The sequence below is a fragment of the Rhinichthys klamathensis genome, unplaced genomic scaffold (assembly GCF_029890125.1).
Source record: "Rhinichthys klamathensis goyatoka isolate OS25496 unplaced genomic scaffold, OSU_Roscu_1.1 h1tg000127l_1, whole genome shotgun sequence".
Lineage (NCBI taxonomy): Eukaryota > Metazoa > Chordata > Actinopteri > Cypriniformes > Leuciscidae > Rhinichthys > Rhinichthys klamathensis.
In genome coordinates this window covers 5,440,078-5,584,256 of record NW_026606664.1, presented here as the reverse complement: position 1 = coordinate 5,584,256, position 144,179 = coordinate 5,440,078, and the positions used below count along the sequence as shown (strand labels likewise).

General features: G+C 38.7%; 7 protein-coding genes across 8 annotated transcripts; 3 read left to right on the top strand and 4 right to left on the bottom strand.

Annotated features, from left to right (window-relative positions):
* Positions 1 to 39,949: 39,949 nt before the first annotated feature.
* Positions 39,950 to 43,112, bottom strand: elovl8a (ELOVL fatty acid elongase 8a). The gene is made up of 8 exons (XM_056256658.1): positions 43,023 to 43,112; positions 42,781 to 42,847; positions 42,301 to 42,488; positions 42,068 to 42,148; positions 41,888 to 41,944; positions 41,673 to 41,787; positions 40,258 to 40,385; positions 39,950 to 40,167 (listed from the first exon to the last, which is right to left on the bottom strand). Exons 1-8 carry the CDS (start codon positions 43,023 to 43,025, stop codon positions 40,000 to 40,002), a joined length of 807 nt encoding a protein of 268 aa, XP_056112633.1. The 5' UTR covers positions 43,026 to 43,112; the 3' UTR covers positions 39,950 to 39,999.
* A 1,276-nt stretch (positions 43,113 to 44,388) lies between these two features.
* selenop2 (selenoprotein P2) lies at positions 44,389 to 46,531 on the bottom strand. The gene is made up of 4 exons (XM_056256657.1): positions 46,302 to 46,531; positions 45,461 to 45,673; positions 45,174 to 45,282; positions 44,389 to 45,082 (listed from the first exon to the last, which is right to left on the bottom strand). The coding sequence occupies exons 1-4, from the start codon at positions 46,517 to 46,519 to the stop codon at positions 44,816 to 44,818; spliced, it is 807 nt and encodes a 268-aa protein (XP_056112632.1). The 5' UTR covers positions 46,520 to 46,531; the 3' UTR covers positions 44,389 to 44,815.
* A 2,088-nt stretch (positions 46,532 to 48,619) lies between these two features.
* si:ch73-382f3.1 (uncharacterized protein LOC100151273 homolog) lies at positions 48,620 to 51,795 on the bottom strand. The gene is made up of 4 exons (XM_056256656.1): positions 51,372 to 51,795; positions 51,096 to 51,249; positions 49,511 to 49,683; positions 48,620 to 49,424 (listed from the first exon to the last, which is right to left on the bottom strand). The coding sequence occupies exons 1-4, from the start codon at positions 51,519 to 51,521 to the stop codon at positions 49,050 to 49,052; spliced, it is 852 nt and encodes a 283-aa protein (XP_056112631.1). The 5' UTR covers positions 51,522 to 51,795; the 3' UTR covers positions 48,620 to 49,049.
* An 879-nt stretch (positions 51,796 to 52,674) lies between these two features.
* Positions 52,675 to 56,634, top strand: toe1 (target of EGR1, exonuclease). The gene is made up of 8 exons (XM_056256652.1): positions 52,675 to 52,884; positions 52,922 to 53,116; positions 53,222 to 53,262; positions 53,347 to 53,443; positions 53,526 to 53,684; positions 53,777 to 54,036; positions 54,125 to 54,287; positions 55,949 to 56,634. Exons 2-8 carry the CDS (start codon positions 53,003 to 53,005, stop codon positions 56,591 to 56,593), a joined length of 1,479 nt encoding a protein of 492 aa, XP_056112627.1. The 5' UTR covers positions 52,675 to 52,884; positions 52,922 to 53,002; the 3' UTR covers positions 56,594 to 56,634.
* Positions 56,635 to 57,819: 1,185 nt separating this feature from the next.
* On the bottom strand, positions 57,820 to 107,870 carry tesk2 (testis associated actin remodelling kinase 2). Of its 2 annotated transcripts, none has more exons than XM_056256649.1 (11): positions 107,810 to 107,870; positions 100,161 to 100,454; positions 93,062 to 93,183; positions 86,959 to 87,007; positions 70,921 to 71,067; positions 70,057 to 70,139; positions 67,481 to 67,565; positions 67,271 to 67,354; positions 67,034 to 67,120; positions 66,198 to 66,339; positions 57,820 to 58,781 (listed from the first exon to the last, which is right to left on the bottom strand). In XM_056256649.1, the coding sequence occupies exons 2-11, from the start codon at positions 100,380 to 100,382 to the stop codon at positions 57,883 to 57,885; spliced, it is 1,920 nt and encodes a 639-aa protein (XP_056112624.1). In that variant the 5' UTR covers positions 100,383 to 100,454; positions 107,810 to 107,870; the 3' UTR covers positions 57,820 to 57,882. The 2 variants fall into 2 exon arrangements, with proteins under 2 accessions (XP_056112624.1, XP_056112623.1); XM_056256648.1 differs by lacking the exon at positions 107,810 to 107,870 and adding an exon at positions 107,270 to 107,797.
* Positions 107,871 to 109,344: 1,474 nt separating this feature from the next.
* tmx3a (thioredoxin related transmembrane protein 3a) lies at positions 109,345 to 115,192 on the top strand. Its single transcript, XM_056256653.1, has 16 exons — positions 109,345 to 109,441; positions 109,583 to 109,637; positions 110,064 to 110,103; positions 110,223 to 110,346; positions 111,129 to 111,174; positions 111,272 to 111,352; positions 111,485 to 111,584; positions 111,857 to 111,934; positions 112,017 to 112,083; positions 113,430 to 113,528; positions 113,799 to 113,856; positions 113,939 to 113,992; positions 114,097 to 114,153; positions 114,318 to 114,447; positions 114,555 to 114,623; positions 114,820 to 115,192. The coding sequence occupies exons 1-16, from the start codon at positions 109,420 to 109,422 to the stop codon at positions 115,042 to 115,044; spliced, it is 1,305 nt and encodes a 434-aa protein (XP_056112628.1). The 5' UTR covers positions 109,345 to 109,419; the 3' UTR covers positions 115,045 to 115,192.
* A 1,094-nt stretch (positions 115,193 to 116,286) lies between these two features.
* dsela (dermatan sulfate epimerase like a) lies at positions 116,287 to 120,050 on the top strand. Its single transcript, XM_056256642.1, has one exon. The coding sequence runs from the start codon at positions 116,388 to 116,390 to the stop codon at positions 119,964 to 119,966; it is 3,579 nt and encodes a 1,192-aa protein (XP_056112617.1). The 5' UTR covers positions 116,287 to 116,387; the 3' UTR covers positions 119,967 to 120,050.
* Positions 120,051 to 144,179: the final 24,129 nt, after the last annotated feature.

Below are 144,179 nucleotides of genomic sequence, written 5' to 3'. Positions count from 1 at the left end.
TTCACACTTGAAATCGTTAACCCTGGGTCATACTAAACCCCGGGTAAATGGAATCCTTGCTTATCTTGATTCACCTTTCACATTGCTCTTAATTTACCTGGGTTAACAATTAATCCTGGGTATTTATAAACTGGCGTTTCACACTGTACATTTCTAAACCATGGGTTAACGTTCTTATTTACATATTTGCGGTGTCTGTGTCACTGATTGGACGAATGGCACACTAGATATGTTTTCAAAAGGCTCTAGCATAGCGCATCTTCATATTATATATAGCTAACTATATATTTCAGACTATAAAGGTAAGAATGAAATGGTCTCTTCTACACTCCAATTGTTGGGTTTTATGTCACCATTTGACATTTTCCACCTCAAACGCTAAACCATATGATTATGTTTCCTTGACTGTCCAAGGCACGTGAATATGAGGCATGCAATTGGTTGTTGGTTGCTAAGCATCTAGCCGTAACTTTCTAACACATGTTTGGCACCATAATGCGGGGTTAACTGTGCAAAAGTTAATTGATCTGTTAACAGAGGTGACTGTGTCTAAATAATGTATTTCAGAAATGTACATACAAATCACACAGTGAGCTAACATCATTAATTTTAGGCAGAAACATTTTGCTCATTGAAGTAATTATTACAAGTTGTGATCATCTCTTCACAGGTGTTGGGTTATCTGAAGTCTTCAGAATAGTCTGGATCCAAACTGGAGCTGACGTACTTGCTAGCTACCTCGGAATGGGCATCCTGAGATAAAACAGAAAAGCAAATGGAAAGTAATTAGCGTAGCTGCTGATTACATTTCAAGCAAAGATAATCATGTGCTTTGGATATAACTGGAGTACGAGGTTATATTATGTGAATCGCAGGAATAAATTCTATTTTTAAATATATTATGATAAAAAACAGTTATTTTAAATTGTAATAATATTTCACAATATTACTGCTTTTTACTGTATTCAGATCAAATAAATGCAGCATGTGAGCCTAAGAGACTTCTTTCAAAAACAAACTTATGAAAACACCACAACATAGAGTCTCTGACCCAAAGCAATGCATTTTATGTTCGTTATAACCATCGTTGAAGACTCAGACATTGTCAGTATTGGTTGTAGTTTAACATCTGGTGAGTAAAGCAGAGGGTTATCAAATTTTCTGAAGACTGGCTTGCATGGGACTTCCTGAAATATAAAGACCGATACGTAATTGAATGTATTATAAAGTCATCAAAAAATGTAATAATGAGATTTTTATTTTATTTTATATTGTTTACATTTATGCTGTATTAAAGCCAAAAGAAATAATAAAAAAATATTATTTGGAAAATATTGCCTGCAAAGCTGGAAAAAGTCAAATTTTCAATCAAATTTACATTCAAAACGCCACGGACAGAAAGCACTGTTGTCTGTCTCACGCCCATGTAGTGTGATTGCTTGGATGTTTCTAATGGTGTTAGGGGTGATTTTACGCACAGCAGGCCTCTAGGCCTTGCACGCCTCCACGCAGTCCAAGAGGCTTATGTGACTACTGCGATAGGCTATGGGGAGGTGGGTGCTCATCCCGATAACCGTGATGTGTGTGTTTGAGCACAGCAGATGCCCCAGGTCTACATTAAACCTCATTTGCATGTTCAAATAAGTCAAAATCCACAATAGAATAAATACCACCAAAAGGGCAAAGCTTTAGATGAATGACAATGAGATCAGGTTGCTGAAGATTAGATATTACTTTGGAATGCCACCCTGATCCGTGAAACTTGTCTCTATGGATACCAGTTGTCTATACAATGCAGATATTTAATCATGAAAGTGAACTTACAACAGTACATAGTTCCCACAGGCCAATTAATGTCACGTGACCTCCCCGGAGACGCCATCTTTGAGGGCATAAGCTGCTGTGTTTACAAAGTTTTACAAGCAAATTTCTAATATTTCTTTCGGTTTATAATGTTACGAAAATCATGAAGAGGCAAAGTGATAGAGATTATAAAGAGACTCTATTAACACAAGACAGAGAGAGGTACAATGCGAAAATTTCAGTCATAAATGGTGTGGAGGAAGCACCGGGCACTGATTATGCAGCTTTGCCTCATACAGTATTATCATGTGTAACGTTACCATTATCTGGTATTTTATACACATGTGAGCAATTCCGAGCCTGGAAATCACTGGAGGCGTACAATCAGTTTGTCGAGGGGTTGGGTTGGTGACGTTTGCTCAAGTGCAATCAATGGAAAAGTAGTCATCATAGCGAATGTATGTAGCATGATGCTAGACTATCTGTCTATTAAAAAGCCATAGCCTGCACAACTTAATTCCTGTTCCCCTTAAAACAGTCATCGGTGCTTTCTGTAATATGCATGTACTTATTTGTACAGTGTAGAATAGGGTTGGAACGGTAGCACTATATGTATTCGTATTGAACCGAAACTGTCCGGGCGTCACGGTTCAGTGCATGAATATACACGGTATAAAAATAAATAAAACTCGCGTGCAAATTAATTAATGTAATGCGGAACTATTCTGCCCTACAAAGCAAAAAGGCAGTAACTACGCAGAGTGCAGAACAGAGAAAAATGACTTTAAAGTTATCCTGTCATCCAGCCTAAGTAGTTGTAGGTAGATTATTGGACATGTGGCTGTTTTGTTACTTTATATTAGCTTATTCTTTGTACATATCAATCCTCATATTTAATTTGATATTTTACCCCTATTTTGCAGTTACTGTATTCTTGCTTTGTATTACTTACCAAAAACGTGGCACCATACCAAGGGAAAAGGCAGTAACTACAGATTCTCCAAAAACTTTTTTGCCACAACTTGGGCTCTGAGTCTGATACACTGTGTTTGAAATAATTTGAACCATTTGGACAACATTTTCAAAAATTTTGTGTTGCGAAACTAGTGTTACGGAGCGGGCGTGTTACGGATATGGGGTGTACATTTTTAGTAATCAAAAATCATGTCTAATTAATTGAAATCATGAAACTTTCATTATAAACTATTATTAAACTTAAACAATATTTTAAAAACAAACATTTTTGGTCAAACAACATGCTGCACAATGAGCTTTACTGTTAAAATTACATTGAAGAAAAATTGTGATTATTCCTTTAAAATTTAAGTTTTAATCTTAATTTATTTGTAGTGTTAGTATTATTATTACATTGAGACGTTTCTAAATTCTACTGTACAGCAGTAATATTATTTCTTGTCAAGTTAAACCGAACTTTTATTTTGACGGGTTGCCGTGAAGACCGTGTCCTCATATAGGCAAAAAAACAGCTCGAGCGTCACACACGTGCTTCAGCGCGCGCGTATGTGTGTGTGTGTGTGTGTTAGTTTGGTAGGGGAACAATTAGGGGAAACACTGCATCTCAAACAAAATTTGTGGAAGTTAGAAGCGTGAAATCGCGAATGTTAAAACCGTCCCGTGAGGATGCCGCGAAATCAGCTGTGTGTTCACCATGGCAACAGTAACTACACTGCGCAGCAACACAGTTATTTTTTGTTAGGTAAAACATAACAAGAATACAGTGGATGTTACTGTACTCTTGCTTTGTTTCACTAGGGCTTTTTGCAGTTACTGTACAAACGACTACCATTTTTCTCCAAAACGACACACATTTGAGATAAGATGTTTTGTCACATAACAAAGGATGCCTTGAATGTCATGAAAATGATAATAACTCATTTTTGACCAAAAATGCAGTTACAGCCTTTTTGCTTTGTAGGGCAGTATTCACGCGGGTTCTTTAGGGACATAATCTGAGATTGCAATGCTGGAATGTGTGTGTGAGTGAGTGAGTGAGTGAGAGAGAGGCGCGGGCGCGATCGAACAGTGGAAACAATGTTGTTTTTAATACCTCGTCATTATTTTCATACAGGACATCATTCAGACTTTAAAGTGTTAACTTGTTTATCCTCGCCAGCCATAACCTCCGTCGTTGTTCTGACAAAAGCTTAGTCTTCTCACATTCATGAAGTCTAAAGACGGGTATATTGTAAAATCCAAATTTAACTGAACCTCCGGCACGATTTGAACATCCATTGACCCAGCAGGAGATGACCATTTTCACTTTTTATCACGAAATTAACTCGTTTCAGCTTCTTCTTCTAATATTCTGCCCACAACATGGCCACAGAAATGGCGCCGGGTCAGCAAATGCCCGTATGTTGTGACGTCATGTAGGAACTATGTATAGTGACATGCGCTGGAGACAGGCATTGTCTTTATTCTTTTGATTTGTCTGCCTAACTTAATTCTCCTGCTCACATCACCAACACAGGTTTCTTGTTCCTGTCTGTGTTCTCATCTGACTCTCCCCTACATAGGACAAAGTTGGGAAAATAGATGGACGGATTAATAGGTATTGTTTCTGGGGCCTAATTTATGGAGTAATTTATTACTTTTTAATTAAAATATCATTAAGAGCATCATGTAAAGTTTATTGATATTTTTCTTTATTCATACAGTATATGCACAGCTGTCTGCTTCACTATGACCAATGTGATTTTTTTTTTTGTATCCTTTATTGTGTTCTCATTTAAATACTTTTTTTTTTAGTTTTGTCTGTTGAAGTATGTGGTTTAAAATAACCAGCCATTATCTTTACAAGAAAATGTCATGGGTCACTGATGTGCAATCTCTGAACTGATTCTTTGTACTTCTTTTGCAGCCATTGTTGAATCTTTCTGAGTTCATAACTCCAGCTCTCTGCTGTGTTTTCAGTGAGGCCAAACCCTGCTAAGAGTCTGCTCTTCACCACTGCAGGACTGAAACAGAGTTTGACAGGAGGAGAGAGAGCTGGTGCTGTACAAACCGTGAGTCTGGCTGTAGTCAGACACATTCTGCTCCTCCGTACATTAGCAACATTTTATGCAGCTCTATTTTTTGAAAATAAACATTTGTTTTGAAATGATTCTTTTTAGTTAAAATAGTTTTTGGATTTTGAGAGCTGAAGAATTGGTTCCCTTTCAATTTAAGAGTGTAAATATGAATAGAATTGACCACACCCACAGGAAGTTGAATTTCAGTTGGTATGACAGGAAGAGGAATTTACTGGACTGGAATTCAAAGAATTTTAACATATAGGTAATACATTCTGGAAAACTAAAATATTCTTCCACAAAAAAGTTAATTGATAAAATATGATGGAATATATCAATTATAAACTTTGTTCTGTCTATCAATCCCCCTGCCCGTAAGGCTTAAGGCTTAAAATTCAGGAATTAAATTCTGAATGGCACAGTGTTGAAAGAACAAACACACACACATATATAATTTTTGGTTTTCAAATTATGGGTATTTCACAACCACTGAGAAAAGGTCCATTCTTTCAGGCAATGAACAGTTTGTTTTTGTTTTTTTAACTCTTTATGACGGTAAGTCTGTTAAGTGTGATCACACTTCTTCTGTTTTCAAGTCCTCCATTTGCAATCCTTTACTGGCAAAATTACAAAACCCTCTTTTTTTTTTTTAAACCCCTTCAAAAATCACTGCCCGCTTATTGTCACTAAAGAGGCAGTAGGCAACACAACTAGCCTTTCATTCTCTCCAACAGCATGACAAGCTAAAGGTGTTCTTTGTAAACACAATTAAGCTGTGAAATTTTGTTTAATTACTTTCCTGCTGTCTCCGGTTCTTTAAGAAGTTCCCTCAAACAACAGTTTTGAATGCAGGCACCTGCCGAGCTACTTATTCCCCCACACCTGGTCCTGCAGAAATGTCAACATAAAAACAGCAGCTCCATCCAGCATTCGTTGTCGCGGTCTGGTATCTAAGTATACCTGCAAAAGCATCGGCCCGCTTAACATCATGCACTCTGAAAGTGCAGTAAATTAAAGATCATAAATCATGCACTATTCATAAGAGTCTTCATCCGGCCCTTTCACTGCCTGCTACCCTCCTCCCTCTCTAATGACATTGAGCGTTTGCAGGCCACTGAAGCACTCCATCCCATCCTGTCCTTTCGACTGAGCATAGTGTTCTGGACCACTGCATTAAAAGCCGATACCCTGAGCAAAGCCAAATGCTCTCCATCAACCCCCATATCACGAGACCATTGTCTGCTAGAGGAACCACCAGATGGTCTGCTCCATATCGGCTAAGGTATCAGTTTTACACCAGGGGAAGCACCAGGGATATGCTCCAAAGCAATTATCATTGGAGTATAATTGAGAGATACATTATATAGTGGTGTGGTTGTCTTGTTCTGTCTGGGTCTTATGTGTAAGCTTAGTTGGTTCAGGCTATATTAGGCTCAGATATTTGGAGAGCACTGGAAGAGAGAAGCAGCAAGAATGGCGGAAAGGTAATTCACCATCACATAGGTCATGGCCCACATAATCTGGTGCACTCTCACTAATGACAGATAACATGAGGCAGGCAAGGTGTCAGCCCTCATCAGTCTTTCTAATTAGAGATGTGAGCACACATCTTTCATAAGCCTTCCCTCCAGAACACCATTAAACATGCACACACATATACACTTACAAGTGCGCATTAGTCCTGCTGTTGTGACCTAAAAGGAAGTGCCTTGACTCTGTGTAGCTGGTCCATTTGTCATCTCTTTTCTTCACTGCGGACTTTTGCGAGATGGCTTCCAGAATAACCGATGTCTTCTTTCTCAGCATCCTGCCAAGACCGCTCAGCTCTCTTCCAGATACACACTCTCATGGTGGAAGGCTGCAGGGTGGAATATGGACTCATCTCTTTAATTGAGGGAGGAAAGAAAAATAGGTAATTCATTTGTGGAATTTAATTCTCTTCATAAAGCAACTCCTCATTGGATGCTATGAGGGAGGGATCACTGCAGAGATAGAATACAAAGAAGGACAGATATGATTGAATTGGTCCAATTAATCCTGTTAGGTAGTTTGTCACTTGTCTGATATAAAATTCAGGTGGCGCTTACCTTTTTTCCTAAATCAGTGAGGAAAATTATGAAAAATATCCTGAATTTGTTCATTATATCTTTTAAGTATTTAAATAAAATTATTATATAATATTATAATCCAAACATATGTTTTATATATATTTTTTTATAGTAAGAATTAAAAAAAGGAAACGTATTTTATTCAACATTAAACTGATCAAAAGTGAAAGTAAATACATAATGTTACAAAAGTGTTTTTTTATAATATTAGAATGATTTCTGAAGGATCATGTGACACTGAAAACTGGAGGAAACTTTGCCATCAGAGGAATAAATTACATTTTATATATTAAAATAGAGAACAGTTATTTTAAAATTAATAACTTAATATTTTGTGATATTACAGTTTTATTTTACTGCATTTTTTATCAAATAAATACAGCATTGGTGATCATAAGAGACATGAACCAACCCCAAACTTATGAATGGTAGTGAATATATATTCATAATTTCTTTGAAATGGAGCATTATTTGCTCCATAAACTATAGGTACAGCTATACCTTTGCTAGGTTAACTCTGTTAAGTCAAAACCTCCCAAAAAATTCCAGGAGTAGATTCTTCATGGGAGATGCATTGTCCATCTTCACACGGACAGTGTCTCTCTGTATGTGATCAAGGCTGTATAGCAGACTTTAGTCTGATTGTGATACTAGCAAAGGCAAGGCACAGCTGTTTTATCACACTGTTCATGACCTGTTCTCTGCCTTCCCCCCTCAGGCCTCTTCTAGTGTAAGGGTAAACCAAGTGCCAGACTGACAAATGGAGATCTGCTCCAACAATAAACAGAGGGATGTGTGGACAGAGGAGCCAAGCCTTCGACCAGAAGATAGAGAGCACAGGCTCATTTAGACGAGGTTACCGACGGTGCAGTCATTTCACGCTTTTCAAGAGATTTTAACAGATCTGTTTACAAAGCAGAGGAGAAATGATTGGGCTCACTGCGTTTCCAATCATGGACAATTAAAAAAAAACTCTCGGTTAGAAAGTCACAATAAAAGAAATCTAAATACCCCTGAAAAGAGTGTAGGTTTTGTCCCTGCAAATTTCTCTGCGGAATTTAATGCATTTCACAGTTTGTTTATTAGTGCGCCAGCCATGTGGAATGCAGAGTAATGGCACCACTGAGGGAACACATTGCAGGGACCATTAGCTAACTAGAGCAGCTCAGACACTGAGTTTAGAGAGAGCTGTCCAAAGTGTGCACACATACGCACTTGCCCTTCGAAAATACTTATTTCACCTTTTATACCGTTTTGATGACAGGTATTTATTTGCAAAAGTATTACTAGCTGAACATTTGAGGTGTATTTTATTATTAATTATCAACTGTCTGAATTTCAACTTGCAATTTTAAGAAATATGGAAAGTACAGCACCCCCTGTATTACACTAATTAAATAAATAATAATTTGTTAAATAATAAACATTAATAAAGTGGTATATCATTGGGGTCTATTGTCTTAAAAAGATGACACTAGAAAATATAGAATTTTAATTTATACAAAAATATTTGTTTCTTCAAAGAATGTCTACAAAGTCTGATTTTTAGACTGGCAAATGTTTGGCACACCTACTAAAGAACTATAAGTAAAAATGTATTTTATCCTGCAGTGTGACATTCTTAGTTGATTCTAACAGTTGTGTATTGTCATATGATTAAAGTAACCACACTTAGCTTAAACAGCATTTGACAAACTGTATTAGAATGTTTGTACTTTTCAAAAATGTATTTGTCACACTGTATGACCACTGAAATAAACTAGTTGATTAACATGCAGCATTATTCAATGTGTTGACGTAATTTCCACTGAAACCGGAAAACAGGGTGGGACATGTCGAGCAGCCCCTCCCCTTTTTTAAAATAGCCAATAGCGTTTAGTTTATATCGCAGCTGGACCAGAGCCGTTGAGCTTGTTAAAGCCGCTGTTTCCTCCAAATCTCTCACCGTTTCTCCTCCTAATCTCCTCCATATAGCATTCTGTGTAGAATATGTTTTCTGGTATGCGCCTACTCACGCATGTGATCCGCTCTGTGCTATCGTGTCTCTGGACCGGAGCAGACTGTGTGTGTGCTGCAGCAGTTTGCGTGACACTAGCGTGAAACCAGACTTCATTTGCCCCATTGGAAAGCTTATTTGCATTGTCTGGATCGTTCCCTATCCCCTATATAGAGGACAATTCACTCTGTAGAAAATAGTTATTGTGTGAACAAGTGACCGATTTCAGCCACAGCTTCAGTGTATATTTATAGTGTGGGGGCGGGATGCTTCCGATTCTAGAGAGCATTTGATTGGACAGAAAGTCTGATGAGGTGCAGTGTGATGTCATCAAAATCATTGATCCATATTGGCGGAAGTGAGAGCCTGTAAGTCTTGAATGTTTATATCTTCTTAATGCAAATTGTCCTTGTTTTGGAGCACACTAGCTTATAGATAACAGTTCGACTGACATATTCATACTAAAGTCCAAAAAAAACTTAAATTTTGATTCCATGGGGACTTTAAAGTCCCCGTGAACCGGAAGTTGCAAACGACTTTTCTCCAGTGTTGTGACGTATTTCCGAGAGAAACGGAATACTAAATGAGGCAAAATGGTGGGCGTGGCTTTTTTCTCAACTAGCACCTGATTGGATCTAGAAAAGTAGGTGTTTTCATTCAGCCTGTCTACTGTCAGTTGGAAGGGGCGTGATTACGGATGTTAAGAAGACGCCCAAACCGTGAAAACTACGTCATCAGGCAAGGTCCTCCAACGCAGAGGGGAGGGGAAATTTCAGATTTTGATTAAAGATTACGAAGCCAAAAAATTTTTTTGTGTGGATTGACTTGCATGGATGAATTGTTCACCACAAAACGATCAATTTAGGCAAACAAAGTAAGTATGGTCAATTTTGAATTCATGGGGACTTTAAGTATCTTTTGGCTACTTTGTAGTTTGACTGAATATCAAGCATACTAGCAACTTTTACTCTCTTCATTTTTTTTTAAATAAGTACATGTACTCTTTACTCTAATACATTTGTAATGAGTTCTTATGCAATTACAGACCGGTGGCTGACAAACAAACAAACAAACCGGCGGGTGTGTCATTGGCCATGGATCCCAAGGGGAAAAAGAGAAAGATAGCTGAGCACTCCCAACGCAATAGAGTGCGGCGCGGGACTAGATTTGATGGCCGAGTGCGAGCGCGGGCGCGTGCGGTAATGCACTCACTCTACTAAAACAAAATAGAAACGATTTACAGGCCAGAATTTCTATTCATACCGTGTTTGCAGCGTTGAGTGATATAGCCAATCACAGACATATGTGTTGATTTCTTGAACGCAATGGCCAATCAGAAGCATTTAAAGTCCCCATGAAATCAAAATTGACCATACTTACTTTGTTTGCCTAAATTGATCGTTTTGTGGTGAACAATTCATCCATGCAAGTCAATCCACACAAAAAAATTTTTTGGCTTCGTAATCTTTAATCAAAATCTGAAATTTACCCTCCCCTCTGCGTTGGAGGACCTTGCCTGATGACGTAGGTTTCACGGTTTGGGCGTCTTCTTAACATCTGTAATCACGCCCCTCCAACTGACAGTAGACAGGCTGAATGAAAACACCTACTTTTCTAGATCCAATCAGGTGCTAGTTGGGAAAAAAGCCACGCCCACCATTTTGCCTCATTTAGTATTCCGTTTCTCTTGGAAATACGTCACAACACTGGAGAAAAGTCGTTTGCAACTTCCGGTTCACGGGGACTTTAAGATAGACTCCCCTCACCGCTCAAAACTGACGTTTTTGTTCAGTGCTGAATTCTGTATGCTGGTGAATCCTCTAATTATAACGAACAAAGTGTGGATATTATGAAAGATTCATTGTGCAGTCAGCTTCATTGATAATAACAGAGATGTGTGAGATCGCGATGAACTGTCAGCTTTTTAGGAATTATTAAGAGAGCGCACTTTGCGCACATTCAGTCATGGCAAACCATGCACGCAGTAAACTGCTTGCTTTTATGTTAAATTAACAGTGGTTTGTGTTTTAATGCTTTAATAACAAATAATTTATCAGGAGGATGTATGGTGGCGACACGTAGGCTAACTTGAAAGTATTTGGAGGTACAGAAAAAAGTGTATTTGTAGGCGGGAGCGGGACAAAACATAAATGTTGCGGGCGGGAGAAAGAAAGTTGAGAACGTCAGTTATAACGACCCACACATTAAAAAATGGTCGGGTTAAAATCGGGCTCGGGCTCATAATTACGTTTAATGTGTCGGGCCGGGCTTGATTTTTTGGGCCCGTTTTAAGCTCTAATTTGAAGCCTACTTATCATTTTGATACTAATAAAGCTAATATAACACTTACAGCATGTGTTGCCTTCATTATAAGGCTTATATAAAGCTTTTAATTTTTTGCGGCTCCAGACAGATTTTTTTTTTTTTTGGGTCCAATATGGCTCTTTCAACATTTTGGGTTGCCGACCCCTGAATTACACATTACATTTTGTATGGCACCTAACATTTTCTGCAGCAGTTTATTTCTGTTACAAAAGAACAGAAATACCCAATATTGCCATCTACAGGGCATTGGAGGTACTATCTTGTGTGTTTTGCCCAACTTACCCAAACTTGTCAACAAGGCTACTTTACACGAATGTGAGAGTATTAGCAGGTAGTTGCTCAGTCACAGGTGTTTTATTTTTGAGATGAAACCAGCCAAAACCAGCATTTCTAGAGCAAGTAGGCTTTGCATTTTTTTAGGCTTTAATTATAGTTAACATCCATTATATTGAAGAGCCCTTTTTGAAGGATATTGGTTTACTTGAGCCCTTTTAGAGCACTTGAGCCTAAGTGAGACTTGAGTGTCTGTACACATTAAAGGGCTGTTGTGTGACACGCGACATACAGGGGTGACACATCTTACCCCAGACAGAAGAGAATCATTCAAATGTGAAAATGATGTCACTCAGCTCTTAAAACCTTTCCAAAACAACCCGGAGGCCAAAAGCAATGCTGCTGCTCAGTGGTCAGCAGCCAGCCCAACACCAGCCAGCCTTCAAATCAGAGAGATGGGACTGCGGCGTGCAACAGTGGTCTTTGTTTTTGGAGTATGTTCAAACTCCTTTGCAACATCCCAAAAAAGTCATGAAAAGGAGGATAATAATTTCCGTGCCCCTCAAAAGAGGGGGATAAAGCAACCTCTTTCTTGGCAGTGTAGTGACTCACATCCCAGTTCAAACCCCTGAGAGCAGATGCACAAACACACACTCACACACACACACACACACACACACACACACACACACACACACACACACACACACACACACACACACACACACACACACACACACACACACACACACACACACACACACACACACACACACACACACACACACACACACACACGTCCTGCTCTAGATCTATGCTGTCACTAATGATGATGAGAGGGGATGAGCCCTGAATTCAGAATGGGGTCAGATTGATAGCGCTGGATTCCAGAAGAGACTCCCTAGCTTTAGATTTCAAAGCATTTGCTCCTCCACTCAGCCTCACTTCTGACATGAAGATGAAAGCAGTGATGTCACCAATCAGCGGCAACAATAATTTGGTACCGAGCACTGCAACAGGTGCCATGACAACCAGCTGTCACGATGGAGGAAAAGAACCGTTGCCAAAAAGACAAGAGCACTATAAATGTACACTGCAGCCAATGACACCAGCCAGCCTTCAAATCAGAGAGACGGGACTGCGGCGTGCAACAGTGCTCTTTGTTTTTGGAGTATGTTCAAGTACTCCTTTGCAACAAGCATGTCACTTTGGCTTTTCCCCAGCATACTTTATGCCCACCTCCAAACTGCCATGCATAAAGGAAGATGGGCACTTACGTTCTCCAAATGGCTTTAGAAAGGCTCACTTTCCTGTGAAACAAAACGATGGAGAGGCGAAGTGAATTTCATGTCGTTTACTGTGAACAATGCTCAGGGACTGAGAGCTCTGAAGGTTCTGAGGGCTGTTTCGACATGTGCGCACTAAAACAGAAGCATGATTAACATACTCTCTGATAAGAGGCTAGAAAACACAAGGGGAGTTTTGAATTTCAAGTGGTTCCACACTTATTTCTGAAGTGGTAAATAAAAATGAATTAGTGCACATTTAGAAAAGTGAACACTGTAGATTCAATATGAAATAAAAGACACTGGAAATTGGATGAGAAAGATTATCAGTCAAGTATGAGCTTCTCACCTTGTACGTGCTCTGGGTTCTTTCAGGTTCTTCTTAACGTTCCTCTCTGAAAGTCACGCCTCCAAGAGTTCAGTTCTAGAGGCAAAGCCACAGCCACTGTCAAACCGCATGTGCTTACACCTCAGACTAAAGGCAAGCAAGGCTTTTGATGGACATGACAGATGTTTTGTCAATTCCCTTTTTCTTCAACTATACGATAACACTGTTAAAGGAAAGTGCACCCAAAAATGAAGATTCTGTCATCATTTACTCACCCTAATGTTGTTCCAAACCTTATGACTCCTTCTGTGGAACATAAAAGACAATATTCTGAATAATGGTGTTGGACCCAATTGACTTTTATAATAGTTGTATGGACAAAAATAAATAAAATACAACAATTTTTTGGGTGAGGGCGGTGAGTAACGAATTCATTTTCTTTAAAGGGAACTATTCCTAAAGCTGCATACAAATTCAAATCTACTATATCATGAATAGTATTTGGACATCCTACTCATTTGATCGCTTTTTACATACTGTGTAAGAAGTAAGTGTGTACTGTATATTGAGATGCAGGGTTCCTCAATGCTGCTGCTCATTCTCTTTCTCCCAGTTCTTTCACACGTTCTCACTGTCCGTGGCCACCTGGCAACACTTAGTCCTCCCCCCTTTGTTTCCGTACCCTATCTTGTCTCCTCAGTTCCGCACTCTCCCTTTCTTCCTCTCCTTTTACAGCTCCCCACTGGAAATGCACTCCTCCGCTGCCTTCGATCCCTCGCTCTGTGCCTCTATCCCACACTCTCCTGCTGTTGCTCCAGATATTAAAACAAATCAGCCATGAAATAAGCTCCTTCCTCTGTCCTTAGTGGAGCTGTCGGAGCTCATTCCTGTCTACATCAGACACTTTTACCCATCCACCGTCTCTATGCAAAGCTGACTCCTCCACCCTTAACTTCCCCAACAGACTATCCAACACGGTTGGGGCCTCACCCCTCGGCTTAATCTGATCTCTTCCCCTCCTTCCTTGCATTAGCTTTATGGTGCATGCAACATATTAGCTCTGTTCCAAAACCTAGTGAGCTGCCACCCTAGGCAATGTTTTAATGTTTCAAAAAATGCAAAGGTTGTTCCAAAAGGTGCACTCTTAAAAAAGATGGTTCTTTACACATAATAACATTTCTATTTAGAACCCTATCGTCCTGAAGAACCCTTTATAATTATGCTGAAATGGTTCTTTGTATTAGTGTTTATGGTTCTTTATTCCCGCCTTTTTGTTTTTCAAATCTGTAACTGTCAAAGCCTCCTCATTACTGATTTTCTGGAGCTCAGCTAAACTACAGTTACTACACAGACTGTCAACATACTCTTAACAGGTAAATGATTTCTTTCTTAAAATTTCTATAAATTATAACTTTAAAAAGTGTAACAATCATATCCTAACAATCATGTCTTTCTCTTTTTAGTTTAACAGAACATGTAAGCGTGAGCAGCTCTGTTCAATTAACTTAAGGATACTCATCTTCTCTTCTCCTCTCCACCAAGTCAGTAACTGAGATATGTAATTTATGATCCATATTGTTTGATTCTTTTAAATTATGACTTTGTCTAAACATACCCAGTCACAAAAAAATACATTAAAGCTATACCATCACTTTTTCCTTATTTTGCTCTTCATTAACATAATTGTTTTTACATAATCAAATGGAAGAGACACAATATCTAACTCAATTGTGTATTTCAGTTGCTGTCACGTATCATCACCTCATCATCTGCAGAGAGAAACTGCCACTCAGAATACAAGGACGTAAAGACATCATAGAGGATTATGAAGATATTTCACTGGAGCTTGGTCTTCATTACATCTATATTGTGTTCAATGTCAATTGATACTTATTAATGTATTCAGCTAACCTCTATTGTAAGAGGTCACTGTCATTTTTGCTACAATCTGCCATGTCAATAAAAAATAAAAGTAGCTAATTGACACAACATGCTGTTTTTTTTAAATGTAAAACAAAAATAGAAGCAACAAGATATAAGGGCTAAAAACAATATTAATAAATAATTTATAAAAAAATAACATTAATAATAGTAATATAAATAATATGAAGATATTAATATTAATGAAAATAAATATTGTTGAAAAGGTCATTTATAACACCATTAAGGTCCTATCACTTTCAAAGCATGGTTCTTTATGGAACCTTATAAAAAGGGTTCTATTTAGCAGCAAAAAGGGTTCTGCTATTGTTACAAGCTGAAGAACCCTAATTTGGTACTGTTTAGAACCATTTTTCTTAAGAGTGTATGCGACTTCTCATAATGCAATCTTGTAGCTGAAGAAAGAGAATGGTAATTATTAAAAATAATTATAATTAATTTGATGGTAAAAAAAAGTATCAATAAATTGCTTTAAAAATAAATATTTAATTTAGTGAATTATTAAATTAAATTGGTTTAAATAAAAAATTGTATACAAATTTTCACACGCATGCATACGTGTTTTGTATTGTATTGTTCTGCTTGTGTTTCTTGTATTGAAATAAACTATAACTTGAGATGCTGTCTATGTTGAGAGCAGCCAAATTAGCCAGTTATGTGGACCCATTTCAGTTGCTGGATAAGGATGCTTCTTATGCCGTCAGCGAGGTGTCGGAACAAAGCCACTGAGTGTACATCTGTTTTGTGTATTATTGTATGAGGAAAATTGATATGATAAACAGCAGCTCAGCATCAAATTGTTCAGACTGATCATCAATGCCTCAAGCATTTTGATAAACTGGTCAGGGCCTTTGCTTGCACGTTAATGGACAACACAAAATGGAGGCGGGAGCAGGTGTGCGGACTCACAGGCTGTTTTCCGCAGTGCATGTGTGTGTGTGTGTGTGTACACTAGTACATCATGGTGTTAATGATTAGTGATGCCAGTGGCGGGTAAAATGTCATATTTCTGCGCACGTCCTTGTGATTTGTTACAGCTCAGTGTCCCTCTGGGGGATGTTGCCTACACCAAATTTCCATTAAACAAATCCTCTGCTCTACTGGGAGCTTGCAGCACAGCCAGAAATGCCCTGAAATGTCTGCTCCAATTCTTTTGGATGGAGGTAACAACAGCGGCCTGGGGGCGACTCCCCACTCTTCTCTCAGCGAAAAAGAACCAGCCAATCACAGAACAGCAAGCAGAGCCCTATTTGACAGCACAAGCGAGTAAAAAGCCATGTACGTCAAATCTGTGTAGCCACATTACAAAATGCTGTAGTTAGCAGTTATTTAGCTAATCTTTTCCTAGCTAATTATAGCTGGCTTCTTTTAAAGTCCGCATTAAATGAAAATTCAACCCATCTATTATCTAAATGGATGTTATAGATCTCAATGTGAATGATTCATCCATATAATTTTTTTTTTTTTTTATCAAAATGTCATAAATGGATCTTCCAGTCAAAACAACAAACTCTCTGGTGAAGTATGCACTATGTAGGCCTTCTCCAATCATTTTATTCATTTAAACCCCAATCTATGTAACCGCATCTCAAAATCCAATCAACCAAGAGCCAAGTCCCGCTCTACATTGTTTCTTTTGGATAATACATTTCGCTCATATATACAAGGTTCGAAAAAAGACGTTTGCACAACAATGCCATTTAAGAGCTTTTTTTGTCCAAGTGTGAAGTTTCTACTGTATCCTTAACTGCGTATATATATTACACAATGAAGCAACTTCATATTTTTGGTATGCCTTACTATAAATTAATTGATATGTAGGGAACCGAACATTTGCATACAACAAACCCAAAAGCAGCTATTTCTCCGAGTAACCCATAAATTCATGTGTGATTCTCTGTCATACTCACTAAGCCAAAAGCATCTTATACAATTCCTCCTGCTGCCAGGCATATATTAATCCCCACCCAAACATCTATCCAGCACCTTACAGCATCCCACTCCGCTCTCATTATCTCAGGCTGTTCTTATTTAATTATAGGGATCCCGGAACCATAGGTTCATTTTGTGTTAAATGGGTGTGCCTGGGGCTGGATTTAGCAGAAGAGAAAAGGCTCCTGTCCCCACTCGATGAACTCTGCCTTGCACATAGGGCTGGCTACATGGGGAATGCAAGGCATGAGAGGGGAACAAAGCCCTCCACTGTCCCCCATAGAGAGGTGGGGCACTACAGGCCCTCAAAACGGCCCCTCTCCTCCACAGAATCCAGAATATTAGCTTTTCTGTAATGGGTGGCAATCACACATGCTGTTATAGCTCATGACTGTATGCACAGACTTGCTGCATGACAAAGGAGGACGACATACCCCCATGTGCACAGCGTCGGAGCAGGAATGAGCAGTATCTGGGTGATCTCGTTCTCTGTGCTTCCGGTCACCATTCCTACAACATGGTGCCATTCACTCGGCATTCTCCACGTCTACCTTGCGCTAGCTCACACTGAGCGTTCCCACTCGCTCACATGCCAAGAATTCTCCTTCGCCTGTACAGAACAAAGAGAATGCTGGCTTGAATGATATCTTTATTAATCACAAGATTCCAGCGCCTCGCTGTGTTGCATGATTCAAACCTGTTGTTGTGTGGTTGAGCGAGGACATGCTTTACAGAGGAGTTAGCTTGACAGAATCTCATTGTGGGCTCCAGCGACAGAAGGACCTGACATCCTTAGAGAAGGAAATCCCATAATGCATTGCAGCGGGTCAGTTATAATCAATCCTGTGTGCATGGCAGAGAAAAGAAATGTAGATCATACATACAAGTACCAATAAAAATAGTGATTAAGAACATACTATTTTAGCCTAAATTAAGATATATATCCTTTGCTGTCAGACAATCCCATAATGTGCTCACTGTTTTAACGTTTAACCTCAATTTTATGAAGCAACGGAAGTGTAAACATGATTGTTATTGTAGTTCTAGACTATTTACTCATCTCACTTGCTTAATAACAGATTCAGTATTCCGTAAAAATGAATAAAAACAGTGAAAGGCAAACTCAGAATATTTCACAAATCTGCATAATTATGTTAAATAATACAAATATACTTAGTATGTATTTAATCTCAGTTTATCAACCAATGTCTTTGCTGCTGATCTTCGATTATCCAATTCAACTGACCATTTAGTATGAAAGGGCCTTTACATTTGCCAAACAAGAAATCTCAGCCCATGTGAGAAAAAGTAACGCAAAAGTAACATAACGTATTACTTTCTGTAACTAACACAATTAGTTACTTTTAATAAAGAGGAACGCAATATTGCAATGCATTACTTTTAAAATGAACTTTCCTCAACACTGCCCCTCACGATTCAAAGACGGAGACAGTTGTGAACTCATGAATGGGTGTAATCAACTCAAGTCTCATTGAAACCACTAAATTTACAAGCAAGTTCAACTGTTTCGTGAATACAAAGAACAAATCACAGAACAGTTTCCCAGCTAGATTTTAAATTGCTTATAAATTATCGATTTAAATATATACACAGTGTATATATATATATATATATATATATATATTTTTTTTTTTTTTTATTATTCACGAGTTTGAAACTATTTGGACACCAAATAACAGCATGCTATGTGGTTAGGGGTTGTCTAGCATTCTGACTGACAATTTAAAAAAGACAAATGTTTTGAAATTGTGGTTCCAGAAAGAGATTTTAATCAATAGAAAAGAAAACTTTCATTCAAACTGCTTTAAAAGTGGGCACTTGACATCACTGCCCTGGTGCACTTGGTGAAATCTGACTCTTTTTTTTTTGTAAGAGGAAAACATTTCACAAGCCTTAAGGCTAATTGCCCTCATTCTGACCGCAAGACACCGTCTTTTGTGACAAATGAATGCACACAATGCATACAATTAATGGAGGGTTAACTGTGAGCAAGGACTAATTTTTTCGTCCTTTTCTCTCAGAGACGAGAACGTTCTAGCAATAGCTCCGTTGCCATGGTTTTTACGAATATTTCCAGGTTATTGATGCTCAGAGTGCCAGTCACACATGAAGACTCACCCATTAAACAGATTATTTTCACATATTGCAATGTGATTATAATCACAATTCTAAGACTTGCAGATCACAAAAATGGGTTTCTCTCGAGATGGCCAGCCTCTGCATCATCAAACAGACAAAACCTTTCTCTGACAATGTCATCACCACCTTAATGCCACGAGAATGGGCCTATGAAAGAGCTGTTTATAATTTCTAACATTCAGCTGCTGTGGAAGAGTCTGATTAAAAGCATAATCTCGGAGCGACAGATATCTCTTGGCATTATTTACGAGGTAAGACTGTCAGTTGTATTGCACTTGGTCTGTAACATCTGTTCTCAGAGGAGCATCATTTATTAGACAGCTTCGCCTGGCCGTTTGACACCACCTTCAAGATTTTGATGTCTGAGAAGTCATAATTGTGATTGTGCTGCCAGAAGAGCCCACCCTCCATTTATTCCATAGCAATCTTCAGCCCTTCCGTTGTTTTGTCTGCTGTGAAGCATCTTTGAACAGATTTGAACTCCCAGTGCAGTGGGAGCTGGGAAATTGATTCTTACGATGTTTACCTTTCCCCCATCTTGATAATTAACCCGTAAATTAGCCATTGTCTGGCTTTAACCCCCATACCGTGTTGGGGACAAATGTGGGCAAAATAATTTTGATTTATTTTTTAAAAATACTTTCCTTAATCTGAGCGGTACGAGACTTGGCTACTTTTCCTAAATAATCCACCTGAACACACACATTTTTTTTTTGACTCGATTCTACAATGTTAAGTGGGTGGAAAAAAAAAAGTCCTTAATCTTGTGTTCGTGGACAAAAATGGGCACCCATAGGAATGAATGGGAAAAACTGTAATACTGTAATTCAGAGCATTTGTTTTGTCTAATAAAAATTAATAGATCCAACACAATGCATATCATACATACACACAAATGAAGGGGTGAGCCTGTACAACATTCTAAATTTTGCAAACACTCACACTCACACACACACACAAACACAGACACACACAAACACAGACACACGCACACAAACAAAGCATTCAATTAGCCTATAGCAGCTGTTTTTTTTGTTGTTTTTTCAAATAAAAAGTCACTCGCACATACAAAAACAAAGGATTGAATGAGCCAATGACTGACGTTTTATTTTATTTCTTTTTTATGTTCCAATCATCCACCTCTGCACGCACACACAAACACACACATGCGCACAAGTGCATGTAAACATTATAACCTGTTTATTTTTACCTAACACTTACTTTTTTTAGTTATTATGTTTATTCTTACCTGTTTGGTAGCAATTAGTTTTTTGAGTTATGAAATATTATGTTTTTTGTTTGAAATAAATGATAAATGATCCACTACTTTGTTTTTTCCTTACAGCATGGTCATATTTGTATAAGCATATTTTGGCATCTTTTTACAGTCTCACCTAACACAGATATATATATATTTTTAATTACAATTTTAACTTGTGATAAAATCAAAAACTTTATAAAAAAAAAAGATAAAAAAAAGAGGTTAAATTCGTTATAACAGTGGTTTATAGTGTTCAGCCTCTATGCAGCCATTTAGTACTATAGCCATCTAGTGGCTATTGATATTATTGATTTTATTTTAATTTTATACCAACATAAGACACTAGATGACACCAAAGTCACCACATTTTTAGGTTTTGGCTATCTGAACTTACTGGAAGGATTTTTTTTACTGAAGTTAAAGAAATATTAAATATAACATAAAAATAAGCATAAATTACATAGAAAATATGGTACTTTTAGAGGTAAATAAATTCAAAAATACCCCCAAAATAAAAAAAACACCATAAATTGATAGATTTTATTTTATCGAAGAGATTGATATAACATTTAAAAAAAAAAAAAATTTGGATCACACCTGAGACCTCTGTGCCCACATTTGTCCACGGACACGGAATTAAGGGCTGTAATGTGAACAGGGTGTGAGGGTTAAGTCCCTCTGAGGTGTTCCTGAAATGAGCTGGTTAATTACCTTATCATACATCTGGCTATGAGCCACGTATGAAGACAAAGAAAGCTGTACATCATTTAAAAGCATCTTAATAACATCTCTTGTTTTTCATGTGAATGTCAGCGAACCGAACATCAACTCTGTGGGTGATGATGGTGATGGAGGGGTATTTTCTTTTAAAGTGTTATTTTATGGTGTTAAAATACTTTCTGCTTTCCCAGTTTAATATGGAAAGAAAACTATAAAGAAGCTGCTCTTACAGCTCTTTTACACCGCATGTGAAAGCAGTTTTTGCTAAGTAAAAGAGCACCTCTAGATAGAAAAAGGGGGAATTATATGTAACGACATGGAGTGTGTAATTTATTAATAAATGTTGAGTATTTTCTTCAATAAAATAATCCAAATAATCTAATCTAATTTACTAAGTTTAATTTTTTAAAAATTCTCAGAATAAGTTATTAGGAGGTGGCTACTGAGTTGGTTATCAGGAGTTGTACAACTATAAATGTCATGAAATCATATTTACATCCAAATGCTAATGAATTAACAGTATTATATTAGTATTATTTATATTTTCATTCTAATTTTAGTTTAAGTTTGAGTAATTTTGGTGTGTGCTTTTGTCATTTGCATTAATTGTGTTGTTTATTATTGTTGTTTTTTATTTAGTTGTAATTATTTTTATTTCCATTATAGTTTTAGTAATTTTAGAACGTAAACTTATTCTACTAAGGTGCTAACTGCCAAGGTTACCATTTCTAAGTTTTTCATCTAATATGTATACTCGGTTTACAATATGTATTATTTATTGAGCATTCCGACCAGCCCATCACAGACTCAACCGATGTTGTGAGTTTGAGAGTGGGACTATTTAGCAGACCTGTCATTATTTTTGCACTTGCAAAATTACGCAATTCATCTTTAATATGTACACTACCATACCATTAAATTGGTATTGGCACTTTGTTAACAAAAGAAATATAGAGATTGTTCTTTGTTGTCAAAGACGGACAGACAACTGAACATTGAACTTTGTTTATGCTTCCGTTTTCAAAAAGAGCTAATGGCTGCATTTCTCTGATACTCACAATGGAAGTAACAATAGGTAAAGTGTTAAGAATCCTTTTGTAACGACACAAATAGCATCTTTTGTCCTGATTGTTCCATAAATGTCTCATCAGGCTATCAAGTGCCCTTTTCCTCAGCAAAGCAGCCAAACAGCATGACCGTTACCAGTTATCTACACAGCACCTGAAAAACAAAACAAATCAGAGAACATTCAGATGGAGACATACTTGAAAAATGAACCATTGATAGGTGAAGTGTAGTAACGTTTCCTGCAAGAGAGGGATAATCACGGTGCTCTAGACTAGATGAAGGTACGCAAAACAATAGTTAGTTCTCAGATTGGAGTTCAGCCTCCAGGGGGAGAAGACAGGCAGCATCCCTCCCCCACCAGTCTCTCCACATGCTTGGAAGTCTCAGAGCGGTTGAAGAGTTTCTCTCGACCACGTCTGCATTCTTCACAAGCTTCAGCTTCTGCCCTTCCGCTCCTCAGACATGCAAACATACCAACATGCAGTTACGTCTCCCCTGCGCCACTGAGACCGTAGACTAAAAAAGGAACCACTGAGTTTGAGCATCACCCCCTGTTTGAGTGAGGAGTGTTATAATTGGCCCTTCTTGCCTGTCAAGCCTTCAGGTGGGGGATCAGATGTTGAGGAGCCCTAGGCATCTCATACCCTGGATGGCTCCAATGGGATGGAAAGGTCACACGTGCCTTTTTTTGCACCAACAGCATGCTGGTGCTGGACAAGTGCCCGATCTAGAACAGATATGCGTGTTTAAACCGGACCTAAAACCTGTAACACAAAACAAAAGACTGCTTCCATTATAATCAAAAAATCCGTTTACATTGGAAACAAGATAGCAAAGTCGTTTAATCTGTTAAAATATGATCTCAAAAGTCTCTATCCAGTTTATTTTTCCCTGTACATTTAAAATAGAATGACATTCTTTACTAATATAAATAAAGAGTTTGGAGTCAGTACGATTTCTTTTTAAAGCTGCAGTCCGGCGTTTTTCCTCTTTGTCGCCATCTCTGTTCGAAATCTGCAATTGCAGTCATTCGCGGAATTATCAACTTAACGTGAGTTGTACTTCAACACCCTCGACACAGCGCTGATGAACACAATGTTTGAGGAGAGTGGCGCCGGTGTGGATACTGTCATTAAGAACCACAGATTATTCTTTTTGGAAGTGTGACCAACATAATAATTTTCACCAGAAAATGTCATCTGAACTTGTAAGAAACATCCACTTTTGTTCTGGTTCTGACATTGCAGTAAATCACGCTGATTAAATCTAACAGTCGCTTATAAGTTATCATATCACGCAAAACCGTGCAAATTATACTTCGTTCTCAAATTGTTAATGTTAACAACGTCAGCATTGCGTGACAACATGTAATGTCCTTCTGATATGCATACTTGTTTTCGCATGGTCCGGTTGCAGTCTCTTTTTTTTCTGTAGCCACTCCGAAGTCCGAACGAAGTCTTTTGCATTTACTGCGAGTGAATCTCCAGTTGTCACTGGTGATTGTCGTTTGAACCTTTCTGGATCCGCCATCAAATTGATAAGTTTAATTATATCAAGTGCTGTGAGAAAAGGCTATAAATCTCCACCTGCAACATCCTCACACGCTATATAGCTTATACTAGCTGAGACTCCTCCTTTATGTGTACAGATGTGATGTAATGACGCAAAGACATGCTCGAATCTCCCGTGGAAATCCACCAGTACCACTGGAATTAAAAACATTATTACAAGCTTACCGCTTTGAATCGAGCTAAGGCAAGCAGATCGTTTTGAACACTGACTGGTTATGTATTTTCTTAAATATATATTTTGGATAATTTTTAACCCAAAAAAAGCTACGGACTGCAGCTTTAAGTAATACTTTTATTCAGCTTTAAATTGTTAAAAAACTTAACTTTTACACAAATAATTGGTGTTTTTTCGAAATCAAAGAATTCTGAAAAAAAAAATCTCGTTTTCCACAAAAATTGATAATAAGAAGAAATGTTTCTTGCGCAGCAAATCAGCATATTAGAATGATTTATGAAGGATCATGTGACACTGAAGAAGCCAGGATACTGTTATAATGTCACTGATCATTACATCAGATGTCACTGATCATTACATGGTAACTTGCTACGTACTGCTGAAATTTGTCATGTTGCGCCACATTATCGACCAGGCAGAACAATCCTTCCAACCACTATAGATAGAATCTCAAATAGCTTACCTGATCTATCTCAGCTGCTCAGTGAACCCAAACAAACAGATGAACTAGAGGAAATGACTAGCAGTTTGAGCACCATTTTCTCTAGTACATTAGAAATTGTTGCACCAATTAGATTAAAAAAGGTTAGAGAGAAAACTAAAGCACCATGGTACAACAGTGCTACGCATGTTATCAAGAGAGAAACTCGTAACTTAGAGCATAAATGGAAACAAACTAATTTAGAGGTCTTTAGAATCGTGTGGAAAGACAGTGTGTCACATTATAAAAAGGCTCTAAAAGCAGCCAGGGCTGAGCATCTCCGCAAACTGATAGAAAATAACCAAAATAATCCAAGGTTTTTATTTAACACCGTGGCTAGACAAACAAATAAACAGACTACAGACATCACCTGAGCAAAATATTCCATTACAGTGTAATGATTAGTAATGATTTTATGAATTTCTTCACTGAGAAAATAGAAAGCATTAGAAACACAATTATAAATGTACAATCTTTTATGGTGTCTTATGATTCAGCCTCAATTATCGCCCCTCAAGAACAACAACACCGCTTTACAACTATAGGACAGGAAGAGCTAAATAAACATTGCATCTAAACCAACAACATATTAGATCCAATACCCACTAAACTACTGAAAGAAGTATTACCTGTAGTGGAAGAGCCTCTTCTCAATATTATTAACTCAACTGATAAACTCGTCTTTATTTTTAGGTCATGTTCCAAGAATATTCAAGCTGGCAGTAATAAAACCTCTCATTAAGAAACCGCAATTAGATCCAAATAACCTAGCAAATTACAGGTCCATTTCAAATCTTCCATTTATGTCTAAAATACTAGAAAAAGTTGTGTCCGCTCAATTGTGCTCTTTCTTGCAAGAAAATGATATCTATGAAAAATTTCAGTCAGGATTCAGACCGCATCATAGCACAGAAACTGCGCTAGTTAAAATTACAAATGATTTACTTTTAGCTTCTGACCAAGGCTATATCTCACAAAAGGCTGTGTTGATATTGTGAGCCAATGTATGGGAAACACTGTAATATAATTTGACAGCTATCAATTATAGTTTAACCTATCCATCTTCACAGTCACGCTTAGTAACACAAGCATATATATATATATATATACCGGTATACCGCCCAGCACTACTATAAATCATAAAATACTCTTGGATCAACTGCAAAACTACACTGGTGTTCAGGGACGGGCATTAAGCTGGTTTAGATCGTACTTATCAGACCGTTACCATTTTTGTCTGTTTAAACGAAGATAACGTCAGTAGACTATGGAGTGCCGCAAGGATCGGTGTTAGGCCCTCTGCTATTCTCAATATATATGCTGCCACTTGGTAATATTATAAGAAAACATGGAATTAATTTCCACTGTTATGCTGATGACACTCAATTATATATTTCATCACGACCAGATGAAAACACTAACTTATCTAAATTGACAGCGTCTTAAAGATATAAAATGCTGGATCTTCTAGAAACAAACTTTGTTGTATTATTTTCATGTTATCACTGTGAAGCTGCTTTGATACAATCTGTATTGTAAAAAGCGCTATATAAATAAAGGTGACTTGACTGACGTGTAATTTCCTGCTACTAAATTCAGATAAAACGGAGGTATTACTTATTGGTCCAAAAAACTACCCACAAAACCTCTTATACAACTTTAATTTAGAAGGATGTCCTGTTACTTTATCCACTACAGTAAAAGACCTGGGTGTTATACAAGACTGCAACTTGTCTTTCGAAAATCATATTTCATGTTACAAAAACAGCCTTTTTCCACCTTAGAAACATTGCTAAGCTACGTAACATGCTATCTGTTTCTGATGCAGAAAAGTTAGTTCATGCATTCATGACCTCGAGACTAGATTACTGTAATGCTTTATTAGTGTCACAGTCCTCGTCTGCACCAGTCTGTCTTTGTGTCTGCACTACACTTCCCAGAATCCTCCTCGTCTCCACACCTGTATTCACTCCCTCACTTACCAGCCTGTCCCTCGTTATCATCATCAGTGTCACCTGTTTTCACCTTGTTATGTTTGATTCATGCTTGTATTTAGTTTGCTTCTGTTCAGTCTGTCCTTGTCGGTCGTTGTAGATGTTTTGGTGTTGCGTGAGTTATACTGCCTGTTTGTACCTGCCTGAAGTTTTATTTGTTAGTAAAAGTATTTGCATTGGAGCTCTTGCCTTTTGTCTTCTTCTGCTTGCTCCGCACCGTGACAGAACGACCGACCAAACAAAAGATGGACTCGGCGGGCCATACCCTAACAGACTACCTCATCAGGATCCTGTTTGAGAGAGGTCTCCGCATCACCATCACCCCAGTGATGCCTCCAACCATCTTCGCCACGCCGTCCATTTTCACCCCGGATCCAGCAGAGCCCGCTGATCCTGCGCCAGAGCCCGCTGATCCTGCGCCAGAGCCCGCTGATCCTGCGCCAGAGCCCGCTGATCCTGCGCCAGAGCCCGCTGATCCTGCGCCAGAGCCCGCTGATCCTGCGCCAGAGCCCGCTGATCCTGCGCCAGAGCCCGCTGATCCTGCGCCAGAGCCCGCTGATCCTGCGCCAGAGCCCGCTGATCCTGCGCCAGAGCCCGCTGATCCTGCGCCAGAGCCCGCTGATCCTGCGCCAGAGCCCGCTGATCCTGCGCCAGAGCCCGCTGATCCTGCGCCAGAGCCCGCTGATCCTGCGCCAGAGCCCGCTGATCCTGCGCCAGAGCCCGCTGATCCTGCGCCAGAGCCCGCTGATCCTGCGCCAGAGCCCGCTGATCCTGCGCCAGAGCCCGCTGATCCTGCGCCAGAGCCCGCTGATCCTGCGCCAGAGCCCGCTGATCCTGCGCCAGAGCCCGCTGATCCTGCGCCAGAGCCCGCTGATCCTGCGCCAGAGCCCGCTGATCCTGCGCCAGAGCCCGCTGATCCTGCGCCAGAGCCCGCTGATCCTGCGCCAGAGCCCGCTGATCCTGCGCCAGAGCCCGCTGATCCTGCGCCAGAGCCCGCTGATCCTGCGCCAGAGACGATTCACGTCCAGCCTGCCCAGCCAGAGACGGTTCACGTCCAGCCTGCCCAGCCAGAGACGGTTCACGTCCAGCCTGCCCAGCCAGAGACGGTTCACGTCATGCCTGCCCAGCCTGAGATGATTCATGTCATGCCTGCCCAGCCTGAGATGATTCATGTCATGCCTGCCCAGCCTGAGACAGATCCGTCCTGCATCAAGCCTTCGCCGCTGGTCCCGTTCAGCCCAGAGCTTCCTTCGCCGCTGGTCCCGTCCAGCCCTGAGCTTCCTTCGCCGCTGGTTCCGTCCAGCCCAGAGACCCCTTCGCCGCTGGTTCCGTCCAGCCCAGAGACCCCTTCGCCGCTGGTTCCGTCCAGCCCAGAGACCCCTTCGCCGCTGGTTCCGTCCAGCCCAGAGACCCCTTCGCCGCTGGTTCCGTCCAGCCCAGAGACCCCTTCACCGCTGGTTCCGTCCAGCCCAGAGACCCCTTCACCGCTGGTTCCGTCCAGCCCAGAGACCCCTTCACCGCTGGTTCCGTCCAGCCCAGAGACCCCTTCACCGCTGGTTCCGTCCAGCCCAGAGACCCCTTCACCGCTGGTTCCGTCCAGCCCAGAGACCCCTTCACCGCTGGTTCCGTCCAGCCCAGAGACCCCTTCACCGCTGGTTCCGTCCAGCCCAGAGACCCCTTCACCGCTGGTTCCGTCCAGCCCAGAGACTAGTAATGACTCTGTCACTCTCCCCATTAAATTTTTTGGGGGGGGCCATAGGGCTCCGCCATGGCCGCCCGAAGGGCCTCCATCGCCATGGCCACCCGAAGGGTCCGCACCGCCATGGCCGCCCGAAGGGTCCGCACCGCCATGGCCGCCCGAAGGGTCCGCACCGCCATGGCCGCCCGAAGGGTCCGCACCGCCATGGCCGCCCGAAGGGTCCTCACCACCATGGCCGCCCGAAGGGTCCTCATATCCGCCCGAAGGGGCTTCTCCGCCGTGGCCACCCGAAGGGGTTTCACCGCCGTGGCCGCCGTGGCCACCCGAAGGGGCTTCACCGCCGTGGCCGCCCGAGGGTTCGTCTCCGCCGTGGCCGCCCGAGGGTTCGTCTCCGCCGTGGCCGCCCGAGGGTTCGTCTCCGCCGTGGCCGCCCGAGGGTTCGTCTCCGCCGTGGTCGCCTGAAGAGTCCTCACCGCCCTGGACGCCCGAGGGTCCAACAGCTCCGCCCTGGACGCCCGAGGGTCCAACAGCTCCGCCCTGGACGCCCGAGGGGTCGTCTGCTCCGCCCTGGCCACGCCCACGTCCTGCTCTGCCCTGGCCATGCCCACGTCCTGCTCCGCCATGGCCGCCTGGACCATCCTGGAGTCTGTCCAGCTGCACCCGGTCCGCCTTCCCGTCACAGACTCCAGGATGCCCACCCTCCCACCCCTGTTCTACGGCGTGAGGTCACGCCTACCGGGAGGGGGGAGTAATGTCACAGTCCTCGTCTGCACCAGTCTGTCTTTGTGTCTGCACTACACTTCCCAGAATCCTCCTCGTCTCCACACCTGTATTCACTCCCTCACTTACCAGCCTGTCCCTCGTTATCATCGTCAGTGTCACCTGTTTTCACCTTGTTATGTTTGATTCATGCTTGTATTTAGTTTGCTTCTGTTCAGTCTGTCCTTGTCGGTCGTTGTAGATGTTTTGGTGTTGCGTGAGTTATACTGCCTGTTTGTACCTGCCTGAAGTTTTATTTGTTAGTAAAAGTATTTGCATTGGAGCTCTTGCCTTTTGTCTTCTTCTGCTTGCTCCGCACCGTGACAATTAGCTGGTTGTCCTGCATCTGCAATAAACAAGCTACAGTTAGTCCAAAATGCAGCTGCTAGAGTTCTTACTAGGTCAAGAAAATATGATCATATAACACCAATTTTATCATCTCTACACTGGTTACCTATTAAGTTCCATATCATACAATAATGATATTATTTTGGTCAGACAGTTATTTAAGAATAATGGACATCTTTTTAATTACTGTGAATTCCTGAACTATTATATGATCCCTAACTGCTAAAGAGTTTGCAGTAGTATTTGATGCCATTCCTAGTGGCTTTATTCAACTTTTATCAGGCAATGTATCTTCTGAGCCTATCTCCATACCAATCAGTTAAGTATTGATGGTGTGAAAATTATAGATAATAAATGTAATAACTTTTATATTAGAGAATTATGTAGAACTACATTATTGCCTAAATGCAAACCTTTTTGGAACTCAATGTATAATCAGATTGAATGGAAAGAGGTCTGGAATTTACCCAGTAAATACTGTCTTACTTATAAAATTAAAGAAATTACATAAAAGATTATTCACTTGATTTATCCAGTGAGACAAGTAGTCTCAAGATTTTTTAGAGACATGGAGACAACATGCATCTTTTGTAACACAGAAGAAGAATCAATAAAACATTTATTCTTTGAATGTGTATTTACCCAATTGTTTTGGATTGATGTTGAATATCTGATATTTAAATTCACAAAATTAAAGATATTTTAATTTAAAGATATTTATTTTTTTATACAAAAATAAAAGTTTGGAGAAAAATTTGGTGATTAACTTAATTATGTATGGAAAATACCATATTCACAAACAGAAATGGACAAATAATAAACCTAACAATAACATTATATTATTAAAAATTGAGCTTAAACATTATATTGAAGCCCTAAAAGATGCAAGATATAAAAAAGTGAAATGGATGTATAGAATTTTTGAATCCCTTTCTTTTTGGAATTTTTTTGGAATGTTTCCCCTGTATATATATATATATATATATATTTTTTTTTTTTCTGTCTATTGTTTCTTTGATGCTATTATGAATGTAATGGATAATACAGGGTTCGTACACCTTTACCAAAATCTAATTCAAGCACTTTTCAAGCACTTTCAAGGTCCATTTTAATTGGACCTTGTTATGCCCTAAATTAATACATGATCAATACAAGGTCAAAATTATTATTTAGTGTTTTTAATCACATTAAAAGAGATAATGCTATAAACAGGCCAAATTGTGTTTCGTAATAGCAGAAGGATCAGATATTTAAACAAATCACAAGTTTTATTTTTCAAAATGTATCACTGTCTAAGTAGATAATGCCTATGAATAACACTTTTCATTATATTAATGTCCAAATATTGCTTCCCAGATAATATGATTTTCAGGCTGTAAGTTGAAGAAATTTCAAGGGCTGAAAATATGAAAAGACAGGATTTGAACAGAAATATTTTACAGGCCTTGGTTTTGGGACACATTCTTGATATAGACAAGGATTGAACAAAATCTGAGATAGTGCAACAACAACCTGTAATTCAATTTTAACCCAGAAGACTGACAGTGCACAGGCACCTGCCTGATAAATAGCCTATATTAATAATAATAAATTAAAAAATAAAAATAAAATATATATACATACACTCACCTAAAGGATTATTAGGAACACCTGTGTAATTTCTCATTAATGCAATTATCTAATCAACCAATCACATGGCAGTTGCTTCAATGCATTTAGTCAAGACAATCTCCTGAACTCCAAACTGAATGTCAGAAGGGGAAAAAAGGTGATTTAAGCAATTTTGAACGTGGCATGGTTGTTGGTGCCAGACGGGCCGTTCTGAGTATTTCACAATCTGCTCAGTTACTAGGATTTTCACGCACAACCATTTCTAGGGTTTACAAAGAGTGGTGTGAAAAGGGAAAAACATCCAGTATGCGGCAGTCCTGTGGGCGAAAATGCCTTGTTGATGCTAGAGGTCAGAGGAGAATGGGCCGACTGATTCAAGCTGATAGAAGAGCAACTTTGACTGAAATAACCACTCGTTACAACCGAGGTATGCAGCAAAGCATTTGTGAAGCCACAACACGCACAACCTTGAGGCGGATGGGCTACAACAGCAGAAGACCCCACCGGGTACCACTCATCTCCACTACAAATAGGAAAAAGAGGCTACAATATGCAAGAGCTCACCAAAATTGGACAGTTGAAGACTGGAAAAATGTTGCCTGGTCTGATGAGTCTTGATTTCTGTTGAGACATTCAGATGGTAGAGTCAGAATTTGGCGTAAACAGAATGAGAACATGGATCCATCATGGCTTGTTACCACTGTGCAGGCTGGTGGTGGTGGTGTAATGGTGTGGGGGATGTTTTCTTGGCACACTTTAGGCCCCTTAGTGCCAATTTATCAGCTGAAATGATAATTAATATATTACAGGTATTTCTGCTGCAACCCAGAAAGCCTTTGCTAGCCTTGGTCCATTAAAACCACTATTCATCAGTATGCATTGATTAATCCCATGGCATGTAGCAAAAAAAAAAAAAAAAGGTGCGACCAAATCATATGCTGGTGCGACCAACTGAGAAAGTTGGTAGCACCATTGCAACCAGTGAAAAAGTTAGTCTGGAGCCCTGTTGATTGAAATCTATAATAATGCAATGGGGGGATGTTTGTGGGTCCTGATAATGCCAAATGTCTTGTTACCAGTAAAAAGTGTCCTACATTATTTTAAATATATCTAGTCAGTGACAGAGTGCAAGCATATTCGTCTAAAATAATTCTGTATTTTCAGCTTCAGAATCATGAATATTTTTATTCTGGTGTCACTATTGTCCTTGGGTAACAAGCACCAAGTCCAAACCTATTCATTTCAACCCACAATGTAATTTCAAAGTTAGCATTTTAATCAACAGTACATTTTTTGTTAACCTTTTATCATATGTCTTGGAGTATCGCAATAAAATCGTATCGTGAGTTCAGTATCGTGATATGTATCGAATCGTGACAAGAGGGTATCGTTACACCCCTATAAAACTTACATCAAGAGCAACCTGCTCACCGAATGAAATTACTTTGGATGTTAAAATATGTCTGTAAGACTAATAAACAAAGACTGCGTGTCTAGTTTATCTGTGGAAAGGTTATATAGTAACATCATTCGGCCAGTTCTGAGGTTCCATACAGGAAGAGAGAGTTAATGTGAGAAGTACTGCTAGATAACATAAAAGGGAATAATGGAGATGTGCGCAAGGTCTTTGAAAACGGCTAAAGGCCTGTGATGAAATGAAGGCACTCTTCGTTGTGATTTGAAATGTTCAGGAAGCAGAATTGAGGGGCGTTCTTTACACATAATGCGCTGCGTGGAATGCAAAACCTGCAGTGATGATCCAAAAGAGATCTGCATCCACAAAAAGACATCATATCACTCAAAAGCGCTGCCCTCATGTTTATACCCCAGCACTTTCATCTCACTCCGCATGCATCATATCACCATGAGGAGAAAGAGGAGGAGGGCAGAGACTGGGAGCACTGATATGGGCACTACCCCCCCCTCACAATCTCTCTCCATCTCTTTTGCAAGTGCATCATAAAAATGGGGGTTTTGCTGGAGTAAATTAACAAGAGCCCTTGATATGCAGATCAGCGCCTATTAATCAAAGAAATGAGATTAGGATTTCAAATGGGGATGAAGAAAGCCTCCATTATCTTGCTGGAGTGTCATGTTTAATAACGTGGAACGCCGCTGTAATTCACAGGCACGGCAGGCCCGGGAGGAGATACCAACCCTCGGCAGGCCCCTGCTCTGCGTCAGGTGACCCTGGAAGCTGGCTCTGGGGTGAGGGGAAACACTCCACATAGAGAGGGAGTGTGGAGGAGAGGGGTAGAGATAGAAGAGAATCAAAAGAGCATGTTCCTACGGGAAAGTGGAGGCCCTGCTCATTTGCCTTTGATGTTAAAGTGTCTTGCCGTGCTCGCTGGGGCTGGGTCTACGCAGTACATAAATAATGGCTAAATGTAGAATCTGCTCACTCATGCAGCTGGCGAACTGAGAGAACGATCGGCGTGCATGTGCGAGGCCTGAGGTGGACGCGCAGGTTCATACACAAAGAAATGTGGACTCACATCTGATTGTTCGTACTGTTCAGAAAGGTGTTTTTTTTTTTTTTTTAAGAAATTAATATTTTTACTAAGCAAGTATGCATTAAATTGTTCAAAAGTGACAGAAAAGACAAAAACGTTCTATTTATCAAAGAATCCAGAAAAAAAGTATGACGGTTTACACAAAAATATTAAGCAGCGCAACCCAAATGTTTCTTGAGCACCAAATCAGCATATTACTAAAGTATGATTTCTAAATGATCATGGGACACTGAAAATCCAGCTTTGTCATCACAGGAATACATTTTCCTAAACTTTTTAAATAAAAGTAAAAACCAAAGGAAAACTCTAAGTGTGTTACAATTAACCCTTCTCTGGCCTAATGCTAAGCTCTTAAACACGGGTTTAAACACTGAGTTGTCTCACTGCCCTGCACACAATTGATTTTGACAATCTTTTCGCCATTGGGAAAAACACATAACTCACTGATGACTGCGGGCCTGCACTCCTCAGCTCCTTGGGAACCACAGAAATTATGCTAGCATTAATGTTTAATATTGCCAGGGACTCGGGAGATGCACATGTGTGCAAGGTCCTTTGTCTTTGTGTCAAGCAGAATGTGCTTCGATGCAAGGCAAAAATAATTTCAAATGGAGAGAGAGCATCCCCTTGGTCACCTCATGGTGAATAATGCAGAAAGGGGGGAAAGATAACGACTGGGCCTGCACAAACAGGCCAGGCCATAGTAAGGCCAGGCCCACTGAGAGCTGACCCACACAATTTCCTTACATCTGCTCAATGTATTGAAAACAACATTTTGCAGTCTTAGAACTGCAATTATTGAGATGTATGTGTGCTTACCACATGTAATCAGATAAATGTGGCTGCTGGTATTAAAGGGACAGTGCACCAAATAAAGAAGTTAACAATAGCAAAATCATTATTTACACACCTAAATATGATTTACTTTCTTCTGTGGATCACAAAAAGAGAATTTTGAACAATCATAACATAGATCTTTAACATCCCAGCTGAAACCCTCCCCCCACAGCTGATTCATTTTAGGCCAAAACAAAGTTTGTTTGGTGTTTTTTTCTGGAGTTCAAAACAGCTTGCCAAAGCTAAATTTCCGGAAAAGTTTACTTCAGCTGGTAAACACCTTCGGACTATGTTGGTCTGAATCGATTACGTAATAGTTAGGTGAGCTTTGAGGAGAAAATCTTCTCTGGTTCATTTAGAGCAATCTATTGCATAAAGTGCTATACATAAACATGATTTGATTTGACTGGAATGCTGAATTGCAGAGCTGGTGCAAACATAACCACATCATGACCAGATGCTTTCTTAACTACTGTGATTTTTGTTGAGGTATTTTTAGAGGGGTTTTGACCACTTTTTTAACAAGTCAGGCTGGGAAACCAACTTAAACCAGCCAAAAAGCATATGCTGGGTTTAGGTTTTTTTTTCTTTTTTTTTTTTTCTGGATATTCACTATTCAGGGTGGGCATATACTGTCAAACTGAAAACAATAATGAATGAAAAGTTCAAAAAGCCTATTAGAGTACCATATAAACATATTGCATAAATCTCATATGCCGTTTTCCACGTCTTGTGATGTCTTCGTGTGAGTAAAAATACCAACATTTACATAACATCTTCACCTCCTTGTAGCTATATCAAATATTGTCTAATCAATGTCATTGCCTTTGGTAACATTTGGGAACCTATGCTTTTGGTTTGATGTTGTAGAGTTTATATAGGCCTATAGGCTATTTTGGACATTAACAGCCACTAAATAACATCAAGACTGATCGTAGCTATATTTTAACCAGAATTATGAAAAACAAGCATATTAGCTGCCTGAATGTAATATGGAGGCTGAATTAAACTCGATGAAAGAAAATAGAGCGTGTACCGCATAATAAGGGCAAGAATTCACTGAGTTGTCCTCGCCAGCTACACGCATGCCAAATGCCAATCCACAAGCAAACGGGCGTGTTGTGTTCAACTTGAAGCGGCACTGTGCACGTGCGCAGACCAGGCGCAGACCGATCGGTGTATGACATCAAAGTACCGCGAGAGCGACGGCTGCGTGTGCTTTCGAATTGTTCTCGCGATACTCTAATGTCATATAACGATCCGTCTGCAGCGCAGCTATGGAGCAGCGTTGCTTCAAGTAGAACAGACGCAGACCTCATTTAAAAAACAAACAAAAAAAACGTACTATTCGTTAATCTTATCAGTAGGCCTATTTTTATTACATTACATGTCAACGTGTAGGTAAAGATTTTGTAACAAATAATGTTTAAAACACATATACACTCAAAAAATTTAGGGTCACTTCACTTTTTGAACCCAAACTTTTGAAAAGTAGTCTATATATTTATTTATTCTATTTATTAAGTTTTATTTTGACAACATTAGGCACAAAAGTTATTTGTCAGATTAATTCTAGAAGCCTGAACAAAAGATCAATCTGCCTGATGACAATGATGACCTCGAGCCTGAATAAGAGGGAAATAAGTTGCACATGATTTCAGCAGTCTGATAAAGCATAGCATTTGGACAAAATATGTGAATTTCTGTGAATCAAAAAACAGTCAAGACAGAGAATCGGTGTCCTTATCAAAAGATCCCGGCATCCACAGGCTATGTGCACATCATGTGCAATACATGCATTTGGAGCTTTTGCGTAAACATGAGGCACATACTTCAGTGAGATGACTCATCCACAGACCACCGCTTCCTTTCCAAAATCATGGATGACATGGTCATATTGCATCAGTTTATTTATTTATTTTTATAATGGTTTTACTAGTGGTCTAATTTGTACCCTAATGTAATGTAATATGATAAATGAATGAATGGAACTAGACACAGATGGGTCCTCTTTCTTCCTTAATAAAGCAAAATAACCTCCGTGTGAGAAATGTGATAAAAGAGCAAATGAAACTGAGCAAGTGTTCTGACAAACTGATCTGTAATATACATTGAACACATACTGTATATATGTTATAAATAAAGAACTGCATAATAGGTCCATTTCAAAAAATACTTAACTTAAAAATAAATGAAATATATTCCTATAGCGTTTATTTTGCAATGTTTCAATCCCGTGGATCTTCGACAACTGATTCATGCTTTTATCAGGCCATGTTTAAGTGTTGTTGTATGTGTGTACATTATTTTCTTTTCATAATATTAATAATATTACCTCATACTATAATAGTAATTATTTTGTACCATGTTATATCAAAGTACCATGGTATCTGATATCATAACTGTGCAACAGTACTTTTTGTAAGGATCATCTGTGATTTTAATTAACATTGGAAATGACAATTATGTCACAGTCATTATTTCCTATAATTGAACAAAAACAAAATAATTGCTGAAATGCTTGTGTATACTGGTCTGCTTTCTTTAGATAAAGAGCACTTAACCAACAACATTTATCAACAACATCCCATATGTTTGTGTGTCTGCAGGTCAGGATGTTTGCACTGTTTCCATAAAACCCTCATCCTTAGCAGATCTTCCTGCTGTCCGAAATGAAACACAATAACATCAGTGTGATGACCTCACATTAGCCCCCAACCTCGCTGACACCCGTCCGCCAGACCACTCTGATCATGTAGTGGCTGTGACCGCTGCTGGAGTTTCTCAAGCTGAGTGTGGCAGTGGCTGAGGTTTGCTAACCTTCTTGTTAACCTTCTTTGTGTGAGAAAAGCGTGCCGTACCTAAAGCATCATCATCAGCAGTTCATTTGCTGGTACTCAGGAGGACATGTGTGATTACCGACCGGCAGCGGTGAGGAGGTCTCAGCCCCTCTCTGAGTGATTACTAATTACAGTTCGGCTGCTAGTGGAGGAAACTGACCCCAGCCAGAACACGACGCCACATTAAAAGTTCACTGCAGAGGGAAAACACTGCGGTTTATAATGGAGGGGTTCAGTTTGTAGCCCTAAAACCTTGCTACAATGAATTATATAAGAACATACTGTCGCAGTTAGATTCATCAGTAAAATAAGGTCCTTGGTTAATTTTATTTGAAGAAGTTCACATTTTACTCAACAACACGAGAACTGTGCAAAATATGAATCGAACTAGCTATTTCAGTTCATGAGTGTGAATCTTAATTAAATTGGAAACACTCCTCAGGAAGTTGAATTGGAAGAGGAATTTACTTAAAAAAAATTCAACACAGGTGATGCATTTTGGGAAATGAAGTGTTCTTCAATAAATATACTGAACTGTAAACCCTAATGTTGTCTTTACTTAAACAATCAAGTGTACTTGACTAAACATTACTTTAAATTTAGCATTTTGGCCCTGTCACTCAAAAATATAAGTTCAAATAACTTATTTACCTTCAAAATACATAAACTTAAGATTTCAAGTGCTGTGAGCTCAAAATCATGATTCATCCTTACAAAAGGTCATTTTCACAAATGTTGTTTTCTTGACTGTGAAATGAATACATTCATACATGCTTTCTTCAAGTGCAAGGTGTCATTCTTTTTAAAACCTGATACTTTAAACTTGATAAATAAACTTTAATACCCATATACAAGTTTTTTTGTAATACACAGCAAAATTCCCTGTGTTAAATTTACCCTGCTCAGTGTTTATATGAGTCCACACTCAAGAGTGTTGGTAACACTGAAGCAGTGTTAAAGTTAATGAGATAATTAAGTGATTAATTGAGTGATGATTGAGCATCATTTGTACAAGTTCTGAAAGTTAACTATATGTGAATTTAGTGCTGCTCCTGAAGCAGAAAAAATCTGGAAGAAAAAAAAATATGTGAATGTCAAATGGAAAACAAAAGAAGATTTAGGGAAGTGAATAGATTCATCTTCAGGCACTTATATTTCTGTCAGACTGAGAGACATACGCTTCTTGCTCTTTATTTGCCTTGACAAAGAGAGGCAGAGGAAAGAATGGATGCGGCTTAAAGTGACAGCAACATTAAAGGATGGCCTTCTTCTGGCATCTTGCAGGGAAAGTGACATTTAGAGGTGCACCCTGAGAACTGTCTGTTTGCTGCACTGGCCTATGGAATGCATGAATAGTGGTCATTTTACATCAAATTGATGGCACTGTGGGGAACTTAAACCTCAACAGGTGAAATGCAACCTGGGCACATTCTGTCAGATGACTGACATGTTGGAGAAAAGCTTGTGCTGCTTTTATGTGAATGAGAGACAGGCGAGAGCTTTCACATATTCATGCGGATGCAATGAAATCCTCAAACTGCATTTAAGCTGTACCTGAGGCGGCCCAAATCTATGCCTGTGAAAATATATTGCTTACAAATAAAATTATATTTTTTAGATGCTATCATTAGAACAAATTAAAACTGCATTACATTGCATTCTATCTATCTATCTATCTATCTATCTATCTATCTATCTATCTATCTATCTATCTATCTATCTATCTATCTATCTATCTATCTATCTATCTATCTATCTATCTATCTATCTATCTATCTATCTATCTATCTATCTATCTATCTATCTATCTATCTATCTATCTATCTATCTATTACACTGCAATTTTAGATAATATCTAATTTTACTCAGGAGTAGAATGTTCTAGTGCAAAATAGTCTGCAATTCCATGCCATTATCTTCCCCTGCAATGAAAGGACATTTTCACTGTTTTGACACATGCCACTCAGGTGACAGGGTGCTGCCCAGTATTTTTGGAGTAGACCTACATGCTATTCAGAGCTGGGAGGAACAATTTTTCAGGAGAAATCTTCTCACTACCATCAATTCTTTCACTGCAATAAGCAAGCTTGTGCGCCATTCAGAATTCATTTGAGAATGCCCTTTAAATTCCAATTAAATTCATTTGAACTGAGATTGCGAATGTAATGCATAAATATGTTAAAAAAATGGATTGAAATTCAAAAAAATTTAACTTTAGATGCATAGATTCTTAATTTCCCAGAATGCATTCAAAATCCAATTCAACTTCCTGTGACCAATTCAATTTAAAGTCACACTCATTATCATGATCTTATCAGACAGTAGGAGATTAAGATATATATTGTATATTTTGTGATAAATATAATGTAAATAATAATATACATTAAATATTATGTTACATTTTTCTCAATAGATTTTAAACCATAATAAACTATATTAAGTTATATATTGTATCTTATATCTTAATAAAAATATAAATGTTTGTGCATTTTAGATCTATATTTAAAAAGGCATAGGTTGAAGACAAGGTACTGTAGAAGAGGGCAGGAGTAGAGAAGGCATGGTCCTAAATAAGACACTCCCCCCAGCTACACTGTGATTGGTTGACCTGAACCAATGAGTGGTAAAACAAATGAAGTGTCACAGTGGGAGATTAGATAAATAAGTGAGTGAGGAGCAGAAGGTGGATTCGGGTTTATTTCAATTTGGCCAGATCACTGGAGCGTTGAAGGGTCTCAATCCCTAATGACCAGAGGGGGATGGGGGTGAAGAGATTGAATGGACTAGTTTGGAGGAGGGGAGAATATACAGATAAATGGATCTGAGATAAAGGAAGGATTAAACAGTCAGACAGATACAGTCGCCACATTCAGTCTGAGTGATCAATAGATGATACATTTTTATTCAAACAATCAAAGTATGTTCCATCTCCAAGCAATCATATTATCTTTGTCTTCTTGGAAAGGTAGCTCTGATAATAAAAGTTACTGAACAAAGCGATTAGGCTGAGGGCGTAGCCGAACACCACCATATTCATGGAGTCAGGGAAGTCACAGTCAGCATAGAGGTTGAATGCAGTGTGAATGGTCACAATAAAGAACTGGAGCTGAGGACAAAGAAAGACAGAGACACAAAAGTGACAGATCCTTCATATTAAGGCATTTTTCCTTTAAAAAAATCATAATGAGAGTCTCACCAGCTGGAGGGAAGTGAGGTAGCGTTTCCACCATAAGTATTTCTGCATCTGGGGGCCCAGTGCTGCCAGGCCATAGTACATATACATCACCACATGCACAAGAGAGTTTATGAGGCCAATAAGGAATGCTGAGGAAGAGAGAACAACTTTAGCAAATCATTCACTGCCTTGTCACCCTGAAGCAATAGCAAACATCCGTAAGATATTTGTCATTTCATCAGTTGCCTAACATCAAGACAATACCACACACATTTCAGAATACTTTCATCATCTATTTCTGGAGCAATATATCACCTAGTGGTGTCAGAGTGACACTGCAACTAAATCAAACCCAATAGATGTCCAATTAAGAGCTGAATAATTTCTTAATTACATTAATACAGTGGTGTCCAAAAGCAGATAACTAGTAAAAATGCATCTACTGTATTTATTACAAATTAACGAGTTTGTTTGCCCATAAAATCTTTAAAGGGATACCCCACCCAAAAATGAAAATTCTGTCATCATTTACTCACCCTCAAGTTGTTGCAAACCTGTATGAGTTTCTTTCTTCTGCTGAACACAAAGGAAGATATTTTGAAGAACGATTGAAACTTTGGCACCATTGACTTCCATAGTATTTTTTTTCTACTATGGAAGTCAATGGTGCCAGACAACTGTTTGGTTCCAATCGTTCTTCAAAATATCTTCCTTTGTGTTCAGCAGAAGAAAGAAACTCATACAGGTTTGCAACAACTTGAGGGTGAGTAAATGATGACAGAATTTTCATTTTAGGGAGGAGTATCCCTTTAAGATATTAGGTTAAACTTATTTGGCATGCTGTCCACTGGAGAGGGGCTCCATGAAGCAGCTTCAACTCGAGCTCTGATATACCCCCCCACAAGGTACCTAAGATTAAGGTGGAGTTTGGGGAGGTGGAGGCATACTGGAACAGCTGATGCTATGGGAGAGGTAAGCGGCTGCTTATATACTCAGGCTGTTGATTGAAAGATTAGATTGGCACACTCCTCCCTAACTTACGTTTAGGAACTTCATTTATAGTGTAATCATAACATAATTGCGAGTGAAAATGAACATGAATTTCAGAATTTGCTTCAATGAACTCCAAGATCGTGTTCTCCAGCATGATTTGCGATGATCCAATCAGCATCTTAGGGGTCAATATTCTGTGCAGGTTTATTTCAAGGTTTAAATTATATTTTAAATGTTGTCTCAGACTTTTGGAGCTATACAATAATGCAATCTAATAGTTAGTTTTACAATCTGATTAAAGAGTCAAATTCACCTACTAAACTAAACACAACCTGTATGCACAACGTGTCGTGTATATTGTCTTGTTTGAGAGTGCATTGTGCTAAGTGGACTGCTGTATGTAAACACAATAATCAGTTTTACTCCTAGGTAAGAACACTTACACTGCCCTCCCGCAACATACTTGACCCCGGCCCACCAGTTGAAAATCATGGTGCCGTGATGATACACATGCAGAAAGGTCAGTTGATTGTTCTTCTTCCTCAGAATGAAGAACATCTGATGATAATGACATTTACTTCTTAATGTAATAAAACATCATCATAAGACATTCATTAACAATGTGATCTGATTTCAAAGGACTAGATAATTTACTTACAGTATCAGTAAGTTCAATGACTTTTGAAAAGTAAAACCACCAGCACACTCTGGCCATCTGCATGGCATCAAAATTGCACAGCATTAAGTAAGTCAATAACTATAATAATGGTAATTCTTATTCTACAATTGCATATGTGTGGAAAAATGCAAATTATTTGTATAAAAATAATTTGCTTACCCGCATTGCAAGGGGGTTTTCAGAGTAGTCCACAGGCTGACACAGCAAGCTGTAATTTGCCAACCAAGATGATGCTGTGAACTAAAAGCAAAACAAACATACATACATAGGCTACACACATAAATACATATGAGTGTATTTATGAATTAATAAATTAATATGAATGAGATTTCATAAATTAATAGGAAATAGGCCTATGTTAGTTCCACTGTGTTTAGTTCACTAGCGCATACCTCATAAAACATGTAAGCGGAAAGGCACACCATGGAAAAATTGTAAATAATCAGAATAGCCTTGATGTTGACTGGTTCTCTGTAAGTCATCAGTTTGGGGCCAAGCCAGATGATGACAAGGTAACAGAGGAAGATGCCACAGACAGGCAGGGGAGAATAAACTAATAGCCATCCATCTGTCCTCTTGTCTGGGAATTAAAGAACGAATTGCATAATTAGCTCGTTAAACTTCCTAATATAGTGGTTAAAGTAGTTTAGAAAAGTTGTTTTTAATACTGGTTCGTCAGGACCAATTAGTCAAATGTAGGCTAGCCTACACCGGTGTCGGTGTAATTGTGTAGCTAAGTAAAACATACCGGTAACTGTTGTAGCCTACTACTTGTGTGGTAGGCTACACTGCTCATTAAGCTGTGTATGAAAATAATAAAGAGCATAATTATTTAAAGTAAAAGAATGGACATGCAAGTCCTTGAAAAATACCTCCGTTTTCTAGGACCCATTGGTAAAGTATCTGGAGCCTTTGCCATGTCGACGGTGATACGGACACCTGAGCAATTAATAATGGAGATGAGACGTGTCTGTTAATGTATAGGCATATTGTAATAAAAAATAATAAAAAAACAAAAAACCAAACCAAACCCTAAATAATTTTAGTCACTCTACCAATAGGCCTATCCGAGAAATGGCAGGCTATATTAACGAATTAAGAGTAAACGGCTTACCATTGCGCTTGATGTTCATTCAGTAATGCCTAAACATCGCCATCTATCGGTTGCCTTTAGGAACAGCGCGAGAGTTCGTTGCTGGGAGTATAGCCTAACTTCGGGAGTATAGCCTAACTTCAGGAGTAACTGCCTAAAATGTCAATTATGATCGCTATTTAAGTTACACGAGAGAGAGAACATGATGTTATCAGCGGAATTACGACACAGAGCTCTCGTTCAGCATAAATCAGAGGCTCAAGGATGAGTTAAGGAGTTTACACATGGCATCCTCCTCCCCAAGACGGATTACCAAAATCCCCTGGATAACTTCTTTAACAGAGATACCATCAGCTATTTTGAGCAGCGTGCCGTAGCCATTTCACCATTTTGTGTTTAGACACTATATAGATTAATATTGTTTTTAAATACATTTTATAAAGTGGCAACCTGCAAATTAGCTACTTTTTAAATGGAGGCATAAATAATTTAACTAAAGGGTGAATTACGTATACGTCTTGTCCTAATACGGTATAGGCTACCAGTCAATTTTAAGGTGCTATTTTTTTCTATAGCTTGTAAAAACAGATTGGAGAATAATGTTGGAAAAATACGTTAAGAAAATGTTTACATTTTTCGTTTTGTATGCATATGCATTTAGGCGTTTAATGTAAATTAGGGTTTTCAGGACGACAGCTCAGGAAACTTCCACCTGAACCAAACATGCACTAAGATTCTCAACTATGATATGAAAGATATTAGAGAATGATTTGATATGCTATTTTATTTTACACAGTAGGCTATATGTATAGACATTGCCAAAAAATGGGGTTTCCATACAGTGTAGGCCTATCTATTATTTGTCTCTATCAATGTGTTCTTTGGGCAACATGTAATGAAAAAAGAGGTAGCTATAATAATAAGAGTAATAACTTGGCAACATTTTCATAATATTTCATAGTGATATTATATAATTTCTTCCCTTTACTTATGTCTCCCTTAAATGCCTGATAAGCTGTAAGTCCTGGTGTCCTCTACAATGTCTTCATGTTTGAAAATGATGCATGTCTCACAACAGAAAGTCATATTCTGATTTGAAACCCCCCTATTTTACGACAAACAATATGAAAATTAGTCAGATTTGAATGATAATTACAAAATATTATCATATTCCCATAAGAGGGCTGAATTTAGTCATCCAGTCAGTGTCAGTCATTTATAAAGACCAATGAGAGGAAGTTGTCATGGTTAACCTACCTCCAAACATTTGATATCTCTGAAAAGCCCAGAATGTGCTCTTTACAGAACATTCATACTTAAAACTGTGTCTTATATGGTCTCAAAGAAACTTCTGCAGAGGAAAAACTCCATTCCTGGATCTCAGGAGTATATGCTGATGCAAACTAATTTTATACAGATTTTATATTCTTACACCACTCAAACACATTCCCATTACATATCTTATAGCTAATATATTAACAAATACAAAGCAGTTAACATAATAAGCAAAGAAAACTCTTTAGTTCTGCAATGTCAGATATTCCTTAAAAGGAAGGAGGAAAACAGATATAGTGTGAATGACTCCTTTGCTCAACATCTGTATGCAGAACCCTGACTCAGGTTTAAAGTGCACACTTCATTAAGAACAATGAGATTCAACTAAAATCCCCCTTTAAGGTCAATGATATAAAGGTCTGACACAAGAGCAGCTCTGTATATTTACAAACAATAAACAAACAACATTTTTTATAACTTCAAAAATTCAAATTCAAAATTCAACAATTAGGCTATTGGAAAACAAAAAAAAATCTGTTTTAATGACTATGTTCATGATGAGAATGCTGGGTTGGCTCTTTTGGTACGCTGGCCACATCTGAATAACCTGTTCTGTTTCTGTTATTTGAATGATGATGGTGATGAGGATGTTCATGTTGATGATGATGCTCATGTTGATGATGATGATGATGATGATGCTCAACAGCTACAGGTTCTGTATTGTTAGCCTGCTGGTTGTTCTCTCCTGTGGACTCGTCTGCATTGTTTTTGGGGTTGTCAGAGCCTTCTGAGAAGTTGGCATTTAGCTGAAAGAGAGTTGAAATAAATGAACATTTGCAAACATTTCATAAATATGGCACTTTCTGAAGCTGTATATTGTCGAATATTGTCACTCACTGAGCAGTTGCATATATTTTTGTGGTATGTAGCCCTGATGGCCGCTTCTATATAAGGGTAGTGAAGAAAGCTGAAGGGCAGGACAATGTGGAAGGTGAGATATCCACATCTGTGCAGAAAAGAAATACGGAAGAATGAATATGAACAACATATGTAAACAATACTTGAGAAACATATCTCAGATGCTCATTCTTCTGGGGAATTTGCATATGAATACTAAAAGAGCCATGTGACCCTAAAGGTGACCCTTAGTGTGTATACTGGATTCAGAAGTGTTATGTTCATACCTGTCATACACTAAGAAATCATCCTTGTCTCCCTCCAAGAGCTCCCAGACGTTGTTTTGCAGTGGGCTCTGCTGGTACACAGGGATGCCCTGTGCCGCCCTCCTCTTCAGCTCCCAGTACATGGCTCTGGACTGTGCATCCTGCTCATTGACGACCAGGAATGATATGTTAGTCAGCTTGCCATGGACCAGCTTGTCACGCAGGTCTCCCAACCTTCCCAACCCAAAGGAAGAGAACACAAGCAAGGATTCAGTTGACTGAGCAATTTACCAAGATTGATATTTTTGTTGTTTACAAAAAAACTGTCCCTTTAAATGAGGAAATGAGGAAGGTCAGTCAACAAAACGGCTGCCGGTTGTACCCCTTATACATTTGCGTGAAACATAAGTTTGAATTATTTTTAAATAGTTAAAAAGTATATAAAAGTTCTCATATATATATATATATATAAAGCTTTATTTTACATTTTCATATATTGTATATATATATATATATATATATATATTAATATATTCCATAGATTCATTAAAAAGATAAAACTGATTAATTATATAACTGTAATAATTGCATCATCATCCTTTTTCAGAATGGAGCATTGAATGTCACCTATTTTATTACTGTATCTTATGTTTCTGTATCTTAAAATGTTCACTTTGTTACATTTAGTGAACAGACTGATTTAGTAAACAATTAAAAAGTGTCTAAATATCAGCTTTGGGTCTTTTTCTATAGCACCTTGTTTGTTTGAAATTTGCCCCAAAAATTCTTTAAAAATCAACATCTCTAACTAAAAGACATCGCTTTATAGAATGAGAAAATGACCCAGAACAAGAACTCTCACCTGGCAGCCTGCGTGAGACAGAAGTGTCAGCTCGCTTTAAGAAGAGCCACAACGACTACATTTCCCAGAAGGTCTTTCATCGGAGCCTTGCCATCGATCTCCCACTGTGGGGCAGGTTTACAGATTCTGGAGCCAGTGCTTTCTTTCTCCACAAACAGTGGTGAAGCTCCTAGAAGAGCTGGAAAAGCAGACAACCACAGAGCCCAGAGAGCCTGCATCACGCCCGCTGCAAAAGCTACAAACAAAAACAATCATCACTTCCTCAAAGTAATAACCTCAAATAACCTAATACTTTGATGTGTCATTAGTTTGACATCTTTATTTTATCCCATAAACATATAGTATGCAAAAAAGCAAAACTGGCAGGAGGACATAGAGTTGGACAAACCTGAAGCTCTGGCCTCTTCGAGTCAAAAATACAGAAATGAGGAAAGGTTGACTGTCCACACTTTTAAAGTTCTCTTCTGGACAAACCCTCCCCCTCAACAAACAGAACAAACCAGAGGGGATTGGGGACTGGTGTACTACAAAGTTTTCGTTCATGTGTGCGGGTGAAGACAAATACACAGCTGATAACAAACTAAACAACATTTTTGTGACATCTGCAGTGTATTTATATAGAACAAATTTTGTGTCATATGTTGCCATGGGTGAATAATATATAACATCAATTGATAAAAGATTACAGCTTTCTGTGTGCGTTTGCAAAACACGATTAAGTTAAGCTGGAAATCATGCTATGTATTCTTGGATCAGTCATGTGTGTGTTTTTTCCCCTTTGAATCTATACATCTAAAGTGTCCAAAAGCCATTTTAACACTGATGCAATACTTTGACTGATCGCTTGGATAATTTAGTTGACATAAGGGAAGATTTAAATTGAAATGCAAATACTGGAGTGTCTTAAAATCTTAGGGCAAGGGGCCGGTTGCATAAACCTCTAAGACAAGTTAGTGATCATTTTTTTCTTTTCTTTAAGACTCTTCATAGCTTTTTAAAATCAGTTACATAAAAACATAGATGAGTCTAAGTTGATACCGAAAACTTAGACTGACTGCCCCTGGCTAACTGCTAGTGGGTCACACATAATGACTATGTTTATGCAACCGGCCCTAGTTCATGAGTGTTGGATTTGAGACTCTGCCAGTTTGTGCCACTGTTTGCTTGAGCTAAACATTCAGTGATCACATCATGTGAAAAACATGTGCATGTCTGTAAATTTACTGTTCTGTTCAAATGATGCAATTGATCCTTCAGTCACCAATTACTATATAGCTTTGTTGAAAAGTAATTTAGCAAAAATATTATTCCAATTTATGAGAATATACTTGTCTGCTCATACCTTTCCCTTTAAAATCATAGGAACATTCACAGGGATGTCAGCCACACACTAAATAAATGAGAAAATAAATTAGAGGCATTTTTTAATGTCTGGCCTCGCTGTATGTACAAAAGTAAACAATCTGAAATTGACACCATAGAAAACATTCTTGAAAGATCTTACACCATCTCATGGACAGAGGAATTGATTTTAGTTTTGTAAACAGCAGTTTCATCCTTGAAACGATTAGGACAAAGTACACGCTTTAATCCATGGAGCAACAACCTTCAGTGCACATTTCAAATATCTGAACAGAAAGGAGCACAAACACACACAAAAAACTGTTAAAACACCTAGTACTAAATATCCATTTTTTTTTAAAGAAATCATTGTTGTATTATTTAAAGTGCTTTAAACCCTATATGTTCCTCAAATATCCCTAATAATGTGAGCACTGTGAATTTCTCAGTAAAACACTTTCTTAAAGGGATAGTCCACCGGAAAAATAAAAAGATTCTCGTTCAAAGCTGTGACTTTCTTTTATGGAACACAAAATCAGATACTTTGAGAAATGTCATAAAATGGATGTCAATGGCAACCAAAACTGTTTGGTTACCAACATTCTTCAACATTTCTTCTTTTGCGTTCAGCAAAACAGGTTTGAAACATGAGGGTGAGTAAATACAAAAAGATAGATTAGTGGGTGAACTATCCCTTTAAGACACACAGTTGATCTATTGTCAGGACAAGTGACCCATCACAAAGCTGTTTCGGACTAAATCAATATGATAAAACCAGAAACTCTGGTTTGCAGACAGAAGTTTATTATTCAGAACAGTACTTTCAGTTTGGCAGCTGCATGAATCATTTGTGTGGTGGGTCTATAAATATGTGCAATCTTTTTAACGGCTAAACTCCTTCACTACACATCATATACCAGATTTATATCACTTTAAATTGGTTTATTGGTAGTGGTACTATGTTAAAGCAGATATTTTGACAGTCATATCATCAATTTTGACATTTCTCCAGATCTTCTCCAATATCTTTGTCTCATTGGCAAAAATCAAGTTCAGAGTTTGGATTTGGATTTCAGGGCACATTTCATGTTTCTGTAAACAGCTGAAATTATTCCACCAACAATTTACCTAGATTTTCTCAATATACATAAAAAAGGTGCAAAATTTGCGTCAAGGGAGTGCAACTACACAGACAGATGCAGCAAGTTCGAAATATTTCTTTCTTAGATAAAAGAACACATGTATTATTGAATCAGCTCCAGACTGTCAGTTGTGGTATTTATGCAAATGGTTTTAAAATGCAACAACAACAACCCAAAATAACTTAAACCAGTAAACAAACATCATCTGTGAGTCCTGCCGTTGCTTCACCTTTGGCTGGTTTAACAGTCAAGCATTAGTGCAGTTTCAGGTCAGGACACCAATCAGTCCTTCATCGCTCGTGACATTGCCCTCTGGACTGTCACACGCTGTTATGATGCCCAGGCCGAGCTCTGCCAGTTCGTCCTGCATACTTGTGGTCACCATCATTTTGGGCTCCAGACGATTGCACAGCGTCCTGTAAGAAGGCAGGGGGTAGCCCAGTTCCCTGAGGTACTCGTATCCTTTAACCCCCACCGCACAGCGAATTTTTCGGGCTGTCAGTAAAGTGTCATGGGACCACACTGCCCTCCGAGAACGCTTGGCTAATGTTAGGGCACGAATCTGATCCTCAAACAGGAACACCTGCAGCCCCTTTTCTATTTTACTCAGTTTGTAAAGACGTTTCTTCATCTCCTCTGCCTGTGTAAAAGAAGAAATGACAAAATGTTACCAGTGTTTTCAATCGATTATGATTCGTTCTTATGATTCATAGGAATAAATGTTACCTCTCTCTGTAGTCGGACTGTATGCTGCTGTTGCTGCTCTAGCTTGCTTTTATAATGCTGGCAGAGAGAACAGGGTCGCTCTTCCTCTGCCCCCTGAACTCCATCCTCCTCTGAATCCACAGGGGGCTGTCGGCGGGCATAACCATGATCCCCCATGTTCAAGTCCTTTTCCACTACAGTAACAACATAATATATTCATTTACACACAGTCACATAAAAGGGATTGTTAACTTTTCATCATTATTCTTACTGATGTGCTGTATAAAGTTTTACAGATACCAAATAAATGACAAATTCAGATGCGTTCACACCGAAGGTTTCCAAACATATACATTTGTAGTGCTTTTAACATTGTGTTTTTAAATAAAATTGTCAGGGAAATGGCTCAAATATAAAGGAAATATAATAGGAGATGGCGATGTGCAAAAAATGAAACGGGAGGAAAATTTTTATTTCAATGGTTTTAAAAAACGTTTGCGTTCACTTTTAAAATGTTTGTAATGGAAATAATATGAAGTGGGAGGAACAACTATTTAAATGCAGATTAGCAGATCAACGCAACAGTTTTCTGGGAAACGCAATACTTTTGCAAGAGAACACAAAGGTTTTATGAGCGAATACAAAGTTTCTCGGGGAAAGCAATAGATTTGCTAGAGAACGCAAACGTTTTGCGAACAAAAGCCAAGTTTCTCAGGGAAACGTAATACTTTTCTAGAAAACGCAAAAGTTTTGTGAGTGAATGCAAAGTATTTCAGAGGAAACGCAATCATTTTGCTAAAGAACGCAGAAGTTTTGCGAGTGAACGCAAAGTTTCGCAATCTAATGCAAAGAATCTTGAGGAAACGCAACACTTTTGCGAAAGAATGCAATACTATTGTAGAGAACGTAAAAGTTTTCCGAGTGATTGCAAAGTATCTCGAGGGAACGCAAATGATCTCGAGCGAAGGAATGCAAAAGTTTTGTGTCCGACTGCAAAGCTTTTTGAGGAACGCAATACTTTTGCGAGAGAACACGTTTCATGAACGAATGCAAAGTTTCTCGGGCTCTAGCAATACATTTGCTAGAGATCGAAAAAGTTTTGCAAACGAAAGCCAAGTTTCTCAGGCAAATGTAAGACTTTTCTAGTGAACACAAAAAGTTTCACAAGCAAATGCAAAGTATCTCGGGGTAACACAATACTTTTGCTAGAGAACGCAAAAGGTTTGCAAGCGAAATGCAACACTGCAAGAAAATGCAAAATTTTTGTGGGCAACTGCAAAATTTCTAGGGAAATGCAATACTTTGCAAAAGAACACAAAAGCTTTGCGAGCGAAGGTAAAGTATCTTGGGGGAACGCAATACTTTTGCAAAAGAATGCAAATGTGTTGTGATCAAATGCAAAGTTTCTCAGGGAAATGCAAGACTTTTGCTAGAGAACACAAAAGGTTTGTGGGCGAATGCAAAGTTTCTCTGGGAAACGCAATACAAGTGGCAAGTGCAAAAATGTTTTTACACAATAGCATCGAAACTTAATTTTTCTAATAGCTTTTTTTTTTTCCATCACCTTGTGCCCTTAGGGACTCACAGGAAATACAAAAAACTTTACCTGGCTCATTTTTAACAGGTAACGCTACTTGAGGGGTGACAGGAGAGGGAGGGTCGGGTACATTGAACAGTGTGGGGATTGCATTTGGTTTGAGTTTCCTTCCCCCTGCTGGTGATCTGGCGATCTCCTCAAACTGGCTTTCCTCAAAGTGGTCCTGTCACGGAAATAAAGCTTTATGGCAAGAATATAGATATATAGTTATACCAAGAGGATACCAGAAGAACGACTTCATTGTTTTCTTCTGCAGAATTTAATACTCGCATGCTTTTCACTTGCCTGGCACAGTCTGGAGCAGGGAGTTGGTACAAAATCACGCCGACAGTTTACAAGCCACTTTCTCATGCGCACGGGGTCTTTCGGAAAGCGAAAGAGCTGCTTTCCAATAGTTGTAGAGTTCGAGCAGTTTGGAGCGGAGCATCCACCCATTTTTATGTATGTCGCCAAATGTTTAACTTACCATCTGGCCAAAACAACAATGACACGTAGCGGTCTGCTAGCAGTGGACTTAGCAGGTGTATTATTAAATATACATTAGACTTCAGAAAAAGAGAGAGCAGTTGTTTTAGCAGACGTAAGCAATTACTTTACGGTCGGTCTCTTTAATGTATTGAGTAGAAAATGCGATTACTTAAAACGAATATATTTTACTAGTAAGTGAAATGCAGAGTTTGTTTGAGCCAAAATGGCGCCGGTAGGCGACTTGATGACGCATGATGTGAGAGTTGACTTTAGTTTTGCCTGTATGAAATTAGTTCACATTTAGAAAATGCACATAATGTAAATAGTTTTTATGCATCATTTAACAGTTCAGAGAATGCGAGACAACGAACAAAAAGAAAACATAAAAGATAACATGTGAGCTGTTACATAAATTTAAAAAGCTTTAAACATTTTTTTTCATAAGCTAATTTTTTCGTATTTGAAAGGTACTGATGTTTTAAAGTATTAGGGTTACAGAAGGTAATGTTACTTTTGCGTTATGTTTTTTTTAAATGGCAGTTACAGTTACAGACCATTACAAAAAGGCAATACAAAACCTAAGGTTCCTAGAACAGAGCACATGCTACCTGGAGAAAGAGATAATAATAATAATAATAATAATAATAATAATAATAATAGTAAATAAATAAATAAAATAAAATGAGTAATAGCTTATTTATCAGGGTCTACTGATAATTTACAATTTTCTTCAATAAACTTTTGAAATTCTCAAGAATTTACAGTAAATCCAATATATATATATTGGATTTACTGTAAATTCTTGAGAATTTCAAAAGTTTATTGAAGAAAATTGTAAATGCTTAGCTTATATATATATATATATATATATATATATATATATATATAACTTTGCGTTATTCTTTACTTGTGAGTGTTTTGTGAACTGTTTTAAATTGATTAATAGTATTTAGATACTTTTTTTATATTTTTATTCAAAAAGTAATGCTTCACACTCCAGTCCAGTAGGTGGTGGACACGCATTTTACGCCATCCGCCATAAAACGTAGAAGAAACTCCAACCGGAAAGAAAATAGATACACTCACATGTTACACAGGCGATGGAATTTATGAAAGTTATAGGAACACATTTACGATTTTGACGTTTAGAGTAATACATTTTGGAACAGTCGGAGAAACTCGAAAGCTAAGCAATTATCATAATTGTACCAGGTACATTATAGATATATTCGATTATGTTTTGTTACTCTCCGAAATGACATTTTATGCACGTCTACAGTATCTGCTTTGACGGCATCATCATTTTGTTTTACGTAAATATATAACAACGGTGACGTAGAGCACTCACTTGTTGACTTTGATTAGAGAGGTAGTTTGTAAAGACCATTAAGAAAATCTCGGTCTTCAGCACATGTGTGGTATTGGTTATTTTATCCAGTGCACTTAAAATGTCATCCTCAATGATAGTCCCTGTAATAGATGTGCAGGGAAACAATTTTAAGGAGTTATGGGCAGCAATGGTGTTAGCCATTAAAACATCTTCATTCATCGCCATTGATACGGTGAGATAAAACACATTATCTATCGAGAAACTGAACCGAATGAGAAAATCCATGTGTTTAATACCAGAACGGAACAAGATGATTCATGTATGTGGTCTCTTTTAGGAACTGAGTGGTCTTGGATCAAGGAAAGCTCTTCTGGCTGAGTATGTTGTGGGATTTAAATATTAATATCCAGTAAATGACTGCGAAAGTGGCAATGTTTTTTTGTTTTTTTTTTGCCTTTAAAGATGCATTGAAGAAAGATACAAAGCCATATGCCATGCAGCCCGCACACGTTCAATACTTTCATTGGGGTTTGCTTGTTATAAAGAGCTTGACAACAAAGTAAGGATCTTTGATTAACATATTTTCTCTCTGAATATGTAAACGGACATTGCATTGATTCTTGTGCTTTTCCTGTTTCTAGGCTGGCAGCACATACCTGGTCCAGATTTACAATCTAACCTTGCTTTGCTCAGAGGAATACATCATTGAACCTCAGTCAGTGAAGTTCCTTGTGCAACATGGATTTGACTTCAACAAACAATATGCTGAAGGCATTTCTTATTATAAGGGTAATGATAAAGTGAGTATGAAGTTGTAAGATAGACTGTTCCATAAAGATGTAGAGATTTCAGGTTTAGAGACTTAAGTAGGTGTGTTTTGGGCTTCTTTTAGGGAGGTGATGCCCATGGGATAAACATGCGGACCTTGTTCTTAGAACTGCTTCGGACCAACAAGCCCTTGGTGGTCCATAATGGGCTGATAGACATGGTCTTCTTGTACCAGTGCTTCTATGCCCATTTACCTGAGCGACTGGGCACCTTCACTGCCGATCTGTCCCAGATGTTTCCCTCAGGCATCTATGACACTAAGTATGCAACAGAGTATGAGCTGCGGTTTACAGCCTCATACCTGGAATATGCCTATAAGAAGTGGTATGTTTAATACCTCAATATGCCAAAAGTAAAAAATGTACATGTCTGTTCAGTACCTAAGCTTTACGGTTTTTCTTTTCCTCCACAGTAAGCTGCAAAATAGCAGAGACATTGAAGGCGGTGGTAATGGGAGTCGTGTGTTCCTAGAGTTTTGTAAATATACAGGCAACATGGAGAGCTACATCGACTACAGGCCTTGCTTGGACAACCAGAATCAGGATGAAGCCCTCAACATCTGTGTTCAGTTCTCTGTGAGTTCCTCAAATTCATTGGGGTTATATACTACCGCTCAAAAGTCTGGAGTCAGTAAGAGGTTTTTTTTATTTGAAAGAAAGTAATTCTTTTATTCAGCATTAAATTGATCAAAAGTGACTAAAATAAATGGTTTATATAAATGCTGTTTCTTTTTACAAATTGCTTTGTTTCTATGAATCAAAGAATAATTTCTTACATTTTCCACAAAAATATTAATCTGTACAGCAGTTTTCAACATAACACGACAACATGGCTTTACACGAAGACAGTATTAAAATATTAGAATAATTTCTACATTTCTGATCATGCGTCATTAAAGACTGGAAGAATCGCTGCTGCAAATTCAGCTTTGCCATCATAGGAATAAATTACATATTTTTCAGCCTTGGTGAGCATAAGAGACTTCTTTCAAAAACATAGGGAAAAAAATTAAAATCTTATAGGCCTAGACCCCAAATGTTTTGCACGGTTGTTAACACACAGACACACAGGTGGCCAAAAGTTATGTCCGGCCTAAGAAAATTGACACCTTCAGTTGTGTAGTCAATTGCTTTATTTTTGAAACATGCCAAATTGTGCGTACATAAGTTTTTGCCAGGTTGTCATACAAAGAAACTCCCCACCTACTGACCTAACGTGTAAACTTTATGGGGAGCGTGCTAGCCAGTCGAGATTTAAACTCTGTCAGCTGAAGCCCCAAGTTTAGTTTGAAGACAAAAACGTATCAAGCACAATGTTCTATCACCATTCCAGATTTCTAACATGCACTTACAGCGTTCGCTGTGGTCTTACGAATCACAGCAGAAACGAAAGTTGCTGCTCTCTGTATGTTTTTCCGTCGTCTCCGGGCGCGTTCATATGTAAATTGCGCAAGCTAATTTTGTCTATTAGATCGAAAGATCTGAAAAAAAAAAAACTATACATGGACCCTCCCCTCAAAGAAATCAGGACAGAAGTGGTTAAAATTGGACGAAAGAGCACCAGGTGTAAACGGGTATGTCTCCCTCGTCTACTTGTGATCAGATCGACCAAAACGCATCTTAATACCAGGTGTAAACAGGGCCATACAGTGTCACTGTTGCACATCTTACATGTACTTACTCTAATAATAACAGTAAATGATGTATAATTACATGTAACTAACCCTAAACCTAACCTTAACTATATAGCAAGTACATGTTAATTAATATTACTCAATACTCATTTGTATAATTACACTGTAACAAGTACACCTTAAATATAAAGTGACCAACATTAATAGCATCTTTTTATTGTCAGTATTGATACCTCTGTTATTGTACTTTTTCCTGAGGATAAAATGAGGCTGTTTTTATTTATCATTTAATGATGTTGTTTACAGAATATGATCAAGTGTCGCATTTACCTTTGCCTTTAGTGCGAAATAATTTCAGATGACATTTCCGTCATTACTCCATCTGTTCTGTTTGAATGAGAGCTGTCTGTCTCTTTTTATTTTCCTACTTTGAAGCCTTCATTTTCATGCTAAAAAAATAGTTAATTAAACACTGAGGGTATTATTTTTGTGAAGACAGACATTTAAAATAAAGTAATGAGAGGTTTCACTTAAACTCACCCCCTTCATCATCATATTCCTGAAATTTTATGACATTGCTAATGTTTTCTGCTCTACTGCTAGGCCTATGGATGGTGTCCTAATGGCTCTCAGTGCACCATGTCACATGACACAGACCTTATAATCCAGCATGATGAGAAGATCAAAGAAGACAAGAGGAAGAAGAGGAAGCGCAAGAACAAAAAGAAAGATTCTAAAGGGGCCTCTGAGTCATGCAGTTCCCCACAGGGGAAAAGATCACACTTTGAAGAAGCTGAGCTGGACCAGGCAGTGCCCATGTCTGAACCAGCACTCCCTGAAAATCAGGAGAAGACTGCGAGAGCTGAGCCAACAGATGCCACACATGCGTTTGAACCTGGGGAAACCGCCAGCAAGAACGGAAATGAGGAATCTCAGCCAGAAGCACCTGCTGAAGCTCCTGATAGACCAAAAGAGAAGAAAGTCGAAGGAGGAACTCACCGAGCAGGATTCGACGCTTTCATGACTGGGTATATTTTTGCTTATGCCAGAAATCTGACAAAAAACACAGAATCCAGCACTGCTCCTCTCGTTCTTCCCACATGTCTCAATAAACTGTTCCTCAGTGGCAAGTCTGTTCCTCTACATGTAGCCAAAAGCACCTTCTCAAAGTCTTCAAAGGCTCATGTGCACAAGATGGACTATGTCTGGGGAAAAAGCACTGCTGTAAAAGTTGAAGGAAATGCATAGAAACCTTTGATTAAGATTTCAATTTATGTACATTTTTGGACAAATAAAATCTAAGTTTTCCTATGGTTTCCTGTCCTTATTATGTCTGTTTTCCCCTTTCTGATTTAATGTACATTTAAACTATTCTTAAAAGTGTGCTAGACTTGATTTTTAAGGAGCCATTAAAGTATGGATGATAACAGCAAGGTTAATGAACAATAGTACATTAAGCAAAGCCACAATAAAAATCAATAAGACATTTTGAATTTATTTTAAACAAATGGGAATACACACATGCATTTAAACAATTAAAGCCATATAAATGGGGAAAATAAGTCCTGATCTGTCTTTGGTAGAAATATACATCTCTTTCTCATTCATTTACAAATCTACAATCTAAAAGTATTGAGAAAACAGTCAGGACTGAGAAAGCAGAAAAATAGAGTTAAGAATAAACTAGCAAGAACTGACCATTTTCAACATGTACAGAAATCTATTCATCAGATCATATAAACAACAACAAACACAGTTTAAACAGTTCACAGACAATGAAGACAGTAAAATTATTTTTCTCCTTATAAATATCAAAATAAATCCTCTCTATAAAACTATCATGCCTTGGTTAAATTTATTGCATAGAAATGTAGTGACAAATAACAGATTAAAAAAAAAGTTCAAACCATTAACTTATTTCAAGTGCAATTATGATTTTAAGTAGATGCAGACATGGATTTTTTTTTTTTTGAGACCTGAGAGGTCAAAGTGTGAAAATTGTCCATGTCCTGAAATTACCATGGCACACACCGTTAGCATAGGATAAAAACGGGAGCTTTTTAAGATGAGAGATGACATGGAATGTTTGCTGCAGATTTTTTTGCCAGGCCCACGCAGTGCAAAAAGACTCAAATCACCTTTCATTAACTTATGAAAAAACACAGAGAAATGGCCAAAGCTGCTCACTTAAATATACATTGGATACAGTTTGTGGACAAACTTTAAAAAACAAAACGGCTTTTGTGGTAACTAGTGTGGTGCAACCAATAGCAGAAAAACAGAACGTGTCTCATCATTAGCCCTGTGTGAAGTGCCGTCCATTGTATCTCCCTGTTTGAGTTCTTCATAGTGTGATGGCTAACTTCTAACGCATGGACCGGATCAGTGTTTCACACCTGTTTCCTGATCCCATGTTCAGTCCAAGCTGCCCTTTTTAGCTTAAGTTACAAGGGTTTCCTAACAACATATACAATGTATAATTAAATATTGAATGCATATAATCTCTGTTTGCGTGACCAAACTCCTTTCTACACTATCTAGATATCACATCTGGAGATGTGGCCTCCAGAAGACGAGGCTTTGCAGGCTGTGAGGACTATCGGACAGAGTTCCTCAGGCTCCACAGACATGCTTAGCGTGAGTGAGTTCTTGTTGGAGATCATCATGCCATCCTGTTCTTCAGCCTCCATGTCCTCGCAGAAGCCACCGAGACTTCCGTTGTGCATCTGGCTGAGGACTCTGTCCTTATCATCCGCAGGGCTTCCTCTGCTACTAGAGCAGTCCATGGCCTCTGCTTCTCCTCCGTCAGAGGGTACACGAGGAGACCAGTCCACTGCCACCCCCACTTCCTCCTCTTTGTCAGCTTGCGGCTTGTACTGAGGGATCTCTGTTACAGCGTACTTCTTAGCCCAGCTGCTCAGCGTTTTGGGCTGTCCGGCCTCGCTCCTGGACATTGGGTGAGATGAGAATAAGACTTCTGAGTGGGGCAGCCGGGGAGAGACAGGGAGCGAACGGCACTGCCGACCGGGCAGCTGCCAGGGCTCCGTCCAGGAGGTGGAGCAGTTGTTGCCAGAGGCACCAGTGCTGATGTTGGCTTGAGGCTGGTATGAGCTTTGACTGCCATGAGGTGCGTGCAAATCAAACATGAGCGAGAAGACCGACTTGCTGGGCATGTCATAAAACTTGATCTTGCCACCTTTTAAGTCCTCTCTGGCACTGAAAGGGTTGACTTTCGGTAGCCCATGTGCTAAGCCCCTAGGTCCTGGGTTGTAGTAAGGGTCCTGGACATTCACTTTGCGGGCGGGTTTACGAGAGAAAATGTCGGACTGGCTACGGGAAAGCCAGATGTTGCGACGTGGACGGGGGGACTTGGGTGGAATCTTGTCGTCCTGAAAACCAAGAGGATTTAACCTCTTTATACCCTTTTCACCCGGACCTAGAACAACAATAAGAGAAGTTGAGACCACATTAGAGTGTTTCTATGATATCACTTTACAGTGAGATTCTATATGTTAACATTAGGCAGCGCATTAGGTAAAAATATCAGAGCGAGAAAAATAATTGTTATAAAAGTATTGTTCATTGTTAATAGGGGTGTAACGGTGCATGTATTCGTATTGAACAGAAACGGTACGGGCGTCACGGTTCGGTGCATGAATTTACACGGAGAATACACGGTATAAAAATAAATAAAACTTGCGTGCAAATTATTTAATGTAATGCGGAACTACCGTTAGATACGCGGGTTCTTTAGGGACACATAATCTGTAGCCCCGCCTAGGCGAGCTCCGCCTATGTGCAGTTTTTTGTCAGGTCGACGACGGTCCAGTGAGTCAGATAGCAGCACTAAGGACGAGTATGGCGAGTGGTGGCGACCCACAAGAGTTAGAGGACCCGCCGGCCTCTTTAAGATCGCAAGTTTAGGAAAACTTCGGTTTCCCAGGCAGTTACACGCGCGCGCGCGCGCTCTCTCTCTTGTTAATTCATAACAAAATTATTACAGTGCTACTTTATTTCACTTCAGAATTCTAGATCTGAGCTGTAGATAAACGGGAGGGGAAAAAAAATCAGAACTATATATATTTTCCGTTTGACCAGCAAAACATTCATGAGTCATGATGACAGCTGTTATCTTATCTATTTATCCAACCCATTAAAAACAGTCTGTGGGTGCCATCTTTTGGACATTCATCATATTACATTGGTTTTCATTTCGTGTCCTCAAACAGAGCACTAATCTGTTTATTTTTAAGTTACACATTCTACATTGATTAAAACATAAAATCAAATGTGTGTTTTAATGGTAAACAATAAATTATTTATATTTCAGATGAGAATAAAGTTAGTGTTAATTAAAATTAAGGGGAAAAAATATATTGATCTGAAATATAGCAAATTAATTTTAAATTCATTCAGGTACAATTACCAAACATATCAAGGTACTTTTTTGTCTTTTTATTAAATTTAATTAATAAACTAATTATATAAAAATATTGTCAATGCACTAAACTGGTTCTATGCCTTTACTTTATTAATAAAACTTATTTTAAAAAAATACAAGGTTTAAGGCATTTATATTCCTTTAATCCAGCCCCCCCTAATTGTTAATAGTAATTTCTGTATACTAATACATTTTAATATCTTAATTAACCTTCACTACCATACAAATGTTTGGGGACAGAAAGATTTTTTTTAATACTTTTCAGCAAGGATCCATTAAATTGACAGTAAAGACACTTATTTATTACAAAAGAATTTCCACTTCAAATAAATGCTATTCTTTTAAACTTACTATTCAAAGAATCCTGAAATCAATACACCATCAATCCTTCATCCAAAACGTGTTTTTGTCTTACCCTGATTCACTATTTTAAGCCCATTATAAGTGTTTATATTTAAGACCAAGCGTGATGCTTTTCGCACGAAATTGCGTACTTGTGTCAATCGCCCGTGCGTGTCTTGTTAAATCCATAAATAGAGAAAAGTTGCCCCAGGGAGTGGCATTGGTTAGTTGTCACAACGAGAGAGAAAGGTTGACATGGAGCAGCTAAAATCTCAAACCTCCAGGTAATCACCTGTTTACCCTTTCACGCTTAGTGGTCACTACAGTGGACAGCTATTTAAAAAGCATTTTCTTGAATTTGCAAGGGTTTTGATGGCAAAGTTGCACATCAATCTCTTCAGTGGACCCTGGTGCATCATCCTATACATTGCAACCAAGTTGTAAGCCATTGTGTTTTGATTTTTTCCCCCTCCAAACCAAGATGGCCAATGGTCAGTCAGAAATGCCAAGTTGCTCCAGAATATCCACCCATTCCTTCTATCCTAGGAGACTCTTGTAGGTAAAAACAAAACAAAATATTGGAGCATCAAGCAATATCTAATGAGTCATATCACAGTAAAAGTTTTGATTTTAGATTGGGAGAAAATCAGATTTATCATCTGTCCACTATAGTGGACCTCATGGATCAATGGCTATTTCAGCTACAATTCATACTTATACTGTGAATATTGTTTTTGAAAATACTTAAAATGCAGTAACTTTTTTTGACTGTAAATAAATGTATTTGTATTATTAGAATGTAATTTTCATTGACATCTAAAAAAGTAATCTATTTACGTAATGCATTACTTCTTGCATCAAAAAGTTATCTGTTGCTTGTTGCTACGTAATGAATGTTGCTTGTAATGTATTTATTTACTCGTAACATCAGAAAAGTAATTGATTACGTAATGCATGTTACTTGTAATGCATTACTTGTTAGATCAAAAAGTAATTGATTTCGTAATGCACGTTATTGTAATGCGTTTCTTTACTCGTAACATCAAAAAGTAATCCGATTACGTAATGCACATTACTTGTAATTAATTACTTGTTAGATCAAAAAGTAATCTGATTAGGTAATGCATGTTACTTGTAATACATTACTTTACTCGTAACATTAAAACAAATATGATTATGTAATGCATGTTACTTGTAACATTACTTTACTTGTAACATCAAAAAAGTAATCTGAATGCGTTATGCCTGCCCCAACACTGCTCATTTCAGATGAGATTGAAAAAAAAAAACGTATCGCTAGGTCTTCTCAGAAGACGGCTATGCTATAAATGTGTCCATCTCTAACATAATCAGAATTATCAGCTAATAAGGGTAAATTGACATACTCTGGTACACTGGAGGGAGCATCTGAGTGGTTTCCACAGTTGTACCTTGACAGGCTGTAAAAAAATTGATGGAATCACGTCCTCATGTTCTGATATCAAAGATACACGAAGTGCAACTTGTATGAAGGTCAATTGCCTTTGCAATATTTTGGATCTATATATTTCTTTAATATATTTTATAGTTTTCACATGATTTGATATAATTGTATTGATTAGTTTGTTAAATACACATACTTTATCTGTTTGATTATTGTATTATGTTTAATACAGTATCTCTTCAGTTTAAACCATAAATGCATGCTGTCCACTCAAGTGGACATCTGAAAATCTCTTTGAAAAATTTGTTAAAAAAAAAAATCAAATCAAATCTTGTTTTTCATGCCTTAACTCTCTGGGGTCGGCGGTCTCGCCGGCGATACCAGCTCACTTTTTTCCTTATCAGTGCAAAAGAGACTCAAATTACTCTGTTAATTTTGATCTTACATATAAGTGTTGTACATCATTCGATCCTGTTAAGTTTGTATTTTTTTTGTGGAACCTCATAATAAAAACAAAGTGTTGTGCTTTTCGCCTAATAAAGAAAAATAAACATGATGCGCGTTCTGCGTTCTCTCTGTCAGTGAAGTCCATTCTGAAACGCGTCCGAAAAATCATCTGTAACTCTGCAAATACTCAGTCAAACAGGTATACAGGCACACAGGCATGAAGCCTGAATTATCTTCTTTTAAATGAAGTAATTTATATAAAAAATTTTTTTTCTCATTTTATGTAATCCGTACGAAAAGAGAGAGATGATAGTCGTTCTCGTCTCAGCTCATTAAAGTTAATTTGACCACGCCCACGGAGCGCGCGCTCTATTCAAACACAAATGCTCTGAGGCGATCCACGCCCACACATCAGCTGGATAACCCACCGAAAGAGACTCATATTTACGACGCTGTGAGGAATAATACTATCTTAATAATAATCCTGGAAAAAATTACCTCAGAAGTAGGCTACAGGTAGTTTCATTTGGAGGAGCAACGGATCCAGCCGAGGAAATAGGTACATTCTTTATTTTCAAGTGCTTTGTGCTAATCGCGATATGGAATAGTGTCTGTAAACAAAAAGACTGTTTGAATCGCGTTTTTGTGTGTGAATGAATGAACAGCTTTTACCTAACTATATTCCAATACTGAGATGAGTAAAAATCGACTGAAATATGTTGAAATAAAATATTTTTGTATAAGCAACGTATTAAACTGCAAATTAACATTTATATGTCCTAATCATAAAAACGATATGTTACATATGAAAGACAAGATGTCGTTTTTACTGTAAAATACTGCCACATCAAATAAGCTTGTTTGCTAAGATGTTATTATAGTATTTGTTCGATTGTAAGCTATATTCAAACTAATTAATCCGCAAATGTGAAATATGTATGATAAAATGTATACTTTAGTATATAATACAAAGAAAGATTACATTTGAAATATAGTTAAAATTTTAATTGTTGTTGTAATTGTAACCTTTTTATTAAAATAGCAAAAATATATGTAGGCTACATATAAATAAATCTTAGGTAAATCTTAAAAGCTCAATATAAGCCTCCTCTTTAAATTATTTGTATTGTGTTTTATTAGTGACACATTTGGGATACATTCCCAAACTTTCTGTAAAAACAGTATGATAATTAACTGCACAATTACTATAAATTTTTACATTTGATATTATACAATTTGCAAGCACAATTTGAAAAATAAATAAATAATTGGAACTGTGAACCAATTTTGTATTATATAGGCATATATATATATATATATATATATATATATATTGGCATTGCATTCTTGTGGCTCAGTGACACACCTGAATGAAAGGGTCATTAGTATGCAGCCTCATTATGCGCTCATTATGCGGGCCCATTGTCTTCTCAGGTGTGAATCACAGCAGGTCACACCCCTGCGCATATTGCCTTTCCAAACAAAAAGTGTCATTTTAAAATTTAAACCAATCTATTGTTTTATGTGAATGACAAGGCAGGATGATTTTCAGATCATTTTGAAGAAAAAATTCTAGGCGACAACATCCATTAGTCAAAAGTCTTGTGGACAGATATTTAGTATGTGTTTTGTGGCCTTATTTCAGAAACTTTAAGTTTTAGTTTTTTCAATAACCACGCATAAACAATATTCTCTCAAAAATACAAAAATGTACATACATGTTGATAACACATTATGGTAGCCCTGTGTGTGCTAAATAGAGTGTAATTACACCTTTGCCAGTAATATGTTTACAAGCAACTGAAAAAAGCACAAATGTCAGAGTATGTCAAAACATCTCAAGGACCCCAAAAACACCTTGGACCCCAGAGGGTTAAGAGCAATAAAAACACATAGGAAAAAAATCCTGACTGAGGTTATCATAATTCAAGCATGAAAGGGTTAAAAAAAAACTGATAAAGGAGCTTCTGCCTTCAAAAAGAGAATGTGACAGAGAAGGCTTTTTGGAGAAGGCGAGAGCTGAGGGATTTGAAATGTTGTAAAAGCGATGTGGAGATGGTGAGGTCAAAGGTGAGTAAGGTATTTTATTGAACAGATAAATTACCATATGTAGCTCTCTAACAGAGTTCATTGTAAAGCATTATCTATTGCGAAGGGTCATTTCATTATGTTTGTTGTAGCGCTGTGCTGGAATTTAAGGAAGTGCCGTATCTATTAATGGGTATAGCTACAGTAACATCTTCAGCTAGTCAGCTTGAGATCCTTTCTATCTAAACTGGTTATTAACCCTAGTAGTGAAGGTTTTCTGAGCAGTAGGATAACCATATTCACCCACACAATCACGTAAAACTGAAGCAAAACAAAACAATATTCTCCTGCAAAAAATGCTTTGTTGAACCGCTAGAGGGCCACAAGTTCCATAGTATATCTTTAAGCAGCAAGACAGTTTTTCAACATTAAATGTTTCTTGAGCAGCAGTTCAGCATATTAGAATAATTTCTGAATGATCATGTGACAAGACTGGAATAATGGCTACTGAAAATTCAGCTTTGCCTTCACAGGAATAAATTACTTTACAATATATCAAAATAGAGTTATTTTAAATTGCAATAATTTTCCACAATATTACCGTTTTACCATATTTTTGATCAAATAAATGCAACCTTGGTGAGCCAAAAAAACTTTAACAAATATTATTAAAATACCTTTCAAAAGTTTGGGGTCGGTAAGTTTGTGTATATTAATGCTATAAATGCTTTAAAAACAGGTGTTCATTGTTAGTTCATGATGATACCAAATGCATTAACTAATATTCTGATATATGTAGATTCCCTTGACAAGTGTAAACACTAATGGCACCATAAAAATTTAGTGAAAGCATAATGACCAGTCTGATACAACAACACTGGCTCAACCAATGGCATGAGTTTGAGGTGGGGCTAACCAATGACAGATGCAAGAAATCTTCAGACAACCGGTTTAAAAACAATATTTCTGCTAGTCACCAAACAGAACCAACACACTTGAGCTTTAAGGGAATAAGCTTGAACACTAGGGGGTAACAAAATATGTAATGTTCATTTGACTGAATATATGTGCAAGGCAAAGAGCATGAATCAGGTTTAACATATCAAAACTCAAAATAGTGCACTGAAAAAAAAAAAGTACATGGAATACAAAATCTGCTTATATTCATTAAACCATTTAAGAAACAGAGTACAATGTTGGTAGTTTAAAGGTTTTGAAGGTCAGGACGATTTTAATTCAATTCTCTTATTCTCACCAAAGCTACATTTATTTGACCAAAAACAGAGATATTATTACAATTTAAAATACATATTTTGTATTATAATATATTTTAAATAGTAATTTATCCCTGTGATGGCAAAGCTGAATTTTCAGCATCATTACTCCAGTCTTCAGTGTCACATGATCCTCCAGAAACCATTCTAACATACCGATTTGATGCTCAAGAAAAATATCTGATTATCATCAAAACAGTTGTGCTGCTTAATATTTTTGTGGAAACCATAATACATTTTCTTTCAGGACTCTTTATGATACAAAGTAAAAAAAAAAAAAAAGCATTGATTTTGTAACATGTCCTTACTGAAAATTGTTATCAATGTAATGCTTCATTGCTGAATTCTTTTGAAAAAATATATATTGCTGACTTTTGAATGGTAGTCTATCTGAAACTTTCAACGAGCCTCTAATCTCTTCTAGCCATACACTGTTTTGTGAATTATTCCTTGTTTGTTCAGGATATGAACTAGCACTGGAAACTAGGCTGTGAGATTGCAAAGCAAAGACAGAAAAAGAAAAAGCTGTGCATTATAAGTAATTCCCATAAGGAAAGAACATCCAATCCATAAAGCTCATAGACAGACAATGTTACTGTTCGTTTTCTAGTCTCCGTGTTCTTAGAACTCATTGGCCCTGCAGTACTACATGGAAAGAGAGTGCTGGATGGTATGAGCAAAGCCTCAGCGGGCGACAGGATGTACTAGCCCTCTGTCAAAGCAACTCACATCAAAGATGCGTTCAAAGCACATCAAAGCTTTATGTTTGGTGCCAGAAAGTGAATAAAATAGTATGGAATGGACACCAGCAGTTTTCCTGATCATATCGTCAGTTTGAAGGTTAGTCAAATCAATATCGGTAGTGAAATAAATGTGTTTGCATGAATAAACACACACCTTTAGGCATGTTTTTTTTCTCAACCTCTCCAGCAGTTAGTAGCATCCTCTCCCTCTCAGAGTCATCAGCTTTCAGCTGTATCTGGATTTCTTCCAACCTCTTTACTAAATCGGGGAATGAGGGCCTGAGCTTTGGATCCATCTGGGATATATGTGGAGGCAACAAGAACATAAAAAAGCATAAGCATCTAAATCTGCAAGAGCTCCATGTTTTCACTTCTAGAATGTTGCACATCACAGATATTACAGTGGGACAGTTTCATGTTGTAGTTGCATGTCTGTTGATACATTTATATGAAATATTGGTAACACTTTACAATAAGGTTCATTAGTTAACTACATCAGTTAAAATTAACAAAGATTAACAAATGCTGAAGTAGTATTGTTCATTCTTAGTTAATGTTAATTTCAACATTTACTAATACTTTAACTAATGTTAACAAGATTTTAATAATGCACTGTGAACTAACATGAACAAACAATGAACAGCTGGATTTGTATTAACTAACGTTAAACAAAAACAGTAACAAATGTATTGCTCATGGTTAGTTCGTGTTAGTTAATACATTAACTAATGTTTAATAAATTAACCTTATTGTAAAGTGTTACCGAAATATTATTACATTACGTACACGACCATTCTAAAGTTTTGGGTTGATAAAATGCTTTAATGTTTCAAACTAATTTTTTACTGACCCCAAACTTTTGAACAGTAGTTTATATGATAAAACTATTGGAAAAGAAGAAATAAAAATACAGTATGTGGTAAGAATATAGATCAATTATTTGGTGCAACTACCAATACATTAATGATTCTTTTAAAGAGAAACTCTCACATTGCAACAGTTGAAGGCGAGCTGAAGGAAGTCAGGGGGACAATCTCCAACCATGTGCTGGAAGGCGTGGTAATCCAGGCCAAAGTTCTGCAAGGGGCACATGAGCGGGTAAAGGTCATACTTAGGACAAAGAGGTTTTAATGACTAGCATAAACACGTCATTTAGAAACAAATTGTATCTCCAAAACATTTATTGTAGAGGTTTATAACAGTGAATTACTGCTGCTGTGGACTCACTTCAGTGCGCGGTAAGTAGTCGGGATCAGCCTGTATCCTTGCAATGATCTCGCACAAAATAATGCCATATGAAAATACATCAGCCTAGAAATGAATACAGAGAAATGAGTATGTGTCCTGATAGATGCTGGCATGAAACAAGCTTTGTATAGTAAATATAGTGCTATACTCAGTATAGTGCTGAGTGCCGACTGCAGCTGAGAATCTAACCTTCTCGTTATACGGCTCGTCTCTTAACACTTCTGGAGCCATCCAAAATGGGGATCCCACCACAGACAGCTTCTCGCCCTCAAAACTGAACACACAGAATAGTGGTCTGGTCAAAACGCTGACATGTTAAAATGCTTTCACACATTATATAAATACAGACACTTAAGCACTTACAATGACTAATGGCACCTTAAAATGTTCAGTTGAGAAAGCAATACTTTGTGGTGGATCGAGAAGGGGTAACTAGTTGATCAACAACATGACTACTCTAAAAGCTTTGACTAGTTTCTAATTTTTCAATTCTATGTTTAAAGATTCAATATTTTAGCGGAAGTGCTTTACATAGAACTTTAGCTGTCAGAACTGTCTTCCATGTTTATTGAGCATCCCCCCCCCCCCAAAAAAAGTGGGCATACTCACTCATGTTATTCCAAACCCATAAGACTTTAGTTCATCTTTCGAAACACAAAGACATATTGCACATAAAACGTATCTTCATTTAAGATATGATTATGTTATAGGAATTAGATGGTGACACATACGAACAAACAACATTGGTTCTTGCTAAAGCGCAAACATGTTTATGCATTTTTGATGTTCTCTATGCATGTCCATTAATTTATGTTTATGTGAATAAAAGCCTGAATTAAATGTGTTCATATAATGTGATCGTGTCTCTTCAGAAGACGTGGATTAAAGAGCTCGATTCATCTGGATTACTTTTACCATGTCTTTATGAATGTTTGGAAGCATCAATATTTTGGTTGAGTAGACTTTCAATGAAGGAACAGAAACCTCTCGGGTTTCATTAAAATATCTTTCTGTTTCGAAGATGAAGGTCTGATGAAATGACATGAGGGTGAAACATTTATAACAGCTTTTTCATTTTTAGGTGAACTAACCCTTTAAGATGGTGCAAATTTAAAAAAATTTAACCCTGAAACTGGTCAAATTATACAGAGCTTCCAGTTTAATCAAATAAAAGAGGGATTCATTGACTAGTTGTTCAGGCAACCAACAGACTATTCGATTTAATATATATATATATACACACTCACCGGCCACTTTATTAGGTACACCTGTCCAACTGCTCGTTAACACTTAATTTCTAAGCAGCCAATCACATGGCGGCAACTCAGTGCATTTAGGCATGTAGACATGGTCAAGACAATCTCCTGCAGTTCAAACCGAGCATCAGTATGGGGAAGAAAGTTGATTTGAGTGACTTTGAACGTGGCATGATTGTTGGTGCCAGAAGGGCTGGTCTGAGTATTTCAGAAACTGCTAATCTACTGGGATTTTCACGCACAACCATCTCTAGGGTTTACAGAGAATGGTCCGAAAAAGAAAAAACATCCAGTGAGCGGCAGTTCTGTGGGCGGAAATGCCTTGTTGATGCCAGAGGTCAGAGGAGAATGACCAGACTGGTTCGAGCTGATAGAAGGGCAACAGTGACTGAAATAACCACTCGTTACAACCGAGGTATGCAGCAAAGCATTTGTGAAGCCACAACACGCACAACCTTGAGGCGGATGGGCTACAACAGCAGAAGACTCCACCGGGTACCACTCATCTCCACTACAAATAGGAAAAAGAGGCTACAATTTGCAAGAGCTCACCAAAATTGAACAGTTGAAGACTGGAAAAATGTTGCCTGGTCTGATGAGTCTCGATTTCTGTTGAGACATTCATATGTTAGAGTCAGAATTTGGCGTAAACAGAATGAGAACATGGAACCATCATGCCTTGTTACCACTGTGCAGGCTGGTGGTGGTGGTGTAATGGTGTGGGGGATGTTTTCCTGGCACACTTTAGGCCCCTTAGTGCCAATTGGGCATCGTTTAAATGCCACGGCCTACCTGAGCATTGTTTCTGACCATGTCCATCCCTTTATGGCCACCATGTACCCATCCTCTGATGGCTACTTCCACCATGTCACAAAGCTCTAATCATTTCAAATTGGTTTCTTGAACATGACAATGAGTTCACTGTACTAAAATGGCCTCCACAGTCACCAGATCTCAACCCAATAGAGCATCTTTGGGATGTGGTGGAACGGGAGATTCGCATCATGGATGTGCAGCCGACAAATCTGCGGCAACTGTGTGATGCCATCATGTCAATATGGACCAAACTCCCTGAGGAATGCTTCCAGCACCTTGTTGAATCTATGCCACGAAGAATTGAGGCAGTTCTGAAGGCAAAAGGGGGTCCAACCCGTTACTAGCATGGGGTACCTAATAAAGTGGCCGGTGAGTGTATATACTAGTGGTGAGGAGGTCATGGGAAAGAAAGGGTCTTGAACTACTTTGGTATTATTAGCGCTCTCTAAAGTTGGCTTTGGACAGTACGTTCCTTCCAAATTAGATCCCCTGTCCGCATTGCTCGCGTCTCACCATTGCTTCTTTTCAGATTGCCATGAGCAAAACAGAAGGATGCCCACTACTGTTTTATATGGGGGGAAAGCCATATTAATCATAGCTGCAGCTGCTGCTATAATTAGCATACAGGCAGCAGAGTGAAATGTGTTAAATGTTTTACTCATTTTGAAGGTCCCCACGTTGCCCGTTACTCACTCATGACTGGGGATTTTCTCAGCAAGGCCAAAGTCTCCGACGATCGCAGTGTGGCCATTCTCGTCAGACTTGATCAGGCAGTTCTGAGAGAACATCAAAAGGAAAGATACAGTAACTAGAAAATCATATTGTTCCTCCCACAGGATACCTTACACTTGAGATTCAGTTAATTAGAATCACTTAAACAGAAAGTAATGATGTAGCGAGCAAGCCACAGGGGTGAATCCCACAGTGTATAATTATGGGAAGTCTCAGAAGATAAGACAACACCTGGAGGTAGAGACAGCATGTCAGTGCATGCCACCAACAAGAGCACAGTGAATAATAAATTAAAAGCACCTGTTTCAGTGTTGACTGATATAGTCTTGTTTATAAAGTAACAGCATTAAACCCACAGGACAAGTGTGCCTTGAGTTCATCCAATAATTGCCTACCTTCATGAGGCCAATAAAATTAAGCAATGTAATTACTATTTACAACATTACACTACAAAAAAAAATCTTATTGACCCCAAATATTTTTGAATGTTAGTTTTATTCAGCAGATATGCATTAAATGATCAAAAGTGACAGCAAAGACACTTATAATTCTATTTCAAATAAATGCTATTCTTTAGAACTTTCTATTCATCAAAGAAGAATAGAAAAAAGCAACCATTGTTTTCAACACTGAAAATAAGAAATGTTTCTTGAGCAGCAAATCAGCACGTTAGAATGATTTCTGAAGGATCAATGACTGCTAAAAATTCAGCTTTGCCATTAAAGGAATAACTCAATGCAGCCTTGGTGAGCATACAAGACTTTATTGACAAAATCTTACTGACCCCAAACTTTTGCATTGTAGTGTATTTATTGTGATGATTACCTTGGAGGTGAGATCTCTGTGAAAAATGCCCTTGGAGTGTAGGTAACTGAGGCCCATGGCGATCTCTAAGGCCAGCTTGACCCGTGTGGCCCAGCTCAGGTACTTATTGCTGTCCAGCAGCTGCTCCAAGTTTCCACCATTAATGTACTGAGAAAAGAGAAGATACCACATGTGACAAACATCACTGTTTCAATCTCTTTGACATCCAAAAATGGCCCATATTGTATTCATGAGGTTACATTAGTTAGAATGATGGGACAAAAAAAATGCAATGCACAAGACTTTGAATCTGATAAAAAAAATGTATCTGACATGTACAACAATAATAGGCAACAATTAAATCAAGCAACTTTAATCTTTGCATAATGGGGATTATAATCATTTTGATGGTCACAGTACCTTGTGTTTACAATACAAAAGTGAATTCTATCAGCTTCCTGTGGGTAAAGGTATTCCATGCCAACTCTCCAGTGGATTGGTTTCAAGTCACAAAAGCGTGCAAATTAGCAGAGCCCAGTAGAAGCCCTTTAAGTGCTTCTGTTTCACATAGTGAATTTGCATGAAAGCACCATCTAATAATTAGGCAATTATTCTGCAAGACGCATTAACTATTCTTTTGCAGCTGTGAATGTTTTGTGTGTGATTAACTTTAAAACAAGTCTTTGAGATATTAGTTAATGTGGCGCACATGCTACTCGCTAGAAGCCTGATGCATTCACCACAGGGCACTGGTCTCAACTGTGTCCTAATTTTGGGCTGCCTGAAATGATCTGTGCTGACAGATAAAGGGCTCCACATTTAGCTAACAAAATTAGCCATGGCTGACTAAACAGAGGAGACCTTAGTATGTGGTCAGTGCGGTGAGATATCAACAGGCAGACAAGATGGCTGAGTCAAAATGACTGAACTTTCTAGTTGTTTCCCATAAAGCTTTGGTGCCATGACCTGGCCAGGTTATCAATAGAGCTACACCTTGGCCCTTGAATAAAATGACCAAATAGGTTATGCTCTTGTAGTTTGAGGACTCATTCAAAGGCAAAAGTAAAATCTTGAGGTACAAGTCACTCTCTAGTCACGCTCTTAAAATTTGCTGTATACAGCATAACCTTGAGATCAAGGTTTACAAAAAACACCAGCAAAACATCTGATTATCTGAATTCCCTGGAATTTCAAATTGACAAAATGAGCACTTAGCCCTGTCCCAAATGGCACACTCAGCCCACAGTCCTCAGATGAGTGAGAACACTTTTGTACATGGAAGGTTGGCAACAAAACATATAAAGGGCATATCAAGCACAATTCGCAGGCAGTGGTAATTTATTCTGCAAGCTAAAGTGTCTGATAATAGGTTACTGAGACAAAGCAAATAGTATTTAGCTGGTCGTGATCTCAACAAGATGCCACTCATGAGACGATCTGGTCTTTGTAAAGCATCACAGCTTTTATTAAGTTACTATGACTGGATTTTTTTATCTCATGTGAGTACATGATTTTAAAGTCCCCCTGTGGTGAAAATCAAGCTTTTAAATGTTGTTTATATGTCTATCTATGTGGTGTAAACCCTGTACAAATTCATGTCAACACCATTGCAGAGTATTTTTTCCTTAAAACTGCGATTTTGAGACGGTCTTTGGTTTGCTGTAGTTTGAAATCGCTGGTGTTTCTGACGTCACAAATTACCTTGTAACCAATCACGTCAATGTGTGATCGTCAACAAGTGGATCTCTGAGCTGGTGTGAGTGACTGGAGGCGGGGATAATTTCCATATTAATAGAACCTTGTATATTTAATGAGGCAAGCGTGTAGGGTTACATTCAAGCTATTTTAACCCTCTGGGGTCGGCAAACGCGCCAGCGCGTTTTGCTGGATTTTCTTCACATAGTAGCACAATAGACTTAAATTACTCCGTCATTTATGGTCATACAGAAAATAAATATGAAAAAAGAATCTGACGCCCGTTTCACACATACTCCGTTTGCAGTGCGTATACGGTGCGTATAATATACGGTACAGGAGCAGCACGCGCTATAGTGCTTTCACATATGCTGCGTTTGCAGTGTGTAACTGATCCGCGGCTGTACCACAAACACATACTCACAATTTTTATTTCAAATCCAGAAGTTATGCAGCAACTTTTATTTAAAAAAAAGTTGTCAGCATTGCAATTCTCTTTGTACACATATACAAACTTGAATGGACGTATGCACGTTTAAACACAATTTAAACAACGTAGGCCTATAATTCCATGCATTACTTCTATATATTAAGTTGCTCAAGCAAGAGGTCAAATATTTAACCATGTACTTATATTAAAATCGCAAACATTTTAAATTAAAACTTAAAATTGACAAAAACAGCCGACTCTCATGCCTTTTCTTTTGCATTTAAATTTTAATACAATAAATCTTGCATGTCACAAAGAACTTGTTTTTCCACCTCCACGAATGAGACGAGTGTTGTTCATTATGTCCTTGTTAAGGTAAATTGTAGTTTTCCTTGCTTAAAACCCCGGTCTTAAAGTAAAAAGATCAAAAGTAGTATTTAATTCAATACATTTATTTAGTTTAAATAAATGTAGTTTAGTCCTCAGTTGTAAGTCGCTTTGGATAAAAGCGTCTGCTAAATGACTAAATGTAAATGTATGGTGAGATTACTACATTTTATTGAATTAAATGCATTTATGGTGAAACTACTACATTTTCATGTCAATCTGTGTTCATTTTGACCACGAACCGTGCGCTGTCACTTTAATTCAGCGTTTGCAGCACAGCAAAAATAGACTCGGTGCGTAAACGATCTCTGCACTGCTGTATACGCACCGCACCTGGAACAGATCGCCTGACCGCACCTACGTGCAGTGTGAAAGCTCTAACCTGTTAACATGGGAACGGAAAAAAATACGCACCGCATACGCACTGCAAACGGAGTATGTGTGAAACGGGCGTAAGAGATGTCTACTTTTGTATGTGTCCACTTACAACCAAAACATTGTGCTTTTGTAAAATAAAGAAAATAAACAGGGTGTGCTTTCTGCCTCTTTGTCTCAGTGAACTTTTTTTTCATGAGCAGGTCTATAAACAAACAAAACTCAGCGAACACTTGTCACACATTTATGAGCAATATATCTTTATAAACATTTAAGTGTGTACTTTTTTAAATGCTCTGATTCAAAACGAAAACAAATATTCTCTGTTTAAGTAATTTGTATAAAACCATCAAGATGTCCAGTTTCTCAAACTCTTGCTCATTAGTTTTAATGTGACCACACCCACGAGCGCAAAAGAGATTGACATGCAAATCGTCCACATGAAAGAACGCGAATGCGCTCATTACCTCAAAAATAAAGCACCAAACTTCATCAGTTCTCTGCTTTTCGTCGAGTTTGGAAGACACGCAGTGAGTTTACATTGGATTTAACTCAGAAGAAGAAGAATGCGATTTGAAGACAAGAAAGATTTTAAGGTAAGACATATATTCTGAATTATATTAGTTAGTGTTATTGTTGCATAAACTTCACATTGCAGTTGAACTGTTGCTAGACTAAAATGTATGACATCGATGGAAGCATGTTGAAATATGAACTATAGACAGGCAGACAATCTCCTGAACTCCAAACTGAATGTCAGAATGGGAAAGAAAGTTGATTTTGAGCGTGGCATGGTTGTTGGTGCCAGACGGGCCGGTCTGAGTATTTCACAATCTGCTCAGTTACTGGGATTTTCACGCACAACCATTTCTAGGGTTTACAAAGAATGGTGTGAAAAGGGAAAAACATCCAGTATGCGGCAGTCCTGTGGGCGAAAATGCCTTGTTGATGCTAGAGGTCAGAGGAGAATGGGCCGACTGATTCAAGCTGATAGAAGAGCAACTTTGACTGAAATAACCACTCGTTACAACCGAGGTATGTAGCAAAGCATTTGTGAAGCCACAACACGCACAACCTTGAGGCGGATGGGCTACAACAGCAGAAGACCCCACCGGGTACCACTCATCTCCACTACAAATAGGAAAAAGAGGCTACAATATGCAAGAGCTCACCAAAATTGGACAGTTGAAGACTGGGAAAATGTTGCCTGGTCTGATGAGTCTCGATTTCTGTTGAGACATTCAGATGGTAGAGTCAGAATTTGGCGTAAACAGAATGAGAACATGGATCCATCATGCCTTGTTACCACTGTGCAGGCTGGTGGTGGTGGTGTAATGGTGTGGGGGATATTTTCTTGGCACACTTTAGGCCCCTTAGTGTCAATTGGGCATCGTTTAAATGCAGGATAATGCACCATGTCACAAAGCTCGAATCATTTCAAATTGGCTTCTTGAACATGACAATGAGTTCACTGTACTAAAATGGCCCCCACAGTCACCAGATCTCAACCCAATAGAGCATCTTTGGGATGTGGTGGAACGGGAGCTTCGTGCCCTGGATGTGCATCCCACAAATCTCCATCAACTGCAAGATGCTATCCTATCAATATGGGACAACATTTCTAAAGAATGCTTTCAGCACCTTGTTGAATCAATGCCACGTAGAATTAAGGCAGTTCTGAAGGCGAAAGGGGGTCAATCACAGTATTAGTATGGTGTTCCTAATAATCCTTTAGGGGAGTGTATATATAAATATATATATATATATATTAGTGCTGGGCAAGTTAACGCGTTATTATCGCGTTAACGCATTTATTAATTAATGCCGACAATTTTTTTATCGCGCGTTAACGCAGTTTTTTTAATTATTATTATTTTGAAAGTCCGTTGCTCACTGGCTCTGAATACACATAGGCCTACAGTCAAACCATGATCACAGGAGGGGTGGGATGTTGGTCAGCCAGCAAATAACCCACCCAAACAAGCAGTGGAGAGGCTTTGGCAGGTTCTCTCAGGTGAACAGAAAGGGAGACAGCGCTCCGCGAGTGAATGACAGGCGCTCTATGGATAGTAACCATGGCACCGGCTTCTGTGCGCTACGCAGCTGTAGCCTAGTCTTTTTAACTTAAATTAAAATTATACATAACTTTACCTGATAGGCCTGCGTTTAGTTTAGCGGGGATGCTCTGCATGTGAATTCCCTCCTGTTGATGTCCTGATAACTATTTAGATTCTGGAAACTCACAAACAGCGAGCCGAGGATCAGTCTCTCTTCCAATGATTTGTGCTGCGCGTCGTGTACAAAAAAGTTAGACAATTCAACTTCGGCAACGCGCGGGCGCGTGCGTGAGGCGAGCATGACCGCAACAGTTTCACAGGAACGCACCCGCTTGTCGCTGCACCTGTGCTCGACCACTTCACCTCACTCTAGGCTGATTTATACTTCTGCGTCGGACCTAAGCCGGAGCCTCTACGCTATAGACTACGCGTTGGTTTTCATTTATAAATCTGCGTCGTTGTCCGCGTTGACGCGCAATTACACATGCAGAGGGAGAGTGTGAAACCCGGGGAGCGGTTCTAGCAATCACAGCCCTTGCAGTACGCGTAGAATTGACGTTACATTTTTGGAGAGATGCACGTCAGGGTACGCGTGCTACACAGCTACGGCGTGAGTTCGAGCAGAAGTATAAATTGGGCTTTACCTCTGTTTAATGTAATCTTACGTGGGAAACCATGGCATGCCATGACCAAACCTAAGCTGCTATCAGAGAAGTAACGTTGGTCGACTTATATCTGTAGTAGTGATCATGACCCTTTGACTAGACTGTTTCTGCTGCTCCCTGATACAAGATACCTGTTCAGAAAAAAAAGAAAACTGGACTCTTTTTAACAAGCTAGATAAAAGGTAATGCCCTGGCAGTGGCAAATAGCTTTGTTTAAATATTTGATTTGATTACGTTAATGTTTAAGTTGAGATTTACAAGAAATATTTTATTGATACTGTGTAAAGGGAATACTGCTGGTATAAAAGCACCTTATTTGTTTAAAGTTTTTGAAAACCACATGTTATTGCACTTTTGTAGCAGTACATTTAAATCAAAAGTGCACAATACACTACTTTAGAATTCATTATTCAATATTGCGCGTAACAATGCGATTAATCGCAAGAAATCATGCGATTAATCGCGATTAAATTTTTTAATCGTTGCCCAGCACTAATATATATATATTATATATATATAATATACACTGCTCAAAAAAATAAAGGGAACACTTAAACAAAATGTAACTCCAAGTCAATCACACTTCTGTGAAATCAAACTGTCCACTAAGGAAGCAACACTGATTGACAATCAATTTCACATGCTGTTGTGCAAATGGAATAGACAACAGGTCGAAATTATAGGCAATTAGCAAGACATCCCCAATAAAGGAGTGGTTCTACAGGTGGTGACCACAGACCACTTCTCAGTTCCTATGCTTTCTGGCTGATGTTTTGGTCACTTTTGTATGCTGGCGGTGCTTTCACTCTAGTAGTAGCATGAGACGGAGTCTACAACCCACACAAGTGGCTCAGGTAGTGCAGCTCATCCAGGATGGCACATCAATGCGAGCTGTGGCAAGAAGGTTTGCTGTGTCTGTCAGCGTAGTGTGCAGAGCATGGAGGCGCTACCAGGAGACAGGCCAGTACATCAGGAGATATGGAGGAGGCCATAGGAGGGTAATAACCCAGCAGCAGGACCGCTACCTCAGCCTTTGTGCAAGGCAGGAGGAGCACTGCCAGAGCCCTGCAAAATGACCTCCAGCAGGCCACAAATGTGCATGTGTCTGCTCAAACGGTCAGAAACAGACTCCATGAGGGTGGTATGAAGGCCCGACGTCCACAGGTGGGGGTTGTGCTTACAGCCCAACACCATGCAGGACGTTTGGCATTTGCCAGAGAACACCAAGATTGGCAAATTAGCCACTGGCGCCCTGTGCTCTTCACAGATGAAAGCAGGTTCACTCTAAGCATGTGACAGACGTGTCAGAGTCTTGAGACGCCGTGGAGAACGTTCTGCTGCCTGCTTTCATCAGTGAAGAGCACTGCTGCTTTTCAGCAATTTGCCAATCTTGGTGTTCTCTGGCAAATGCCAAACGTCCTGCATGGTGTTGGGCTGTAAGCACAACCCCCACCTGTGGACGTCGGGCCTTCATACCACCCTCATGGAGTCTGTTTCTGACTGTTTGAGCAGACACATGCACATTTGTGGCCTGCTGGAGGTCATTTTGCAGTGCTCCTCCTTGCACAAAGGCTGAGGTAGCGGTCCTGCTGCTGGGTTGTTGCCCTCCTACGGCCTCCTCCATATCTCCTGATGTACTGGCCTGTCTCCTGGTAGCGCCTCCATGCTCTGCACACTACGCTGACAGACACAGCAAACCTTCTTGCCACAGCTCGCATTGATGTGCCATCCTGGATGATCTGCACTACCTGAGCCACTTGTGTGGGTTGTAGACTCCGTCTCATGCTACTACTAGAGTGAAAGCACCGCTGCATACAAAACAAGTGACCAAAACATCAGCCAGAAAGCATAGGAACTGAGAAGTGGTCTGTGGTCACCACCTGTAGAACCACTCCTTTATTGGGGGTGTCTTGCTAATTGCCTATAATTTCGACCTGTTGTCTATTCCATTTGCACAACAGCATGTGAAATTGATTGTCAATCAGTGTTGCTTCCTTAGTGGACAGTTTGATTTCACAGAAGTGTGATTGACTTGGAGTTACATTGTGTTGTTTAGGGTTCCCTTTATTTTTTTGAGCAGTGTATATATATATATATATATATATAAATATATATGGCAATTTGGCAATTTTAACCAGAAAAATCTAAAATGTATTCCCAAAATTGTGCAGCCCCATAGTTTCTCTTGATATCAGCATGTTCACAGTTGTTTCGTTTTTTTTTTTTTTTTCAGGAACCAGATGCCACTGAGGAGTCCTGCTGACTTAAACATTCACATGAGACTCTGTACATGAACATGGTAAAATGAAAAATGAAATACCATGGAAATGACAGGTATGTACTATGTTTCAGGTATTTCATATTCTAGCCTAAGTGATACAATTTTCAAAAGTCTTGTTTTTTCACAAACCACGCATAAACATCATTATCTCAAAACTACAAACTTTTACATACATGCTGCTTACATATTTTTGTAGCAGAGTTTGTGCTGAAAACAGTGTAATCAGACTTTAGCCATGAAAATGTCACAAGTAACAGAAATAAGCACAAATGTCAGAGCATGTCAGAACACCTCAGACCCCAGAGGGTTAAAAAAAAAAACCATTTAAATATGTAATTTTGTTTTAAGGGATAAAAGTATTGACTGCAGGGGGACTTCAATTTTTTTTAAAACACTAATTATAAAAAATATATATATATGAATACTTATATTCAGCAAATAAATTAAATTGGTCAAATGACAGTAAAGCTTTTAGAAACAAATGCTGTTCTTTCCAACTTTCTATTCATCAAAAAAACTTGAAAAAAAATGTATCCACATTGATAACAAGAAATGTTTCTTGAGCACCAAATCAACATAGAATGATTTCCGACGAATTACCTTTTGAAATATTAAAACATTTGAATTTGTAATAATATTGCATAATATTGTTGCATTTGCCATCAAATAAATGCAGTTGTGGTGAGCATAAGGAAAATGCATAAATAATGGAACAGTGATATTAGGAGGGAAGGTGTTAATTTGTGTTGTTCCTAAAACAACTGACATACAGTCTTGGATATCCTGGGCTAAATATACAGGCCCACTCTTTAGCTATTTGGGCATGTCTATTTTCACTCCGTTTACTTCAATCAGCAGACGGGTAGCCAAACCACAGCCAACCAGTAAACTATTCATGGGTTCAAACATGTGCAGAACTTGTACTACTTACTGGGAACCCACTGAATAACATACAAATAGAAAATCTTTTTTTGGGGGCTTAAGAGAAGCTACACTAAGTGTTTGCATGTATGAAGACCTGCACATTTGTACATGCTAAACAGTTAGCTAAGCCAAATCACACCATGCGGCTAGCTGTCCCAATCTAATCCCATTTCTCCCTCTTCTTACAGACCTGACCTCATGCCCAACATCTATCCTGAACCCAGGTCAGGAAATCTTTCCTCTGAAAGTGCCCTACTTGTGCTATTTGTTGGCTTCATCTCTCAGAGGGTTAAAACTAATCCTACATCGCACCATTTGATCAGTGTTGACTATCCGACGTACTGCCAGACAGATTAAACTGAACAAAAAGAAACAGTCCAGTTTAGATCTAAAGCTGAGGTACTCCAGGTGATTAGGTGATTGATGTGTATGCCTAAATAGAGCAAATCCTCTTGGTGAAACCGTAACCTTGAGTGGGTTGGGTGGTGATGCAGGCTACAACAGAGGATGAAAAACTTCCTGCAGGGCTGATTTCAGAACTGTTGAGTGATGAGAGAGCTCATTTAATACACTGTCAAAGGGAGGGGGGGAGGGGGGTTTGGGGCTTTGGGGGCATGCCAATTGCTCTTAATGGCATGAGCAACATTAGGCCCCAGTGGCTTTGAAAAATAGCATAATCCTTCATCAGCAGGCCAGTGATTACCACTGCAATAATACCCTTTTCTGTCAACATGCATCAAAAAAGCAGAGCAAAGGTCACAGGGCTGCGGCAAGAACAAGGGACCTGCAATAGTTTAATCTATAATGGAAATACTAACGTATCATCATGTCACATATATCTAGAACAGGTGTCACGGACACACTAGTAAATAGTGTTTATATTTTTTTTTTGTATGAACTACAGTATAAAACTATCTTTGTGCAGCTGCAAAGATTTTACTCATCTTGACTATTATTCAGTTTTCCTTAAGGTGCAAATCGGTGAGTTGATAGCCAATTGATTCAGAGACTTTTTAAAATGCATTTACATTATTCTTAAAATACTTCCTCTAATGCAGTGGCTCTTAACCATGGGTTAAAAAATGTTTTTCTTATGAAGAACCAGGTTTTCCACTGTCTAGAAAACTTGGATGTACAAGTTAGCCTAGTTTCAAAAGTTTGATTTCTTACACTTTTTATTAATAAACAATTTTCACACCATTATTAATTAATCATTAAAATCTTATTTAAATCAATAAAATAACTGAATGCAGACATTTTTATATTGAATATATATTTTCCAAACTATGCCAAGCTCTGAAATAATTCATCAGGTAAAAAAATCAGTAAAAAAACCCAAAAAAGCGTAACCCTTCAGTGTTCCAGACTGCGACCAAAATGGCATATGCGACCATTTTTTGAGAATGTGCGAGTTAAAATTTTATGTGGTCGCATTTGTGCGAGCGCATGGTCATGTACTCAGTTAAATTCACTTATGCGCAACAGAGCGCCGTTGTATCAGCAGCTGCTGCAGTCCGTATGTTCAAAATGAACGAGTACATCATGAATCCATTTTCCAAACCGTGTTTTTGACTTATCCTGAATCACTACGGTACGCCTATATAAGTGTTTATATTCTGACTATTTTATCCCGGGGTCGGCTCGGCTGAGGAGTTGCCCAGTGCCTGCGTGACTCGCCTGCATTTAATTAAATACTACTATTTTTCACAGTCATCTTTTTAATAGTTTTTCTGAGAATATTTTGATTTGATAGTTAAAAGATTAAAACATTTTGCTAACATGAGGTCTTGTGTCACTGACTGTCAGTCTTTTTACATCAGTGCAAAACTTAGGTATGCAGATTAAAACCACAATTCATCCGCATGCATTAATTAATCCCATGGCATGTAATAAAAAAAAAGAAAAAAAGGTGCGACCAAATCATGTGCAACCAGTGGAAAAGTTAGTCTGGAGCCCTGCCCTTATCCAGTACATCACAATGACTGGAAAAGTCATGGGGTCTTTGAATATTGTTGTGGACAATGGGGGGCCATGGAGTAAAAAAGGTTAAGAACCACTGCTCTATCTTTAAAAAAAAAAAAAGACTTCAGACTGTTTATTGCACCAAAGGTTACTTGCAAGAAAAAAAGCATTGCCTACATAACCTGAATATAGCATTGCCTACATAACCTGAATATATAGGCAACTTCAAATACAATGCGTGTAATACAAGCAGTGCATTTGTGGATGCATACAAGAGAGATAGGTCACACATAATGAGTTTTTCCATTCAACTGCGCTCCGTTTCCATTATTTTAACGTGTAAACGCACTAGATGGACGTGTTGGACCGTTGTGCTTGTGTCTTACATCTTCTGCAAGCGTCTCGCGCATGACACAGCATTATAAAAACGCGTCGCTCAAGTTAAAATAAGTTCAACTTTTAAAAGACTCAAGACTCAAGCGTCCCCCCACCCAAAAAAACACGTTCTGTGTGAACCGGCCCATATGTTGTCTTTCGATAGTACATTTTGCTCAATGCCTGCAATTTATTCTTTGTTTTTATAAAAACAAAGCTTTCATTTAACCTTCATAAAGGCCATTGCTTTGCAAAAAACTCCACTCACTCACCCACCAACTAAATCAACTGGCTCAAGTTGGAGGATAATGATTTATGCACATTGATTACACAGGAAAGAAGGGTACATTTTTGAACAATGTTAATCTTCAGCATATGACTATATTGCACTGCAACATTCATACAGGCATAAAACACTGTTTGAGATGGAAAAAATACATCATGCCTTAAGGGACTGCCAGTAGGCTCTCTAATAGAATACTTCCCCTCGGGCCACTGCGAACAAAGAGTAAACTGTTAAATGTCACAGTGAGTCATTTGATTCACAGGGGGAAATGCCACAGATTTAGGAATCAAGGTACACTGCAAACACTCTTAAGCCCGGTGCACACTGTGATTTTGGCCACGATTTTTCCGTCTGAGACAAATTTTGCAAATCCTAAAAGATTCCTCTGATCCTTGGCTAAAATATGAAGTCATTGATTGTTAATTTAACATGTTCACCGAAAGCCGATAATGACCGGTGCGATCAAATTTTACCTCAAATTCTACGACGACTGTCAAATTGTCTTCGTTTTTTAAGACAAGCCATGACCAAAATTAATGTTAGAGATTTCTTTGTAGCCTCCATTTCAATCCCGCGTAATGCAGCTCACTGTCACCGAAAGTGTCATTGATTGATGTAAAACTCCGGACAAGTTCTTGCGTGCGTCCGTTTTGAACCTGTCTTGACTTTCGTACAGTCTGACATTAAAGGGGTCATATGATGGTTCTAAAAAGAACATTATTTTGTGTATTTGGTTTATTGCAATGTCTTTACGTGGTTTTAGGTTAAAAAAAAGTCATTTTACACATACCGTACAATCAGGCCCGGATTAAGAGGACTTTGGGCCCTGGGGCTAAAGCAACACCAAGGGCCCCCTTTCATCTGATTGCCACACCACAGTCTTCTACCGCAATAAATATTTTTTTTATTGTTATTAAAGCTGCAGTCCGTAGCTTTTCCTCTTTGTCACCATCTCTGTTCGAAAACTGCAATTGCAGTTATTTGCGGAATTATCAACTTTACGTGGGTTGTACATCGGCATGAAACAGCGCGGATGAATCCAATGTTTGAGGAGAGTGTGCGGCTGTCAATCACCGTGCCGGTGTGGATACTGGCATTCAGAATCACACATTATACTTTTTGGAAGTCTGACCAATATTAGAATTTTCAACGGAAAATAACGTCTGAACAAGTAACATCCACTTTTGTTCTGATCAACTAAGGGGGAAAAAAGCATTACAGTAAATTGTATTTTGTATAAACATAACAATCATAGTGCTATGAAATAAACGGTGTATGAACGGAATCCCTGTTATGCATAAACGTGTTATAATATAACATAATATAAACATCTTGCAACAGGAAAATTTTCATTTTTTTCTTTATTATTTATTATTATTTTTGCACACTAAATAGTCCAGGCTATTTAACATATTAACCCTCTACTGCACAGATTTTGATGGAATATCATGATCAAAATTACTCCACATAATTTCTTGGTTCATTTTGGGAACATCCGTAAAACATACGGATTATTCAGTAACGAATCACCACTATCAGTTTCAGAGATTGTTTCTGCTGTGGTTTCATTTTGGAATTTTCATCGGCGAAATGACGATAAACCAAAACGTAAATCTTCCATTACAGATTTGCGCAAAACTTTTGCAATTTTTTCTAAATTTCTAATCTAAATCTTTTTTTCCCTCTCGCGATAAGTCATTTAAACATCATTGCAACGGGTGGGTAGGTTTATAGCCTATATCACAGCCACCACCACACTAGACATTATTATTATTAATGGAAGAAGATGTGGTGTGTTATCCAAGCATTAAATGGCAGGAAAAGACCCTTATACTGCGAACGGCACATAGGCTATAGCCTAAGGAGTTTCTGGGTGTTTCTCCCTCATTTCTGCTCCGAGGTCTTGATTGTGGCATTTCTTTGAGTTTTAGAATCCAGTATTCCTGTAATTATTGTTTCTTTTATGAATTTAATAAAGAACACTGTCTCGTATTATATCCAAACGGTCAGTGTATATTTGTGCCCATTCGTTTTTCCTTATTTAACCCGTAATTGCAAAACGAAAAATGAACGGTTGTTGTTTTTTTAAAACGCTTTTAAAAGTTGAACACCACATTTTTTTAATTCGAACTGTACACAAATGCTGCACAAAAAAATAAATATAGACTAAATTTCAGATTTTTGTTTATGACTTTTTGCCCCTTTATTAAACATTTAAAATATAAACAAATTAATATGAAAAAAAAAAAAAGTAGATTTGACTGGTTTTCTAAGGCCAAATTAGAACCTGGAAATTATATTTTTCCCACAGTGCTGAATGAGAAGAGCCATATTTATGTCTCTGGAACCACAGCCTACAGAAAGGTGATTTAGGTGAGTTATAGGCTAATGATAATAAATGTGTCTGAAAAAATAACGAGGCATTTTAATGGTTTATTAATAAACTATTGTTTTCTAAATCAGTGTCGGCTAAAAACATCATCTCCGCTGTAAGGCGCGAATGCACCTTTAGAGAGAAATGCACCTTTCATACGGATTATATAATCAGAAGGTATTAGCTTTCGATTCGAATTTGTTCGTTTTAAAGTGGACATTTCAAGCTTTAGCCTACATAGGCTATATTTTGTTTCAGTTCTCGCGCTCCAGTTTAGTTAGTTTAGGAATTTTTGCATCCCTTTTCTGCCTTTCGAGTTTGTTTTTCCTTTTTTGTGCACCACTATCACTTTTTTTCATCATGTTCTACATGAAAGCATAACGAAAAGAGGCGTTTCCCAACGTCATGGCGCAAATTGTAGAGTTAATTTGATTGGGCGGTAATTATATCAGTCAGGCACATTTTCCAATAACTTCTTGTTATTTTATTATACACAAATCAAACACCTATGACTTGACGATCTCATTTTCTCCAGCCAATCACGGGCCCCCTAATCCCACCTAGCCCTTTACGTAAAAATGTATAAAAATTTTGGTAAATTTACAATGCTAATAACCAAATGCGTCATTACAGTCTGTAAATATCTCTTAACAACACAATGCAATCACTAGTAAGACTTCCTGTTAATAAAGTATCTGGTAAGAATCTGTTCTATATTAACAATGCATTAAATCACATTACACATTAATAAACCACAACAAATAAAACAAATTAAGTGATGTCTCATGTCTCAAGTCAAGTGAATTACGGGTCATTGGACACGCGTCCAATCACAACTGACTTCTGGAAAAGGGGAAGTAGCAAATGACATTTGAGGTTATTAAAACAGTAAGTCAACCTCGACTGCCAAAAATAAAATTGTTCGAGCGAGCAAAAGCAGCAGGCGAGAGCAGATCGACCGCGAGAAATGACCATGCGCGCGCGCGAGGGCTTGTATTGCGTGCAGAGGAGATGTCATGCGCACGGTTTGAATAAGCTTGCGAGATCCCCGTTTCCTCTCGTGTAGATCTGTTATGCTCTCGCGAAAGTCATTTACCGCGCGCGCCAGCATCAGTTGTGCGCTCGTTTATTTTAGTCATTGATTTGCCGCCATAGGTGAGAACATGTAAACATAAAACGATATCTGCATTTGTGATTGTAGAAACGACATACAAGCGCTACTCTATACTGCTAAAAACTTGCGTTCGAACAGTCAGTAGTAGATAATTTTCATTAAAATATGAAAATATACTTACAGGCTGTGCCTGTGAGTCAGAATCGTGACTATCGTCTCTATTACGGTTAAGCTCACATGACATTGCTGTGCTGCATGGTCACAAAAGCTTATCATTTGAATGTGTTTTTAAGCAATGCACCGCATTAACACCGTTTAAGCGGCGAAAGAGAACTGTCTTAGAGACTGTTTCTGAGCGCTGTCTGAGAGACGTGTGCACATGAAGCCACAGTGCAGACGTCGTGAATACTGAACTGAGTTGTTTTTGCCACCGAATTGGGCTTGTACACAATACACATACTTGTGCGTCAAAATGCCCATCTTTACAAGTATCCTCATAAACACAGTCATTTATGTCTTAAGTGAAAGTAAACAGTTGAGAAAGAAAACACGTGTAACAATATATTGGATCCGTGCATTCACTCGTAAAGTGACGGCAGCCTAATAAACCTGCTGCTGTCTCAATGTTAGTCAAACTTCTCTTGACTGAATCACTTTTGTAACTTAAAAAAAAAAGTATATTTAATTTACACAGTGAAGATTACGCAGTGTTTTTTATACATTTGATTACTTCATAAAATGCATGTAGTATTTCTTGTGCTTGAAGTTTTTTCAGGTAGGCCCATTTCATTTGTCTGTTTGTTTTCCTATTGCTTGTAATTAGTTGCCTTGTTCTTATTTTCTCACTGACTGTTTACTTGTCAGTAAGCCAAGTTTTTTTTACTTAGGCTAGTATTAGTTTGTGATATTGAAATTGATGACAATAATTATTTCAATTGTATCAAATTTTGAAATTATAAAAAAAGTACTTAAAGCAAAGCTATATAAACTATATTGTGATTACATATATATATATATATAGAGAGAGTTATCGTGAAATAAGATGACTCATCCACCCCTATTGCCCATGATGAAGGGTCAAATGAAGAGATGTGTGGTGAATGAAAGCTCCGAGTCTGAGCTGATTTCGCTTACCTCTGTGAGAGCATGAAGCTGACCTTCCTGAACACACACCCCCATGAATCTACATCACAAAAACAAAAAGAGAGGTTGATGTTAGATGCTCTAAAACAGTAGAAGTTACAAGTTTGAGGAGATCTTTCAAGGATCCCAAAAAACCCCTGCATAAAGTAAAAAAATCAATGCACAATGGAATAAGCGCAAACTCAGCAATATCATTAGACTAAGCTGTTGTCATCTACACCAATGCTGACTTTCTCTGAGGCTACTGTCAAATAGACTTATTTATGCTCTACGTTCATTTCTTGTGTCAAAAATGGCTTTTACAAATGACACCACTCAGACAGGTTTATGGCACTGTACATCAACACTAGCTATAAAATGTGAGACGGTCTCAAGTAGACTGGAGGGTGAATCTGTGATGTGAACAGATACAATGGCACAGTAAAAGCAAGATTTCTGCTGTAAAAACAAATAGCTGATTTTTCTTTCAGACATGGAATATGTGGCAAAGGGTGCAAATAAGTGTTGTTATTTGAAAGAAAAGCAACACATTACAAATACAGGTCTCGACAATATTTAGCACTGATAAATTAATGTGCACTAATTTCAAGATTTTTTTTTCTTTTATTTGGAATGCAGCACCACACACAAAGTGCAGTAGTGTCTATTTTTATGACTGCGTTACATAGTGAATGACACATACAAATTCAAAGTGAATGAGTGAACAAGTGAGCGGTGTTAGACAACATGTATAAATGTGTCAATACAGTAATATCTCTGCCACTTTCTCTACCGCTCGAAAGTTTGTGGTCAGGAAGTTTTTTTTTCATCGAAAGTAATAAATACTTTTATTCAGCAAGGATGCTTCGAATTGATCAAAAGTGACAGTAAAGAAAGACATTTATAATGCTACAAAATATTTCTATTTAAATTAAAATAGAAAACAGTTATTTTAAATTGTTATTCCCAACATTTATGTTTAACTGTATTTTTAATCAATCAAATACAGCCATGGTGAGTATAAGAGACTTCTTTCAAAAACATGAAAGACAATCTTACAGACCCCAAACTTTTGAACGGTATAGTGTCTGAATGCGTAAAGACTATCTCTAAGTATATCTTGACTATATCTCGGTCACTTGTGTTGTCTGACGTGAGGCGTCACAAAAGGCTATTAGCAGAAGTAAAATGTTCCGAAAGTTATCAATTTGCACAAATGACAGTGCGAACAGTCAGAGAGATCAGATTTGAAAAATACAGACCATATAAATGTCTAGTGTGGGACCTACATAATATAGACATGCAGTAGCTTTTCACTAATGTGTTCTCAGCCATGACACAACGTATCAATGTCCCTGAATGGCCACCTCACACGAGTCATTACACAGGATACAAATTTGTCTGTTTTCAAAGTTATGGCCCCATAAAGCACAGGCCTGGCTTTTATTGCGGGTCTATGTTGGGATTTCTTCAACAAAGATCTCCTCAGCCTTCTCCTGTCTGCGCTAGAGTCCCTCCACCCCCATTCAATAAGATGTAACAATGGTGTGATTGTAAACCACACACAGACCCCCTCTCTCTCTCATCCACCTACAAACTCACATTCTGCTTTACAAACTAGACAAGCATCACAAAAATTTCTCTAGGTGGCATTTTGTCATATAAACATAACATAATAAATAAAATAAAAAATACATGTAACAAACAAATAATTAAACATGAGTAAATGAAACAAATATACAAATATTAAAAAACATACATAAGTAAAAAAAATAAAAAAAATAAACACTACATCTGAACTACTTGTCCTATATTCTCAGGTCCAATTCCCCATTCATCCTCAGGTGAAGTCTATCTCAGCAGACAAAACTCACTAGTTCTTCTCTGAGCTGATGTGGAGAACCAAGAGGAGGCTTTTTGATCTCAATGAAATCTAAACTCAGGATGTCGTTACACTCCATCTATTTTTAATGGATTTCTGTGGAACGGGGAGGAAGAGGTCATCTCTGCGTTTCCATTACAAAGGAGAGAAAGATTCATATTGAAAGCAACACTCCCACAGTCTCCCCATTTAAAGGACGGCATTCATTTTGAGCCACTGGCAGTGCATAAAGCGAGGCACACACCTTGTTCAAAGAGTAGGAAACCTGATATACACTCACCTAAAGGATCATTAGGAACACCGGTTCAATTTATGCAATTCATTAATGCAATTATCTAATCAACCAATCACATGGCAGTTGCTTCAATGCATTTAGGGGTGTGGTCCTGGTCAAGACAATCTCCTGAACTCCAAACTGAATGTCAGAATGGGATAAAAAGGTGATTTAAGCAGAAGACCCCACCGGGTACCACTCATCTCTACTACAAATAGGAAAAAGAGGCTACAATTTGCAAGAGCTCACCAAAATTGGACAGTTGAAGACTGGAAAAATGTTGCCTGGTCTGATAAGTCTCGATTTCTGTTGAGACATTCAGATGGTAGAGTCAGAATTTGGCGCAAACAGAATCAGAACATGGATCCATCATGCCTTGTTACCACTGTGCAGGCTGGTGGTGGTGGTGTAATGGTTGGGGGATGTTTTCTTGGCACACTTTAGGCCCCTTAGTGCCAATTGGGCATCGTTTAAATGCCACGGCCTACCTGAGGATTGTTTCTGACCATGTCCATCCCTTTATGGCCACCATGTACCCATCCTCTGATGGCTACTTCCAGCAGGATAATGCACCATGTCACAAAGCTCGAATCATTTCAAATTGGTTTCTTGAACATGACAATGAGTTCACTGTACTAAAATGGCCCCCACAGTCACCAGATCTCAACCCAATAGAGCATCTTTGGGATGTGGTGGAACGGGAGCTTCGTGCCCTGGATGTGCATCCCACAAATCTCCATCAACTGCAAGATGCTATCCTATCAATATGGGACAACATTTCTAAAGAATGCTTTCAGCACCTTGTTGAATCAATGCCACGTAGAATTAAGGCAGTTCTGAAGGCGAAAGGGGGTCAATCACAGTATTAGTATGGTGTTCCTAATAATCCTTTAGGGGAGTGTATATTAAGCTACATCAGCTACTGCTTTATATGAATATGCTTTATATGCTTTACTTCCATTTTCCTGTTTAGTTACAAGCTTGTTAAATTTACTTTTATTGGCATCAGCTCCTTAGTTTCTTGTAAGCGTAAACCGCAACTGCAATCGCCAAGACACCAACTTAATAAAGTAATCACACAGAGACACATGGCAACAGAGAAAAGGACACCAGGGGAAGAAAAGAGGAAAACCAGAAAAGTCAAGAAAATCCTTAAGATAAATTCTAAGAAGTTCGTAAGAATGTTCCTGAGCGCAAATCTTGAAAAATTCTAAAGTAGTTCTCAAATATTTCCTAAGAACATCTTTTTTTTCTTAATGGAAAAATGACAGGCTTTGGTGTTATTTGATTGAAAGGCGGGTATTGCCGAAGGCTCGCTGACTGAAAAACACCTCAAAGCCTGTCTTTTGTGCTGCCTTTACCGTAGTTATCATTATAAGGGATCAGACTATTATACTAGTAGTCTATATAAAAAGAGAGACGTGTCAGCCCGTCTCATTATCGTTCTCTCAGCTGATTATCTCTGGTAATGTGACACGCCCACGGAGAGCACGCGCTATTCAAACGCAAATATGTGAAGCAACACATTGAGACGCGTTAACGCCCATAAACTCTGAAAACACACATTATTTTTTAGTCAGATTAATCTACTGTCGTCTTGCGCGGCTATATGAGGAACAATCCTGGGACATTTACCACTGGGTTTATTTTCACTTCGAGGATGAACAGATTCAGCTGAGAAGTAAGTGTTTTTTGCAAGTGCTTTGTTCTAATCGCGATATAGAATAACGTAGTGTCTGTAAACGGAAAAATAGCGTACTGTTAAATGTGAATCATGTTTGTGTGTGTGAATGAATGAATGAATGAACGCACAGATACGCACTGTTACAGACTAAATAACATTTCGTTGACTCGTTTTGGATAAAGTTTTTACTCTAAAATAGACATCAAATAAGCTTTTTTTAGGAGTTTCTGCTCATATGTTAAATATATAGTATGTTTTGTCAATAAACTAATCAACTAAGATGTTATAGTGTTTGTTCAAGCTATATCAAAATAATGAATCCTCAACTTTGAAATATGTATGATCAAACTAAGACATTTATGGAGAAAGACAATTTTCTTTTCAAGATGTTTCCAACTCTAACTTTGAACTTTGAACTGAAATAAAACCATGTCTATATGGTGAAGGGTGTGTGATAGAAGTGTCCAGACGTATGCACCCTGTATTTTCCTTATATAAATCCAAACAATCTAAAAGCCATTCTTTTTTAAATCTCCTCATTCTTTGTGCAAGGCTCCTGTAATGATATGGCCTGATAGCACCTAATAGGGCCATTATGGGGAGGGTCTTTGTCTTTCTCAGGTGTGAAATGCCACACATATTAATGAGAGATCACGCCTCCTGCATAAAGCTTTCTCAAACAAAACACGTCATTAAAAATGTAAAAGACTTTATTGACTTATCTGAATGAGTAGTCAGGATGATTCTCACATAGTTTTGGAGCAAATATTCTAGGCTATGTGATACAATTTTCAAAAGTCTTGTGAAGCAATAATCAATATGTGTTTTGTGGTCTTATTTCAGCAACTTTCATTTTTATTTTTTTCAATAACCACGCATAAACATTATTCTATTAAAAATACAAACATGTACATACATGTTGCTCAGATCTCATGGTAGCCAAGTTAGTGCTATATAGAGTGAATTTACACCTTTGCCATTAACATGTTTATAAATAACTGAAAAAAGCACAAATGTCAGTGCATGTCAAAACATCCCAAGGGCCCCAAAAACACTCTGGTCCCCAGAGGGTTAAAGGCCTTCTGAAGCAAAGCGATGCATTTTGTAAAAAAAATATCTATATTTATAACTTTAGAAACTATAATCACTGGCTTCCAGTAACGGCGGTACATCAGTCTAGTTCTGGCGGAAGAGTGACCTCTGACCCGACGCATGACATATTGAAGAACGCAGAAGCGCAGAGAATATAGCAAAACAAAACACCGGTCACGAATTAGAGAATTTAAGAGAAATGTTGTAGGATTTCGATATAAGAGAAGAGGAGCTTGACTTTGTTGCCCAGCCCTATTTGTTTGAACCGCGAGAGGCGTTACTCACAAAAGCTAACGCTACTCCTACATCCTGCATCATACGTCAGGTCAGAGGTCACTCTTCCGGGCGAATTAGACTCGCGTGCGGCCGTTACTAGAACCCAGTGATTATAGTTTATAAAAATGCATATTTGACAATATGTGACATTGTTTACAAACTGTTTCATTTGACGTCTTTCTGCGGTTGAAACACGAGTGATTACATGAGACATGATACGGATTTTGGCAAGTTGTACTGTATGTTTTAACAATGTTCATTCATGTTTATTTCGCGTTGTAACTGGTATTAAAGCAGAGGAGATGATTAGTTCACGTGCGCTCCACGCTGCCGCTTCTCTTGAACTGAGGCGCTACAGCGATTTGTCACGTTACATTAAACAGTGCCAAAATGTTTTTTTTTTCGTAGAATTTCGACAGAATTGGAAATCTGAAACTTTGTTTCATATCAAAATTAACAAAGCACAAAGCTTATTGTGATTTATTGGATTTGAGGCGCGCTACAATGTTCCATTTATTCATCAACTGAAAACAGGGTAGACTAATCGGTTCGTATAAATCGTAGATGTTGGTTCGTAAAAATGAGAATCGATTAACACCAAGTATGGTGGCCCATTTTCACAAATCTGTGCCTTGCATTTCACCCATCCAAGTCCACACACACAGCAGTGTGTATTGAACACACACACACCGTGAACACACACCCGGAGTGGGCAGCCATTTTTGCTGCGGCACCCATGGAGCGATTGGGGGTTAGGTGCTTTGCTCAAAGGCACCTCAGTTCTGGGCAATGAGAGTGGAAGAGAGCGCTGTTCATTCACTCCCTCCACAATACATTTCCTGCCTGCCGAAAAACCCACTGTGACAATGGTGTTAAAATGAAAGCAAAGTATGTTGTGTGAAAGCACCTGAGTATGTTGGGGTGGGAGAGTCTGTTCATGAGCTGAACTTCTCGCAGCATGTTGGCACGATTACTGCTTAGCTTGTTCATCTTTAGGGCCATTACCTGGTCCGAAGCTTTGTGACGCACCTAAAACAAACAAAATGAGAAATGTTCTTTTAGTCTTACTCTGAATTTGAACTAAGCCATACCGACAAAATGAAACGAGGAAGCAAGTTCTTATATGCTCTGAATGTACATTCTTTATATTCCTTCAAGATGAAAAGAATTTTGTTCAGTGCATCTTGGCCCATTGCTTCTCACTGGCTACTATGATTATGGGCATTGGAGAAAATAATAACCACAACATTAGACCAACAATACCACTCAGATGGGAAGTGACATACATTACCATAGAAAATCATTGTTAAAAATCTTTATTACAGAACCAATATTCTAGCACGAGGTGAAGAATGGAATAGACAATCATTGTTAAAAATCTTTATTACAGAACCAATATTCTAGCACGAGGTGAAGAATGGAATAGACAAACACTAACTGCATAATTGACTATTGGCCATGTATGGTTGGGGGTTTCATAATATTTCTAAAATGTGCTTCTGCATATCCGTTTTCCTAGTTTCCTTTTTGTGCTTTCATCTCACTGACCAATAAAAAGGCAAATATCAACCACAGGATATCCTCATTAGTGCATTTTTTTTATATATAAAAATATATATATATCTGTAAAACGCTGACTTCCTCAAACTGCATGCAGTGATGGAAAGACAAAACACAGCTGAAGGATTACTCAAAATTCAGTGCTAGGGAACCAAAACATTGAATTCTGTGTTAACTTCTGTGAATGTTGTACACATAGCAACATTTTATGAGCATGTCCTTTTACTTTAAATGCATGGTGCTGACTGTACTGCAGTGTGTAACCAATTGCACTTCTGGGATCAGCAGCCTAGGAATAGCCCGTTTCGTGTGGCCACCAACAGTGAGAGCCGCCTGTCAGACATGGACCCAGATGCCTTCTCTACTGCACCCAAACACTCAATCTGTTCTGCTAATATCAAGTCACAGCTTGCTGCCTATAATGCAACACATCCAGTGTCCTAGGAACATTTTTCGGTTCCTCAAACGTAGATGGATTAGCAAATTGATCAATATGATTATTTAGGGATTCTCCATAGCGCTGTGAGGTTTTAGGATGTTTGTTTGAGTTCATCATATGGATACACATTGAAACTCATGTTCAAATAAACTGAAATGAGCTATTATTGTATTAGCTTTCCAGACAGGTTCTTGGAGACCCCTATCACAGCTGGTAGTTGGCTCAGCGCATTACCCCTGTCTGTGCCACAAGCAGACACCCCCTGCCTGCCATCCTAAAGACATTTACTGTGCTTTAAATCTCAGCCACCTGTGTGGGGAAGGGAGGGAATATTCTTAATAGATTTATACAACAAAACACTGACCAGTAATGTCCAGACCTGCAAACTCAGAGGAGGAGAAAAAGGTGACGTGTTTACAAATGATATTGTTGTTTTCTGGGGGCGAATTTGTGATTTTAACGTGCAAATTAAGCATTCAGGTTCACTCTGACAAGAAAATAAAGGGAAAAGACAACATTTGCGTAAAGTAAAAAACAAACAAAAAAAACAACATTTATTGACACTGGGCATTGAAATTTCGTAAAGTACATGGTTAATTTCCTCACAAAAAAAATAAAAAAAATAATCTCAACTAATGCTGTAAACTATACAGGGAAAACCAGTAGGAGCATCATAATAATATTAAAGGTTAAAGTTAATCGATCTGTAGGCTACTAATTTAAATTACACAAGGAAAAAATAGTGAATAGATTTAACAAAATGCCCTTTCCACGGTTGAAACACTGATTGAGCGATTACATGTGACATGATACAGATTTCGGGAAATTGTACTGTGTCTTTTTCTTCATACCTTCTGATGTTTATTCATGTTTATTTCGTGTTGTAACTAGTTAAGCGGAAGAGATGATTAGTTCACGTGCAATCTGTCCTGACACTGATTATTTTCTATTTCATAAATAAATAGGATAAGGCAATATTACAAACGGTTTCTTTGCTTTTTTATTTCGGGATTTATTGCTCACAGTTCACGTGTTGGGTACTTTGTATTGTGTGTGGATGACCGTGTTCATCCGCCACCACCGAAGACCCAGGAAAAACCCTGCTTTCACTGCTATGACAGAAGAATTGATCTTAGTAATGGGCATCATGATGATGCACTCTTCTCTCAGGGCTTTTCTGACCTCAAAACTTCATTGAATTATTCACAGTGAATATAAACCCTCAGAGCCTACCATACCACTGATGCTCAGCATCAAGGGTAGTATTAGCCGCGTTTCCACTGTCGGGCCAGTGCTAGGCCAGGGCTTTAAACGGGTCGTGCCGGGCTAATAGCCTCGGGCCAGTAGCACCGGGCCTGCGTTTCCACTGTCGGGCCAGTGCTAGGCCAGGGCTTTAAACGGGTCGTGCCGGGCTAATAGCCTCGGGCCAGTAGCACCGGGCCTGCGTTTCCACTGTCGGGCCAGTGCTAGGCCAGGGCTTTAAACGGGTCGTGCCGGGCTAATAGCCTCGGGCCAGTAGCACCGGGCCTGCGTTTCCACTGTCGGGCCAGAAGCTCCACAGCGCGTCACTAAAACACGCCCGCAACACGCCTCTCTGGAACAACATCACACTAACCCATCATTTCACCAACAAATGGAAGTTTTATCAGAAAACTAATCAGAAAGAAATCACTGGAAACAGCGTGCATCGCAAAACAAACATGATAAAAGCGGCCGTTCGCTGGCATTTTTGTTGTTTACTTGAAAATTTAAAACCCAAGCATCGATGTTTTACCACAGGTTTACAATAAAAAGTGATACATTGATCATAATGAATTAATTTATGTCAAAATTGCACATTAGTCACACAGAAATAAATTACCGTTAGGTCTATTTCACAAAAGAAAGAGGACACACTTACATTATTCAGTCGAGGCTGTTTCTGTTTATTTGGTAGTTACAGGACATATATCACATTTAGAAAGAATGATAATTTCTACAAATAATGTTATATGCCACCAAAAATACGACCTGGGGAGCGTTAGCACAGTCTCGACTCCCAGTAGCTACAGATATATTTTCAGTCAGAGAAACAGGAAGCTCCCGAAAAAAAAGTAGATAGTCCGGTATAAAGAGACTACTATGTAGTATATGTAGGCTACTGACAGATAAAATAAAAACATGATTGTGATAGCCTTTATGATTGGTCTGACTTCTTCAAGCGTTCACCATGTTTTTTTACTATGCGTATTCAAGCGTTTACTATGGTAATGGTTAGCGCGCATAGTCTTTTGCATCGCGTATAAATATTTCTACCTTATACGGTGATCAGAATCCACATCGGATCACAAACAGAAGGCATTAAAACATGAAAGTGAGTTAAATTATTTTAAAAGTCTTCAATGCTGACAGAATCCATCGGCGCTGTCTCTCGACTCAGGTAATCCCCGCCTCTGTTCGTAACCACTCCTCTAGCCCGAGCTGGCCCGCTTTGGCCCAAGGTATTCGACGGGCCAGAAATCCTGGCCGTTGGCCCCGAGTAAGCCCCGATCAAGCACCGGAAGTGACAGTGGAAACGCGACTGGCCCTGGCATGCACTAGCACGGCCCGGCAGTGGAAACGCGGCTAATTTAATGTAGGTCTTAACAACTAAACAATTATACATTACAAACTCTAATCAACACCCAGATGTTTTTTGTAAACACCAAAAAAAAAAAAAAAGGAAATTATCTGACATTACAATGTTCACTGTCACGATACTTGCCAATATGTAACCAGTGAGCAATCAGGAGGGGTTAAGATGAGGCCCAACAGTATTTAAATAGACTTGAAGCAGCCAGTTTTACCACACTGAAAGCTAGTTAGAAAAAGGAATCTATATTGATATGTAGATTTGTAGATTTGCCTTGCACAACATTAGGAGGATCAGGCCCTTCCTAAAGGCTGATTTATACTTCTGCGTCGGACCTACGCCGAAGGGTACGCGCGCTACACACAGCCTACGACGTAGCTACGGCGTGAGTTCGACGCAGAAGTATAAATTGGGCTTAACAGAGCATGCTACACAATTCCTTGTCCAAGCGCTTGTTCTATCTAGACTGAACTATTGTAATGCTCTCCTGGCTGGTCTTCCAGCTTGCTCTGTCAAACCTCTGCAACTGATCCAGAATGCTGCAGCCAGAGTGGTCTTTAATGAGCCGAAGAGAGCACACGTCACTTCTCTCCTCACAAAATTGCACTGGTTGCCAGTTGCCACTCGCATTAAATTCAAGTTACTGACGTTTGCCTACAGAACAACCACTGGCTCTGCTCCCTTTTACCTAAACTCATTACTTCAGACTTACGTGGCATCCAGAAACTTGCGCTCTGCAAGCGGATGTCATCTTGTTGTACCATCTCAAAGAGGCACAAAATCTCTTTCTCGGACCTTTACCATGACTGTTCCCTGCTGGTGGAATGACCTGCCTAACTCAACCAGAACTGCTGAGTCCACAGCCACTTTCAAGAAACAGCTGAGGAGGCATCTTTTTCGGCAGCACGTGATCCAGTAATACTGAACCACTTTCTCTTCTATTAAAGTTTTTTATTTAAAAAAATATATAATAATAATTTTTTTTTTTTTTTTTACATGTACTGCGTTAGATTAAACTGGGAAGGGTCATAGCACTTGCATATTGTCCTACTGTTAGTTTAACTGCTTCTATTGTTCTCATTTGTAAGTCGCTTTGGATAAAAGCGTCTGCTAGCTAAATGAATAAATGCAAATGTAAATGTAGAAATAAACTTTCTTCGTCAACAGAACAAGTTGAACCTGCCACAGGCGCAGATGACCAATCTTACTCCGCTGTTATTGAGTCAGTATTGTGCACTTCTATAACTATCTGGTTTGGGTCAGCACCAGGCAAATCAGACATAAGAAGACTGTAACGGACTGTTAGGACTAGGGGTGTCCATGGTTAACTGATTAACCGATTAACTGTTAAAAATTGCGTAACCGAGTGAAACATTTTGCTCGGTTAAGTGGCGTCCAAGGGGGTAATCCATCGACCGGAAGTTGAAGCCGGCCGGGTGCCGCCATGTTGTAGCAGAACTTCACTTGCGTTAGCATTTCCATTGACTCCCATTCATTTTGGCGTCACTTTGACAGCGAATAACTTTACATCTGAGGCGTTTAAAGACTCCATTTGTCCATTATTTATTTCTAAAGAAACACAACAATTTATAAAGGGCTCCATTACCTTCTATGTTACATTATGGCCCCGTAGAAACAGTTTTAGTAAAAATAGGCTAACGATTGCGTCATAACCACTCGACTCTCTGTCGCGCTGTACAGAAATTACCGTACAGACAGGAGGAGAAGCTCGCAGGCAATCGGGAGGACGTCCCGTCAAGAGAGAAGCCCATAGATAATGAGTCCATAAAAGCAACGGAACACTTACTCCTGCTCACTCACGCCAAAGAACTCTTTGCTCAAGTTCCCCGTCTCTGCAAGATTAAGGTTGGCAATTTTCACGCACAGCTACTAGAAGATTAACGTCTGTCAGACAGGTTGCTCACGTCATCAAGCTTAGTTTGAGTCGGTTTGAGTCTGCGCGTCAGGAACGGAAGTGCTCAAAAATCGCTAAAAATGGGCTTCAACTGTCTCAACTGAGTTCCAATGAGATGGCTCTGTCCATTTCTTATACTGTCTATGGTGGCGTCAATGGCGTCCATTGAATTTAGTTGTAATACATTTTTGCACCACCAGAGACCGCCAGAGCGCTCCCAGACATTTGTAATGTCCACAAGAAGTAGTCATGACCAGTTTTCTAATATGAAGCGGGCAAAGAAAAGCACAGCGTGGGAGCACTTTAAAATCGAGAATGACGGGGCAAAATGCAGGTATTGCAATGCAGTGCTTAGATATACTTCAAGTACAACCTCGTTGTTGTACCATCTCAACAGCCAACACCCGGGCATCATTATGGTGTGTTCACTCCGAACGCGAATGGAGCGTCAAATCAAGTCTATCGCGTCTAGTTGGACGCTTGAACATTCGCTCGAGTTCAAATTATTCAACTTGCGCGGAAGACATTCGCGGCAAACGCGTCGCCCAATTCGCGTCATTCGCAACGCCCGGCGCGAATGATGCGTCTATTTGCGTCTTTGCATTGACTTTGTATGTAATCACTCACGCAAATAATTAAATTTGTGTTCGATGTGAACACACCATAACTGCTCTATCCTTACCACTGCATTTTATTTCTATAAATTAATTTCGTTTCAAATGTGGTCCAACCAGTTATTAAAGGTGTTAAAAATGAACTACCCCATTTCTCGTGTGTCTGTATCTCGGGGTTGCAGCGCGCACACTATGGTTAACCGAGTATTAACCGCTAAGGGCCTCGGTTAACGGTTAATGAAAAACTTGAAAACGTGCTGCCCTAGTTAGGACAGCCAAAAAGTTAATTGGTGTGCATTGTGCAGCTGCCCAACCTTCAGGACTTGTACATCTTCAGAGTGAAGAAACGGGCAGGTAACATCAGACACCCCTCATACCCAGGCCACAACCTGTACTTCTACCCTCAGGCAGATCTCTGTGCACTAGAACATCCAGGCATAAAAACTTTTTTTTTTTTTTTTTTAATGCTATCTCCAGCTTAAACAATTAACACAGCAATTACTACCTTTTTCTATAATTCATACCTCAGTACTTGAGAGATTGTGGAAATAATTTGATATTATGTAAATACATATATACAGCAGTATACAGTACATAATGCAGAAATCTATACATAAGTCTTCTGTTTAGATATACCATTTTATTCTTATTTTCTTTCTTAAATTTTCTTCCAATTTGTGTCATATGTATGCATGCATGTACCAAGAGCTTCAGGAAAAAAAATTCCTCGAGTGTTTGCGCACACTTGGCGAATAAAGCTCATTCTGATTCTGATTCAGAACTCAACTCTGCAGGTGGACTTTGGTAAGGGCAAGTGACTAAGAACTGAAATCGAAATTACTTATTGTCATCAGACAACCATCTCACCTTGTAGACCTCTGAAAAAAACCCAGAGCCAATCCACTCGCAGATGAAGTCATCGAGTCGGGTCAGGCAAGAAAAGGCACTGATGAGGGCCCGGTAAGAAGAGGGACACACCCTGTCCAGCGGTGCCAGACCGGTTTCTGCTCCTCCTCCACAATCCAGGTCATCCAGCCGATCTGGCCGTGTGGGAAACCCAGCAATGGAGTTCCGTTTGCTCCGCTCCATTGCTGCTGGTGCAAAAATTAATCTGGTAGATTATCAATCACCGGTTCACATTTTTGATGGTCCTGTCCAGACCTACAGAGGAATAAACAGATAAGTAAAATATTGTTAATAACAGTACGTTGGCTATGTCCCATTATATTACCCATTCTTATTACAACTGAATATGTTTTGTTTACTCAAATAGTAATCTGTAGTGAAGGAAACCAAAAACTAGGGCTGCACGATTTGGATAAAATGTCATATTGCGATTATTGAGGTCAATATTGCGATATAATAAAAAAATGGTTTCATGCGTCAACTTACTTGGTTCTAAAGCAAAATGCACACACAGATTAGTGATAATTCTGAAATGTGTAGCCTATTTCTCAGCTCAAACTAGCAACAACAACTAAATGATTGATAACATCTATAATGATCAATAAGCCACTGATGTCTGGATAAAAATTTGGATTTAAAAGGGACAGTGAAACAGTATGTATACAGTACACTATAGTACATGTTTTCATATCATTATAAATTAAGTAATTTGTTGACTAGATGCTACATTAGTGGAGAACGTACTCGGTTACTAACGTAACCTCGGTTCTCTCTAGAAAAGGGAACGAGTGCTGCGTAATATCTTACGCTCGGGAAAAACTTCTTTTCCACAAGATATTGAAGCCGAAAATTATCCTTAATTTTGAATTAATGTAAAACGCGTTGCGGCAGCATGCAGACATAGGCAAGGCGGCTCGCGTGCCTATTGGCTGTCCTGCAGCAACTGCTTCGCACCCACTACGTCACCTCCCGCCAAAGCGGGCGTGGCCTGGGCCTATAAATATAGCTCGATGGGCTGATATAATCTGGTTTTTCATCGCCGAAGCGAACCAGAGCGTGTTGCAGGCACAGCAAAGATACGCAGTACTCGTTCCCTCTTCTAGAGAGAACTGAGGTTACGTTAGTAACCGAGTACGTTCTCTTACGAGAGATTCTCTCGTACTGCGTAATCTCTTACGCTAGGGGAACACAGTGTAAAACGCTGTGCGTGCTGGGATCCAACACCAAAGTCCCAAGGGCAGGTGCCCGGGGCTCATATAGTGCATAATCACCAGGGACTCACAAAGAGTATGAGAAGAGAGGCTAGAAGCGTCATTCCCAATAAGTTAGCGTCCTAAGGGAGCTAATCACATCAACAGTGTTCCACACAGTCAGGGTGAAAATGTTCTGCCTGAACTGTGTAACAGTATGGGTTTTACTTTTGCCCATGGAGTAATTTTATCGATCAGCGAGCGGTGGTCAAGCGGTTGTAGTATTCTGAGCCGAAGCAACAGGGCAGACAATACTGATTTTAGACCGAAAGTAGTTTAGCCTGTAAGGCGGGAACCTCTAGGTTATAAAACCTTATAAATGTAGACGGGGAGGCCCAGCCTGCTGCCATACAGATCCAGATCTTGCAAAATAATCCCGCTAGACCAAGCCCACGACGAATGCCTCTTGTGGAGTGCGCTCTTGACACCCAAAGGACACTGTAAGCCTTTAGACGTGTATGCCAGCGCTATGGCATCAACTACCCATCTGGATAGGCTCTGTTTCGATGCGGATAGTCCCTTAGCATGTCCGCTGAATGAAACGAAGAGCTGCTCAGTCTGTCTGAAAACAGACGAGGAAGGCTCTTAATGCGCTGACTGGGCAAAGGAAGCTCGCATCCTTTTTCTCGTTGTAAACCGGCAGGGCAGACAGGGAAATAACCTGAGCCCTGAACGGTGTGTTGAGGGATTTAGGCACGTATCCGTGTCTTGGTTTAAGTATGACTTTTGAGTCAATTGGCCCAAATTCCATACACGTCGCACTTACTGAGCGCGCTTGTAAATCACCTATGCGCTTCACTGAAGCAAGAGCCATAAGAAACACTGTCTTGAATGACGGATGTTTCATGTCCGACAAGTGGATTGGCTCGAACGGGCACCTTTCATGGCTTCCAAAACCGTGGAAAGGTCCCACATGGGGACTGAAGGGGGGGTCTGGGAGGATTCAGCCTCTTAGCTCCTTTAAGGAAGCGGATGACCAGATCGTTCTTCCCCAGTGACTGGCCAGTCGCGGGTTTTTTAAACGCTGCTATGGCCGCCACATAAACTTTGAACATGGATGGGGTTCTGCCCTTAACCAGTAGCTCTTAAACAGGGTACCCCCAGGATCCTCCTTAAATTCAAGGCTTTTTAAGACCTTTTTAATACCATTTCAAATGAAATTCAATGCCAACTTCGTCCCCATTCCGACAGAAGTATGAGGGGAAAATGTCAAATCTGTATACATTTTAAACCCTAGAAAATAATTATGTACAAGGAAGCTACTTGACTGATAATTTAAGTAAAATGTTTTATTTAATTCATTTAATACATAGGCAACAGCATTGTAGCGCGCACGTGTATGTAGGCCAGTGTAATTCTGGCAGCCATTTTTTATTTAGTCTTAAGACGAAAATGTTTATTGGTCTTAATCACATTTGAGTCATCCAGTTTTTTATAGTTGTAGTTGACGAAAATTCTTTGCATTTTTTGTCCACTTTTAGTCAAACTGCAGTTACTTTACTTTTGGTAGTTATTTTATATGTATTCTTTAGACAGAAAATGTCATCATAATTATTCTCTCTAGGCCAATTCAATTAGGCTTATGAGAAATTATTGACATTGATCGACTTTAGCAGTAGCACTTGTGCAGTTCTACATAATTATCCCTTTTTTTTTTACCTTTGTAATACCTTAAAAAAAAAGACAGAAATAATGCTTTAAATAAAACAATGTTCATTAAATTTGCAATGTTAAAAAACATTAAAATCGCCAGTAGGCCACCTAACTGTAGGTAACTCCCTATCTTTATGAGTGATTCTTTGAGTCATTCATTAATTGGATCTCACGATTCGTTCAAAGCCACATATTTCGTTGCAAAACAGAGCAATAAGCCTGACAATGCTGTTTTAAATGTAGTACATCACTTAATGTTACCCTTTTTTTCTTTTCTTTTTTACTGTTGTATAAAATCAATGTCACATTTGAAATCGTGTGGATATTCGGGAAACATTGCATTCTTGCTCGTATGAACACTGATGGATATATCAGCCTGCATTTTGATCGCAGATTTAGTCGCACAAACAGCGCAAGCGGCTCGTGACAGAACACAGACCGACTGGATGACACTTTAATTAAAGTACAACATTTTAAATAAAGATCGCTGAATGCCAACTGTTGCCAACCAGCTTGTCTGTGTTTTCAGATAATCCGCGCTTCAGCAGTGTAGAGAGAGAGCGTGCGCATGGTTGCCAGATACTATTGAAAAGACCGGGTAGAAAATATGTTCTTTTAACAGAAAAGCTCGTATTTGGGGTTTAAATTCTGTCATTTGTGGCCACAGCGGATTAAACTAGGCTAGGTACTATCTTGTTCTGTACCTCACTTGCCTAGTAACCATAGTAACGGGTGCGCACGCGATCGCTTTTTCTGCTATGACGTGGAGCGCGAGGTGCACTCAACCAAACTCAACGTTGCATACATTTTGAATTAGCCTACATTAGTAACAGTTAATTTAGTTACGGTATGAACTTAATCCTAGCAAAGGCAAAAACATAAATAAGACCTTTGTAACGAAATCCAAGACTTGGTATACAAAATTCAAGGCTTTTAAGGCCTTAATTTGAGATGATCAAATTCAAGACTTTTTCAAGACCCGCGGGTACCCTGTTAAAGGAAGGAGAGAACTTTCGTAACCCCGCAGTCTAGGGGTGAAAAGCCTCAGGCTTTGCACCAGCCAGAAAACACAGACCATTTTGAGGAATAGAGCCGTCTAGTAGACGGCGTTCTAGCCTGCGTGATCGTGTTTAACACTCCCTCCGGGAGGTTTGCGGGTACCCGTTGATGGCCCATGCGTGCAGGGGAGTTCCACAGAGCTCGCCCAATCCTCACTGTCCGACGCCAGGATAGAGCAGCTGGCCTCCTCTACAGATGCAGCTATCTCGTCGTCATTAATGGCGGAAGCGGCGGCGGACGGCGGCCGTTGTCCGTCGGTGAGCGACTCGAGTGAAGCTGGTGAAGCTCGCGGGCGAACCGGCGAGTTTTCACGGGCTGGAGAAGGCTCGGGGACCCGCTGAGTACGGCGCTTTTTACGCCGCGGCACTACAGCGGGCGGAAGTGCAGACTCTGAGAAAAATGCCAGGTGAGTCCTCAGTTACCATGGCAATAGCTCGCAATGATGGCAGCCGCCGTCAGCGAGCGCGAGAGCTGTATGATCCTTACCCAGGCAGGAAACGCAGATGAAATGGCGGACCCCGTCGCTGAGTGCGGCTCGGCACGAGCCACAGGAACGAGGCATCTTTAAAAAGACCCTGCTCTTTTAGAGAGAGAGAGAGAGAGAGAGAGAGAGAGAGAGAGAGAGAGAGAGAGAGAGAGAGAGAGAGAGAGAGAGAGAGAGAGAGAGAGAGAGAGAGAGAGAGAGAGAGAGAGAGAGAGAGAGAGAGAGAGAGAGAGAGAGAGAGAGAGAGAGAGTCGCAGCGGCGAACACACACTCGACAGAGTAAAAGGATAAACGCCAGAAAGCGTAGCAGGTACGGCAACTGAAGGCGGCGAGATGAAGGCCAGCAGCTTCAGATGCAAAGGCTTGTCCCGCAGAAAGCTTTTCTCAGACGGCGCGGCTTCTTCACTCCGGATCCAGTGATGCGTGAGCTTCGTTGAAGAGATGAAAAATCAGATTATATCAGCCCATCGAGCTATATTTATAGGCCCAGGCCACGCCCGCTTTGGCGGGAAGTGACGTAGTGGGCGCGAAACGCCCCCATTGGATTTGACGTCACCAAGGGCCTCTCTCGATAGGCTGCTGCAGTTGCCGCAGGACAGCCAATAGGCACGTGAGCCACCTTGCCTATGTCTGCATGCTGCCGCAACGCGTTTTACATTAATTCAAAATTAAGGATAATTTTTGGCTTCAATATCTCGTGGAAAAGAGGTTTTCCCCGAGCGTAAGATATTACGCACGCAGTACGAGAGAACCTCTCGTAAGAGAACAGCAGTATATTTGCCATGGAGGCTGAGAGGATGCTAACAACATTAGTAGTACCTCAAGCAGTTAAAACTATGTAACAAAAACAAACGCAAGTCCGACCCAAATGTTTAATGTCACGATTGTTACCATCTATATTCAAGTAGCCGGTTTGCAAACAAACTTGAAATTGTTTGAAAAACAAGAAAAGAAAAAGACATATAAAACAGAGGACGGATATGGGATAAACTGTCCCTGCAATGTTCCAGTTATAAGCTTGGGAATGAAATAGGGAAATAAATAAATAAACAAAACTCTGCCAGGATCTAAACTCTGGCTTCCCACTCTCACAGTCGAGTGCCACACCCCAGTAAAAAGCCACTTTAAAAAGGACCAAAACATTTACGCAGGCCCTAGGCTGCTCAACAGCTGGCTCTACTCACTATATTGTGATAAATCAACTCAGTCCATTCCTGTAGATTCCTCCTGTGATTTTCAAATGAAGGAGCCAATCATATGGCTAACTTTCAATAATAATTAAAGTGGGCTGTCCCTCTGTTTTTGTTTCCATAAACATTCACTCAATTATGTGATTTACTGTAGAAAGCAACCAAAACTACAGTGTGTTCTGAGTTGGAGTATGTAAGAAGGACTGGACCACTAAAGACAAGCCCTAAAACAGCTGTTTTGATCATGAATCCAGTGGCAACTTTCCACAGAGCTCATTTCAAACTTGACCTTCAGTTGGGAAAGCCTTAAGGGAAGCAAACACTTAATAATGTTCAACTTACTGCATGATTTGACCTATATACCAATCTCTTATTTCCAAAAATAACCCTCTCAGCCTGGAAATAAGCATGTCACAAGGTCAAAAATTATGCACTATATAGGCAACTACAAAGGGGTTCCACCAAAACAACAACAATGACAGTAAGCTAACTAAACATTGCACAACAAGACCTCAATTTGATGTAGCACTATACTCTACTATCTGACTCATGATCTCTAGCAGCCAAAAAGACAGACACATTCCAAAAGAGGTTGTAATGCCTTCACAATCTACAGGTTCCAGGTATTTTAAATGACATAATAATTAGACAGAGCGACCTCGCTTATGGTGTGAACAACTGCATGTCTGACATTCCAAAGATTAGAAATAAGAAATGAGAAGGACTTGACCATCTTGTACAGACATTTTTCAGCTCATACCACACATTTAGTGCATGCATTTGACATACTTAACAGTGGGAAAACAGCAAGGAGTTATTTATCATGAATCATCTTAACACCTCAAAATCTGCTCAAGATGTTGCTAAGAAGTGCTTAGACGTAAATAGTCCTATTAACGAGCATACTTAAGACACTTTACAGGCCTAAACACATAATTCACTTCACCGGGTCAATATATAAAATTACAACAACGATTTATTAACAATTGAACGGTTTTGTTGAATTATTACAAACCATCCCCATCATTTAATAAACGAAGAACACATACGTTAGGAAACTATGGCAACGTTTCCTAGCAATCAGGTTGAATTTGAAAACTGCTATACACACTGCGCGTGGTGGGTAGTTACTAGGGAAGCAGAAGAAAGCGGACGCGAAAACAACTCGGAAGTGCAAGTGTTGCAATCCGAGATCGCATAATTGATGCTGAGTTGCTGACCGAAAGTGAACTCGGTTTCTGCAAAACAATAAGCGCCAGAATACCGCTGAGAATGGTGATCAGGTGCAACTGCATTGCTGTCATTAAACGGTTACTCATTATGTGAACACCAAAGCGCGTTTTAATTGTTTACTGATACACGCGCGTGGGTATCACGTTCAACGTACTTTAAAACCAAGAGGAAAGATCGTACAGAAAAAGTTAATTGTCTTACCTGGTCATCGGGCTTGAAAGTGAAGCAAAGATATTCTGGCGATCGAAAGGCCTCACTTAGTCCCATTGCATTTTGAAATAGCAAACAAGGGCCATACACTACAATCCATTAACATGTAGATATAATTGCCTGTTTTGACCAAGCGTCGGCTAGGCTATATTTGAACTGCAAGACGAATTAAACAACACAAGCTCCGTGTGAGCGTATTAAAACTTAATTTACCGCTGAACTATAATCAACTTTTCTACAAAAACGCAATTTTCAACGTGCACAAATAGATAACTGCGTATGTTTCGTCGTTCTGTCCACAAACATGAAGCGGTCAAGAGAAAATAAATAAAGCGCGAGCTCTTTCTAGGGAGTCATTCTTTCAATATCCTGTCAGGCTCTTCAAATCGGTTTCTATATTCCTAACTAATTTAGCAAGCAGTGAATCGCCAAAGACGTAATTCCACTTAGGGTGAGTTAAAATGCAATGAAATATATTCAAGAGACAGCCACTTCCATAACAGTTGCCTCTCCCCACGGACCAAAACTTACGTTTTCATTTGATGGAGATGGACGTCAACGTCGGCCATAGAGATACAAGAGACTTCTTAAACGGTATTATTTTGAACCAATCACTGGGGAGGCAGATACCACTGTGGGCGGGTATTTCGATTGATTGACTCGTCTTTCCGCGAATCAAAATGTTTACTCAAGGTACAGTTGTGCAATGATAGGCTTGATTATATGGCATAATAAAATACATATACAAAAGTAGATTCACATTAGTAATGGTTATTAGGCCGTATTCTTAACATCTCTGTGTGTTTTAAAATGCATTCCATTGTATTATGAGATCGAAAACAATTGTAAGAACAACAAACAATTGTGAGGGAATGCATTGACAACATTTTAAGTATTTATTCCGTTAGAAATTCTAAAATTAGCCTACTAACCCACTGTGGGTAAATTGTTATGTAGCCTATATAGGATTAATGTAATGATGCCCACTTATATTTTAGCACAGAGCTGCCTTCCAATAAAACGAGATGGTCCTCGCTGCAGAACACGAAATCCAGGGGGAGGAGTTGGATCCAGATCCAACTCCTCCCACCTTACATATACCTAAACCTACCCATCTCCGCCCCCTGATCCCTAATCCTACCCATCTCCACCCTCTGATCCCTAACCCCACCCCTAATCCTACCCATCTCCACCCCTTAGATCTGGATCCAACTCCGCCCCCTGGATCTCCTGTACTGCAATGAGGTGCTACTGGAGAAAACACGAAGCAGCTGTATTCCAATCTAATTGGATTATGGCGCCATCTTTTGGCAGAGAAAACATTCTTTAAGGTAAAACGATATGATTCATGAAGCCTAATAGAGTTGTCAATTGTATAATAATAATAATAATAATAATAATAATATACCCCCTTTATATAAAGTTTTCTAATATTTACATTAAGTTGATACAGTGCACTTATTGTAGGCCTACTTCTGTTTTAAAATGCATGTAGCCTAGCTAGCCTATAGGCTAAATCAATTAATTTCTTAGTTGCACTGTTGACACCACTTAAGAACCTACTGTCCCTAACATCTACACTTATTCCACATCAATAGCAGCAAAATCTTTTGATACAAACACAATATTTTATTTATTACTATAGGCTTAGATAGTTACGATAATACAAAGTGGAACCAAAATGACAACAACAATAAGAAGACCGATATTGGGAGAGTTTGCGGTTTAGTTGGTAAACTGGCTTATCTAAATATATTAAATTGCCATTGAGTGATATCAAACACATAGTTTTTAACAGTTTTAAAGATTTAAAAGTGATGTTGTTAGGTCTATTTAGACTGATACAGTGTTTTCATGTGTTTGGTGTACGCTGGAAAATACAAGACTAAAATCTAATTCAAACTAATTAGAGTTGCGCGATGAAACCATGCACTTGTCCAAATTCAATTTGTGGCCTAAATCTGTCAATTTCGCTCCTACCCCTCGGGGCAATGGGGTTAATCTAGTCAGTCGGTCAAGAGCTTATTACTACCAGTCTGATGATTAGCCTATATGTCACCAACCCAACACCGACTCTGCTGTCTGTAGGCTAACATTAAAGGACATTGCGCGGTTAATGACTAGATACAAGGATTGCAAGAATGAGAAACTTAATACTTACAGGTACTGTATGAAAGCCTAGTAATTGGACACCATGTTCGCCAATATAAAACTGCAAAATACTAATCTTATTAACACGACTGATTGACACGTATTGTCTAACTGTAAGTTACTGCATTTATTATTATTATTTTTTTGTGATAGCGCTTCTTTCGGTCATTGTTGTGGTGTCAGGATACGTGGAGGAACTCGATGACAAGTAAGCTATTATAAGTGCTTCACATTGTAAAGGAACTGATTGTGCTTGAGTAGTGTAGGTGTTGTCAATGCAGCGTAGTTATTTTTGTTGCATGCAACGTACTGAGATCTTGAGAAATGCCACTTAATGATTTTGCGTAATAATAGATATAGCCTATATAATTTTATCTGTGACTATCTATCTAGTTATACTATTTATATTAATAATATACATACATATATAGATATATATATAGATAGATATATAGATAGATAGATAGATAGATAGATAGATAGATAGATAGATAGATAGAATTGTTTATAGGCTAATTGTATCTGTCTGTCTATCTATTTAGCTATACTATATATATTAATAATATAAACAGACACAGACAGATAGACATTTATGAATGTTTGATTGAATGCATTAAACAGTCCACATTTACAGGTTTAAGGAATACCGACAGGATGAACTCTGGCTGGTGGAGGTGAGAGTGTATACAGTGCAGTCTAATTTATGCAATTTTATGTTGTGTGTTTTGCAAATTTCTAACATGCCAACTGTGTGATATCATGAAGGTATTTTTTTTGTTTTGTTTTATTGCAGTTTTATGCTCCATGGTGCGCATACTGTCACACATTTGAGCCTATATGGTATGAAGTTGGTGCAGAGCTGAAGAGTCTGGGCTCTCCTGTTAATGTCGGCAAGATGGATACCACAGAGCACACAAGTGGGTTCCATTCATGTGTGTGCAAAAGTGTGTATGTTGGAAAGCTTTGGTTACACTGAATGCATACCTAAAATTATTTTTAAGATTACCAAGAACTACATTTATGCCATACCCCCCTTAGGATCCTCAGATGAAAGCTTGTGCTGTAGCTTGGTTTGAGATGACAGTAATGGTAATGCCACACCAGGCCATTGCTTAGCAACCAATTAGTATGCTACTTAAACGGCAGGATAGGCTTACCTGCTGTTTAATGGGATTAGTTAAGGAGGCCTTGCGTTCATGAGACTCAGTTCGTTGAACTGTATACATAGTCTGTATTGAGTCTGTATCTTGTTAACCAGATGGCCATATGGCAGAAGTTGCATTTCAGCAATCCTTTTAGTTTCTTGGAATTAGGTTGTTCAGTGTCTGCCTTTTGCTGTCATTGTCTTCTGACTTAATAATAATCTTATTATTAAGTTCACACATAAGCTTTCTAGCTAAATAAAATGTAGCCCATGTCTTTTGTTTTACCCCCCACCATTGGTAAACCCTGTTATTAATTAGATTAGATTAGATTAGATTAGATTAGTGTTTAAAAAAATCCAAGCAAATTAACAATAATTCGTGATCTATAATGATATAGCTACAATTAACTAAAGACAATCTTTTAAGTATGAGTTATTTAACGAATGCTACCATTATTATCTCTATTCTGAAATGCGTCTCCACTGATGTATAAGTACAAAATAATAATAATTATTGCAAATAAAACACGAAAGCTTGATCTCTTGTGTCTTTAGGCATTGCTTCAGAGTTTAATATTCGTGGATATCCAACCATAAAACTGTGAGTTAATGCCTACTTGTTATCATATATAAATCATATGTCAATTATTGTCCATGCTGTATTTGACTCTTTTTATTTGTTTTGTTCTCTTAAAAAGATTTAAAGGAGACCTGTCTTTTGACTACCAAGGGCCAAGAACAAAGGATGCTATTATTGAATTTACCAATAGAGTTGCAGGGTAATTCTAGAGTAAATCTCACCATAATGAATTGTATTGTGTCTTTCGTGTTCTGCACTGACCTTAGTCTTATGTCAGTGCTAGTTGTAATTCTCTTCATGCAATCCCCTTGTCCTTTTTTATTTAATCTAGTCCTGTGGTAAGACCACTCTCTAGTGTTCAGTTGTTCCAGCATGTTATGAGTCGTCATGATCTTATCTACGTTTACATTGGAGGGGAGTCGCTTCTTAAGGTAAAAAATATGTAAAATGAATGTCTGTCATACAGGAATTATGTACAATGATTGACTGAATTACGTTGGAATAGGAATGAAATGCAAACTAATGAACAGTAGAGCATGAGTTCCCAACTACTACTATTAGTATTTTAGTATTTTATTATTGTTTTATAAATAAACTGTGTGAATATATTTATTGGCAAGTCATGCAAAGTCATTCAGGAATGGATCATCTTCGACTGCTAGTGAAATATAATTCAATGTTTTTTTTGTTTTGTTTTTAACAGAAGGAATACTATAAAGCTGCAACTGAGTATATTGTCCACACTTATTTTTTCTCTGCATCTGAGGAAATCCTTCCAAAGGTAAAAGTTTCACTTTTCAGAGAAAATTAAAAAGATTTTTTTAACTTCTTAGAAAATAAACCATTATTGATTTTCTCCATAGGCAGTCACTCTGCATGATGTTCCCGTTGTTGCTGTGTTCAAAGATGGCACGTACTACCTCTACAATGGTAAGATGTACTTCTTGCAGTGCATCACTTTACTAAGCAAATATCTGAAACTAACAGGATCTGTAAGCAGCAAAATCTCATAGTCTCTCAGCGTCTGAGTTCAAGGCTGTTTCCTCTCATCGCCTCTCGAAGGGTGCCGTTCCACTGGGGCAGAGAGGGGAGGTGGTAGTGAAATGCCAGGGCATCGAGGCAGAGTGTCACTAGGAAAGGGCACCAATAATGGGAATTAGGCAGGCGTGAAGAACGATGCAGCACCCTCAAAACAAACACTAGCCCATGACAGCCGTTTATCCTCAGGGTGTTGATCTGCTGGACTTCCCCATTGTTGAAGAAGGTCTTTTGGAGCCAGAAATTTAGCAGGAAAGGATCAGCACACCGAACTTGGACCCAGAACGCGGCACTGTCAGACGAGTCCTCCACGATATGAATAGTTAACACATCCATGGAGCAAGGTTAAAGACAAGGTGTAGAATGTAGATTCTGAAGCAGATATTATGTATTAACATCTTCTTGATTACCTAAAAAGAAATACAGATTTTGTCAGAATTGTATTTTTAAATTAATGCTCAAAGATCACATTTCTGCCCGCACTTGTCTTATCACTGCCAAAAAACTCCTGATATCCATGCAATTGTTTCAACTTGGAAGTCAGTCCTTATGTATCGCTTACCTGACATTATTTACATTGTTAAATGGGCTCTTTTCATAACATAGTTCAGATGGCAATCCTTCTAATAAAAACAGAAGCATAAACAGACAATAAAAGGTGAAAAAAGTTCACAAAAATGTTAAATAAATATTACAGGTCACAGCACACCAATATATCTGATATGAAAGCACATTTACATTTTCTTTATTGCTGGAATTCAGGCATAAAAGTACTTGTTATAAGTACTCACAGGTTCTTGCACGTATATAAGAAACAAGTGAAAAGATTTTTGTGAAGACATTATGAATATAGCAATGGTTTCTTACCATTATATTCCAAATTATGAGAATACAGAGACAGTAACGTGTTCCAGCTCTCCTCTGTCATGTGGCTTATTCTGAACATCGTCTGGGCTATCATCAAATACACACCCTTTAAGTCAACAACTTGACTGTGTGGAAGTAACGTATTTTGCATAATTTAATGCACAGTTAGTGAACAGAAACACTTTGATAATAAAATGAAAGATCATTTGTTTCTTATGATTAAACATTTTTGAGTGTTTAACTTTGCATATTGTTTGCACAGGCTTGATGGTGACCTTTAATAAGTGTAGGGCTACATTTAATACATGAACACATTAAATGTACATGAAGTAATAAAAAGTTCAATCTCTCTTGTTTTATCATTTCTATAGAATTTCTTGATGGTGATCTGTCTTTCTGGATAAATCGAGAACGTTTTCCCACTTACTTCCAAATCGATAGCTTCAGTCTGTACCAGATGGGAGAACAAAGTAAGCATGTCTTTCTATATGAACATATAGTATTTCTTTTATTTGTCTTATTTTCTAATAACCTATTCAATTTACAAACTGCATTGTCTTTAATTAACACCATTTCTATGTTTTTGCCACTAGGTGATAAAACAAAACTGCTAGATGACTTTCTGCCAAGATACAATATTTATGTGTGAAAACGATGCTTTGACAGATTGTAATTATGTGAACTTCCCATGCATACATAATTTGTTGTGTCACTGTTCGTTTCTCACACTTTCCTCAAAGGTAAACTTGTGGCATTGGCAGTAGTAGATGAGAAAAATCCATCTGAAGAAAGCATTCGGTAAGTAACATTAGAAAATGTGCACGGAAGACATCAAAACCATGACAATAGCCAGTTTTCCCCCACCATTATTTCTCTTTAGTTACAAAACTCTGATGGAAAGGCTGTCTACTGAATACAGAGATCATTATAAAAGGTAGGTTGCAAATATATATGAACTATAAACAAAAACAGCACCTGACATCTGAGTTTATCAAAGTATTTGTTAACAAAGGCCATATTGTTTTTTTCTTCTCCTAGTGATTACCAGTTTGGTTATATGGATGGTAATGAATATATAAACGGTTTAATTATGGGGTGAGTTGAATTGGACGCAGATTTCAGCAGGTGCAAAGTGCAAGAACTGTATTTAAAGCCACTGGCATAGATGCATACAAAATGATATATATATTACAGAGAAGTCCATTCTGTGCTCATATATTTTTGTATAATCACCATATTACAATGTTTCTTCTTCACAGAGAAGTTGTGATCCCCTCCATAATTGTGCTGAATATGACCATTGATGGATACTATCTACCAGAAAGTAAGATTGAGACCATTGAAGATTTACTTCGCTTTCTCAACAGCGTTCTGGATGGCAGCACTTCGGTATGAGGCGCGAAGGGGTTTTCTTATCCATCTTTTCTGTAATATAACTTCCTTCTTGCGAAATACGATGGGCCTTTTCTAATAAAATTCCATTTTACCTTAACCAGCTACTCGGAGGAAATGGGGTTTTGCAGTGCATTAAGAGAACTTTCTTTAAAGCGAAGTCTACTGTGGTGGTAAGTCTGACAACACCTATTATTTTAGCAGAAGGATAGATTTACTCTTATTACATTTTTTTCCAAATATTTACTAAACGCTTAACGCACCAAAACCAAAGCACACGGCTGATCACATCCTCATCAAATATTTACTTGAGGCTAATATTTTGGTCACTGTTGTCCCAGTAACTAATATAAATCTCCTCTATCTCAGTCAATGTTCCAGACAGCTCCGATCTTCTCCTGTTTTGTGTGTGGACTGCCTGTGGGCATAGCTGTAATGGTTATCTGGGCTACATGTACTGCTGTACCAACATATGATGAAAAACCTGAGGAAGGAGCTACAGCCAGTCCTGCTTTGGATGCACACGGGAAGAAAGCAACAGAATTGCAGCCTGGCAGCACAGAAAAAACCTCTGAAGCAAAGAAAGAGGATTAACATGGACTGTTTATTTAGGATCATGTTAATCTGTAACATCATAGTATTTAATACTGCTTTCCCCATTTTTATAAATTGTTTTCCCGGTCTGCATTGTTGATATTGGGGTTGGTTTCTTTATCAAATAAAGTTCAAATAACTTAATCAACTTAATTTATTTTATTAAGCTTCCATCATGTGAAACAAGTCTATAAATATTTTAAATCAAATGAATAAAGCACATATGCTATATGGCCATATATGTATGGTGTAAACAAGTTGTGTTCAAATTCATTTGAACATTCTACTACATGTTGGAAGTCCCTGGGTATTTTTTCTTTACTTTTTGTATTTAAAAGGCCAAGTATGAGTTCTCAACCCATTGCTGTGACCTGTGTCTGCTTCGAAGTCAAACTATATTCTGACTGTGGCTAAATTACATGAAATAATTGACAACTATAAAACTATACTTTATATTAGTAGCCTATAGCATTTGATCAGTTTTAAATCAAACGACATGATTACCGGAAATATATAAAACCACACAATGTGATATTACGACGCCATCTATCGACCATATTACAAATTGTTAATGCCGAAAGTGATAGCAACTAGATAGTTTGGAAGATGGAAAAAGCGACTTGCCTTATAACACTGTTACAATTCTGTCATGGAAGAATTTAATGGAGGAAACTTAACCCTAAAACCTAAAAAGTGACACTGAAATGGCTTGAAAGCATATGGATTCTTCAAATATGTCTGCTTTATGTCTGCTGAAAACATCACCACAAACGTCCCAGCAAGCGGTAAATTTACTTCACCTCAAAGTGGATTAATGGATTATCTCGCTTCTCGTGTCACAGGATGAGTAAAAGGCGTTAACAGTGACTTAACATGGTGTGAACAGTTACCGGTGAACGCTGCAACTTTCTCTGGAAACAGCGGATCAAACTTGTAATGACGGATTCTAAAAACGGAAGTTTATTTGACACATCTCTTCATTTATGATATTTCCGTTATGACGAGCGGATGTAGTTGTAAATATTAACGAGAGATGATATCGACATTATCCAGTTGAATATACAACAGCGTACAAATAAATGCGGTAGATTTTTTGTTTTGCGTGGGTTTATGAAGCTTTAGTTTAGACGGAACACTATTATGGAGTTGAAAGCATGTTTTCTCAACGAAATCTGAACGTTGCCTACTCGCTACATAAATACCATAGACACATGGGGTTTTTGCCTTAAAGGAAAATAATATCTGCAGCCCTACATGTGAATTAAGTTGGAGTAATAACAATTTTTGGGCGCTTTGGAGGAGGAGCTTTCAAAGAGAAAAGCACCACATCTGTTTTTTGGATCATGGTCATGGAGAACATGCAAAGGTCTGCGGTTCTGCTCTGTGTCTTGGCTGTGGGACTTGTTTTCTGTGGAATTTCGTCTGCCTCAGACAGATATGTGTCTTTGAAAGAACACCAAACAGACAATACCACCTTGTCATCACACCTTCACCCCAAGCTATACTTTGATCAGACAGAGGTGCGTTTCATGAAACAGAGGGCCACCACCACGCATAGACACATATTCAAAGTGATTCAAAATGCTGTTTCTGTTATGTTATCCAATGCAGCTGCTTACCAGCCTCCGGTGAACCACGAGGATTTCGGAAAGAAATGGAATGAGATTTATGGCAACAATTTGCCACCTCTTGCGCTGTACTGTCTGCTTCAACCTGAGGATGCTGCCGCCTCTCAGTTTTTGATTGAGTACATGGACAGAATGGTGGAGTATCCAGATTGGATGGTGTCCAGTGCCCCAAATGATGAGGTTCCTATTGCCCACTCCCTCACTGGTTTTGCCACTGCGTATGATTTCATCTACACCTTTCTTAACACCCGCAGAAGATTGCGATATCTCAAGAAAATACGATCTGTTACCGAGGAGCTTTTCGAGCTCTCCAAGCACAGAGGATGGGGAAAACAGTTTCTACAGAACCACCAGACAACTAATATACTAGCCATTCTCATTGGCGCTCTTGTGGCAGGGGAACATAATGACCCAGAGACCATGATATGGAAGCAAATATCAGTGAACTACATGGAAAAGACCATGTTCCTTCTCAGCCACATTGTCGATGGCTCTCTCGATGAGGGTGTTGCATATGGTAGCTACACAGCAAAATCCATCACTCAGTATGTTTACTTAGCGTTGCGTCATTTTCAGATAGACAACACGCAGAACAACTGGTTCAGAGCTCACTTCATGTTTTACTTTGCAACTCTGCTTCCTGGATTTCAACGAACGGTTGGCATTGCAGACTCCAATTACAACTGGTTCTATGGGCCTGAAAGCCAGCTTGTATTTTTGGATGCATACGTGCTCCGAAATGGCTCGGGAAACTGGCTGGCAGAGCAGATTAGGAAGCATCGTCCTAAAGATGGACCCATGATGCAATCAGCAGCCCAACGCTGGGCTACTTTGCATACAGAGTACATATGGTATGACTCTGAGTTAAATTCATCGCCTCCGCCTGACTTTAACAAAGCAACCATGCACGTTTTCTCCAACTGGGGTGTAGTGACGTATGGGGCAGGGTTACCTCAAGCTCAGGGTAATACCTTTGTGTCATTTAAATCTGGAAAATTAGGAGGGCGAGCGGTGTACGATATTGTCCATGCCAAACCTTATTCTTGGGTAGAAGGCTGGACGAACTTCAACCCAGGGCATGAGCACCCTGATCAAAACTCCTTCACTTTTGCACCAAATGGACAGATGTTTGTTTCTGAAGCCTTGTATGGTCCTAAATACAGCTATCTTAACAATGTGCTGGTATTTTCCCCCTCACCCACCAGCCAGTGTAATCAGCCATGGGAAGGACAGTTGGGGGAATGTTCAAAGTGGCTACGATGGGGTGAAAAGGAAGTTGGGGAAACCGCCGGGGAGGTCATCGCAGCTTCGTCGCATGAGGACATGTTGTTTGTGAGTGGAGAGTCTGCTTCAGCCTATTCATCCGCCATGAAGCTAAAGAGTGTGTATCGGTCACTTGTGCTTCTTAACTCTCAAACATTATTTGTGCTGGACCACATTGAGAAACATGAGCACTCCCCTCTCAGTTCCCTCAGTGCGTTTTTTCACAACCTAGACATCGATTTCAGATACGTTCCTCACAGATCGTTTGGAAAATACAATGGGGCTCTGATGGATGTGTGGGATGCACATTACAAAATGTTTTGGCTGGACATGCAAGGATCCAGCCCCGTTGCCAGGATACAAGAGGCAGAACAGGCTGCGGAATTCAAAAAGAGATGGACGCAGTTCTTAAACGTGACCTTTCCAATGGAGAACCCTGTTGCCAGAGTTGCTTACTTGATGTATGGCCCATACGTCAAGGTCTCGGACTGTAGATTCATAGACAAGAGTAAAAATGGAGTAAAGATATCAGTAACTCTTAATGACACTGAGACTGTTGTATCAGTTGTAACAAATTACAAAGACATTGAAGCTAGACACAGTTACTTGGGCTTTGCTGGCTTTGCTAAAACAGAAGACAATCAAAGAATAGTTCAGTTTGGCCAGGGAATTCAAACTTTGCCAAGTCAAGTCACAAACGATTTTGTGTTTGACTTTGGATTGGCAGTAAACATCTCTGTGATACTGACTTTATGTTTTGCTTTAGCTTTCATAATAAAAAAGAGGACATTTCATGTGTCGTTCAAAATGCTAATTCATTGCACTCTGATATGTGTGCTGTTTTTGTGGGTGACTGAACTTTTGTCTGTTTTTTACGTCTGCGAACAGCTCTCGTGCAAAGTCAAATCAAAAGACAGCAGCATATATGATGGAACAGACTCTAGCGTCCCTGACCTCCTCCCCGTCATCACCATCACATCTATGCCGGGCTCTGGCGCGGAGATCCTTCAGCTCCTTTTTGATAACAGCTCTGACTTTGTATACCTCCGGATCCCTTCCACCTACCTGCGGTTTCCTGTGTCTCCTTTTGTCTCTCTGGTGGACGCTTGCGAGTGGTCTGGAGCAGATGCTCAAAATGGACGATTTCGAGTTATTCAGGGATGGTTCCACTCCATAGTCCACAATGTGAAAATGCACCTGCAGAACATTCAGTTGCACCATAGCAATGACGAAACAGGGAATAATGTCAAAGAGAAAGGACAAAGAAAGAGAAGAATGCTGCTGTCAGAGCGAACAAGGACAGGAAGCAGAAAGCGTTTGGACATCGGATACATACAAGAGCTCAGGCAGCACCTGGTGAAGTACCCAAATGCCCGGCCGGTGCTGAGCATGGGCAGTGGTGGCTGGTCCTTGAAGTTGCCGTATCTTCAAGAGGTCATAGGTCGCTCACTTCGCTCAGTTCATGTAGTCAGAGACCCACGTGCATGGATTTATCTAATGCTCTACAGCAGTAAGCCAAGCCTGTACTTACGTAAGAATATTAAAAGGCACATCACCAACATTTTTAAGCAGAACATTGATGGTGTGGATCAGGGCTGTTCTACAGTGGACTCACAGTTTCTTCCTTTAAAGAAGATCCTCTCCCAGCCAGATCCCAACCCTGTACAGCTGCTAGCTCAGCTATGGCTGGCTCACAATTCAGCAGGGCTCAAGGTGAGCGCAAACCTCCCCACACACACTTACTTTATAGTCAAATTCGAGGACGTTGTATATTTTCCTGAAAAGACGGCGAGAACGATACATAACTTTATTGGAATACCTGTTGCACCAGCTGCATTAAACCAGCTGACATTTGCCACGTCCACAAATTTGTTTAATCTGATGTATGAAGGAGATATATCACCTGCCAAAATCAACATGTGGAAGACGAATATGGCCATAGATGAGATTAAACTCATTGAGGATACATGTTGGCCTGTGATGGAGAAGCTGGGTTATAAAAGACATACAGTCAGTCATTCTTTTTTGTAAATGTGTTTGCCTTTTTCATATTGCACCAAAAGATCACTTTTGGGGAAGTATGTCAGTATATTTCCTCCAAATGTTGCATTTTTTGCAAACTTTTTTTTTTTATCCTGATATTTAAGCAATGTTTATATAGTTAAATCATACAGACAAAACTGAGTTTAGACTGTCTATATCTGCTAAAGAACAAAAAGTGATTGCTCAACACTTAAGATGAGCAACAGATGCAAATCTTGGATCATATAACACATTTAGTTTGACTTGAAGACATGATTATGGTATTTCCCACCAGATGGGCGGTTAACAGTATTTTTTTCAGTTTTCTCAGTTATGTTGTGAGACACATGCTATTGTAATTATACTATTTTGAGTGAACTGAATGTCATTTTCAGTCATTTTCCCACCAAGATACCTTATTTTTTTTGCATTTATAAGAGCCAGTTCATGTGTAGGTTTATAGATGTGCAAAAAAGGTGTTCACTGTGTGACTGTACAATTAAATCACTTTATTGACATGTCACATCAATTGACATCAAATGTCTTTTTCTTTGGGTACTGTATGTGAATATTTTTTCCCTGTTGTTTCTTTGCATCCCTATATAAACTATATTCCAAACACCAATAGCAAATCTGTTTTACTTTTCTGAAATTATATCAGATGCTCATGATAAAATCATAATGGAACATTTAACAACCCAAACAAGTAAAACCACAAAACATCATATTTCTCATCTTAATGGGGAAATATTTTAATGCAGTTTTAAGAGACTACTAACGCGAAATGTATTAAAAGCCAGAATGCAAATGGATTTTCCATGGCACCACATGCATATGGAGTGTAATCATCACTGTGGGATAACTGAAATGGAGGAAAATAATAGCAATTTATGTGATACTTTTAAAACATTTGCAAAGGCTGCTTTAAGTGTGTGAGTGTGTGTATGTGGGGTGGTGGGGGGTGTTATTTGCAGTCATTCCTTTGTGCCCAGCATGCTTCCGGACTAAACTCAGCAAGCAATTCTTCATAGAGTCTGTATGGAGAATATTAAGTTGAATGCTTAAAAATAAATTCAGTCCCCACATTAGACCAAAGATGGTAAAAGGCATGAAGACAGTGTGATTTGAACTGTGAAGCAACTAGATATAAGTCAAATTTGTTTAACAATATCAATAGCGTCAAGTTGAATTTGGCAATTCATTAATGTACACATACTTGTTTATAGTACAAATAAATGGTTCAAAAATACTTGGCTTCTGGTAACAAACCATTGTTTAATAGTCACTAACAGACCTTACAAAAGGGGGGAATGAAAGATTTTACATGGAATTCAAATGCTAGAATTCCTATTTATAAAATGTCGCCAGCAGAGGGCAGCAGATAAATAAAGATCCTACATCTTTGCTTGAGCAGAAATTTATTATCAGTAGCAGGTACTTCACTACTATCAGCAGCAAATCATGTAAGGACTGAAAAGAGCTTGCTCATTGGTGCCAACTTCATCTTTCCTTTTTACACTTCAAAATAGCTACTTGTCATTTACTACACTAATAAATCTAAAAGGCCGGCTACACACTGGCTGCGTGGCGTGAGCGTGGCGTTTCTGTTACTTAATACTTAAAGTCGGCATGAAATCAAATTTGACAAATCTTCTTTTTATATGTAATATTGTAGTGTTTATTATAAATGATTTATCTGTGCACTTCATTATTTTTTTTTAAATTCATGTACCGTTATAATCTTTAATCAAATACATTACCCTTCCCTCCCCCCTCGAAACGACCACTCTTCTCTTTCGGTCACGTGCAATGGCGAAAGGGTGCGGCCAGAGCCGATGAGGGTGCGGCTATCGGTGCAACGCCTCTCAGAGAAGATACATTAAAATCTGCCTCCATTTTGTTTGCAACGCCCAACCTCCAACGATCCAATCAATTCCCGAAGGACGAAATCAAGCCCCGCCCTACATTTTTTTCTAATTTCAGAAGCCGTTTCACTCGGATATACGTCACAACAAGGAAAAAATGACAATCTCAACTTCCGTTTCATGCCGACTTTAATGTTAAACATACAGCACTGATACAGCAGACAACGTCGGCAGTATTGACGGCAAAATAGGCTACAGAATATTTCGGTATTGACAGGAGCAATATTTGAAAATCAATAATTATTTATTATTATTTTTTAAAATTACATTTATATCTGCATTTATGTCAAAACCTATAGACTATCAAACATCAAAATGTAATTTATTAATATTCGTGTCAAAATTGACTTAAAAACATCTTTTCCTATTATTTTGCCTGGAAACGCTCCCAAAAAATAGCGTGAAAAATAGGCGTCAGTTCTATTTCTAGCATGCACGCGTTTTCGGCGCGGGTGTCACGCAGGCAGTGTGCAAGCTGTTAACATGGGAGCCGAAATAAAAACGGATATGCCACGCAGCCAGTGTGTGTAGCCGGCCTAAGATGAGTCAGGCCTTGAGCAGCACGATGTATTGTGAATCTTGCTGTGGTTTCCTAGGTGCTAACTTAATAGGCTACTTTGCAAATGTGTAGAGCCGAACACTGACTGTGGGTTAAATACAGAGTTACAGAAACAGCTCATGCATTCAAATGCCTCAATGCTAGGTAGCTCACTACATTTTGCCAGAAAATTGATTTGTTTTCAGATTATTGTATTGAAACCCTAGATCCGTAGCCTTCTAACGCATCTCATGAAAGGGATTGATAGTTTTCTTCATTAGCAGACAGTTCTCGTGCCTTCTAATGCACCGGTGCCTTCAGCATGAGCCAAAAGCCCAGCTAGTGTTTGATCATTCACACTGGGCATGTACCCGTGGCAGCGACTTTGATGAATTAGGTGGTGTTGTGAAACCAGTGCTATTTATTCTTCTTAATGTCAAGCCCTTGGAAAGAGCATACTGATAGGAACATGTTTTAGCATTATCCATTGCAATGAAGAATGCACATGGGCTCAGAAGGAGAAGATGAATGAACTTAATTCGGTTTATGGTCATGTGGTTTTAGTGGATGCTAAATTTATATTAATAAATGTATCATATGAATTAATTAGTATCTGAGATCAAACCTCATGGTTTAGGTTTCTCCCAAAAGAGGGATCTCTCATGTAGTTGACAAATGCACTGATATGAACTAAAAAAAGATTAGTGAGTAATGGCAGGCCTCAGAGGACTTTAGATAACAGACCGGGTTTCTTATTAGAAACACTGGGGTGGAGGATACACAAGCCTAAAAAAAAAAAACTACGAAATGAGTTGCGTGTAAATGCACCCATTTACGGACAGTTTTCAAAATCTACTTCTAAATCTGCTGCTTTCAAACCATCTGTAGCCTCTCCTCCTTTGAATCAAACTAGATACAATCTAAATGCTAATCAATTTCAGCAACAAGCTCTTTTAGGGCTGACAGATTTTCTGCCGCACTATCTGGTGTCCAGGGGGACTGGAGTGATGAGGCTTTGTTGGCGTACTGAAGATCAGTGGACCTTTAACACTTTCTCTTGTGAATTGAAAAAAAAAGTTGTGCTTCCAGAATATCATTATGGTACTAGAAAAAAACAAAACATATTCATAACATTTATGCAATGCGTTTAAATACTGGTCATGTAGACAATAAACCACATAGTCATGATATGTTTTTGCATCTGCACCCACATTATCACATTACAGCTTTGAATATCTAGAGTCTGAAGGGACAGGCAGAACACACAAGGTGAGGTAGAGCTGTTGTAAGACAGTGGATAAAGTGGGATCCATACTCCATTTTGGAGGATCAATGCTCCAGGGGACCATGAGGAGAGAGGGATTACGTTAATAACACTAATAACCATGGTTGGGTCTTTAACTATGCCAATCTTTCTGAAACTCAGCACACCCAGAGCCGCTTTATAGTTGGACTGTGTATTTAAATTAATCTGTGCAAATAATTATTAACGTTACTGTTGAAGAGCTGCTTACACTGTAAATACTTCTGATTGCAACTTTATGTCATCGATTGGTATTCATTGTTTCTTATTAAGTATGCTGTTTAATTGACATCGGGGCCATTATTATTACCTAATGGCTCGTCTAACCCCTCACTAACATAGGGCATAACACACCCAAGCATTAATTAAATCAGGAGCCGTATCCTCCGGGCACTGTAGTCCAGTTCGCTCTGTGGCAGAAGAAGGGCAATTTGAACATAACCTCAATCTGGGATTTTTCCCAAATGAAATAGTGAAACCACTGCACACAGTAATTAAGGAGACAGTGCCCCCTGAGTGCCCTCATCCTGGACCTGCATCAGCTCACAGGCCTTTAATATTTCATCAAGATCTCTCCAGCTCTCACCTGTGCTCGTATTCTACAACAGTGCTACAAAGAGCTCTGTCACTCTCTCAAAACCAGTGGTTGACCCCAGAGACTCAGACTGTCGCCCATCCAATCTGACAGCAGTTTCCTGTTACACACATCTGCACACACCTTTCTAACAAGAAAGACATGGTTTGACACTAGGATGAAAAAATAACACAAAAAGAAAGAGTTTGTATGGTAATAATCGAAATTAAACAACACTTTGTTCAAGTCCTCGTTAAATCATTCACTTGTTTAGTTCAAACACACATGGATTCATTCAGGAACAGAACAAGTCGTTATGAGTTATTGGGTGCGTCTCAATCTGCTGTCTAGCTATGTCGTGAATCAATATATTGTGTACACGAATTTGGGCACTGGTAAGGACCCTGGCTCACTACACAATGGGACACCGATGGTGACATAACAATGTCCTTGTTGCTCAACGTACTAGTGGTATTTATAAACAACAGCAGAACTGATATTTTTCTGATTTTTAAAAAAAATTTAAAGTACATTATGATAAATACTTTGATTGTTACACATGCAATGGTTTAGTTGTAATTATAAATGTTAGCTAGATTATGTTCAGTACCTGTCTAATGATGTATGTTTAGGATGAAATGTAATTAAATAACGGTTTGTTTTTTTCAAAACATCTATCTCATGTCAATATATGTGGTGAGTTGACTTGCTTGATTTATGTTTTTCGCGCTTCAGAACTTCTGTTAAGGGAACATATTGAGCATCAATGCTCCCTGGTTTTCACGGTGCATTGTGGGACTTTTTAGGGAGAGAATGTTTCAGTGCACTGGAAGGATTTTGCGATAGAGAAAGCCCTTAAAATGGCCGACTCCCTGATCAGTGTCCTGACTGAACTAGGGAGCTGATTGAGACGCACCCATTCTTTCAAAAGATTAAAAAATTCATTCAATAAAGAAACAAGTGAATGTATTTTTGAATTAGTTAAATCTGCAGTCCGCAGTTTTTCCTCTTTGTCGCCATCTCTGTTCGAAATCTGCAATTGCAGTCATTCGCGGAATTATCAACTTTACGTGAGTTGTACTTCGACACGGCACAGCGCGGATGAACACAATGTTTGAGGAGAGTGTGCAGCTGTCAGTCACCGCGCCGGTGTGAATACTGTCATTCAGAATCACAGATTATTCTTTTTGGAAGTGTGACCAACATAATAATTTTCACCGGAAAATGTCATCTGAACAAGTAAGAAACATCCACTTTTGTTCTGGTTCTGACATTGCAGTAAATCACGCTGATTAAATCTAACAATCGCTTATCATATCACGTAAAACCACGCAAATTATACTTTGTTCTCAAATTGTTAATGTTAACAACGTCATGTGTATGTGTACAGATGTGACGTAATGACGCAAAGACATGCTCGAATTTTCTGCGGAAATCCACCAGTACCACTGGAATTAAAAACATTATTACAAGCTAACCGCTTTGAATCGAGCTAAGGCAAGCAGATAGTTTTGAACACTGTCTGGTTATGTATTTTTTCAAAAATTTATTTAGGATAATTTTTAACCCCAAAAAGCTACGGACTGCAGCTTTAATAATTCACTCAAACAATTAATTCAATATCACCATTGCATCACAATATCACTATAATGGGGGAAGGTGAAACATAAATCAGCACTTGTGACATCAGTGATTCCCGTCAACCTACATCCAAATCAAAGCACTCTCCAACAGCACTCTTTAGGGCCATTCAGAACGTTTATGTGTGTTTCGTTATTTTAACTTTTGTACAACATTGTGTAATGCGCGAAAAGCTGTAAAAGATGCAAGCGCAATGGTCGAAAACGTCCATTTAATGCATGTTTACATAAAAAAGCAACGGAAAAGTAGCGCAGTGGAATCCAAAAACGTGTTCTGTGTCAACGGATCATTACTCGTGTCATCATTTATTTATTTCATGTTGTTCCGAACCAGAATGACTTTCGTGGAACACAAAAGATGAGATGAAGAATGTGTCACTCTCTTTTTTCATATGATGAAAGTAAATGGTGATCCAGGCTATTCATGATAATATTATTGTCAGATTTTATTCCAGATTTTTTGTATAAATATATAATACAATTTTCACTATAAAGTCTGGACAAAAATATTGTAGACACCATGAAATCAAAATTGACAATTCTTATTTTTTTTTTATGAAATATTCCAGTGTTTATTATAACTGATTTATCAGTGCACGTTATATTTTTTTTTTTTCAAATGATGTGCCCTCATAATCTTTAATCAAAATAACTTCTCCCTCTTGCAGCGACATCTCATCTCTGTGTTCACTGCCATAAGGGCAGGGCAGCTTGTCACTCAAATGAGGTCACAGCAATAGTAAACCACAAAAATCCAATCAATTGCCGATGGACAAAATCAAGTCCTGCCCTACTTTTTTACTTGTTCAAGAAGCCATTTCACTTTGATATGCCACAATAGGGAAGAAAATACCATTTCAACTTCCGTTTCATGCCAACTTTATTAAGCATCAAGATATGAGTCACACTGACAACCACTCCGCATTTGGTGACATGTAAAATGTCATGACAAAGAGGCACCGGTTGGTAATATTTATAAAGCAACCACACGGCAATTTGGGGATCACAAGCTTTTGATCTTTAAACTGAGCTCTCAAAAAGCTTTCCGTTTGAAGAGAGCATCAGGTCTCAGCAGTGCACTGGGAGCTAGTGGCGGCAGCAGCGTTAGTAAATCATAAGAGTAAACAGAGATGCTGTGGTATGGCAGTCTTTTGAGTGAGAGCCGCACTCCTCTGGCCAGAACTACTCCGGCGTACCTATCAATCACAGCCTGTGATGAGTGCTGAACACATCCACTCAGTCAGTGGAACCTCTGCACATCAAAGTTATGGGTCACTCATATGGAGCACTCTTTCCCGTGAATATTGCACTTTGGAGCTATAATGCCGCTTTAACCACATATGTTGGAAGTGGCTGCCATTAAGGTTATATAGTAGATGGGGTGATCGGTTTCTCTTTGCAGCCATGCGAGTGAAATGTAATGAGGATCAATGTAGAGGAACCAACATTGTTTTCCCATTTAACAAAACAGCTTTATATGGTGTGTCTGTGGCACAATAATCCATTGTATGAAGGAGATTTAAAGGAGAAACAAGACCCAACAAACAGACACTACATATTTATCTCTTAAACCTTGCCTTCAGGCAGTTATTACTCTTCCCTGAGGTGTCTTTATGCCAGGGAACCATGTATCGCCGTTGATAACAACAATGACCCGAGACCCCTTGACATATACATCTTAAACCATCTCAGTGTTTTTGTTCCCTTTCAAAGTGTAAACTGCATGTCCTACACTGTCTCTGCGGGTAGCAAAACCACGGCCTGCTGTGCAGCTAAGAGTGGGGAATTGCGGAGACCAGAATTACGAGGATACGCACTACAAGCTTGTCGATGCACAATGTTACGAGCAAACCTGCCTATACTGCGTTTGAAAATATGAGCTACCTTTCCACTTTCGATGCAACAGAACTTATCACAATATTTTGATGCTTACGTTAACACATGATAGGTATTATGCATTTAATGGTTATCTTTTAAATATTTAACCCTATAAAGCCTATCATATCTGATACATGAATTTTTTAAAGGTGCGATCACATTTACCGTTCTGTGAATTTTCACGGGTGAAAATACTTTTTTCGTTGCGCTTGTTTGTAATCACTGATTGTTTACAGGTTGCCTGCAATTGCGACCATAATTCGTGCAAGTATAATGGGCCACAGGAATAATGTGGATAAAACCGAGCCTCCTGCAGAACCCAGCAGTTCACCTGCTATGGGGTTTCACACACTCCTTTAAAGCCCATCTGTAACGGTTGGGACTTTATCTGCTCTGCGGCCCTCAGGGCCCTCCAGGTGATGAGTCACCCAACTTGTGAAAATGAAATCTTTTCACAAGCTGCCTTATTGTTACAGAAAGCTGGCACAGGTCTTTTAGTTTTGTGTGTTAGAAAAGTTGCTGCATCAGGTGTACGCGTGTTTGCGGGGAAATCATGTTTCACTGTCAATTTTACTCTGTCACTTTCATATCAAAATGCTTTGTGCTATGACATGTAAACAAATGAATCTTAAAATGATCAATGTGTTTTCAAAACCACACTGTTTAAAGTGCTTTCTCAGGGTGGGTTTGGATTGTGTTTAGCATTTTAGCGTATAGCAAACATGCAATTAGACCACTTTAGCTCAAAATATGAATACATATTCATACAAAATCATGTAAAAGAATGAGATGAGGTTTAAGGTTAGCAGCTTTTGAATCCTCTACTACAACATGAATGAAAGCAATAGCTGTGTGGTGGAACAGTGAAGATTAAAACCTAATGTGTCTTCTGATCTATATGTCATGAATTTTACATTATTCCTTCTCTCTCTGGAACTGTGACTGTTGCATTTGCTTATATGACATTTTGATTGGAAATCTGATGACTATTCAGCATGCTAATAGAACAATTCCAATTCTAGACCAATGGTTTTCCCCTTTTTAATATTTCGTCCAATTTGTTCTCTATTTTGTGTTGCTACCCACCTCTTTCAGAGCTCTGCCAAAGAAATTTGCCTCTATGTCTTGGACTACCAAATTATAGTTCTTCATTTTGAAATTATGCATTTTATTCCCTTTTTTAAATCCAATTTGGTCCAGTAGCAAAATAACATTAATCCTTAAGAATAGTTTGAAGTGTGATTTCGCAGATGGAGCTAGTAAAGACATCTCTTAAAATGCCTCGTTCCTCGCAACCCGAATCAACAGCCAGTGTGCGGAGTAAATCAAGTAAGTGTCATCGCATTGGAAGATGGTGCACAAACCCCATGGGATAAGCTGCTATTCCAATAGATACATTTTCATAAGTTCATTGCAGCTCCAAGCGACAACTCTAATAGATTTCCTCAATCAATTTGTAGAGGCAGAAGATATTATCCTGAAGAGCATAATCTTATGAACTGTGATATGATAATAATGGCTTTTCTGTCTTATTGATCATCTGATACGTTCAGGCTTAGGGAGTAAATACAGAGAACAGTTGGTTTCCATCTGTTAGCACACGCACATTGGATCACTCAATCTTACAGTACAGCACATTACATGAGAAACTCCTTTAACGGTGAAAAGTTATTTATGAAATCAATTATGTTTTAAGGCACTATACGCTCTGTTAGCTTCTTGTGGGTGGAATTTTGATGTAGACTAATGAGTAGAGCTCAAGAAATGTCAGTGGTGAGATTTGATGAACGCAACGTAACGCTTATTATACTGATGTGGCACCAGCAAAGAAGCGATTGGTGTTTGTCTGTCTGACCCTTAACTGAGATGATTTTCATGCTGGTTACACTTTTAATTAGAGAGATTATACTGTAACTGAGCTGCTACGGGGCCGTCACATCCCTCCGCTGCAGAACACGCAGTGCAGCTCAGGCAAACGTTACCCCTGGAGACCACAGGGCAAGTGCTCTAAATCCCCTCAACAAAATATTCATGCAGAAGACAGAACATAAAAAATGGGGGAAACAGAGAAATGGCCTTTGGAAAAAGGGAGAAAAGCGAGGCACATGTAATTCCATGTGAAGTCTTGTACTTATTTCTATCAGGTGGCTTGTAAACTAACAGCTCCAGGGGGCAAAGAAGATGACAAATATTGTTCATAATGGTTGAAAACTAATGAAGCGTGAGATGCCAGCAAGAGCTTGGAGGGGGCCAGGGGCGATCTTACTCTATTGTGTGCGTCCCTCCCCTTTCTCACTCCCATTTTCTTTACATTCCCCTCCTTTTCTGCTTCTCACGGGAGACATCTCCCTCTCGTTCTTCATCCCCTTTCCTTCCACCTTCATATGCAGTGTTTCTCTCTCTTTCAGCAGGCTGCTTCGAGTGTGGTGTACAACAAGTAAATGGTACATGCTGGGGGTTAGCAGGGATATATATATAATGGCATTTATCATTATGTGGCACATCCTCCTTTCAATAAAGGGATAGTTGATCCATAAAATGCATTTCTTTCTCCTGCAGAATGCAAAAGAAGATATTTTGACAAATGTCTCAGTGTTTTTTTTCTTCTTTTTTTTTGAAAAATGTCCAAGAAAGTCATACAGCTTTGGAACAACACAAGGGTGAGTAAATGACAGAATTTTCATTTTTGGCTGAACTATAGATCTCATAATAAGACATTTTATCACAAAATCGAGAAATTTAGTCAAATTACATGTATATATATTTTTTTACTTATTTGTCTAAATATGCTTTAGGATGCTAAAAAATCTCCTTGATAATTTAGTATAATTTCAATATTCTCTCACGAAAAACATTCCTTTATGAATCAAAAGGGAGCTGTGGGTTGGCTCCCCAGGGCTTGATCAGGGAAAAACAGGATCCATCACAGTGTTGCCAAGACCTCAAACGATGTGCAGGGCAAGACGTGAGTTTGTCAGTTGCAGTATATAAGCTGTCAGGGTAGAGGGATTCTCCCGTGAGAATTAAGCATCACTCTGGTTCAAGCACTGCACACTAGCCTTTTGGTTCACTGACTAGTGCAACAAATTTAAAGGTCCCAAGTGAAAATGTTGTACAGAACAAAGAACAAATCTCTCATGCTACAGATGTTCTTGATGATTATCTGATGATATCAGTATAAATAATAATTTAGATGATTTGCCTCTGCAGAGGGCATTGCTGCAGTTTTTCCTGACCACTGAGCTTAGATATTACGAAATATGGATTGGATGGTAGGCTGGCACTTGACTTTACAGTAGGTATCATATAAAATAGCAATGAAAAATCAGATGGTTGGTTCAATGAGATGGTTTAAGCATTTATTAATCTAGGATAATGTTTCTACTTATAAAGGCCTACATTTTTTACATTTAAACATTTCTTGTCCACAGTTTTCAAGCAGATGTTTAAATCACTAAATTAAAAAGGCTAAAATTAAATGTCCAAGAACAAATTTTTGAGCTAAATTTATATTTTAGTTTTATAGGCCTTTATCACAGTCTGTGTGTCATCACATCCGGCTCTGATCAGTAGTATAAATAATTTAGTTGAACTTAATAATAAACGGCAATATTTAAAACTATTTATAAAATTTACATGAGACCCTACCATCTATGTCATCTTTTATTTTAATGTGTAACATTATCTGAGCAAGACGATCATTTGTGCTACCCTGTTGCCAGTCATGAGTTAAATGAAGAGCAGCACTCTGTTACTGCCAAAAGAATGAATCATACTGATTTAATTTAATTTTTTAATATTATTATTAATTTAGTTTATTTTGCATTATATTTATTATGATTAACCTCTAATTTTTGTCTATAATGCTATCCAATCATTGCACTCAAACCCGGAGGATATGACCCAGACAACATAGTGTCAGCCCAGATCCAGCCCACATCTGGTGGAATCCCTATGTACCAGATGTGGCCCGCATCTGGGCAGACACTATGTTGCTATCTGGGGACTTTATCAAACCAGTTATTTTTGAATAATTATCTATGGGTTGAAAATATCTTTCACAAATATTTTTTGAAAATAAAATTTATGTTTGAACATAAATGTGTGTCGGCAGTGTGTGTACACAACCACCCTATAATGGTAAAAATCCACCTACTCCTCTTTTTTTAATCCCCATAACTCAGTGACTCAGAACTAACCTTTTTGCAGCTTTTGTGATGTAACAAATGCTTAGGCCCCGCCCACGACTGCTGACGGACTCTCCTTATTAGCATAGACCCCGCTCTGAGTGATCTGTACACAGTCCGCCATGTTTACCTCCTTGCCAGAGCATTTAACAGAAGCATTCAAGAAATGTATTATTATTAAAGCTACTAAGTTTTCTGAACACACACATCCGAAGCATGCGCACAGAAAGCTGGATGTCAGATGGTGCATAGCGTGAATATTAAACTAAGTTCTATTTCACGTGTTATTGCGCTTAAACTGTTAAATACACACATGGTTATTTCAAACAAAGTTCACATAAACACAGTCGGTTATGTCTGTGAGCGTAAACAGCAAGTAAATAAATCAAATGTCTATATTAGATCTGTGTATTAGATTTGTGAAAGTAGCGTATAATACGCTATTGCTATATAAAATGTTAAAATGAATCAAGCAACAAATGAAAAATTAAAAATCACTCACTGCTCTTGACTGAATAACCATATATTAGAAGTTTAGACTGATATGGCTTAAACACCATGCAGATGCTACACTTTCATGATGATGAAGAACTGCAATGTCACATGAGTGTGACTGCGATAGAGATGATAATCAAAAACAAACAGATGTTTTGTTCGTTTTTGGCAGAGTATCCGTGGCACAAGCTGTAAAGGCTCCACCCTCTTCTGGAAAGTGGGCTGGGGAGCAGCAGCTCATTTTAAAGATACATGCATGAAAACAGCATGTTTTTCCTTCAGCTCAAAAGTGGGCATTTAAAACATGTATAATATAATATGTGATGTATAATAAATTATCTGTGGGGTATTTTGAGCTGAAACTTCACAGACTGTCACATACTGCTCTGAGACAAGAAGGTTGAGGATCCAAACGCAGTATTTATTGAACAGGGTAATCCAAAGACGTAATTCAGATAACAGGCAAGAGGTCATAAAGACAAATAAACAAACAAACAAACAAACAAACAAAAAAAAAAGCAGGGGACACAGGCAAAAAGGGGAATCCAAGAAACGGGCAAAGATCAAAAACCAAGAACACGGGAAGAACAAAGAGAATGCTCGGAATTGCAGTAGAGACACTAAACAAGACTTAACAGGGAATGAATATGAAAACCAGGCTTATATGGGGTGAGCTAAACAAGATAATGACATACAGGTGAATGTGATCATGGCTGATTAGTCTGGGCAAAGGATTATGGGAAATGTAGCTGCTCCCGACGAGCTGGATGGCGCCTTGCATGGCTGACACCGCCGTCGGTGTGTGAATGGGTGAATGTGAGGCAATGTAAAGCGCTTTGGTGGCCATTGGGTCTGTGAAAGCGCTATATAAATGCAGTCCATTTACCATTTATGTAGTTTGTAGATGTGTGGTGATTGTCCGGGTTGGAGTGCCCTCTGATGGTTATCCCAGGCACTCTCACTAGTGATCGTTACACAAACACATTCTGGGGACACCTGAGACTTATATTACATTTTGTAAAAAGGGGCGTAATTGGTCCCCTTTTAAATCACAAAATATGCGTTGGAATATCTAACACAGTCTCATCCCAAGACGTCATATGACTGACGCTTTTGACCATACGTCAACATCTGACGTTTTGGGTACCCTTTAACGTCACTTAGATGACGATCCTAGGGCGTCATCTAACTGACGCTTTACCTTTAGCGTCAGTCAGATGACGCGGGTAGGTTTCGGTCTGGGGTAGGGTTAGGATTAGATAGCGTCATCTAACTGACGTTAAAGGGTACCCTAAAACGTCGGATGTTGACGTATGGTCAAAAGTGTCAGTCATATGACGTCTTGGGATGAGACTGGGCTGGAATATCATGACACCATTTTTCTTAGTTTCACAATACTCGATTAATGATTGTAAACTGAGGTTGGTGTCTTTAGAAGAAGTATCTGTGCTGAATTTTACATAAATAAATCACAACAATCCCGTGCTATGGGCACAGCCATTGTTTTACGCTACTATAGCTTGTTTTCATATTACGTCACGCCACTGCGTTGCCATGGCGCGAAATGCAAATGGAGGGCAGGCAGTGATTTGCTGTATTTAGAAAGCTCTATAACAAACTCAAAATGCCTATGTTTTGCGTCGTTTATGGTTACTTAAATCGATCAAACCACGAGGAGTTTTTATCGTCTACCAAAAGTTGTTGTTCATAAGGGGGGGAAATGCAAGAAATTGACCGAAAAACTCCGGAAAAACGGCTTGCAAACCTACGTCTGCGGTCGGGAGGAGCCGAATGGGAAAATGCCCGTGTGTCAGTGATCACTTCGTCAAAGGTGAGTTAATACAACTTAAGTGGCTGTGTTTGTGTAACGTTTCCGAACTTTGTAAAGTCAAAGTATGTCTGTAAGACGAGGTAGTTGCTGATATCTAGCGCCTCGATGGCAGGAAAATCTTTCAATTCAGTTGAAAAATCGCTCCTCTTCATCTCTTCATAACGTAAGGATCACGTCCAACATATGTTTGATTTTTTGTTTATATCTTTCTCTTGTAATAGCGTGTAAAGTAGTACAGTACGGACTTTCCTCCATCTCGTCCATTGCGCTCTTCACTCCCTGCCCTCCATCTGAATTTCGCGCGTCATCATAATCACGTGACTGAAACCCAGCTATTGGAAGCTTCCGCTTTCTGAACATGGAATTGTAATAAAGGCCCATTGTGCTTCATTGGTGTTGCGCTTCATCTGATTGATGCACATGAGTGTGATGGAAAAACATTAGAAATCGCATACTGTATACAACATTTAAGTTAAAACAGTACATTATGTATTGTTTGAATGTGTGTAGCATAGATATGTAAATACATATAGATGCCTCATGAGTGTGTGTTTCTATGGGATGCTTTCACCTTATTTTTCAACGCGGAAGTAAGGTGTTTTCTGTGAATGTGCGAGACTTTACGAGAATAATATATCAAAGTGCAGTAAAATGTAAAACTGTTTGCACTACAAACCAGTGTGTTTATAATTAAGGCATCTATCTATTTCTGCAATATACATTAGCAGATTATTTTCACAACATTTACTTTATCAATAATGTGATAATTCTGCACATGGGTATTGCATATTGGATTATAGGCCTACATAAAAACACAAACCAGCACATTCTCACCTCTGAAAGGTTATCCCATTTCGTCTGGAATTATAGCTCAGTGGTTTTTACAGCCATTGGCTGCACAGTGCTGTGACATTTTCTTTGAAAAGTAATTGATATGTTAGTGTGAATGATAAGCAGCGTCATGCTAACCATTCCAAGATGGCAGACACGTCAATGTGTCTGGAGGGGTTGAATGTGGCATCTTCGTATCTATAAGCTGCGTTTCATTTCGAAGGCTGTATACGTTATTGAGACTGCTTCATTTCACTTAGATGACCATTACATTCCAAAGTCATTAAGAAATTACAACAATCTATGCTTCACTAGGAATAATGGTCAATTTTATAATGGTCACTGTTCTGAAATAAGACATCCTTTATGAAGTGCGCAGCCTACAAATGTGACCTCCGGAGTACGCAGCCTTGGAAATGAGATGCAGCTATTGTGTGTGGTATGTTGTCTCTGTCATGTTAACTACGTCATCAGGTGCGTCACTAAATACTGCCATTCACAAATCTCTCCAATGCTCTCACGGGATAGTAAAGTCTCCATCAGATGCACACTTTAGAATCTTGCAAGAATTAGTAGGACATCTGAGTACTTTTCGCCTACTGTTTGATATAAGGAGGACCAGTCTTTATGCAAAAAGAAAACACTTATTTCTAACATTTACAGTGAGGATATAACCGTAAATTGTATCTTATCCAATTGGGAAACCACGCCTCGAAGGCATAAAACAACACACACATCTGTAAATAACTGGACAAGCCACGTTAAACTATGTGCTCACTTTAGTTTAAAGCGTTTAGTATGAAGCACTGGGTCAATGTTGTGGGATAAGTGTATGATCCAAGCTACAGTTAGATTTGCATTTTATATAAATGGGTTTTTCATTATTGTAAAGTGTTGTCACTGGTGGATATTCTCCTTGCACAGTACACAGACCCGACTAATCAATCAGTTATGAAATGTGTTGTCCATTATTTTTATTATCATTTTTTTATTATAAATGTTATTGTTGCAGCCGCTAATTAATTATCAGAGTTAGTTCTTCCACTCAGTAATATACTTCATTATTATAACATGGTAACACTTTACAATAAGGTTTCATTAGTTAACATTAGTTAACTACTTTAGTTAACATGAAGTAATACAGCATTTAATAATCTTATTTTATTTTTATTTCAACATTTACTAATACATTATTAAAATCAAAAGTTGTATTTGTTAACATAGTTAATACACTGTGAACTAACATGAACAAACAATGAACGACTGTGTTTATTATTATTAACTAATGTTAACAAATGAGACCTTATTGTAAATGTTACCTATAACATTTTATAATGCGTCTCATAGTTGTTTTGGTTAACATTTACTTTGTGTCAGCAGGATTAGTTCACACCATCTCTTATCCTACAATCCAGTGAAGCCTCTGTTCTTACAACTTATGACTTATGAAAAAACTCAAGATGACAAACAAAGCTAACTTTCACAATTCATTAATCTCTGCAGGCTTCAGACAAAAGAGCAACAAGAGCTCTGCGTGTCTCGCACCTCAGGTGTATCGATTGACTGATTAATTCCATAATGTTTTCTCAGAATAGACCTCACAATGGACTTGCATTTGATATCATATCGCACAGCATTACAAGTTTGTGACAGGTTTTGCATTCTGTGTGGCTTATAAAAATCTAATTGCATTATTTGGGTCTGGTCTCCTCAAAAAGTAATTGAATTATCCATCGGTACCTTGAGACAAAGAGAAGAAAAACTGTAATGCATTATTCATATTTTCCTCTGGAAGCTTATTAAGTAAAACAGACCACACCACATTTATGATAGCCCTTTTATTTTTAATTATGTATGCGCTTCTTGTTACCAGAAAAAGAATATTCACTGCAAAGTGCTAGTTACTGCATGGTTTTACTTTTCATTCAGCTTGCACTGTTAAATTACTCTATTAACACAAATTGCTGTTTGTTAGTAGAGAAGAATGTGTATAATCTATTAACCGTAAAACAGACTATATGCTTGTAAGACATGGCGGCTTTAGCTTAGTGACAAATAAAGCATGCATTGCCATTCATGACAACTTCGAACCTCACAGCGCCGACACATCCCAATGAACGACAGATAGAGTACCGTATGAATACAAATGGATGCGTTGCAGCCGCAAGGTTGATTACACTAATTTGATCTGCTATTCATAAACAGTTCTATCACATGCTCTTGACAAATTGCTTTTTAGAAGAAAAGGAAAAAAAGACCTAAGCAATAAAAAAACAAGCCACATACACACTTGAAGTGGAGCACATAACAAAGGCTTATATGCTACAAAATTAGCTGGGTGATAAAAAAGTCACTGTGTGCATGTGTGTGAGTGATTCTTCATTGTCATGACTCAGTTTGCCGAGATTATAGAGTTTCGGTTGGCGGTCACGACTGAGTCAGAACTCAAATGGATAGTGAGCTGTTGGAGAAATATTTAACACAGTCCTGAAGTTCTGCGGCAGACTGACTGTAACAGCACCGCTGAAAGAAGAACCTTTAGTTTGAGGGCCAATGATACTGTAAGAGTGTGCACAAAAGTTCTTTTAAAAGTTCTAACCTAGTTTAGAAATGTACTCTCTTTATACTCATGTTGGCTTCATATGGTTTTGAAAAACTTTTATGCTATTTTTAAGAAGAGTTAACATTTAATGAGTCTTAAAAACATCATTGTAACCATCAAGTAAAAATGAACACATGCTGCATTCATGTCATGTCGTAATTACAGTAATTTCGACATGAAAACAAGTGATGTTCTACTTTGAGCTGTCCAGCGGTCACATGGTACACGGCTTTCAGAAAATTCCCAGCTTACAAGTTGAAACTGCAAGGATGTTAATACTTTTTACAAGTTGAAATATTTACTCATAATTACGGTAATTACGATATGGCGAGAACACATCTATATTTTGTGTACACATTTGAATGACTTATAAAAGGTTTTTACTGTAAATATATTTGAATCAGTATTTTTAATTTTTACAAATATCATGACTAATTAATTCATAAATCTCATTAATTGTGAATTAATCATTAATGATAAATCATTAATAAAAGGTCAAATGATCTGATAGTTTATGTGACCTATTGATATTGACACACAGATGGTCTGCAGAGGTCCTGTCAATGGTAGCAATTCTTTCTTTTTCTTTTTTTGCACGTTGGTTAGACCACAGGACTTTCATTTGACACACAAATGTGTTTTTAAATATTGACAATAGTGAAGCTGTTTTGTGAAAATATTATAGGCAAAATTATGCCGGCCAAAAAGTAAAATGAGTTTAAATAAAACAATTAAGGTGCAATTAGTAACATCATAGATGATGTTTTTTGTATTTAGTGTTAAGTGTTTATAATTTTCTTTAATGTGTTTTTATCATGCCATTGCCCCATGAATGTGTTTTATGTGCAGAAAATGTATTAACCACCTAGCATGGAAGTGAAGCCTGCATGGTAAGAGACACTTTAAGACAATCATTGAGCAGGCTTAAACTACAATGTATGTTGCTATTACAAACTTAGATATTAAAGTTTTAAACATAATAATGATGCTCTATCTAAATGTATTACTGAGGCTCTGCTTCCTTGGCTCTGGTAATAGAATTCGTCCTGATAGAACCTGGCAGAATGATGCATGAATATGGATTGGCAGGATTACGGAGCAGTGTCACGCTTTCAACCCAGGACACAGATAGCCGCAGATGTAATTTTTTTGCAACCTCATCCTGCCAGGAGTAATTTAAATTCAGAGTATAAATGCAGACATGTATTTGCTATTCATAGTTCTCGTGGGCACCTTTGCCATCGATATCAGCTTGACACCTTTTTGGCGCTGTAACAGTCAAGGAGTCAAAAATGTCCCATAATTCTATCCTCTCGCCGACTTTATTAAGAACTACTATATAAGTCCTGTTTTTCATGATGTTGAGAGAAAAACATGAGGGCATCAGTGTTCGCATATTCGGTAGCGACAGTTGTTCTACAGAGATGTTTTTGGTTGCAGTTGAGTTCTGGACAGATTAAGACAGTAGTTTCTGCTGTTTGAGAAGAGGAAGAACATGCCTCGGTTTGGCTTTGTGACTGTTTCGAAAAAAGATCGCAATAATAAGACTTGGTTCGACCAAAGGCAATTTTTCTGCTTCAGCTTTTAACCATTTCACGAGTTCACACTTACATCAATTAAACAGAGTAAAGATTATGCGTATTTGGCGTGCTGTCCGGGGGGAGGGCTCCGAGCTCGGAATTTTGCCCGAACCCAGAGTACTCCCCCCGTTGTTGTAAGAGTATTAGGACTATAAGTGAGGAGATGGGGTGGTGGAGGGATGCTGTTAAACTGTCAATGAATGGAGGTAAGTTTGCTGTATATATACACAGCGCTTAACTCGTTGATTAAGCACCACTCGTGTCTAATTAGGTTTGATTATCTGAATGTGCTCCACGTGTGTTTAATTAGGTTTAATTATCTGAACGTGCTCCTCCCGAACTTTGTTAATAAAATATCATTTAAAATATCATCCAGCTCTTTTTGACATAAAATAAATTTTGCCCATTTTAAATCACAATAGAGAGACACCTTTTTTGTTGCTTCATAGTAATTTGTTTTTTGCTTTTTATGTGCTGTGCTGTATCTCATAATTATGTAATATGTTTTCAACATTTATCTACTATAAATTAAAGTGGTTTTGAAATCTACAACTTAAACTGTGTAAATGAACATTGTGTGCAATGGGTGCTGTTGTTTCTACCCACCCCTCTCCCAGGGGTTTTGTTAACCCTCTGGGGTTGTTCGTTTAACAGTCACACTTGGGGTGTTCGGGTCCAAATGGACCCAAAGGGCAGGATTCATATATTTTAAAAAAAATCATATATTTTTTTTTTTACTTGTTTTTTATAATATTTTTTCTTTTCTTTTTTGGTGTTTTGAGATAATTTCAAAAATGAAAATGATTTATAATTAATATTAATGCAATAATTATGACCCATTTTTTCCCCATTGAATATAATAGATATTTTTTTTTTTAAAGCTGTATTTCATTTTAGAGTCAAGCCTAGGCCTCATGAAAGCAATTTTTGAAATTTGGGTCGAACAACCCCAGAGGGTTAATCAAATTTACTTTTAAAATGTCAAATTATTTGTATACCAACTTCCACAAAGTCAATATATATATATATAATTATTATTATTATCCTCTCTGTCGGCTCAGACATTAATATTCAGAAAAAGATTTGAGTGAATGTTATTTGGCAATCAAATCATAATAATGATCATTTATTTTCATCCCTCTTTCTAACTCCTTTCTAACCTGGTACAACCTCCCCAACCTGTGTAAGCATATTTGGTAACTGCATATATAGTTCTTTGCATCAGAAGTCTCTGATGTTTACTTCCATATACTGTTTAAGAGATATGAAAGTTTTTTTTTTTTTTAAGAAATTGTATGAAGTTTTTGTGTGTGACAATCTTGTTGACTGTCTGTGCTACTGAGATATGGTTCTCAAAGTTCCTCTAATTGTAATGATTAAGAAATTGTCTCTGGAAGTCTCTTCATTTTCTTTCATCCAACAAAGACTGCAGAACAATCGGTGCAGGCTTTACTTAATGCAAATTTCCATTCACTCTAATATTACTGAGCAACTGAACGTATTGGATAAGTAAAAGTTTACTGGCATTTCAACATGGTCTAATGGTGAATTGCTGTCTCCATTTTCATAACCCTGAAAACAACCAGGCTGCATGCCAGGCATTGTATTGTCTGATAGCAGATGTTTACAAGAATAGTGAAACATCTTGACATGTCACAGCCATTTCATCATTTTTCAATGCTGCTGAATCTGGCCAAGAATCACCTCCTGTGTGCCTGGAGAACAGCCTGACAATAGAACTAATACATAAAGTCCTCCAATGAGAATGACAAAATATCACATTTTGTGTACTGCCTCAGACAAAGGTCTGTGATGAGCTCCAATTGGAAGATTGGACAGGAAACTTGCATGTTCAGAGCAAATCTACTGCCAAGATACTCAACAGAGGGCTTAAATTTGAGCGTGACTTGCCACAGATTTGCCAAGCAAATACCATTAGGTGTTGAGAATTAATTGTATCTTTTCAGGAGGGAGGATTTTCAAATGCAAATGTCAGCTCATTTTAGCAGGTAATACAAAACTGCCAGAAGGCACTCGGAATGCTGTCTCTCATCATTAAACCAAGCTGCCGGATTTATTCACATTCGCACAGGATCTGCACTTCCCCAACAGTAGCCGCCGTGATCTCCCTTGTCATTTTCTTCCCTTTTCACAAACACGCTACTCTTCCTAAATTGATTTAGCTCGCTCTCTCGCGACTCTTTGTGCTTCATCATTCAGAGCGATACGTTTAATTTGTATGTTATCGCATTAGGGGCCTTATTATTGCCGCTTTTGCCAATTAGTTCACATAGTCAATGTGAAAAGACCGAATGGAGCACAATATTGCTTCACCATACAGCTCGTGAAAGATGACACCGGTTCACCCAGTAACTAAATTATGACCTGCATTAAACTATGAGCAATGCACACTGATGCCTGCACCTGATTAATAGATGTACCACACCTGTGTAGACATTGTGCATGAGGAATTCACCACTGATAGTCACGCGAATAGGTCGCTCTCCGAAAGATCAAGCCGTGACTGCTGGGAGTGAGACAGTCTTAGCATTATCTGCCCTGGCTCACAGCCAGCGACACGCTACAGATTCATTTAGCAGTAATGGCTTAGCCAAAGCGCGTATGCGTGCCTGAATCAGGGAGGGAGGAGCCCCGATGACTGGAGAGGAGAGCTATCAGTTTAATCTCCCTTTTCATCAGGAATCGATTAACTGGTCCAATAAAATTAATTACGTCCAGACTTCAGCATAATTACCAACATGATGGCTGTCTCCCAAAATTTGGATTGAATTTCCTAGATACAAAGAGAAACTCAAATTAAAGTGGAAATGGAAATGAACATATATGTAATGCACTGACGTGAACGATACTCTGTGACTCACACAAGGGACACTTACAGAATCTCTGAGTAAGTAGCGCACACTCGTTATCATATCAAAGCTGTCTTTTTCACCTGTAATCTATGCATATGTATATCATGTGATGTGACAAGCAGTGCTAGATGTTTGCGCAGTGTTATCGCACCAGCTGGTAAAATATCCGGATGTGTTTCTGGATTTAGTTTATGGGAAAAAGTTGATGATGTCCTGATGAGCTGGATTTGAAATGACTTCCAGGAGGTGAATAATTGCAGCTTTAGGCTTTGCTTAAGTACAGTATATTTAGATTTACATTTGTTCATTTAGCAGACGCTTTCATCCAAAGCGATTTACAAATGAGATCAATAGAAGCAGTTAAACTAACAATAGGACAACAATATGCAAGTGCTATGACCCTTCCCAGTGTAATCTAACGTAGTACATGTAGCTACTTAAAAAAAAAAAAAAGGTATAGAATAGAAGATACAAGATAAAGTGTTAGTATTAATAGATCAAGTGTTGCCTTCAGCCGTTGCTTGAAAATGGCCACGGACTCAGCAGCTCTGGTATAGAGTTAGGCAGATCATTCCACCAGCATGTGGCTGTAACTGAGCTTGAGTGTCTAAAGGTGTCATATTATACTGTATATATTTTTTTAAAACAAAATAGCTTTATCTACACTGTAAACATTTCTAACCTCCCAACTCAAAATTTTGCAGTAAATGGTCACATCAAAATTTTTCAATTGGCCCAAGTGAAATTCTGCAAAGTGATACAATTAAATTAGCAGAATTTCACTTGGGCCAATTGAAATTTTTTGATGTGACCATTCACTAGAAAATTTTGAGTTGGGGAGGTTTTCATTTTGGCCGTTCATTTACACAACAGCAGCTTTTTTGGGGCCTGAAAATGCAAGCTTTTGAAAACTGGTTTCAAAGTGCAAGGTTTTGAAACCAATGCCTTCTCCATATAAACAACAAAAACGTGAATTTGTGAAAACGGTGACGTCATGCGCATGCAAATTACATGTTCAAGCATGCGTATTATGTGTTCATGGAGTGTTTCTTAACAAAGTTACATCGCTAACTACTGGCCTGTCATGCATAATACAGCCTTTTTAGTAATTTTCACAGATTTGTCGTTGTCGTGTAAACATACCCTAAGCTGCAAAACTGAAAACATTATGAACCACCCACGTTTACACATTAGTTACATTTGGTGTTCAGATGCTTAATTATGATGAAGTAATGATGAAGATAATATTGTTCCTAAACTTCAGTTCTGGCAGGTCACGTTAGTCAAGCTCGCATCAGCTGACTCTCAGCTGATGCACGTCTACCTATAGGAATATGACACCTATCACTGTACATATATAAGCTCCTTCAGTTTTATCAGCAGCTATCACGTTTCTCAGGAGCTAATTACCCTCCTCCATCCCCAGCTCCTCCTTTCGTCATTTAGGATTTGGCATTCTGATTCCCCCTTGAATCAGGAAAAAATCTCGAATCATGTTGTACTTTAAAATCTTGAATTAATGATATCTGCAATACATTTAAGTTGGTTCTTTTCTGTTTAAAGGGGGGTTATTGCTGCTCTCCCTGCTCTGCTAGGCTGCATGGATGCACAGGGAGTTCTTGCCCAGAACAGAACCATACCGCCAATCCAAACTGTGTGCTAATTGTCAATCGTATTCGACGATAGTGGTCCTGACAGAAATGCAAATTCTCTCACTATTTACTCACCCTCTCATTCCAAATGCATGTCATTTTTCAGAGAAAAAAAACAACTTTTTTAAAAACTATTCATCATATTTGTCCACAAAACAACAGTTCATGGTGAACAAAGGCTGTCAAGCTCTAAAAACAAAGCCCTATAAAAACACAATAACAGGAGTCAATAAAGTTACACTTTTCTCAGCTTTGTCATATTGCAACACCCGCCCATATCCTATCACCAACGGTCGCTGTCGCTCATGTCGCC

Coding starts and splice junctions, on each gene's coding strand:
- elovl8a (XM_056256658.1), bottom strand. Junction 41,788..41,887: donor TCATTGAACTTACTGATACT/GTAAGTAAATTA, acceptor CATTATCATCAG/ATGTTCTTCATTCTGAGGAA. Junction 40,386..41,672: donor GTATGTTGCGGGAGGGCAGT/GTAAGTGTTCTT, acceptor TCTCTTCCTCAG/CATTCCTTATTGGCCTCATA.
- si:ch73-382f3.1 (XM_056256656.1), bottom strand. CDS start 51,521: ATGGGTGGATGCTCCGCTCCAAACTGCTCGAACTCTACAACTATTGGA. Junction 49,684..51,095: donor ACCTGTTAAAAATGAGCCAG/GTAAAGTTTTTT, acceptor TTGTTACTGTAG/TGGAAAAGGACTTGAACATG. Junction 49,425..49,510: donor CAGTCCGACTACAGAGAGAG/GTAACATTTATT, acceptor TCTTTTACACAG/GCAGAGGAGATGAAGAAACG.
- toe1 (XM_056256652.1), top strand. CDS start 53,003: ATGTCATCCTCAATGATAGTCCCTGTAATAGATGTGCAGGGAAACAAT. Junction 53,263..53,346: donor AGGAAAGCTCTTCTGGCTGA/GTATGTTGTGGG, acceptor TTGCCTTTAAAG/ATGCATTGAAGAAAGATACA. Junction 54,288..55,948: donor ACATCTGTGTTCAGTTCTCT/GTGAGTTCCTCA, acceptor CTCTACTGCTAG/GCCTATGGATGGTGTCCTAA.
- tesk2 (XM_056256649.1), bottom strand. CDS start 100,382: ATGGAGCGGAGCAAACGGAACTCCATTGCTGGGTTTCCCACACGGCCA. Junction 67,566..70,056: donor GAGAAAATCCCCAGTCATGA/GTGAGTAACGGG, acceptor CTGTGTGTTCAG/TTTTGAGGGCGAGAAGCTGT. Junction 67,355..67,480: donor ACGAGCCGTATAACGAGAAG/GTTAGATTCTCA, acceptor ATTCATTTCTAG/GCTGATGTATTTTCATATGG.
- tmx3a (XM_056256653.1), top strand. CDS start 109,420: ATGAGAAACTTAATACTTACAG. Junction 113,529..113,798: donor GTACCAGATGGGAGAACAAA/GTAAGCATGTCT, acceptor CTTTCCTCAAAG/GTAAACTTGTGGCATTGGCA. Junction 114,624..114,819: donor AAGCGAAGTCTACTGTGGTG/GTAAGTCTGACA, acceptor CCTCTATCTCAG/TCAATGTTCCAGACAGCTCC.
- dsela (XM_056256642.1), top strand. CDS start 116,388: ATGGTCATGGAGAACATGCAAAGGTCTGCGGTTCTGCTCTGTGTCTTG.